The sequence below is a fragment of the Arachis hypogaea genome, chromosome 4 (genome assembly GCF_003086295.3).
Source record: "Arachis hypogaea cultivar Tifrunner chromosome 4, arahy.Tifrunner.gnm2.J5K5, whole genome shotgun sequence".
Classification (NCBI taxonomy): domain Eukaryota; kingdom Viridiplantae; phylum Streptophyta; class Magnoliopsida; order Fabales; family Fabaceae; genus Arachis; species Arachis hypogaea.
In genome coordinates this window covers 9,613,289-9,757,467 of record NC_092039.1, presented here as the reverse complement: position 1 = coordinate 9,757,467, position 144,179 = coordinate 9,613,289, and the positions used below count along the sequence as shown (strand labels likewise).

Below are 144,179 nucleotides of genomic sequence, written 5' to 3'. Positions count from 1 at the left end.
ACTCTGCTTCACCCTAATAACTCGGGATTGATCTCTAGGATATCTTGCCATAAAACATCAGGAATGCAAGAGTATAAGCTATTCAAGTGTCAAGTATTATTGTAGTAAACATTCTTGAGACAAAAATCAGATTCCATAATCTCAAAAAAGCACATTCTGCTACCTACTATTCCTATAGGAATCTATTTTGCAAACCAAAATGACTTGTTTAAGTCACCCGTGCCCCAAACAAAGCTTTCTAGCAATGCTTTAACGACTTTCTGATGCCGGAATGTCGCTTGGGTCACCAATCTTGGCGAGGTTAACAACCCTACTGTGGTGAAAATAGCTATAAACCCACCTTGGTTGGCCAAGCCAAGGATGCACCTCTTACTCTCAAAGAGCCTAGAGGAAAATAAGCACACAGCTTATTTCATATTCAAAAATAAACTTCAACTCTGATAAATAAAAGGGGTACATACGCATATTTATACTAGTAGGGGAGGGAGAGCCTTCATGACTCGGGCGATGTGGGACTAACTCATAACATAATATAATAATATATGCTAAACTAGACTATTTTAATTAATATTTCTAATAACCTAATAGATGTTCCTGCATCATTCTTCCTGGGTTGGAAGAGCTCCTGCATTATCCTCCCTGGATTGAAAAAGGCTGATCTTGTATTGGCGAAAGATTCCATTGGTGAGTGCATTTGAAAGATGTGAAAAGGCATAACTCAGCATGATTCTTTTGACCATCTATATGTTGTAACGGAGTTAATACGATCTTTTTGCCATCTTTGATAAAGAAGTATGTATTTTTAAAACCATCATGAATAGCTCGACAATCATATTGTCAAGGACGTCCTAACAGTAAATGACACGCGCCCATCGGGATGATGTCACACCATACTTTATCCTTGTATTTGCTTCACATAGAAAATTGGACACAACATCGCTTTGTTACTTTAACTTCATTCTCCTTTTTTGACCAATGCAACTTGTAAGGATGAGGATGTAACTCGGTTGGAAGCTTCAGTTTTTCTACCATATAATTTGAAACAACATTTTCACAACTTCCGCTGTCTATGATGACCTTGCAAACCTTCTCTTCAATAGTGCATCTTGTGTGAAAGATGTTGTGGCGTCACCAACTCTCGTCTTCTATTACCCTTGCAGTTTCAAGTTTCGACAAACTACTAAAGCTTCTCCACAATCGGGTGGAACTTCTTCAATAGCATAGTCAACCTCACCTTCCTCCTTTTGCTCCTGAATTGGTTCTTCATTAACCTCTTCCTCGATAAGAGTGATAACCCTTCTATTTGAAAAATCAGCAGCAATATGCCCAAAACCTTGACATTTGAAGCATTTCCTACCTGATGATCCACGCTCCTTGTTGCCTTTAAAAAATCATGTCTTCGCTTCTTGTTGAACATCAAGGATGACTTCTTTGTCCTTCGGGGACCAAGCATTATTTCTTTGTATTCTTTGCTTTTCAATCTTTAATGACAGCCTAATGATATCATCCAAGGTCCAATATGGTTGCAGCTGAACGACATCAGAAATTTTTGTGTTCAATCCTCCAAGATAACGAGCAATTATTTGTTCTTCTGGCTCTTGGATGCCACACTTCATAAGCAACTCTTCGTAGTCCATTGTATATTCTTCTACAGATAATGACTTTTGCCACAAATTATGAAATTTGATGAAGGTGTCTTGCCTGTAATGTTCAGGAAGGAACTTGCGCTTGAGCTCACGACGCATTTTATCCCATGTCTTGATCTTTCTTCTTCCTTCTCTTTTTCGCTGACGCTTGAGATTCTCCCATCATATTGACGCATGCTTGATAAACCCCATTTTGACGGTTTATCTTGTATTGATTTTAAGGGATTTTATCATATTTTACCCACATTTATTCAATGAATTAGCATATTTTTGTGATTGTCTCCTTATTTGTGCTTAGATGTGAAAACATGCTTTTTAGGCCTTTAACTTGATGATTTTAATCTCCCTTTGATTCCACTAGATGCCTTGATATGTTTGTTAGTGATTTCAGATTGAAAAGGCTAGGAATGGATCAAAGGAGTGAAGAGGAAAGCATGCAAAGTGGAGAAATCATGAAAAGTCAAAGAAGTTGAACTCGCCCATAGACGCGCGCGCGCACCTTGCGAATCACCCCATGGACGCGTACGCGTGCTGTGCCCGTACGCGTCGGTGCTGGTTTATGATTTTTTAATGAAAACGTGACCAACGAATTCTCAAGGGTTGTGGGGCCCAATCCCAACCAACTTTGGCGCCTAAACTGCTATTTAAAGCCAAGGATTGAAGAGCAAAGGGAGATGATCTCACTTTAGTTCATTCACATTCATTAGGATTAGTTTAGAGTTAGTTTCTAGAGAGAGAAGCTCTCTCTTCTCTCTAGAATTAGGATTAGGATTAGGTTTAGTTCTTAGATCTAGGTTTTTAATTCATCTTTTTCTCCTTCTACCTTTCAATTCCTTGTAGTTACATTCACTCTTCTTCTATTCTTTTGTTGTAATTTTCTTTATGTTGTTCTATTGTTTTGTTGTAGATCTACTATTGTTCCTTCTCTTTTCTTTCAATTCAATTCAAGGTAATTCAATGATAAATGTGTTTCTTTTAATTGTTGTTGTTAATTCCTTTCAATAATTGTTGTTAGATTTCATTCTTGTTGTAGATTTGATTTGCTTCTCTTTTATACCTTCTAAGTGTTTGATGAAATACTTGGTTGGATTTTAGTGTAGGTTTTGTTCCTCTTGGCCTAGGTAGAGTAATTAGTGACTCTTGAGTTATCTAATTCCTTTGTTGATTGATAATTAGAAGTTGCTAATTGATTTGAATGCCTCTAAAGCTAGTCTTTCCTTTAGGAGTGATTAGGACTTGAGGAATTAAATTGATTCATCCACTTGACTTTCCTCCATAGTTAGAGGTTAACTAAGTGGGAGTAATGGACAATTTGTTATCACAATTGAGGAGGATAACTAGGATAGGACTTCTAATTCTCATATCTTGCCAAGAGCTTTGTTAGTTGTTAGTTTATTTTCTTTGCCATTATATTTCTTGTCTAAAATGTTAAAAACCCCAAATATAACTCACAACCAATAACAAGACACTTCATTACAATTCCTAGGGAGAACGACCCGAGGTTCAATACTTCGGTTTATAAATTTAGGGGTTTGTTTTAGTGACAAACAACTTTTTGTATGAAAGGATTATTGTTGGTTTAGAAACTATACTTTACAACGAGATTTCATTAGTGAAATTCTAAACCGTCAAAAATTCACTCATCAAAATGGCGCCGTTGCCAGGGAATTGCAATGGTGTTGTGTTATTGGTTATTGTATATATGTGAATATTGTAAATATGTTTGCTTTTTGCTTCTTTGTTAGTTTTTAGTTTGTTCTTTTTATTTGTTACTATTTTTTTTTGCCTTCTCTTGCTATCATGAATTCTCACTTTGGCTATGAGTGTGATTACAACTATGTTGTAGGAGATGAAAACTTCAATGAGAATGTGTATCAAGGATGGGATAACCAAAGGTGGGAGGAGCCATATGCATATGATCAATCTTCATGGCAACAACCTCCACCAATGCACTATGAAGAAGAGTCATTCTATGATGCATACCAATCTAGTGGCTATGGTGAATCACCTTGTGACTTTCAAGAACCACCACCATATGCCAATGATTCATACCCTCAACATAACCCTCAACCATACTCACAAGCCCCTTCTTACCAACCACCTTCATATGACCCTACTCTATATCCATCCTACCAACAACCTTTTGAACCATATGAGCCATACATAGAACCACCACAATATCAACACTTCCAAGAACCACCCCCTCCATACCAAAACCAAGATGAACCACCTCCAATGTATGAGAACTTTCAACCACAAGATGAATTCTACCTTCCGCCACAACCCTCCATGGAAGAATATCCATGTCCATCCTTCAAGGATGCATTGGATCAATTTCAAGCAACTATGGAGCATGTTGTGTAACAAGTGGAAAAAGTGGAGAATGTTGAACCACCACACTCTAATTATGATTAACTACCCTCTTATTATGAACTATTCCCCTAATATGATGAACCCTTCCATCCACCCCAACCTCTAATAGATGAAACTCTCGGTGTCCTTCTTCAAGGACAAGAGGAGATGACAAGGGATGTGCAACAATTCATGACCGCCTTGAATGAGGTGGTAAACCGGCTAGCATCCCAACTTTTAGACACTCAAGGAACTCCCATGGCTAAATATGGAGAATCTAAAGAAGAGCATAGCATGAAGGAGAGATTGGAAACTCCGGTGGAAGAGGAGGAAGGCTACATTGTGTTAGAACAATTGGAGGAACCTATGACCATTGAAGAAGAGGAAGAAGTGGTTGAAGACTTAGGAGATGCAGAACCTCCATGGGAACCTAGAGTTATAGAAAACTCCTCGAAGAAGATTGAAGTTAATGTTGAGGAGGAATGTGCACAACCTCCAAGACATATCTCATATGAAGACTTGGAAGGAATAGAGCAAGAATTGAGTCCCCTTGGTGATGAAGATCAAGCATCAAATCCTAGTGGTGGTGAATCCTTTGAACTTGAAGAACCTTCTCTTGAAGAGATAGAAGCGATGTGGAGGTAGACTTCTCTCAACCTCCCATTTATGATTTAAGTGATGGAGAAGAGTTAAATGAAATTGATGAACAAAGGGTTGAATTTGAAAAATCTTGTGGAGAGGTGGAAGCCCTTAGAAAAAGAAGAACGGAAGTTGAGTGCACTTTGTCAAGATCTTTGGAAGCTTCTTTGCCTAGGTTGTCATTTATCCCTTTACTTGAGTGGGTAAAACTCATTTCTATTAGCTTTATTACCCCACTTGAGTATGATTTGCTTGAAATGGATGGTCAACTTAGGATGATTTATGGGATAAAGCGTAAGAGAAGAATGTTTAGTGGATGGCATTGTAAATCAAGGCTCATTTTGGTTGATACCTCAAGGCTTAGATGCAAAGGTTGGGCTAGTGCTCAATTGAATGGGTCTAAAAGGAGAGTTTGGTATCACCTTGAGAATTCACCTTACTCACCACCCGGTTGGACTAATAATGATGATCAACCTCAAGACGGGTGTGAAAACAAAGTGTGGGATCCCGGATTACAAGAAGAGGACCAACTTTGGGAGCCCCAAGCTTGTGAAGAACTCCATCAAGACTTGGCTCAATCCATGAAGAATCTTGGGGCACAATGGAGAACCAAGCATTGGTGAGAGTTCCAAGATGAATTCAAGCACAAGCCACCTTGAGAGGAGCTCCCTATAAGTCCAACTTAAGGACAATAAATAAAAGTGTTAGGTGGGAGACACCCCACCATGGTAAAATCCTTTTATTTTCTCTTTTGTACATATTGGTAGAATTAGTTTAATTTCATGTTTTGCTTAGTTAGTTGAGTTTAATTGGTAGTTTAGTATGTTAAATAAGGTCTTATGGTGTTTTGGTAGCTGTTTGGAGGTTTGGAATGCTTGGATTGGTGTAAAAACATAGCAAAAATTTTTGAAAAACAGAGCACCATCCACGCGTATGCGCACCGCATGCGTACGCGTGCATCAAGCGTTTTGGACCATCCACGCGAGCGCGCCATGCGTGGATTGAGAAGTTCCACCCTCCATGCATTTTTCAGAGAGTTGTGCCTGCGTCGCGCCAATGTTGTGCCTTTGGCACAAACCTATTCGCGCGTACGCGCACCTGCCGCTTACGCGCCACTCTCGGAATAAGCCATCGACGCTGACGCATCATGTACACATACACATCGCATCCATCGCACCACCATCCGTGCGCGCGCGCCATGCATGCATACGCGCGGATTCCCTTATTTCAAGCATTTCCTTTCCTTTCTTATTTCTATTTCTTTCCTTTTCCTTTCTTCTTCCCTTTTTCCTACCCCTCCAACACTTCCAAACACCATTGATAACCATTTATTTTAGTTAGTTATTAGTTAGTTAGTTAGTTAATCAGTTAGTTAGTTAGTTGCTTAGTTAGTTTTAGTTAGTTTTCATTTCATTTTCTCTTTCTCATTGTAAGTGTTGGATTGTTATTCTTGTTTACCATTAATTGCTGCTGAGTATTAAAAAGGGATGTTTTCTTAACATTACTATGTTTATAATCTTTGTTGGATTCTATGATTGAGGTTATATTTTGCTACTTGGTTTTGAGTTCTTCATGCTTACCTTTTGAAAAATACCAAGTGATGAGAATTGCCTTCGAGCTTGTGACTCTTTTGAATTGCATGTTATGGCTAGCCATCATGTAATTAGAATCTTTTTTCCTCTATTGGGCAATTTCTTGATGGACGATGTTATGCATTTACCTTAATGCATTGTATTTCATGATTATATGCATCCATATGTGTTTAGCTTGAATGCTTTCATGCTTCTTTAATGCTTGTTTTACCTTACAAGCTTACTTAGAGCATCTCAAAGCACACTAGGATAAGTGAAGTGCATGCTTCTTTTGTGACATAGTTTTTTTATGCTATTGTGTGTTCTAGACCGCGCAATTTAGAATTCACACACTTATTTGTCATTAATGTCACACTAATTCACTCACTCATTTCTAGTGATCCACCTCATTCCAACAATGTATGCTTCCTTGCTTTTATATCTTCTCATCTTATGGTGTTATATTTTAGTTTTTCATGAACAATGCACCACAAGCAAACATGGAAGCGGAACAAAGAACACGCAGTAACCCAGAGAGTCGCCGTACCCCCCTGCTCATCTTTGAGTGCACCGAGGACGGTGCAAACTTTTAAGTGTGGGGATGTCGTCCGACCGATCGGCGATTTTGGTGACAAATTTCTAATTCCAACACTTTCGCATTTCATATTTTTTTTAGGTCTCTTAGGATTTTTGTTTCATTTTCTTAATTTTTGCAAATATATACACAGTAAGCTTTGTCAAAATAATGAAATTTTTTAAGATTTCTATCTATAGGGCACCAATTGATTTGAGTGAAAACTTTTCATAGAACTTGATTGAATTATATATATTGTGGATCATGTTTTTGAGCTAAGAACACAAGCAAGTGAGATTTGAGCCTAATGATGTGGTTACATCTTATAACCACTTATTTTTCCTTCTTGTGTGCATTATTCTCTTTCTATGATTGTAATATTTGATTTGTTTGATTCTTTATGTCCATTATTTTGTGTATTCATGCATTTATATGATTGAGGCCATCATTTCATTTAGCTCACTTACCCAAATAGCCTTACCTTTTATCTTCCATTGTTAGCAAATTTGAGCTTACGCTTAACCCACTTGTTCTTTAATTTAGCACATTACAAGCCTTAAAGCGAAAAACAATAAAAGTCCTTATTTGGATCTTTGATTAGCTTAGGCTAGTGTGTGTGAGTATCATTCAAGTGTGGGAACCTTGGGACATTGGGACATTGGGTGAATAAAATGGTAGTTTTGTATTATTATTGGAAATATTAGGAATCAGGTATATGCTCATGTATTGATCAAATGTAAAACCTTATGCATTGATGCTCTTGTATATAGAAAGAAAAAAATGAGAAAAACAAAAGAAAAAAAAGAAAAAAAATATGGAAAAGAATAGAAAAAATAGAAAAAGAAAGAAAAGGAAGAAAAAAAAGAGAAAGAAATAAAAAAGGGGACAAAATGCCCAAAAGCAAAGTGTAGCTTAATAAAATCAATGCATAAGTGTTGTGAAACGAAAAAGGGATACATGAGCATGTGAAAAAGTGAGAAATGGGTAGTTAGGTTAGAACTCAATTGCATAGGATGTCATAGGTTAGGTGGGAAGTCTAAGCTTATCAAAGATTCAAACTTCAAGCTCACTTGACCAAATATGCATCCCACCTTGACCCTAACCCCATTACAACCTAAATAAAAGGCCTCATGATAGATGTGTGCATGCATGAAATATATGTTGATTGTGAGATAAAAAACAAATCTTAGAAAACATGATTAGGGGAGAATTGAGTGAAGCAACCCTAAACACTTGAGCGAATAGAGTGCAAATACATCCGGTGAGGGTTTGATGCTCAATTACATACTTCCATCCATAAATATCGCTTTTCATGCAAGTTTGTAAAAATATTTAATGACTCAATTCAATTGTGGATTATACCTGCTAGTCCTTAGCCCTTGTGCATATATGCTTCTTGGGAATTGATTTATTTTGACCAAGCAATTGCATTCATTTAGATAGTTGCATTTAGGTAGATTGCACTTAGTTAGTTTCCATTGAATAAATGCCATGCCCTTTACTTCATTCTTGGTTTAAGCATGAGGACATGCTTGGTTTAAGTGTGGGGAGGTTGATAAACCCCATTTTGACGGTTTATCTTGTATTGATTTTAAGGGATTTTATCACCTTTTACTCACATTTATTCAATGAATTAGCATAGTTTTGTGATTGTCTCCTTATTTGTGCTTAGATGTGAAAACATGCTTTTTAGGCCTTTAACTTGATGATTTTACTCTCCCTTTGATTCCACTAGATGCCTTGATATGTTTGTTAGTGATTTCAGATTAAAAAGGCTAGGAATGGATCAAAGGAGTGAAGAGGAAAGCATGCAAAGTGGAGAAATCATGAAAAGTCAAAGAAGTTGAACTCGCCCATGAACGCGCGCGCGCACCTGGCGCTTGCGCGCACCTTGCGAATCACCCCATGGACGCGTACGCGTGCTGTGCCCGTACGCGTCGGTGCTGGTTTATGATTTTTTAATGAAAACGTGACCAACGGATTCTCAAGGGTTGTGGGGCCCAATCCCAACCAACTTTGGCGCCTAAACTGCTATTTAAAGCCAAGGATTGAAGAGCAAAGGGAGATGATCTCACTTTAGTTCATTCACATTCATTAGGATTAGTTTAGAGTTTGTTTCTAGAGAGAGAAGCTCTCTCTTCTCTCTAGAATTAGGATTAGGATTAGGTTTAGTTCTTAGATCTAGGTTTTTAATTCATCTTCTTCTCCTTCTACCTTTCAATTCCTTGTAGTTACGTTCACTCTTCTTCTATTGTTTTGTTGTAATTTCCTTTATGTTGTTCTATTGTTTTGTTGTAGATCTACTATTGTTCCTTCTCTTTTCTTTCAATTCAATTCAAGGTAATTTAATAATAAATGTGTTTCTTTTAATTGTTGTTGTTAATTCCTTTCAATAATTGTTGTTAGATTTCATTCTTGTTGTAGATTTGATTTGCTTTTTTTTATACCTTCCAAGTGTTTGATGAAATGCTTGGTTGGATTTTAGTGTAGGTTTTGTTCCTCTTGGCCTAGGTAGAGTAATTAGTGACTCTTGAGTTATCTAATTCCTTTGTTGATTGATAATTAGAAGTTGCTAATTGATTTGAATGCCTCTAAAGCTAATCTTTCCTTTAGGAGTGATTAGGACTTGAGGAATCAAATTGATTCATCCACTTGACTTTCCTCCATAGTTAGAGGTTAACTAAGTGGGAGTAATGGACAATTTGTTATCACAATTGAGGAGGATAACTAGGATAGGACTTCTAATTCTCATATCTTGCCAAGAGCTTTGTTAGTTGTTAGTTTATTTTCTTTGCCATTTATATTTCTTGTCTAAAATCTTAAAAACCCCAAATATAACTCACAACCAATAACAAGACACTTCATTACAATTCCTAGGGAGAACGACCCGAGGTTCAATACTTCGGTTTATAAATTTAGGGGTTTGTTTTAGTGACAAACAACTTTTTGTATGAAAGGATTATTGTTGGTTTAGAAACTATACTTTACAACGAGATTTCATTAGTGAAATTCTAAACCGTAAAAAATTCACTCATCAATGCTTCTTTAACTTGATCACCACAAGCTTCACACACTTGTCTTCTGGAATGTCTTTTAACTCGAATACTCTTTCTACTGTGCAAAGCCAGTCAATGAAATCATCAGGTTGAAGTCTCTCTTTAAACTCAGGAATATCAATTTTGATTCCTATGTCTTTAGCTTTGTGAGTCGTATTGTGTCGTGCTCTTCATGTGGACAAATCTTTAAATGAAGAAGAAGAATGAAATGGATTTTCATTATCCTCTTTGCTAGAAGGACTGTCTTCGGTCTGGTTTCCATGATTATGTTGAGCAGCTTCATATTTTGTAAGTTGCTCTTGTAACTCCTTAACTTGACGTCGTAATTCCTCCACTTCAATTTCTTGAATAATTCTACGCTTTAGAGCCATCTTTTACTATGCAATGAGACTGATGCTTGGATGTTGATGTTGTGATGATGATGAGGATGCACAATGATGATAATGATGGAATGAACGAAGATAATCACTAACAGAAATTGCACCAAAAGAAGAGAAAAGAATGATATTACCCGAAACTTCGCAATAGACAATCCGTACTGATGACTCGTACCAACAGCGAGAGAACCGCACTAATACCGTACCCACAAACCAAATAAAATTTTACTGGAGCAAGTCGAGGACCGACCTTGCTCTGATGCCAACCTGACGCCGGGACGTCGCTTGGGTCACCAATCTTGGCGAGGTTAACAACCCCACTATGGTGAAAATAGCCATAAACCCACCTTGGTTGGCCAAGCCAAGGATGCACCTCTTACTCTCAAAAAGCCTAGAGAAAAATAAGCACACAGCTTATTTCATATATAAAAATAAACTTCAACTTTAATAAATAAAAGGGGTACATACGCATATTTATACTAATAGGGGAGGGAGAGCCTTCATGACTCGGGCGATGTGGGACTAACTCATAACATAATATAATAATATATGCTAAACTAGACTACTTTAATTAATATTTCTAATAACCTAATAGATGCTCCTGCATCACTTTCACTATTAATTTCCTTAAGGAATTGGTTGCCTTTGCCTTAATACTGAAAAAATTATTATCTTTTAAGTATTTTTTAGCCTTAAATTGGACCCACAACTTGTGTGGAGAGTGGATGAGCTGCCACACCAACTTATCCAAAAGAGCCATATTTATCAGAGTAGAGTCTTTACAAGCAATATCTCCAAATTTCTTTGGAGTAATATTCTTTTTCTAAGATACGAGATGAAGTCCTCTAAACTCAAATTTTTCTCTCCGAATAAACTGACGACTAATTTATCAATGTTAAAATAACATTTTGAAGGAAAAAGGCTCACATGCATCCTGTATACTGAAATAGAAGAAAGAACTAACTTAGCTAAACAATCTCTTTCTGCTCTATTGAGAAAGTGATCTTTTCAAGATGAAAGCCTATTCCGAATCTTAAATGTAACATCATTAAAAGTAGCTCTAGAAGTCCTTGCATGACCCAAAGGAACTCTCAGGTACTTTTCCAAGGTATTTGTGAATCGAATAGAGGTTAAATATGTGAATATTTCTTTCCTTTGTCTAAAGACACTAGTTGAATACAGCGTTCTAAACTTATCCAAATTTATTTTTATACCCGAGGGCCTGCAAAAGGTGCTAACAACATCCATCATCCTCATTACCTAACTTTTAGAAGATTTACAAAAAAGTAGTAAATCATCTGTAAACATCATGTGAAAAATTTTGGGACTTCCTTTTGAGACAGCCACTGAGTCCCACCTATCAGAATCCACTAGCTTAGAAATATGGCATCTCAGATGTTCCATGCAGATAATAAACAAGTAAAGAACATCGATTTCCCTTGTCTGATCCCCCTCTTCGGTTGAAAACTCTTAAATTTATCTCAATTTCACAAGATAGACAAGGTAGAAAAGCGAACACATCAAATAATCAATCTGATAATGGATGATGGAAAACCAAGAATAATAAGAAATTGCTCCAAAAATTCACATTTAACTTTATCATATACTTTCTCTAAATTTATCTTAAAATTCAGAGAACCATATTTTGATTTGAAATTTTTCATAAAATACAGAACCTCCTATACAAAAATAATATTTTTCAGGTCAAAGACTAATTTTCAGACACTTACTTAAACAGACTAATAAAATAACCATTAGACCAATTCAACTTGATTTAGTGATGTGTTGTTATTATAGTTGTACTTAACAAATTTCTCTCTTTCCTTTGGAGTCGAGATCTTCGTAAAATTATCGAAAAAAATTCATAATATTTTTAATTTATTTAATTTTATTGTAACATTTTAGATAGAATTACAATCCAAAAATAATTTTAACAAGTAAAAAACGTTAGGTACAAAATTAAATAAAATTAGGGATTAGATATAATTTTTTAAAAGAATAATCGTGGTTTGAGAAAAAAATATAGTTTTTGGACGGGGAGAAAAAATACTTTTATACCCAAAAAAAAGTTATGGGCTTATGGTCACACTGTTACTCATAGGCCTAAAGTTTAATAACCGAAGCCCAATAACAAAAAAGCTCGAACTTACGAGCATCATCATCACCAACGCGATTTGTATTTTCGCAAGGAAAATAACAAAACACATCAGCTGAAGTGGAACCTTCAGATCTCTCCTTCTCTCTCTACGATGGAGTTTCGCGTTTCCATCATTTGGAGCCTCTTCGTTATCTTCTCTCTCTTCTCTTCCCAATCTAAGGTTTGTTTCTCTCTGTTTTTTCTCTTTCTCTTTACGATTGTTGGATTATCTTTGCATTTGATGGCGGTTTCGATCAAACTTTTATATTTTCTTCTGTTTGATTTGATTGTGTTGTTGGGCACAGGGTGAGCCTTCTGGTTCCGTTTTCTTCATCGATGGTTCCGGTCATCAATTCCTTCGCGCTGGATCATCCAACGATGAGGTTTGTGGTTCTTCTTTGTAGATCAATGCGTATTTCAGTTGTTTACTTGAAATTGCGATTGTGGAAATCAGTTCTCCAATCTGATTAGTAAATCAAGCAACACTGACTGATTATAGAATTTCATCACTTGAAAAGCTTTTTCCATATGAATTTTTCATAATGAGGGAAAAAAAAACTGTCAATGAACTTCATTAGATGATCAAGTTATTGCCCTTGATTTTGCTTGTTATATCCGAGTCAAGGTTAGGACTTAGGAGGCATTTGAGCATTTAGGGACTTCTTGAGTTTTAGTGTTAATTCTGCTAACTGGAGAAATTGAATTTTGGATTGGTAGTATTAGAAAGAGGGAGGAGAGAGAAAAAAAAAGGGGGACGGGAAAGGAGGGGGGGGGGGTGTATACTGTATAGTAGACTGCATCTCTTCTGCTTAGGTAGTCTTGGTTGCTAGGTCTGAGAAATTGTAAAAACAAAAAGTTGGAATTTGATGTACCTTTTACCCCCCATTACTTGAATGGTTAGAGAATGAGCTTAATTTTCAATTGAATGATAGTGTAATTTTTACATTCTCAATGCATCAAAATAAAGTTATAAGAGTTTGGAGAATAGAAAGGAGCTGATAATTTGATACAAATATGAAAAACAAGAATGGCAAAGTGAAAGAACAGCTCTAAGAGGAATAGAGAAAGAAATTTGCTGGAAAAAGCCTTTCATTTTATCAAATTTCTTAAATTATTTCAAATTCAGATGTGCTATAGTGATTCTACCAATGAGAAATATTTACTATCTTGAAAGGGTTTCCTCTCACTTGATTTCCATATTACTTTTCATAGAAGCCGAATTTTCTTATATAAACTTAAAGAACACCACCTACTACCTAGTAGCTTGGGTCATAGATTAGAAGTCTAAATTAATTATCTTAAACCCATATCTATAGATAAATCATTTGAAACTTTGTATAAAAATGAACCTGGACGAGAAATTTATGCTAATTTTTTTATTACAATACAACAAAGGCAATATTGTATAAACTTACATATCCAGAGCAAATTTTTTTAATTGGTAATTTTGGAGGGGTGATGGACATTTTTCTAATTTATCTTAGTGTAGGTTATATTATAATCTTCTCGTGTAAACTCATAGTATGCTTCTCGCACCCCCTCAACCCATCCCCTGCGCGACCTCCTTTTTCATGTTCAAGTGATTGATCTTATTGAATATTTGAATCAGGGTTAAACCCTTTTTTTTTTGAATTAGATTCAAAGCTTCTCAATATCTCTGTCCTTTTCATGTTCCCTCATTCTCCATTATGAGATAACTGCAATATTTTGCAGCAGTAGTAGTAGTAGTAGTTGTTGTTGTTGAATTAAGGAATAGTGATCTCACTGTGTTACTATTTTCAATTTGCAGCACCCCACTATGTTGCTTCAGGAAGTTGGTGCTGCTGTGTCAATCTTGCTTGGTTTTGCACCACCTTCTAGCCTGTCAACTTCTAGCTCATCCAAGGTCTTTGAAATCATCAATGATATTCAGTTTTCACGACCTAGTTTATGTTATATCATGTGTTTTTTATAGCCTTTATAGAACTAACGGCTGATAATTCTTTTTTGCAGTTGAATGAGGTCCTCATTCCCAATCCATTCAATAGGCCTGGTGCTGTGTTCTTGTTGGAAGTGGATGGAGTTAATGGTCTCTTGCCTTGACTTTAAATTGGTTGATTCTATAGTAGAGATAACTTCCTTGAATTGAGTTTGTCTTATTAAGTGAAAAAGTATGGGGTTTATCCACATTATCATCTTAAAATAATCTAAGGGTGGATAGCCCCTTACTTGCTCAATTTGGAGATAAACTCAGTTTGGAAGAGCTGTTTCCTTGTACAATGTGCTCTTGTTCATGAATAGTAATAATAATAGTATGAACTTATCTTGAATTTAGGTCTTGAAAAAGTTGTCCAAGATAATGCAAAGTTGAGCGATTCAGTTTTGAGGACAAACTTCCTTGGTTCTGATAAAGTTGACATTCACCTTCTAGGTGAGTGATTTTGTAATGTTCATGAATGTGGGAAACAGAATACAAATGACAATGCTAACAGGCACAACTAGTAGAATTTATTATAAATTTTAGTTAGTGGTTTTTCTTATTCTTTTTTGGATTTATTTCTGCAGATGAGAATGATGTTTCTGTGTTTTCTTTGGATGAGCAATATGGAGACTTAACTGATGCAGCAATTAGTGATTTTGTCAGTTTTTTCTTCATGTTATGCATATCTATGTGCTACTTCAATAATATTTTAGTTTTCACATTATATGTGACTTTGTTGTTTGTGTTTCTTAGTCATCTTTGATGGGTGGATCATATGCTTCAGATGCACTAGAGCCATTAAATGGAGTTCTTACCATCCCATTGGCAAATGGTGCCTTTAGTCTTCATATGTCAAAGGTATCATGAAGACATTTGGCATTTTAGGATTTATATTTTGCAACTTGTATATATCTTTATTGAGACTGATTGTGAGTTTTTACTTATCTGTGTTTTCAGAAACCAGAAAGGGAGTATGTAATAGCTTTGCTGTCTCTTATTCGTAATGTACAAAGGGCTATTCAAATGCATGAATATTTAACTCAGAGTACTCAGAGTCCCGCTGAGTTGGTAATGGGGTACTTCAATGGGATCAAGGTGCTCGATGCAACGTCTTTCCTCCCTTCTTTTCCTATTCTTTGCCTTTAGAAGGAAAATTCAAGACTGTTTTGACCCATTCAACTCATAAAAGGTGTCTACTCCCTTAAAGATAACCATCGATTGACTTGGTGCAGGTTTTGCAAGAGCAACAGGATACTGAAAGTCTTGCTGAACATGGAGCTGAATTATTTCTTGCAACTGTGACAAAGATATTTGGTTCCCTGCAAGAAGCATATAAAGGTTTATTTTTGTCAGGCTTAAATAGTTGGTGTTTGATTCAAAAGGATTGCATTGCAATTTTATTGCTTTTCTTTGGGCCTTGGCCCCAGGGTACCAAAATGAAATAATAGTCAAATTGACTGCATCAAATTATTAGCTGATTATTTGTTCATCAGTTGTCAATATTATTTTGGTCTTAAAGGATTCATTTTCCTTCATTTAACCTCTCAAGGATCAACGATTGAGCAGGTCAAATTGTTGGTGTGATAACAACCACTTCTGAAGACATGGGCAAAAGGTTTGATGCGATCTATACTCCTCACCACAATGTGCGATGGTTGGAAGAAACACAACCACTGAATGCAACGCTACCAGAAGTGTTGCTAGTTAGGAGAACCCTTGCTTGGGTAACAGGAATAATTTTGCTCATTTCAACTCTTATTGGGGTAAGTTTCCTGCAAAATAATTACACTAAATCATAAATCTTATCTGCGGTCTTGGATCTCTTTAAAACAGAATGCCAAGTAGTAGGAGTGGACCAGTTGGATAATTAACGATCCCTGTTCAATGCTGCACGGCGCTGTGTTTTACCAATTTGTTTGTTTACTGACAGATACATTACTTGTTGAACATGCCGCTCACACGGGACACACTTCTTTATTCTAACGTTAAGCTGGATTAATCATGGAAGCAAAAGCAAGACAAATCCTTTCAACCAACCAAGGAAGACCGGGCTGCCATTGGGGGGGTTCTTTTTTCTAGATGCCTCCATTCTGTGTGCATGATTATATTATTATTGTTGTTGTTAAGGCATTAGTTACTGGTGTTTTATGGATCATCAATGTAGCCAGTTATATTCGTAGTATCAGGTATTGGTAACTAGTTCAGTCAGGTTTTGGGTCTTCTGAATGGTGGGTTCTCGCAGCTATGGTGTTTAAATGTCGAAGCTTGGAATATGCAACTTGGATAGTTTATGTGATTATTCCACCCTTTTACAATAATGTCTACCCCCATGGTTGACAATGACATTTTGATTGAATTAATTTTCATTTACATTGTTGTAAAATAATATGTTGCTGCTTCATGTGCCTTCTTGATTCGAAACCCTGCCGTTGGTCATCTATGATAAAGTAACTTGCCGCTCCAATTTTGAGATGGTTTGGAAGAATACACAAAAATTGACATATTTATCTCCCTAGTAAATTTCCTGCATCGTTATTTATAAAAAAAAAAGTTATCTAAACAGATTAATAATCAAATTCATCTATGAAAAATAACTCATTTTTCAAATTATTTTTTAAAAGATTAAATTAATCATATTAGTCTCTAAAAGATAAAATGTAAATTAAATTGGTCATTTTGTTAGTTGAATGATGATATATCAAGTGTCATGTGGCATAATGACGGAGTAGGTTAATATCATGTGTCACAAAATAATTGGCCAATGTATCAGATCAATGACATGTGGCATGCCATGTGTTATTTGATATGTCATAAATTTATTTAAAGTCAAATTAATTTCTCAAATTATGCACGTAAGTCATTTTCATCCTTCAAATTTTAAAAATAAATTAAATTAATTTTTATATAAATTTCTCCAACTTTTTCTTCCTAATATTAAATTTTTAATATTACAAATTGTAATATTATTTTTTAGTTCTTAATAAATAAAATATCTTTACATAAAATAATAAAAATAATTAACTAATTACAAAGTTATTTTATCATTTGTATTTTCAAATTTTCATTTTCTAATGAAATTTTTTATTTTGATTACTTTATCAAATTATTATTAATTATATACTTAATATTTTAATTTTTTGAACGTTACTAAATAAATATAATAGTTATTTTAATTTAAAATTTTTAGATTTTTTAATTTATAATTTTTTTATTGTTTAACTTATCTGACAGAATTCAATAATTAAAAATCAATTTGTGGAATCTCTAGTTTAATCTTAATATCTTAGTGTAATTTTTTTTAATATTATTATTACTTAGTTATTTCTATTTCTCTATCTTTTTAATTGTTTTTTTTTAATTTAATTTGTTAAAAAGAATTTTAAACTAAAACAAATATAAAAAGATGAAATAGACAACTAATTATAAATTGGACTAAATTTTGAGTGAGATCCAAAAGATTAAAAATTTTAGTATATAATTAAAAATATTTTGATAAAATTATTTATATAAAAGAATTTCACTGCACAAGAACTAGAATTTGAAAATGTAAAATCTAAAAATTTTTTTTGTAATAATTTGATTATTTTTATTATTTTATTTGAAAAGAAATTGTGTATTAAGGTGTAAAAAATGAGATTAAAATTAGTTAGATTGAGAAATATTAAAAATTTAATATTATAAAGAAAAATAAAAAAAATTTATATAAAGACTAATTTGATTAATTTTTAAAATTTTATAGATAAAAATAATTTATGTGTGTACTTCCATCAACTAATTTGACTCTAAATAAATTTATGATATGTCAGATAACACGTGTCATACAACATGTTACTAACCTGACATATCAACCAATCATCTTGTAACGTGTGACATTAACTTATTACGTCATCATGCCACATAGCATTTAGTGTGACATGTCATCATCTAATCAACGAAAGGACTTTACGTTTTATCTTTCGAAAATTACAACAACAACAACAACAACAAAGTCTTATCCCATTAGGAGGGGTCAACTACATGGATCAAACAATGTCATTGAGCTCTATCATGTACCATGTCTACAAAGAGACCGTTTACATGTAGATCTCGTTTGACCACCTCATGGATGATCTTCCTCTGTCTTTCACCATTTGTCTATCTTCCATCTCATCCACCCTCTTGATTGGGTGCTCTATCGTTCTTCTTCTCACATGTCCAAATCACCTGAGACATGATTCTACCATCTTTTTCACAATAGATGCTACTCCAACTCTCTCTCATATATCTTCGTTTCTTATTCTATCAAATCACGTATGACTGATCATCCATCTCAACATGTTCATCTCTGCCACACTTAACTTATGTTCGTGTTTTCCTTTGACTGCCCAACACTTTGTACCATAAAACATAGCCGGTCTGATAGCAGTGTGATAGAATTTACTTTTAAATTTTAAAGACACTTTTTTTTGTCATATATAAAACCAGACGCACTCCGTCATTTTGACCAACCTGCTTAGATTCTATTATTTACATCTTGTTCAATCTCTCTATTATCATGTATGATACACTCAAGATACTTAAAACGTTTAACTTTTCGTAGGATATTTTCTCCAATGTTCACCTCTGTATTAGGATTTTTCCTTCGCCGGCCAAACTTACATTTCATATATTCCATTTTGTTACGGATTATGCGCAAACCATACATTTTTAGAGCTTCTCTCCATAAATCCAACTTCTTATTTAGGTCTTTTCTTGACTCTCTCATGAGAACGATATCATCGGCAAAAAACATGCACCATGACACATGTTCTTGGATATGTTCTATGAGTACTTCCAAGACTAATGTGAAAAGATATGGACTTAAGAATGATCCCTGGTGTAATCATTTACCAATAGAAAATTCTTTTTGTCACACCACCTTAAGTTTTCGCACCAGTTGTAACCCCATCATACATGTCTTTAATTGTACGGATATATGTGATCCTTACTCTTTTCTTTTCCAAAACCTTCCATAAGACTTCCATTGGCACCCTATCGTACGCTTTTTTCAAATCAATAAGCACCATATGTAGATCCCTTTTATTACTACGATACCTTTCCATCATCCGTCTTAACAGGTATGTAGCTTCAATAGTGGATTTGCCTGATATAAAATTTAAATCAGTTCTCTATTATTTGTGTCTCTTATTTCAACCTCCATTTTATCACCCTTTCCCATAACTTCATGATATGGCTTATGAGCTTGATCCTTTATAGTTTTCGCAACTCTGTATATCTCCCTTATTCTTGTAGATAGATACTGTTTTGAGGGTTACCTGAAACTGTAGGTCAATTTCGGACGAGTTCTTCTGTGCTGATCGGTGCTGTTGTGTCTGACTTGTTGGTGGTGGCCGGAGCTGTCGTGTCTGACTTGTTGGACTTGGTAGTGTTGCTGATCCTTCGTCACTGGAGGGTGGTGGTACTGATGCGGTATTTTATAACCCACACTACTAACCGGCAAGTGCATCAGGTCGTACCAAGTAATACCTTACGTGAGTAAGGGTCGATCCCACGAGGATTGATGGATCAAGCAACAATGATTGATTGATTGGCTTAGTTAGGCAAGCAGAAAAGGGTTTTGAGATATTCAAAAGGTTTAAATTCGAACTCAGAATATAAAAAGGATAGACAAATAAATAAATTGGGAATAAAATATGGAGAAAACAGTTAAGGCTTTAGAGTTATCTATATTTTCGGATTGATTTTTCTTACTAACTATTTTAATCATGCAAGATTTAATTCATGGCAAACTATATGTGACTAGACCCTAATTCCTTAGACCTTCCTAGTTTCCTCTAAAATTCATTAACTGCCAATTCCTTGGTCAATTAATTCCAATTAGAAGGTGATTATCAAATTCCAGTTTATATGCCACAAGAATCCTAATTATCCAAAAATAAGGGGATTATATGTCACGTATCCCGTTAAATACAAACAATTAGAAATTCAGGATAATATGTTTTTAAGTTGTTGTTCAAGTAAAGAGCTTTTTCAAGTTTTACAAGAACTCAAGTAGAACATGGGTCATACTTCCGTTCCACCCAAATTCATAAAATAAAGAACGAAAACAATTATTGAAATATAAATCAAAACATGGATTAAATTAGAAAGATTAAACGAATCGATCCATACAAATAGACAGAGCTCCTAACCTTAACAATGGAGGATTAGTTGCTCATGGAATGTTGAATGTAAATTTGTATAGAATTCCCTAATGGAATCCCCCTAATGTAATCTCCCCAATAGAAGAGAAGTCTCCCCTTTTTATAACTAATCCTAATTAATTTAAAATCTAATTTTTAAAATTAAAATAATATCTTTTCCTATTTTAAAATCAAATTTGAATTTAAATCAGAATTAACTAACTACTCCGCGTCTTGTAACGTGGGGACCACTTGGCTTCACTGGATCTGCGCCTAACTTGGGTGCTAAAATGGGGCCCAAAAATCACCCCCAGCAGTTTCTGCGTTTTTTGCACGTGGCGCATGTCACACGTACGCGTCAGTCACGCGTACGCGTCGATGGTCTTTTCTACGAGTCACGCAGACACGTCGGTCACGCGTACGCGTCGCTGAGCAAATCTTCAAATCACGCGTACGCATCAGTCACGCGCACGCGTCGCCATGGATATCTCCAAATCACGCGCACGCGTCAGGCACGCGTGCACGTCGCTCCTCGCAGCCATCTCCTTTAATTCTTGTGCTGCAGAAACTCCATCAAATTCTGCCAAATGCTATCTAAAATAAATAAAATTGCAAAAGACTCAAAGTAGCATCCATATTGACTAAAAGATAATTAATTCTTTATTAAACTCAACAATTTAGATGCAAATTTACTAGGAAAAGATAGGAAAGATGCTCACGCATCAGGTACCTACAAGGGACTCTGATGTTTAAGTTAGCACGGGTTTTAAACAGGTTTTTTTAGAATCAGAGTATAAGTAATACCTAGGTGCTCCAGTGTATTTATAATAGCGTGGAGTGACCTTTCTGGGAATAAGATAGTTATCTTATCTTATCTTTGAGTGAGGTCATCTTATCTTTAAGGGGAACCACCTTATCTTTCTTTAGGCTTTGCCGCCTTTAGATTTGGGATGCGTTCCTTATCTTGGACCTTCTTGGGCCTCTTGTGGCGATTTGGCCGAGCTCTTTTATGAAGAGGTCGGACGATCCTGACCTGAAGAGGTCGGTCAACATGTTGTCAATCAGCCCGGATCATACAGCTTGACCCAGGGCATGAACAGTACCCCTGCTTGAGTTCGGTCTTCCTTTTGAGGTCGAATTTTTTGAAACTTCAATCTCTTTTGGGGAAGTCGAACTCGAGCATTCCTTTGTTGATCTCGCTGTAGAACTCCTATCGTTTTGAAACGTTTCCCTTAAATTGCATTTGTGCGTTGCACTTTCCTAGGGAACGTGTGAAGGCTTTTAAGGACTCATTAATTTCCTTTTTCCGTTTCCTTCTTCCCTCTTTCTCATTTCATTTTTTGAATTTTCAAAGTGCCATCCCTTTAGTTCTTTCTTTCGTATTCTGGCTCGTCTGTGATTCTTCATTCTCCTGCTCCCAAGTTTTCATGCCTTCGTGGTCTCCTTGCTTTCGAAAGTGATTGTTGGTGTGGGCTCACCATTTGCTTCCGTCTTCATTGTCTTTTTACTTTACAGGTTGGTCCTTCTTTCTTTCCGCGCTATTTCATGCTTGAAAAGTTTTGATCTTGCTTGCTTTTGTGTTTAGAAAGCTCGAATCTTTTATGCGTTTGTTGCGCATCTGATTGTCGCTGTAATGTGTGCTCTGAGGGTTTCTTTGATTTGTATGAATCATCATTTTGTTTTGAGAAGGATCTTGATCTTTTTCTGTTTTTAGCTTAAAGTAGTGAACTGTTACTTTCAAAAAGGATGGATCTTTGATGATTTCTTGCGTGGTCTGTTTGATGTTGATGGCTTGCTATTTTTGTGTGGACGATTTTCTTTAGATGTGATAAAAATTCCTTTGCTGTAAAAAGATCGTAATTTTGGTGACTTTTGTGATTTATGACTTTCTTGCGAAGTGTTGTTGTCAAAGGAGGGTTGTTTTCTTGTTGAGAGATGTCGGGGTGTAGACTGTATATTTTTCCTGAATCTTTACTCTGTTACTGCCCCCAAAGGATGTCCCTGGACCTTGGTGTGAGTCCTGGGGTTTCCTTTCGCTGCTGTATCTGACTTCTAACATGCTTTTGTTCGAGTTATATCCATACTTGTCCGAGCTGTTTGCTTGATTTTCCCGAGCTTGTTTGGTTAGTAACCCATTTTCCCTTTTTTCTCACTGTAGGACTAGTTTGACCCATGTCTTCTCGCAAAAACATTGTTGAGATGTCCACCAAAGTCCCCGAGGGCATGTCTGACTGGCTGGACTCCCTCGTCTTGATGTGTGTTTCTGTGGTTAATTCTGAGTATTGCATGCAGCTTAGGAAACATCACCGGATTTGTAGTAATAGAGCTCAAAAAAAGAATTATGAGTTGGTAGCGCCTGACCCTGACGAGAGGGTTTGTTTTCCTTCTCTGACTCAGGGGGAACGTCCCTTCTTTTACTCTTATGACTACTTTTTTAGCCAAATGAACATTACCATTCCTTTTACTTCCTTTGAGACCAACTTATTGTGGTCTTGTAACGTAGCTCCATCCTAACTCCATCCGAACTCATGGGGCTTCATAAAGATCTTTCAACTGTTGTGCCATGAATTGGATGTCTGACCTTCTCAAACTCTCTTTCTTTACCTCTTTGTTTTGACCAAACCTGGGATTTCTGCTAAAAAGAAGGCTTCTTGGGTTTCTTTCCGAACTGCCCAAGGAAAGAAAGTATTTTCTATGTATGATGAGTCCTTTAGGGACTTTAAGAACTATTATTTCAAGGTCTGAGCTGTTGAAGGAGCTCGGCCTTTTTTCTTAGAACCAAATAATGAACATGCCTTCCCCTTATGTTGGCAAAAGAATGTGGTAGTGTCTAGGTATTCTTGGAAAATGTTAGATGAGGTTGAGCAGGCTCTGGTGCATGTGTTGGAGGAACATTGGGGGGAGCCTCCCCATCTCAACACTAAAAAGTTCTTGAGGGATTCCTCCCTTCTACGAGCTGAATTGGATAGACGCCGATTTCTTTTTGTTGTTTTTGTTTAGTTGTTTGTTTTGTCAATCCATCTCTTTCTTATTTGTAACTCTGGCTTTCCTGCTTCTTTTTTCAGAGATGGTGAAGACTTCTGATTCCATGAAAGCTTTTAAAAAGGCTAGAAAAGCTACGGCCGCTCAGAACATCTTAGCCAAGGCTACGGAGGAAGGATCTTCTCAAGTCCCTCCTAAGAAGCCGATCTTGGGCACTTCTGGGCCAAGGAAGGTTATCTCTACTCCTCCGGTCCATTTGGTTGATCCTCCCCAATCGACTTTTGGTGCTACCTCCTCTCCTATTGTTGGCCCTCCTCCAAAGAGGCAGGGGACCGTCGAGCCATTTAATTTGGATGCCCCTGATTTTGATGCTGTGGGGTTTGTGGACAACCAGATCGCTCCTTATGGCCGACTTCCTATGGATGATGTGTCCATCCTGAACCACCTGGATTTCATCACCAATAGTAGTGTGCGGATGGCACATATGGGTACGGCTTTATTTTGCTCAATTCAAGACTCTCCTATCTACACTACGAAGGCCTTTATGCAGGAAGCCAAGTCGAATTTTGACAGGATCAAGGGATTGAAGGATGAGCTTGATGCCAAGGTCATCAAATTGGAGCTGGATGTGGAGAAGGAAAAGGCTCGAGCTACTGTGGCTGAGGCCACTGCAAGTCTAGCTGAGGAGATGGCGGTAAAGCACAAAGAGAGCTATGTGCAAACTTATGGTGAGTTACTGGAGACTAGAGAGAGGCTGGAGTCTGCTCGCGTTGATTATGTTGAGCTCCAGGGCCATCTGGTGGGTAGTGTCAATGATGCCTACGAATACTTGAAGGCTCAGGTCCGAGTTCTTGCTCCCGAGCTCGACCTGAGTCTTTTTAATTTGGACAACATTGTTAAAGATGGCAAGATTGTCCCTGCCCCAGATGAGGATGAAGAGGAAGGTCCTCCCCCTGAGCTGCCAGTCAAAGCTTCTGCTGCCCCCGACTTCTTCAACCCCCTATACTCAGGTCAGTCACCCTGAGTCCGAGCCTGATGTCCAGATTTTAAATCGGGATGATGGAATTGTAGATGTGACTCCTTTGAAGACCATTCCTCCTTCCAGAACTCAGGGTGCTGCCGCTGGGGAGAGCTTGGGTCCTTGATAACTTTATCTTTATGTATTTTATATAGCCTGGTCTGTGGGCTTTTAAACTCTGATTTTTTGTACTTGCGCCCGGTGTGGCTTTGACGTTGTTAGTTGCTTTTCTTAGCAACTTTTACTTAGGAAAAACAAATGCTTTTGAACTCTTGAGGTCGACCTTCAGATGGCCTTCTAAGTCCTTATTATAGTAGCCTTGGTTTCCTTTGATATGTTTATTTGCAGCTTTTTGGCACTTCCCGGAATATTTAGAGTGTTAGAGCTTTGTTGTCCGACCTCTTTTTGATTGCCTTTTTTGTTTGCTTATCTCCTGCTTTAGTCGAAGTGACCTTTTGAGACTAGCTTTTGTTTCTATATTCTCATAGAATACTTTTTTAAAACTGATTTTGGTGAGGTCATGGCTTTTTGGGTCGAGCTGTGTCCCTTCTAGCGCATGCCTCCTGTTGGTCGACTTCTTTCGTCGCTCCTTCTCGAGTTATTTTTAGTGATCCATTTTTAGTCAGGGCTGGCCAGGCCTCAACTATGGATTACTTTTTATAACTTTGTAGCTTTTGGCCAGTCTGGTCCGACTTCTTCATGTTGGTCCGTTCTAAGTTATTTTTAGCAATCTATTTTTTCTCATACCTCGTCAGGCCTCTTTCTATGGATTACTTTTTATAACTTTTGTCGCTTTGGTCGATTGGTCCGACTTCTTCATGTCGGTCCATCCTAAGTTATTTCTAGTAATCCATTTTTTCTTAGACCTCGCCGGGCCTCTTTCTATGGATTACTTTTTTTATAACTTTGTCGCTTTGGTCTATTGGTCCGACTTCTTCATGTCAGTCCATCCTAAGTTATTTTTGGTAATCCATTTTTAATCAGGGCTGGCCAGGCCTCTTTTTATGGATTACTTTTTATAACTTTGTCGACCTTGTCGTGATCAGACGGTGAATTTGATTTTCACCTTGCCAACTTGTAGCTTTGTCTTGATTAGGCAATGAATTTGGTTTTCACTTTGCCGATCTTTGTCAAAATCGGTCGATGAATTCGGTTTTCATCGTGATCGGGTGGTAAATTTGGTGTTTACCTTGCCGACCTGTAGCTTTTGTAGAAAATCCAAAAAGTTTTATTCAAATAGAAAATAGGAAAATATATACATGTGGGTGCAGGGTGCTTACCCTTCTAAGTCAGGCAATTTTACAAATCTTGGCTTGATGCCTCGTTAAAAAACCTTTTCAGGAAAAAGAGTGCATCTTGGCCTAAGACCTTTTATTACCTCCTAACTATAATACCTTCTTAGGTTGCAGGCGTTCCATGACCTTGGTAGCTCTCGCCTCTCGAGATCGGACACTTTGTAGTAGCCTTTTCTCGATACATCTATGACTTGGTAGGATCCCTTCTAGTTAGCTGCTAGCTTTCCTTCTCCTGGTTGACCTGTTCCGATGTCATTTCGGATTAGGATGAGATCGTTGTTGGTGAAACTTTGCCGAACTACCTTCTAATTGTATCTTGAGGCCATTCGACATTTTAACGATTCTTCCCTGATACGAGCTCTCTCTCGGATTTCTGGAAGTAGGTCAAGCTCTTCCTTTTAGTTTTGGGAGTTGACCTATTCGTTGTAGTGGATTATTCTGGGGGATCCTTCTTCGATTTCTACCAGGATCATTGCCTCCATTCCATAAGCCAATCGAAAAGGTGATTCCCTTGTGGTGGAGTGTGGAATTGTCTGATATGCCCATAAGACTTGTGGGAGCTCTTCAGCCCAAGCTCCATTTGCGTCCTGTAATCTCCGTTTTAACCCAGCTAGTATGACTTTGTTGGCAGCTTCTGCTTATCTATTGGCCTGGGGGTGTTCTATGGATGTGAATTGGTGCTTTATTTTCAAGTCAGCTACCAACTTCCTGAAACCTGTGTCTGTAAATTGAGTGCCATTGTCTATGGTGATGGAGTAAGGAACCCTAAACCTTGTAACAATGTTCCTGTATAAAAATTTCTGACTTCTCTGAGCAGTGGCATTAGCTAGGGGCTCTGCCTCAATCTATTTTGTGAAATAATCTATACCTACAATGAGGAACTTGACCTGTCTCGATCCTTGGGGGAAAGGCCCGAGGAGGTCGAGTCCCCACTTTGCAAATGGCCAAGGTGATGTTACGCTGATGAGTTCCTCTGGTGGGGCGATGGGGAAGTTAGCATGTTTCTGACATGGTGGGCATGTCTTAACGAAATCGGTGGCTTCTTTTTGCAAAGTAGGCCAAAAGAAGCCGGCTCGGAGTACTTTTTTGGCGAGAGCTGGTGCTTCAAGATGGTTGCCACATATGCCACTGTGTATCTCTTCCAAGACCTCTTTCGTATTAGAGGTCGGCACACATTTTAATAGGGGTGTCGAAATCCCTCTTTTGTATAGGATGTTGTTTATGATGGTGTAGTATTGTGCCTCTCGCTTTAACCTCTTCGCCTCCTTCTTATCTGTAGGGAGTATCTCTGATTTGATGTAGTTAATTATTGGAGTCATCCATCCTTGATCCTGACCTGCTATGGCTAGGACCTTTTCTTCCTCCAAAATCGATGGGCTCTGCAGTATTTTCTGGATGAGGCTTCTATTATTGCCCCCTGGTTTGGTGCTGGCTAATTTTGAGACTGAGTCAGCCCGAGCATTCTGTTCTCGAGGTATGTGGCGGACCTCATATTTCCCGAGTTGTCTGAGTTGTACCCTGGTTTTGTCCAAGTACTTTCTCATGGTAGGGTCTTTAGCTTGGTAGCTTCCTGCTATTTATGAGGTGACTACTTGTGAATCGCTAAAGATGATAAGCTTTTGAGCTCCAACCTCCTTAGCCAGCTTCAAACCAGCTAGTAGTGCCTCGTATTCAACCTGGTTGTTTGAAGCAGGGAATCCGAATTTGAGGGAGAGTTCGATTTGGGTTCCTTGATCGCTTTCTATTATCACACCTGCACTACTTTCGATTTTATTTGAAGAGCCATCTATATAGAGATTCTATTCTGTAGGAGTTCCCAGAGTGTCAGTGTATTCAGCAATGAAGTCGGCCAAATATTGGGACTTGATGGCTGTTTGATCTTCATATTGAAGATCAAACTCAGATAGCCCGACAGCCCGCTGTAGAATTTTTCCAGCTAAGTCTGTCTTCTGTAGAATGCCTTTCATGGGCTGGTTAGTCCGAGCCTTGATGGTGTGAGCTTGAAAGTAGGGGCGAAGTCGTCGAAAAGTTAGTATGAGGGCGTAGGCGAACTTTTCTATCTTTTGATAGTTCAGTTCGGCCCCTTGTAGGACTTTGCTGACGAAATAGATGGGTTGTTGCCAGTTTCGTCTTCTCTGACCAGTGCTGATGCTATTGCCCGACTTCCCACTGCAAGGTATAGTATAAGTGGTTCTCCTTCCCGGGGTCGGGTAAGAATAGGTGGTTGTCCCAGAAACTTTTTGAAGTCCTGGAAAGCCTACTCGCACTCAGCCGTCCATTCAAACTTCTTTCCCTTCCTTAATGTGGCATAGAAGGGAAGAGATCTTATGGCTGATCCGGCTAGAAATTTGGACAGGGCTGGCAGTATTCCGTTGAGCTGTTGTACCTCTTTAACACAGGTCAGACTTTTCATGTCAAGTATTGCCCAACATTTATCCGGGTTTGCCTCAATTCCTCTTTGTGTGAGCATGAAGCCCAAGAATTTGCCAGCTTCTACTACAAAGGTACATTTTCCCGGATTAAGTCGCATATCGTGCTTTCTTATGGTGTCGAAAACTTTGGTGAGGTCGGACAGTAATGACTCCTCACTCTGTGTTTTTACCAACATGTCATCTACATATACCTCCATTAGTTTTCCGATGTGTTCTGCGAAAACTTTGTTCATCAACCTTTGGTAGGTAGTTCCTGCGTTTTTAAGTCCGAATGGCATGACGACATAACAATAATTTGCCTTTGCGGTTAGGAATAAGGTCTTTTCCTGATCAGGAGGATACATCGGGATTTGATTGTATCCTGAATAAGCATCCATGAACGAGAGGTACTTGTATCCGGAGGAGGCATCCACTAGAGTGTTGATACTTAGGAGTAGATAAGGATCTTTTGGGCAATCTTTGTTGAGGTCGGTGTAATCAGTGCACATCCTCCACTTCCCATTTGATTTTTTCACCAGGACAACGTTGGCTAGCCATAGTGGGTACTTGACTTCTCTTATGAATCCTGCCTCCAGTAGAGCTTGTACCTGTTCTTTCACAGCTTGGGATCTTTTCGATCCGAGTTTCCTACGCTTCTGTTGTACTGGCCGAGATCCTGGGTATATTGCCAGCTTGTGGCACATTAGTTTGGGGTCTATGCCCGGCATGTCTACAGCTTTCCATGCAAAGAGGTCGACATTGTTCCTTAAGAACTGAATCAGAAGCTCTTTTACTTCTCCATTTACGGTTGCCCCAATATTTGTTGTTTTGTCCAGGGCGTCTCCGATCTGAACTTCTTCAATCTCGCCCTCAGGTTGTGGACGGAGTTCTTCCCGACCTCGTACTCCCCCGAGCTCGATGGTGTGGATTTCTTCTCCTTTGCCCCTGAGGTTCAGACTTTCATTGTAACAGCGTCGCGCTATTTTCTGGTCTCCTTTTATCGCAGCGATCCCTTCTAGAGTTGGAAACTTCATGCATAGATGTAGAGTCAAAATTACTGCGGTGAGCTGATTCAGTGTTGTCCGACATATCAGGGCATTGTAGGTTGAGCTCACGTCGACTACGATTTAGTCTATGTTGAGTGTCCTTGATTGGGTTCCCTTTTTAAAGGTTGTGTGTAGTGAGATATATCCAAGCGGTTGAATTGGAGTATCTCCTAGTCCAAACAAGCTGTTCAGATATGCTCTAAGCTCTTTATCTTGGAGGCTGAGTTTGTCGAAGACAGATTTAAACAAGATATCCGCTGAGCTTCCTTGGTCCACCAGTGTGCGGTGGAGATTAGCGTTGGCCAATATGATAGTAATGACCATGGGATCGTCATGTCCCGGGATGATGCCTGCCGTATCTTCTTGGGTGAAAGTAATAGTAGGGAGGTCGGGTGATCCTTCTCCTCCTTCGACATGATATACTTCTTTAAGGTGCCTTTTGCGAGATGACTTTAAGATCCCCCCTCCTGCGAATCCTCCATTTATCATGTGGACGTGCCTCTCCGGGGTGTGAGGTGGTCGTTCAGCTCGTCCGAACTCTTCATCCCTTCTTCTCTTACTGGGCTCGTCCGATTTGTTGGCTAAATATCGATCTAGTCGTCCTTCTCTTACCGATTTCTCTATGACATTTTTTAAGTCGAAGCACTCGTTGGTGGGATGTCCATAGATTCAGTGGTATTCACATTATTCAGTCTAATTTCCTCCTCCATTTTTGCTTTTGATTGGGCGAGGTGGTGAGATCTTCTCATTGTGGCATACTTCTCGGTAAACATCCATAAGAGACACCCGAATGGGGGTGTAGTTGTGATATTTTTTAGGCTTCTCTCCATATTGATCTTCTTTTTTCTTGGACTATTTATCCTTATCCCGAGAGGAGTAAGAGAATCTAGATTTTGGGGTCTCTCCTAGTCGAGAGTTTTCCTCCATGTTGATGTACTTCTCGGCCCGTTCTTGCACTTCATTTAAAGATGTGGGGTGTTTCTTTGATATGGAGTGGCTAAAGGGTCATTCTCGAAGGCCGTTGATAAGACCCATGATGGCTGCTTCTGTTGGTAGGATTTGGATGTCCAGACATGCTTTGTTGAATCTTTCCATGTAGTTGTGAAGGCTCTCCCGATCTCCTTGCTTGATCCCTAACAGGCTTGGAGCGTGTTTGGCTTTGTCTTTCTGGATGGAAAATCTGGCAAGAAATTTCTTGGCTAGGTCATCAAAACTTGTGATGGATCTGGGGGGCAAAGTGTCGAACCACTTAATTGCTGTCTTTGTCAGGGTTGTTGGGAAGGCTTTGCATCGAATAGCGTCCGAGGCGTCGGTGAGATACATTCTGCTTCTGAAATTGTTGAGATGATGGCTTGGATCCGATGTGCCGTCGTATGGGGTCATGTCGGGAGCTTTGAAGTCCTTTGGGACTTTAGCTTTCATGATCTCTTTAGTGAATGAGTCTTGATCTTTGTGGGAGCTGTCTTCTGGATCGGGCTGGATGGTTTTTGTTTTAAGGTCGGCTTCGAGCTTTAGGAGCTTGTCCTCTAACTCTCGGCGTCACCTAGTTTCTCTTCGGAGGTCTTTCTCGGCTTCTCATTGATGCTCTGCCTCTTTTTCGAGTTGTTTGAGGTGATCTTGTTGAGCTTGAAGTGCCTCCATGATTTCTGTATTTGGTGAATTCTTGTCTTTGTTTGGTTGAGGTGTATCCTTTGGTATGGTGTCCGCGTCTTTCTGCGGTGTTCTATTCTCCAGATCGGATTCGTAGTCGTTGTCAAGGTTGTTTGCCATGGTGATGGGATGACTTCCAGGTTCTCCAACAACGGCGCCAATATTCCAGGGTTACCTAAAACTGTAGGTCAATCTCAGAGGAGATTTTCTGTGCTGATCAGTGCTGTTGTGTCCAACTTGTTGGTGGTAGCCGGAGCTGTCGTGTCCGACTTGTTGGACTTGGTAGTGCTGCTGATCCTTCATCACCGGAGGGTGGTGGTACCTGCAAGGGGCTCCGATGCTTAAGTTAGCACAAGTTTTAAACAGATTTTTTGTAGAATCAGAGTATGAGTTATACCTAGGTGCTCCAGTGTATTTATAATAGCGTGGAGTGACCTTTCTGGGAATAAAATAGTTATCTTATCTTATCTTTGAGTGAGGTCATCTTATCTTTAAGGGGAACCGCCTTATCTTTCTTTAGGCTTTGCCGCCTTTAGATTTAGGCTGTGTTCCTTATCTTGGGCCTCTTGTGGCGATTTGGCCGAGCTTTTTTATGAAGAGGTCGGTCGACTTGTTGTCAATCAGCCCGGGTCATACAGCTCAACCCAGGGCATGAACAGGTACAAAGGTGTTCATTTTTCACTCATCCAACATTTTCTTTGACCTTAAAATTTTATTAAAAAGCTTGGTTAACCAACTGATATCTTTCTCTCCAAGGCCATTCCAAACCTTAATCGAAATATTATCGGGTCCTACTGCCCTGCCATTTTTCATCCGTTTTAAAGTCTCTTTTACCTTGAAGTCTCGAATCCTTCGATAATAGTCGAAGTTTTGATCTTCTTCCCTCATGCATAGCTGGCCAAGGCTTGGAAGAGTTTTCTGTTGTTCATTAAATAACTCGTAGAAGTAGCTCTTCCACCTTTCATTGATATTCTCATCTTGAACCAAAACTTCTCCGTCTTTATCCTTTATGCACTTAACTTGATCTAAGTCTCTCATTCTTCTTTTACAGCAATTTGCGATTCTATATATACCTTTTTCTCCTTCCTTCATGCCTAAAAACTGGTAGAGATCCTCATATACTCTTATTCTTGCTTCACTTACAACCACTTTTGTCTCTTTCTTAGCCGCCTTATATTTTTTCTAATTATCTCTATTGTGGCATAAATACCACTCTTTAAAGCACTCCCTTTTTGTCTTTATATTTTCTTGTACACTCGCATTCCACCACCAAAACTTCTTGTCTCTTGGTCCTATCCCTCTAGATTCACCAAAAATTTCTTTTCCTATTTTTCTAATAACTTCTATCATCTCCCTCTATATCATCTCCGCACTTCCATCCCCTTCCCGCTTTACCTCTTTTCCTACCCGTCTTAGAAAGATTCTTTGTTCCTCACCTTTCATCCACCACCACCTCGTTCTTGGATTTTTCGTATGATGTATTTTCCTCAACTTTTGTTCAACGCGAAAATTCATAACGAGCATCCTATTTTGTGTTGTTAAACTCTCTCTCGAAATAATTTTACAATTAATACAAAACTTTTTGTCGACTCTCCTCAACCAAAGTCAATTTGAGAACTTGTCATGCCAATCCTATATGTTATAAGATGTTCGTCTCTCTTTTTAAAACGTGTTGCAATGAGAAGGCCAAAGGTTGAGGAAAAGTTCAAAATAGTTTTACCCTTGGTATTGATCACCCCGAAAGCATGGCCTTCGTGAATACTTCCATACCCCGTCACTTCTCTTTCAACATGACCATTTAAATCTCCTTCTAAGAAAATCTTATCTCCTGAATGTATGTCTTGGACCAAACTCTCTAGATACTCCCAAAATCTTATCTTGTATTACTCGTCCGAACCCACTTGCAGTGCATAGGCACTAATCACATGAAAAGTACCTCCTTCCACCACAAGTTTGATAGAAATGATCCGATCACGCATCCTCTTGGCACCTACTACGTCTTTCTTCCACTACTTATCCACGATAATACCTGCTTCATTCCTATTATTCACATTTTCTGTATAGCAAAGTTTGAATCCGGAGGTATCCAATTTCCTAACTTTTGCACCGACCTATTTTGTTTCTTGTAGGCACATGATGTTAATCTTTCTCCTTGTCATGGTATCCACCACCTTCATGGATTTTTCTATTAGAGTGCCTTATCTTCCATGTCCCAAATATCAACCTTCTGTCGCTCCGACTTTTACTTTTATCTTTTTCTTTGTAAACTAGTTTGTTTACTCTCGTCCGTTCATGAAAACGCGGGAACCTTTACTCACTTAATACTACACCGGACACTGATGCAACGTCTATTGCTTATTTGACACTATATGCGAGTCATACTGCACGTTACTTTTGAATAAAGACCTAACTTTAGCATAATAACATCTTTGATCCATGTCATAAATATTCGATTAAGTTTTTATGTTAACTATCGAACGCCTAACACAACTATTCTCCTTTATCTAAACTTAAAATCAATTATGTATTGCAGGTGTAGCATAGACAGTTATCTTTCAAAAATTAATATGGCTAATTTAATTTTTCAAAAATCAATTTAAAAAATGAGGATGTTTCAAGAACGAATTTCATTATTAACCAAAGAGTTAATTTTCTTATTCTCATATTGTATTGTGCTTAAATAATTCTTTTTAAATAAAAGGGTCTTGATTGCTCAACGGAAATAATGGTCTTAATTGAGCTTCGCTTTTGAGCTTCTCTTCTAAGTTGTAACCGAACCCCACTCATGAAGCTAAACCGCTGCCACCACCCACTCCGCCCCACGCGCCGCCACTTTGCCACAAAGTACACCGCCAAGATCACCTCCACCTCCCCAACCGGTCGCTCTCTCGCCGCCGAAGTGACCCCTCCGCGGCCTCTCCCCTCCGACCCCCGAGGCTACCTACTCCCCCGCCGCCACCTCATCTGCAAAGCCACCCAAATCCTTCTCTCCCACTACAACAACCACATCCCCAACTCTTCCAGCCGAAACCCCAAAACGCCGTTGTTCTCAGACCCATTCTCCGACCTCTCCGACTACCTCCAGTCCCTCCAACCCCAATGCCCGACCGTCCTCACCCCTCTCGAAGCCTCCGAGATCCTCAAATCCCTAAAATCCCCATCCCTTGCATGGAAATTCTTCCACTTCTGCCCCTCTCTTTCCCCCAATTTCCGACACGAGTCCTTCACCTACAACCGCCTCCTCCTCATCCTCTCCAATTCAACCTCCCCCGAACGCTTCGACATGGCCCGCGACCTCCTCCGCGACATGGACCGCCTCGGCATACGTGGCTCAATCTCCACCGTTAACATTCTCATTGGATTCTTCGGCACTGGCCAGGATCTCGAGATGTGTGTTGGGTTGGTGAAGAAGTGGGATTTGAGGCTCAATGCCTACACCTACAAGTGCTTGCTTCAGGCGTATTTGAGGTCACGCGATTCGTCTAAGGGTTTTGATGTGTATTTGGAGATGCAGAGGCGCGGTTACAAGTTGGATATCTTTGGTTACAACATGCTCTTGGATGCTTTGGCTAAAGATGGAAAGGTTTGCATTCTTCTGATTTTGTTTTGTTATTGTTCGAAATTTGGATTGTGCGGACCGCTAAGTGTAGTTCTTTCGTTGTGGTTGGGCTTACCGGTATAGGAGTGTAGGTTGGTGAGGATTTGGATAGAGTTTTTACTAGTTTTGTGAGTTTGTTGAGCTGCAAGCTTTAGGAGCGATGAATCTGGATAGATAGATGAACAACTGAACAAGTAAGGAAGTTGTATAAATGTTGAGTTACTTTCGAAAAATACAAGTTCAATTGTTGATTCCGTTAATCCTGATTATCAGTTATTGCATATGGTGCAATATTTTGGCAGGTGGATAAGGCATATAAAGTTTTTGAGGACATGAAGCGGTGGCATTGTGAGCCTGACGCGTTTACATACACCATTATGATCAGAATGACGGGTAAATCTGGTAAACCTGATGAGTCTCTAGCACTTTTTCAGGCGATGTTAAAAAAAGGGTGTATTCCTAATTTGATTGCTTATAATACTATCATTGAGGCCCTTGCCAAGGGGCGAATGGTTGACAAGGTCATTCTAATTTTCTCAAAGATGGTGGAGGATGATTGTCAGCCTAATGAATTTACATACAGTGTGCTTTTGAATGTTTTGGTTGCTGAAGGACGCCTTAATAAGCTTGATGATATAGTGGAGTTATCAAAGAAGTATCTTAATAAGAAGATATACGCATACTTTGTAAGGACTTTAAACAAACTGGGTCATTCTAGTGAAGCACATAGACTATTTTGCAGCATGTGGAACTATCATGACAAGGGTGATAGAGATGCTTACATGTCCATGGTGGAGAGTTTATGCAATGGTGGTAAGACAACAGAAGCTATAGACTTTCTTGGTAAAATTCATGAAAAGGGTATAACTACTGATACTATGATGTATAATACAGTATTCACTGCTCTGGGAAGGTTGAAGCAAATATCACATATTCATGATCTTTTTGAAAAGATGAAACAAGATGGCCCTCCACCAGATATATTTACATACAATATTCTGATCTCCAGCTTTGGTAGATCTGGGGAAGTTGACATTGCTGTAAAATTGTTTGAAGAACTAGAGAGTAGCAATTGTAAGCCCGATGTTGTTACCTATAACTCTCTGATCAATTGCCTTGGAAAGAATGGGGATGTTGATGAAGCTCACATGAGGTTTAGAGAGATGCAAGAGAAAGGATTGAATCCAGATGTTGTAACTTATAGTACACTGATTGAATGTTTTGGCAAGACGGAAAAAGTTGACATGGCGCGTAAATTATTTGATGAGATGCTTGCAGTAGGATGCTATCCTAACTTGGTCACATATAACATTTTACTCGATTGTCTTGAAAGGAGCGGGAGAACTGCTGAGGCAGTGGACCTTTATGCAAAACTTAAGCAGCAAGGATTGACACCGGATTCAATCACATATGCGGTGCTTGAACGGTTGCAAAGCGGCGGGCATAACAGGTTGAGATTTCGCAGGCAGAACCCCATTACAGGATGGGTTGTCAGCCCTTTAAGATGACACAATAAACAAAGTAGTTGTTTTATGTCCATATCAGGCCAAGAACTTTTGTACTTTGGCTTCCACAGGGCTTTAACGCTGCTAAATCCATAGTTGTGTTACTGGCATAAAGAATCCAAATGATTATGGAAATGTGATCAACCTTGGTTCCAATCAGATGTACTGCTTCAAGTGCAGTAGCTACATGTTAAAGAAATCATAGCTGCATCATGTTGATTTATGAAATCAAGTTTTCCTGCATCGGGGGAGTTCAGTGATGAGAGGTATTTCTTCTCTGTTATTAATCTCTTATATATCCTAATAATTTGATTCATAATAGTATCTATACCAAGCTCATACAAGGATAAACAAAATTTGGGGGGCAAAGACAAACCAATATTTTCTCTTTTTAAATAGAATTTTCATTTCTTACATGTATAGAATAATGATAATGATAGGGAAAATCTAGAATCCATTTCCCTGGATTATCTTTTTGCACATTGTTCTAGGATGCTGCTGTATTCTGCAAAATGTAAAGCTACGAAACTGAAATGAAATATTCCCCTTCCTTGTATTCTTTCTCCTGCTAATTATTCAGTTTGAAGTTAGTTGTTTTCTTATTCTTTGATAAGTTGATGTTGCAGTTATTCTTTTGCTTCCACACTTTGTTCTGTTTTCTCAATTCTGTTGGGTGAGAATTTGGGAGATATACACATTATGCAGTTATGCACCAACAATGATGTTGTGTAAAGTACAGCAAGAATAGTTGCCACTAGTAATTTTCTGTAGAAAATTTCCCAGTAAATACGAATCCAAAACTACATTTAGAGGAATTATTCAAAGGAATTATGCATGTAATTATCATCTTACAAAGCATCAATGAGCACTCTAAGGCAAGCATTACATTCACATTCTGTTTAAAGTTTAAACAGTAACAGAATACAGTAAGTTTGGTCACCAATCTATACCCAATTCTCTTGAAAGAAAAGATGTTGTCGATGTATTGGAGTAGTGCAGGGGAAGCCGTCACATAAGCTTGCATTAGCACTCTTCCTGAAGATTCTGCAGCATGCAAAAGACATTCAGAAAATGGAGAATATCTGGAGAAAGGGAAATATAAAAATCATAAATAAAACATGTAAAAAGTTAACTTGATGCCATACTTACCATCCTGATTGAGTTTCCTAAACAATTGCTGCTTTGTTGGGATGTGATGCAATCTTGAAGAAACAGCCTTTCTGAGAGCCCAACCATGACGCAAATGAAATATCTCTGTGTAAGCCTTGGAAACCGCATCTCTTACAGAATTTCCTCTGTTAAAACACAAATTTTCTCAATTCATATTTAATATCACAACCTATAAAAATAAGAACATATTAAAATTATATATATATATATATATATATATATATATATATATATATATATATATATATATATAAGACAAACACGGCAATATAGATGCCATAATAATATTATGGGTCCATCTACTGTACAGATGCATTTTTGTACAGATTTACAGATTTTTGTTTTATTTGATTTAAAAGTGTGTCACTAAAAGTGTTGCTTAAAGAGAAAGAGTTGTCCTTAATCGTTAACTTGGCTCTGATACCAATTTTTTAACTTCGACTTTTCTTTTAATTTCTTTTTCGAAATTTCTATTAACTCTAAATTTTTTAACTTCAACTTTTCTTTTAATTTCTTTTTCGAAATTTCTATTAACTTTTCATATTTTACTTTGAGTAAGTTTATAATTTGTATAGGTGCTTTATTTAAAGGATTTTGATAAAAAGTATTGACCATTTCTACTATTTCTCTTGCATTTATTACTAGTCTTTGATATTTTTATTTATAACTTTTCAATCTTGTTTTAGTTTATAATATTCTTTTTTGCATGAATTATTGTATATAAAATCTTTTATCTGTTTGTCTTTTTCTTTAATATAATTTCTCAAATCCTCAATAACTCTTTTTATTTCTACACTTTCTCCTGGTTCTAAATATCTGTTTAATTTTTCAATTTCATTCTCCATTTTTTCTTTCAACATCTTTAATTCTTTTAAGTCATAATATGGTTTTCCAGGCATTTATAAATTTTTTAAGTTTAATTTCAACTTGTTTATATTTATTCTTATTTCTATCCTTTTTATTATAAGATCATCAATTTCAATTTAAAGATTGTTTAATTCCCTTTTATACTCCTTTATTTTACCTTTTAATTTTCTCATCCTATTTCTTTTTATTTTATTTTCTGGTTTTTCAATCTTTTTATGCTTCATTATTTATTTTAAAATTTCTGCAAACTCTATCATTGATTCATCACTATTTTTTAGAGATTCTATTAATTTCTCTAGCTTTTCAACTTCTCTTTTCAACTTGTCATAGATTATTTTTAGGGCTTCAAATGCTCTTTGATTTATTTCAGAAAACTGTAAATAATTCAACGATTTTCTCTTTCAAATAGCTCTTGTTTCTTGTCTTGATAAGTTACATATATTTCTTCTTTATTTATTGTCATAATTTAGTGTTTAGGGCTTCATTTAATTTTTCGACCTTTTTTGTTAGTTCTTTTATTTCAGAATTTTCTTCTTTAATTTTTAACTTAGATAAACTTAAAGGGCTATTAATTTTAGATTCTCTTATTTGAAAATTCGATGAAACTAATTTTCCTAATGGTTCTTTTAATAATAGAACTGGGTTTTCAATAGCTTTATATTTTGGTATTTCTGTTTTTACAATTTTCTGAAATAATTCATCAACATAAATTCTTTCTCTGTTTTTAAATATTATATTATGATGGCTATTTGTTAAAGCATAATTTATTGCATATGTAATTGAAAATGGTTCATCATCTTGTTCCATTAGATTCTTTCTGTGAAATTTATAAGCTAAGCTTATAGATCTTCCAAGATTTTCAGTTGATAAAGGTATAGCGTATCCAAGATGGGCATTGAATTTAACATTTACGTTTGCCAAGTTTCCATGAACAATTCCAATTATTTGATCTATTGGGTCATCAGTAATTCTTTTATCACAGATTGCTAAGCTTATTGGTGAATTAATTTCTTTCATATATGTAGATTTGATTAAGACTTGTATAGTATTAATATGAATCCATCCAATTTTAGATCTTTTTTGTTGATCCTTAATTTTCTTAATCTGTTTACTCAATTCTTCATCATTTATCAAAGCTATTTCAAGTTCTTCATTGGCGGATTTTATCTTTATAGGGGCTTCAAGTTGAATTTTTTCATAGTATATTATATTTTTTCTATTAAAAACTTCTTTTAAAAGATTTTGTTTATTAAAATTTTCATTTGATTTGAGATTTAATTCTGTTTTTAGAACAGCCTGTTTTTCATTATCTAATAAGGCAGATAATCTATAATAATCAGATTCTTCCGTTAATTCTAAACTTTCTAAATAATTCATAACTAAGAGATTAGGATAAAGGCGTACCTTTCTGGAGAAAAACTTCCTTTATTTAGTATATTTTATATAAGATGTTTTTATCTCCAGAGAGGAGATGATAGATATTAACTCCAGAGGGGAGTTTAAAACTATTTTTCCTAAGGGAATTCTTTTGTCAGACTACAGAATCGCCTCGGCAGCTTCCTCCTTGCTCTCCTAGCATATGAGTACTCTTAGCCTCCTGCTTTCTATTGTCTGATGCCTTCTACAATTGCCTAAGCAATCTATTTATAATGGTTGGGTCTGATGGACAATTCTCATCCTTACCCTTCTTATGACGTCATTGCTTACGTCATTGTTTATTATCTTGCACCAGCTACATTGTTGGTGCTCTATGACCTAAGCGCTTACGTCATTATGCAATAATGTCGAGAGATGCTTCAGATGTGCTGTCCTCTTCTTTTATGTGGGTGGATGAGCTGTCTTCTTCTTTTATCATGTGGGTGGATCCTATTTCATTATTGCTTTCTTCAGATATTTCTGAGACACACAGCTGGCACTTGTGGTCTTCTCTGTTTTTTATCAAATAGCAGAGATTCCTTTTTATCCCTTCAGGGAGTTTTTCTAAGAGTCCGGATAGATTGTAGAATGCAGATTCAAACTCTACCAAGAGTCTCATCTCTCTTTCTTCAATTTCATTTCTTTTACTGGACACAAGCAGAGTATTTCTGCTTTTATAATTGATTCTTGTGTGAGATTCCCTTGTTATCTTTTGAGTTCTTTCGAAGACCCTTGCTAGTGTGCTGGCTAGTCTTCCTTCATGGCTGTAAATTGTTAAGTCTTGAATCTGATCAATTGGTTGAAAATTTCCTGGAAAGACGGACATGAATATTACTTGGTGTGCTGGAACCAAGCATTCTTCTTCTTCATTAAAAATAGGTTGACTGTTTGTAAATTTTAGGGATATATCTCTTGGATTTACATTGTCAATCATATTTTTAAATCTCTTTACTGCATCAACAAATCCTGCAGGAAACTCACTAATAATTTTTAGATCATTAAAAATTAAAATTGTATCTATCAATCCATACTGGAAAAACTGATAGGTGTCCGATGGGGAAGCATCTGGAAATATAACCAGTTTTGTTAGCTGTTCTTTGGCAATAGGATAATATCCCAAAATTGCCCTTTTTTCTTCAGTCCAATTCAGGACTATGTTAAGGGTTTCTCTGAGATTTGATCTACAGACCCTTTTCTTTTCCTTGATTTCAGCCCTTGTAGGAATGTTTCTTATTATCCCTGTTCTCTGGGTTTGAATTGGAGCTTTATCTGCTCTTTTTAGGGTTTGGGATGGAGAGCTTCATATTCCCTGAAGGATTCCTTTGCCTCTTCTAGTGTTAGAAACCCTCCTTTATGAATTATCCTTGATTGATGTGTGAATGGTGCTGCTTTTTCCCAGGCATCATATACTCCTTTCATTGGGCCATTATAAATTACATAATATTTTTTATCTTGGGTGGATTTTTTAATGATTTCAGCAATTGTTTTATTTTCTGAAATTTTTTCTTCACCTGATTTGTCCACCATGCTTAGCTGGCTGAACTCTGATGGTTTTGCTTGTTGTGTTAATTTCATTGCTTCAATGGCCTTCTTGAGGGATTGGATCTGTGTCCTTATTTGTTGACAATGCTTGCATTTTTCGAGTTCTTGTTCATATTTTTGAATTTCTTGATCTAATGCGTTGTAGACGAACTCCATTCTCTCGTTAATGTATCTGCAATAACATTTTTGTCACCCTTAATATATTCAATTTTTATTGGATATTGTAACAAAAATAATTGCCATCTTACCAATCGTCCATGATTATAATCAACTTTTAAATTATATCGTATAAAACCTGTTAGGTAACTTGAATCTGTCCTTAATGTAAATTCTCTGGGTAGTAAATCAGTTTTCCATTTCTTAAGAGATTTAATTGCTGCTAGAGTTTCCTTTTCATGAGTGGTATATCTCTGTTCTGTTGGAGTAAAAGTCCCTGAAATATACCTGCAAAGTAATTCCTTTGGGGAATATTTAGAATCTAGTGATTCTTTTTCTTGTTCCAAACTTTTTATAGCTTTCTTAGCTTTTAGACATCCTGACCAGGTTATGTCTGATGCATCTGTTTCTACTATTAAGTAGTCATTTTCTTCTGGAATATAAAGTTATGGAAGTTTTTCATATAATTCTTTAATTCTTTGAATTTGCATACTATCTTTTTCATCCCATTTCCATTCTTTTTTAGTACTTATTTTTGGAAATGAGCTTTTAGTGTATTCTGTTATATTCTTTAAAAATCCTTGATCAGAAATATAATTTATACATCCTAAAAATCTTTGTAATTGTTTTTTATCTTCTATTTTATTAGGAAATAAATTTACTTTTTTCTAGAACATTTGGTTGAAGTTTTAGCTTTCCTTGAGTGGATAGAATTAATCTAAGAAACTCTATTTCTTGTTTTGCTATTCTTGCTTTCTTTTTGCTAAGAACTAATCATTTTTCTTTACATCTTTCTAAAACTATTAATAATTTTTTAAGATGATCTTCTTTATCCTGTTTTGTAAAAATTAGTATATCATCAATATACACTAAAACAAATTCATTTAACTCTTTTAGATTTTCTTCCATAAATCTTTGATAAATACCTGGGGCTTGTTTTAATCCGAATGGTAATACATTCCATTCATAGAGCAACACACTTGTTGATTCTTTTGTTGGGCAAGTAAAAGCAGTTAATTTCTTTATTTCTTCGTCTAAACGAAGTTGCCAATATCCTGATTTTGCATCAAGAGATGAAAACCAAGTTGCTCCTTTGATTTTTTCTAAAATAGAATCTTTTCTTGGAAGTTTATGAGCATCACCAATAGTTGCTTCATTCATCTTCTTATAGTTAATAACCATTCTTCGTTTTCCCCTTTTAATTTCATTATTGTTTTCGACATAAAAGGCTGGAGCCGCATGAGGACTTTTACTTAATCTTATAATTCCTTTTTCCAAAAGATCTCTACATTCTAACGAGAACTCTTCTCTATCTCTTGCGGAATAAGGAATTTTATTTGGAACATTTATCTCTTTTGTAGGATCTTTTAATTTAATACTTACTAATTCGTTATTTGTATTTTTAATATCTAAAGGATTTTCAGCACAAATTTCATCCAAAAGTTCTTCTATCTTTATTTCAAGATTATTTTTTGGAATATTTATCTGAAAGTATAAATTTAAATAACATGTCTCTAATATAGAAAATATTTTAAATTTTAAGATCTTATCTATAGTAGTAGTTGGTATTTTTATACGTTTTGATTTTTGGTTTCTTGAAGAATCGTGTGGAACTTTTAAAACTATATTTGTTAATTCTTGAATGAATGGATGATATAGCTTTAAAAAGTTATTTCCTATGATAAAATCCATTCCAGAATCTAACATATATATAGATGGAACAATGAACCTATAATTTTGAATAAAAATTTCAGCCATCTCTGCTTTTTGGTCAATTTTATGTATTGATTTGTCAGCTATTCTAACTCTTAATGGTTTTTTTAATTTTTTCCAATCAAGTTTTATATTTGAACTAGCAAAGCATTGTGTTGCTCCAGAATCTATGAAAGCATTTATAAACTTTTCTGTTATTTTTATAGTAATAAATGTGGCATTATTACTCAGTCTCTGAGTCTGTTTCTGAGACATATTAAAAAATATAGTCTAAGTTATCATCAGATTCCTCTAATGGTTCCATGAAACAAGACTTAGCAATTTCTATTTGTTTAGTAAGATCCTTTTTATCCTTCTTTTTCGGACATTCATTTGCATAGTGTCCTTTTTCTTGGCAATACCAACACTTACAATTTTCTTTTTTATTCGGGCAATAGTCATTTTTTTGTCTTTTGTTTTTATTGTTATCTCTTTTTCTAAAATACCTCTTTCTTCTCCAGTTTGGATAGTATTTTCTTTTTCTAAATTGATATTTTCTTTTTCTTTGAAAATTTTTATTAAGACCATATTTTTGGGGTATCTCTTCATTATCCTGACAGCAAATTCTAATTATATTTGCAAATCTTTTTTGAGTTGCTTCTTGCATACAACGTTCTTTTATTTCCTCTCTTATTGCAGAGGTTGCTCCACCAAATTATTTTCAATTGTCCCTCTATTTATTTCTCTTATAAATCTTCCCATTATAAATTCATTAGCAGGATATGGAAGTTTTGTTATATACATACTAAGATAATGATTTTTTTCTTCTTCTTTTAATTTGTAATAATGTATTCTATATTCACATATATAAGACTCCACATTACATAGATCATATATCTGAATATTAGCTAAATGGTTTTTTGCTTCTTGATATTCTTTATTATAGACTTCTTATCTATGATTTATAATATTTTTTCCAAAAAATTCTTTATATAAAATCATCATTATATATAATATCTTATCATAAGCTGTCATTTTTGTTGCTAATTCTTCTGTTATTTGGTTTTCTATTGATGTCATATAATCTCTTATAGTTCCTTTAGTATGAAACCCTATGTAATTCCAAATATCTCTTCCAGACAATTCACTAAGTTTTGGATTAGTAAAGGCTTCTAATAAAAAGGAATTCAACCAATTTTCGAAAATTTCTTTTTCATTCTTTTTACAGTCTAAGTCGAGCATTCTTTCTCCTTCCATTTCCTGGATTTTAGGAACGTATTTTGATGGTATTTTTGTATATTTTGAATCTTTATTTATAAACCCATTTTTAAAAGCATAATTATCAAAACCTGTTTCCCATTTAAATTGAGATTGATTATCCTTAGATGTTCTAGCTTCATTTTTTACTTGTATTGGAATTGCTAGTTCTTCGTCACTTGAGTAATCTAGGATGTGTTCTTCATTTTCTATATTTTCAGAATTTACTAATTCTTCTTCTATTTGAAAACCCTATTCCATAATATTATTTTCTTGAGCCATTTTTAATTGTTTAAAAAGCATTGTAACTTCTTCTAATTTTTCTTCAATATTCATAATTTTAGTGGTGGTTTTACTTTTAAATCTGTTATGTTGATTATATTTTGAAATTTTTCTTCTTTGAGATTTTCTTTTTCCTTATTTCTTTGAAATTTTATGGATACTAATATTTCTTCAAGCATATCTACTATAGAATTTAATTGTGGGTTAAAAGTATGATAAAGATGTGGAGAATCATTTCCATGGTAATATTTTTTAGAAATTCCGTGTGAAAAATAAGTTTTTTCAGGTTTTTGAAGTCCTTCAATAAAACTTATAGTAAAATAAAGATTTTGAGAAAAATCATTTTGTATTGATTTTAAGAATTCGGTGTCATTACAGTTAACATTAGTTAAAATAATTAATTTTTGGTCTATTAATTTTGATAACTTAATTATTTCTTCTCTTAATTTACTTTTTTCCATTAGGTGATGCTTTTCTTTGTGAAGAGTTATAGTTTTAAGTGAAAAGTGTGGCTTTAGGATGTGTGGTTTAGATTTTGCCACATAAGCATATCTTTAAATCTGTATAGATTTTTGATCTGTACCATATAATTTTCTTAATATTATATAACATTAATATCCTATTGCTACCAATAGCTTAAAAAGGTTCCAAGATCTGAACAATAATGCTACTCTATCCCAATCATCAGGAAGTGTGAAAGCAAGAAAAAGTGGAAAGTGGAAAGTGGAAAGTGGAAGGTGGAAACCAATTATACTCGCCATCACGGATCTACAATCTTGTTCGTGGAAAGTGGAAACCAATTTCCACAACCCATCATCATCATTTTTTACAAAAGAAAATAATATCTCCACTATCATGACAGAAAAACTAACACATGCATTGCAAAGGAGTATGTATGTATGTATGTATGTACGTACTCTGTAAGTAGAATTTGGTCGAAGAGTAGTCTGAGAAAGTCAAGGCCACGTTTTATCTTCAATAGATTCCTCGAGTGGCTACCTTGTTTTCTCACCGTATTGGTTTTCACATCCTCATCAACCATTGATTCCAATGTCTTGAATGACTTGGATGCCTCCATTAGATCATTCACCTAATTCAAGTTGTTCACATATATGACTTTCCATTATTACACTATATGCATGAAAACTAGACTAATTAGTAAACAATAATAAGGTAAAAACTAAGATGTAGTCGACTTCACGTGAAGTTGATAATTGAGAGCCGTTAGATGAAAATTTAGTCAAGTCAGTCAAATCATTTAATGACTTTCAATTATCAAATTCAAGTCGACCTGAGTTTTCATCCAATAATAATACCTTGGTAACATAATCCATCTCAATGAACTTGAAATGGAAGCCAACCAAACCGAAAAGAGGAGCCACGAAAGAACATGCCCGGGCGAAAGCAGCAACCTCCACCACCTCCTCTGCATTATTGGAGGCGGCTGCCACAACCTCTGCAAGCTCCTTAAATGCACCCGCGATCTTTCCAAGAAGGTTGTGATCCACGGCTGCCGCCGTCGAAGTCCTGCTTGATCTTGTTGTGATTCCGTCCTCGTCGGATACTGCTGATTGCACCGGTTCTTCTTTTGTAATTCCATGTCCACAGAAGCACGAGAGGAGGCCATGTGACAGTTTCTTTCTTTCACCAACCTCTGCCATGTGGAAACCAAGTAGAAGGACCCTCTCCACTCTTTCACTCTACTATGGTGTATTCTTATCTACCCTTCTCATGAAACATAGACACAAGTTTGAAGAGTGGTAGCATGTAGAAATTAGAATAAGTATATGAATAGAAATGAAGAAAATTATTCAGCCACCAACCAAGACTTAGGGACAGGTGTGTAAAGGAGTCGAGACTCGAGACTTGGAAGGTCCCGTTTCAAATTTGCAATGAGTCAATGAGTCAATGTCCATCTAGATGCCATTTTGTCCATGTTATGTAACCAGCTCATGGGAATGGGTCAAATCCTCAAATACTTGAAGATAATACTATGCTGAACAGTGATTTTCAATGGAGAGTGAAAAAAAAATTACAATGTACATTATACACTTATAGTTTTATTCACGGATACTGATGAAATCCATTCTGAGTTGCAGATTTCTTAGTAAAATGCAAATTAAAGAAAAGAGAAATGTATCTATTGCATTAGTACGTTTTCACCGAGATAAAATGTTCAACTATATACCGCCAAAAAGAAAAAAAAATTATACTAACTACCTCTTCATATTTTATTATACTGTGATCTACTAATGTTATACAATATCCAATAAAAAAAGTACTAAGAGTACTAATAATATTCATACGTTAATAAATACCTCTATCACCATCTCCATCTCCTTTTATTCATGGGGCAGGTCTTCATTTTAGTGAACATTTTAGTGAAAGTTTTGTGGATCTTCGTTTAACTCCCTCTGTGTAGTCGCGCAGGTACCTGTTTGGGTAATTTTTTTTTTCCTCATCCCTACTCCTTCATCCTTTTCTCATAGCAACTTTTAAGCTACATGGACCATGTGAAAGTGATAGAGCTAAGTGGGAACGATTCCATTTTCAATTTGCAATGAGCATCCACAACAACAATAACACATTGTTTGGTTTAAATGATTTTGAAAAGAAGGAAAATGATATCTAAATATACCTGTTAATTTTTTTTAATATTATTTTCATCTACTATCTTTGTTCCTATTACTAAAATTTTACATTTATATTATACTTGTAATTAAATCACAATAAATACGTTTGGATGGAAAGTCTTTTGGCATCAAATAAAAAGTTTAATTTTGATGCACTGAACAGTGTAAAAAATGTTATACAATTAGTGTAATTACAAATGTTTTTTTAAATGATCATTCACACCGTTAATGTAAAAGGTAATTATTTTTGTTAGGCCCCGCTACACATACAAGCAAATAACGCATACAATCCTTACAAGTTGGCCCAACTCAGGTTTAATCCACGCGCACTCCCTCCCTTTAAATGGAGCGTCAATTTCACGCGCGTCACTTGAACGATTACGCTTCGAAAAAACCGCTCGTTATGGCTCACTCTTCCTCTTCTCCTTCAAAGATAACACAAATCCTCAAGTTTCGAGCAACATTCCAAACTGAAGAGACATTTGAACTCGTCGCGAATAATAGCAAAAACCATCAACAAAATATTATTCAATGTACGTTATTGTTTTACTCATCTTGTACATTTTCCACATTTCTGTTTCTGATTTCGAAATCGAAGAACTATGTTTTACTGTTCTTCTATGTTCTTCTAGGTTTTATTGATCTTCTTGTTCTAAGAAATTGAACACATGGTGTAAATATATTTGATCCAATTATAAGTAAATTTTTTTCCATAATTAAACTCTCTCTGGTGTATTTAAAATGTCTGATTTACAGGTACTATAATATGAAGTGGTGATCCAGATAGATTGGAACCCATATATGACGGTCTGCATAGAGATCTGCATAATACACCCAAACACAGATTATAAATACACCCGATAAAAAATTAAATTTATACCTCTACTGCAGATTTTAACCCAACACTACCTGAAAGCCACTTGTTGTCCACAATACCAAAATTAATTAAACTCTCTCTAGTGTATTCAAAATTTCTGATTTACAGGTACTATAATATGAAGTGGTGATCCAGATAGATTGGAACCCATATATGACAGTCTGCATAGAGATCTGCATAATACACCCAAACACAGACTATAAATACACCCGATAAAAAATTAAATTTACATCTCTACTGCAGATTTTAACCCAACACTACCTAAAAGCCACTTGTTGTCCACAAGATCAAAATTAATTAAACTCTCTCTAGTGTATTCAAAATGTCTGATTTACAGGTACTATAATATGAAGTGGTGATCCACATAGAGTGGAACCCATATATGACGGTCTGCATAGAGATCTGCATAATACACCCAAACACAGACTATAAATACACCCAATAAAAAATTAAATTTACACCTCTGCTGCAGATTTTAACCCAACACTACTTGAAAGCCACTTGTTGTCCACAAGACCAAAATTAATTAAACTCTCTCTGGTGTATTCAAAATGTCTGATTTACAGGTACTATAATATGAAGTGGTGATCCAGATAGATTGGAACCCATATATGACGATCTGCATAGAGATCTGCATAATACACCCAAACACAGACTATAAATACACCCGATAAAAAATTAAATTTACACCCCTACTGCAGATTTTAACCCAACACTACCTGAAAGCCACTTGTTGTCCACAAGAACAAAATTAATTAAACTCTCTCTGGTGTATTCAAAATGTCTGATTTACAGGTACTATAATATGAAGTGGTGATCAGATAGATTGAAACTCATATATGACGGTCTGCATAGAGATCTGCATAATACACCCAAACACAGACTATAAATACACCCGATAAAAAATTAAATTTACACCTCTGCTGCAGATTTTAACCCAACACTACCTGAAAGCCACTTGTTGTCCACAAGATCAAAATTAATTAAACTCTCTCTGGTGTATTCAAAATGTCTGATTTACAGGTACTATAATATGAAGTGGTGATCCAGATAGATTGGAACCCATATATGACGGTCTGCATAGAAATCTGCATAATACACCCAAACACAGACTATAAATACATCCGATAAAAAATTAAATTTACACCTCTGCTGCAGATTTTAACCCAACACTACCTGAAAGCCACTTGTTGTCCACAAGACCAAAATTAATTAAACTCTCTCTGGTGTATTCAAAATGTCTGATTTACCGGTACTATAATATGAAGTGGTGATCCAGATAGATTGGAACCCATATATGACGGTCTGCATAGAGATCTGCATAATACACCCAAACACAAACTATAAATACACCCGATAAAAAATTAAATTTACACCCCTGCTGCAGATTTTAACCCAACACTACCTGAAAGCCACTTGTTGTCCACAAGACCAAAATTAATTAAACTCTCTCTGGTGTATTCAAAATGTCTGATTTACAGGTACTATAATATGAAGTGGTGATCAGATAGATTGAAACTCATATATGACGGTCTGCATAGAGATCTGCATAATACACCCAAACACAGACTATAAATACACCTGATAAAAAATTAAATTTACACCTCTGCTGCAGATTTTAACCCAACACTACATGAAAGCCACTTGTTGTCCACAAGACCAAAGTTTATCAGAAAATCATTCCAATTCCTATCAAATGAGTCTTTGCTATGAGAGTTTCGTTTTCCCTCTCTGCTACATGTAATCAATTGATTCTTAATCTCGTTTTCCTTTCTATTTGTGCTCCGAACTCTTGTAGAAAAACCTGCAACCTTGGTATAGTTCCTGTAAAATTTTCCAGCATCTTCAAGGGTGGTAAAGGTCATTCCAACCTTCGGAATAAACTGGTCATCAACAACAGAGAGGTTGCAGAATACACCATGTCAAAAACTATAAATACACCATGTCAAAACGAAGCTGGAGTTACAGAGAGAAAAACTAACGTCAATGACGAAGAACAAACCAATGAGAAAGGAGAGGAAAAGAACGATCGAAAAATCAGGGGAAGACGCGCGAGAAGAAGAACGATGAAATTTGAAAAGAAAGAAAACAAAGAAGGAAACAAATCTTTTAAATTTGGTAGTTATACAAACGCGAGATCTTTGTATAGCGCGTGTAAGTGACGTAGGAGTTGCAGCGCGTTTTAGTGGATTAGGCGTTAATGAACTTGTAATAGTTACAAGCCCTAATCGCTTGTATACTAAGCTTTATCCTTTTTGTTAATGGAATACTATGTGATTGGATGCACGTGTAAAATAATTTTACTAGTGTATCAAAATTAAATTCTTAAATAGAAGAGAAGTCATTTTTTATTTATTTTTAGTTAGAAACAATTTCAATAAAATAAAAAACAGGGCCATAGAAAATTCCTATTATAACAAAACTTCAGGGGTTCTATAAACTTGAGATTGCAACTGTTAGCTATTAATGTCTTAATGATACACAAGTATAGATATAGGTAAATCTCATCAAGTAAATAGCTCCGAAAATGGAACAAATTAAGAAAAGATGAATCATATCTCATCTTGAAACGTTCCTGGCCTCTATGTCCTGAAGTCTTAGGGTAACAGCCCTCTTGTGAGCTTCAAGACCTTCAACTTCAGCCATGGTTGCCACATATGGTCCAAGTCTTCTAAGACCTTCCTCTGTGAGAGACTGCACTGTTATGTATTTAAGGAAAGAGTCCAGTGACACGCCGCCATACATCCGGGCATATCCATAAGTCGGAAGGACATGGTTGGTCCCGCTTGCATAATCACCAACACTCTCAGGCGTCCACGGCCCCAAAAACACAGAACCTGCAGAGGCAAATCAGAGTCATTATTTACACCTATAATTCCTGAATTGTGATCTGGGATGTGAAAATAAGGTTCATCAAGATCTAAAATGCTTAGAGAAGGGGAAAGAAACAAAAAATAAAAATTATCCCTGCCTCAAGATAACTTTTAAGATAATCTATGTAAATCCAAAATATAGAGACACAAAAAACATGTCCTGAGGACGATTTTTAAGGCAATTTCTATACTTCCAGAAATAAGACTGATACCTGCATTCTCAATAAAACTCTCCCACTTGTCAGCATCCTTCACATTGATAATTAGATGCTCTGGTGCATATAAGTTTGAGAAGGTGATAGCCTGAAAGACGCAAAAACAAACTTAATTTTGTTTAATGCTTCATATTGATGAATTCAGATATAAATACAGCAGTAATTTAAGGCCAAACTTCATCTACCCCAACTAATTTAAGGCCAAACTGGGATGGGGTATTTGATTAGGTTAGGCATAACACTATTTGCTGTGCATGTATGGAAATACAAAAAGGAAACCTAACTAGTGATCACTTTTACTGATTCCAGAGAAAATGTTTTTCTCTTTATCTAATGTTCAGTTATTATTATCCTTATACAGAAAGAAAAACTTACCTCAAGCATGTCACGTGCATGCACGATAAAACTGTGGCTAAGAGCTTTCGAGGCAAACTCTCCTCTTGGAAGACTGTTGCACTGCTTGCTGAGTTCCTCTTGTATTGAGTTCAGATCCACACCATCTCCAGCTGTCACAAGAACAACCTGACTATCAGGTCCATGCTCAGCCTGGAAATCATAAATTATGTGCATAGGAAATGAGTCATGTAGAAAGAAACCACAAGAGATCTGGAAATAAGAGCATATTAAAAAAGTCATTGAACCTGGGAAAGCAAATCAGCAGCAACATGAGAAGGAATTGCATGCTTATCTGCAATGACCAAAACTTCAGATGGACCAGCTGGCATGTCAATTGAAACCATGGCCTCACTGTTCTGCAGAAGATTTTGAAATTAAATGAGAGAAGAAAAAAGCTCTATGATTGAAAGTATGAAACACAATAGCAGATGCAGATTCAGAGATTTAACGTTTTTTTTTTAATTGCTTACTTGAAGTATCATTTTTGCAGCCGTGACATATTGGTTTCCAGGGCCAAAGATCTTTTCAACCTACAAGAGTATCACCACAAGTAGAGAGTCAAATATTGATGGAAAAAAATATCAACTCCAAAGTACTTAGATTCCTTTTTTTTTCGCTTTCTTTTTTTTTCAAGAAAATGGGTACATTTAAGTACTGTTATATCACCAGATTACGATGTCTATTAGTATCTGCTTTGCTGCTTAAATATGAATAAAAATAAGACAAAATAAGACAAACCAAGACATTCAACTAATACAATAGGGATGTGAAGTTCAAGCATTTAGACCGATTAGGGGATGAGTTTCACCATATCTATCATGAATTAGTAATCTTGTTAGAATTGGATATACCGATAAACACGAAAACTAACTAAACGGTGAAATAGGAGGAGAAGAGTTCTGATGAGAAGTTAGCCACCTTAGGACAAGTTTCTGTTCCCCAAGCCATTGCAGAGATGGCCTATAATGGAAACCAATGCAATAGTAGTATTAGTTTAATTCATGATAATAAATGCAACGTAGATACATAAACAAATTATGTAGGCAGAAAAACTTTTGATTATCATGTTTCAAACCTGAGCACCTCCAGCTTTGAGAATGTGAGTCACCCCGGCCTTCTTTGCACAATACAGCACTTCCTGCACAAAAGGGTTGGTTAGAAGAAGAAAAACGTAATGATTATACTTTTCGTACGACATAAAAAAAATACCTTGCATATGTTGCCATCTTGAGTTGGAGGTGTTGCAAGAACAATAGTTTTACATCCGGCAATTTGTGCAGGCTGTAATATAGAATAATGGCTCTAAGCTAAATTTAGGAACATAAACATTAATGTTCAAATGAAAACTATAGGAAACCAAAGAATTGTAGGAGCTAGTAAAATATCAGTTCAACTTACAACTGCAAGCATCAAAGCTGTTGAAGGTAACACAGCGGTTCCCCCTGGAACATAAAGACCCACGGAATTAATACTTCTTGCAACTCTCTTGCATTGGACTCCCTGGGATATTTAACAAAACTCAAGACTCTCACAAATAATAATTGCCAAAACAAAGTCAAGAAGGGGCAAGCATGGAAGCATGATAATGGAAAGATATGAAGTACATCTACAAAATCGATATCGCTTAAAAGATTGAATGCAAGACACTAATCAAGGAAAAGGATTCATCAAAAGTATTCTATCCACTTGATCTATCTAGCGCTATTTACTATTACTCTTAAATGTACATGAAGCTACTTAACATGTAATTTCACAAAACCAAACTATGCCACAAATTGTACATAGCCATAGTAAGAATTTGCCCAAGGTAAGTCAGAAGCATAGAATCATCATTGACATACTTTCATGTTCTCAACGCTTCTCTCAGGTGACTTCTGAGCAGCATGAAACGCATATATATTGCCATAGGCAACATCAAAAGCTTCCTTAATATGAGGATCAAGCTACAAAAGACAAAAAAACAAGGATATGTTAGCATCAAAACCAGCATCACATGACCACTAAAATAGAACTTGTAACAAGAGTATCATAGTAAGGTCCCAAAAAATGCAACACACCACAGGGTCTGGGAGCTCGGGCACAACTTCAACCAATTTATCCAATTCAACTTTGTCAAACCTTGAAGTATATCTACAAAACCACAAACATAACACTCAAAAGAAGGTTTCAAAATGCACACACAAAAATCCAAAACTTCAAATCAAAGCTAAATAACATAAAACAGAGAGTTCCTTTTCTGATCAGTAAAACAAAAAGTTTAAGAAGCACCAAACTCACTCTTTAACTGCAGCATCCCCTCTTCTCTGAACATCATGAACAATGGGGTTAACCTGCAAAAATAAAAAATGGAACTTTAGGGCAAAAAGCCAAACCCCATTTGAAAAGAGTGACCAAAAAACCAAATGTGGGGCAAACCCAGTACCCACCACGCTGAAAATGGAGGAGAAATCGATGCGGGGCCGGGTCTTGAGTCCGAGAACCTCATCGTTTGTGAGCTGCGACAAACGATAGGTCTTGATGGAATGGGAATTGGAGGAGCAATTTATGCGGTTACTTGAAATAGTATTCGTAGAGAGTGAAGAAGAGGGAGCAAAATTGAACGGTCTAAGGGTGTTGTTACGGTGTGGTCGAATCAAAGAGCAATCCCAGTTGGTGGAAGCTGAAATCGCAGAGTGTATGTTTATCTTCATCATCATCATCATCATTGGAACACCACTCTCTGTGAGTTTGGGTTTGGGTTTGCGGCTGAGAAAGTTAGTCCGAGCCTTCGTTTCATGTGGCTGTGGACTCTGGGTTCTGAGAATCACACGCAATTTTGTTTTATTTTATTTATTTATTTTCTTTTGTCATTTTGTGTCTGTAACTTTTTGCAAGAAATAAACATCGTCCCGAAAAAAAGAAGAAGAAATAATTATTAGTTTATAATTTTATTTGTAATGTAAACATATATGCAACAATTTTTCAAGAAATAATTTAGTAATTCATATTAGTTTATAATTGTCTAATTGACTAATATATTGACACCACATATTAGTCAATGAAATACTAATATTATTGTGGTAACCTGAAGTTACAGATCTCTGATTCAGGTGAATAAATAGGTTTGCTTTTTAAACGGAAATACTAAGATCCCATGTACTATGAAGTATGCAGCATAAATGACAGTGTCATCTTTCTCAAGGTTGAATTGTTCCTTTCAGGTTTCAGCATATTCAAAAGTTATTAACTGTTTCAAAACTCAACGCAACTGTGTAGCAGAAATTGTGACTCCCTCCAGATTCTAGATAACTGATGTAACTTTTTAGAGTTACAAGGATATATGAGTATCTATATACAAAGGTGGTTGTTTGTTACAAATGAAAGAATAGGCTAAACTAATCAATCATAGGACAATGCCTCAAAACCAATGCAAAATATTGACAATCCTCTATCCATGGAAATAAATTTTAAAGTTTTGGTTTCAATTCAGGCCCTCTCATGGGGTTTCTGGCTGAAGAGTGATGTCCTGAAAAACCTGCAATCTGTTTCTCCTTGTAAATGAAGAATCACTTTGAATTGCAGGCATTCTGCGGCTTTCCGAGTTTGAAGCCGAAGCTGAAGTCTTGCTTGCTGATTCTGGTCTTTGTTCAGGATTGAAACACAAAGACCGCCTCACGGTTGGATTCCTTGACAACATGCCATTCCCAGGTGGTTGTTGTTCACAGAGAATGTTTGAGTTAGCATTCTCATCATTGAACACCTCTCCACTATCCTTACCACCATAATTTGCATATGCTCCACTGAATAAATCATCTTGCTCTTCATTTTCTTCTTCTTCGGCTATGTCGGCCCAGCTCTTCTTCTCAATGGTCTTTACATTTGTAAAAGATTTCTCAGCAACAGAAGAGATTTCAGAATCCTGACTTTTGCCTGAGACATATGCCAAATTGCCATCCAAACCCACAAGAAGCGATTCTGATGGTTTAGATCTCTGGTTACTGCCATCTGCAGGAGGATTATCCAATGTCCCTGCTCTCCACATTCCATTGGGAGGTGCAGACAAATCATTTGGACTACCAAATGAAGATCTATGATCTGAATGGACATCTCCCCAAGTCTCCCTTTGATATCCATTATTACTGAATCCCCACGAACATCTTTTCGGCTTATTGAAAGGAACCTTTTGGTCTCTTTTTGCAGGATCTGGTGGAGACTTATACAACCTCCTCCTGGCATTAGATGCCTCCACCTCAGATGTTGAAGACCAATTTTCTGTCTTACATTTAGCCACTTCCCAGTTCCTTCCACCCAAGTCTCCGATATTTGGAGCCTTTTTCGGTTCAGCAACAGGACCATTTTGTGGAGAACACTGTGATACATTCCTTGCTGATGACGACAAAGACTCCATCTCACTCAGCATTTGTGTGGCACGTTCGTATGATTTGACGAAAGAATCATCCATCTTTCTGTTTTTTGTGGCAGTTGTCACTGCCTGAAGCAGAAATTTTGCTTCTGTAATCTTGTTCATCTGCATCAAACAGATTGCCAAGTTGCATTGCTTGTTCCTGTCAACCTCAAAAGACAGTGCTTTTCTGCAGAAACAAATATGGAAATCATTTCTTTTATCTTCAAAGGAAAAAAAAAAAAAAGAGTATAAAGGCAGTTTCAAGTCCATCTTTAAGAGCTAACCGATAATGTTCTTCGGCGATCTTATAGTCACCTCTCTGCAAGTAAGCCCAGGCCAAGTTCCCTAGTATCCTACATTAAGAGAGATTCATAGTCAGGTGTAAGGCCTCTATAAACTACATAAACAAAATGAAGAAACAGCATGTTTAAAAACAAAATGCACCTTGATATCTCTTGCTCTGCAGTTATTTGGATCTTCCTCCCCTGAGATCTTGCCTGTTTTGTTGACCTTCCCACAAAAGTGATACCATCTTCAATTTGCTTCAACTTGTGATGGAGCATGGCAATCTCTTCATCAACTCTCCCTGACCTCTGTACCAACATAACCAAATCTATTAAATGCAAGATGCAGAGAAATTCATCCAACACAAATGTTAGCTTACAACATATTGGTCTGAAAAGAATTCGCCATATTGCTTTATGCCTGTGTCCAAATTATGCACAGAACTAAACAACAAGGAAAAGTATATGGTAATTCCAAGAAATGCGTATTCATCAGTTACGAGAAGCATCCAAAGAGTTATTTAACAAAAGCATATCCATTATAAGACATGTGTGGTTCTTCCAAGAAATGCTTGCATTGACATTTTATCCAGTAGAATATTAGCTTCAGACAATGAATAATAAAAGCACCCAAAAAAGAAAGGGGGAAGAGTTCTGATTTACCTTGTAGAGTTCAACCAGGATGTTATCAAGAGATTCTTGGGATTCAGGAAGGCAGAGATGACGAAACGATTTAATAGCTTCAATTGCCTCATCAGACCTATTCAGCTGCTTCATAACTAAGGCCATGTCCTTCAAGGCACTTTCGACACGATCTCCAGCATTGATTGCTGCCCAAAACATGGAAATTGATCTAGCTGGATCCTTATCCACCAACTGCAAATCAAGGATTATAACTCATTTTTATCTCAGAAACCCCATGAAACAAAATTAACTGATAGAAACAAATCATCAAACACTTCATTAGCATTCTTCCAATCAAACTTATTGACCCCTAGGTAATCATTTTTAATGCCTTCTTCTGTCCCCAATTGCAAGTATTCCTTAGCTCTAATATGTCTCTCTTAAATCTCCTCTCCCCCCCCCCCTCCCCCTTCCCCCTTTTTCTTTAAACACATTCAAACAGATAAGAAAAAAAGAGGCAAAAAAAAAAACTTTCCCCACAATGGAAACTTCAACGCCAAGCAATCAATGGACTCTAGCAAAAAACATTGATATTCAAATTAATAAAACCAAAGAAAAAAAAAGTGCCAAATTCAATAAAGAAAGAAAACGGGAAATAAAACTTAAAAAAAAAAAAACTGTCAATTTACCTGAACTTGCTTAGCCTTCACGTAAGGTGAGTCCCCAGCAGGGACCTTGTGAATCACGTGAAAAAGATCATCTTTGTTCTGAGGATAAGAAGATGCTCCTACTGATGGTGATGGTGATGTTTTACTCTCTGACTCTGACAGTGCCATGTTCGGAGAACGCGAAGAAGAAGAATGCCTTGTCGTCCACGACGGCTGTGGCTGCGGTGGCGTCACAAAGCACCTCGCAGGAGAGCTTCTTTCAAACATCATTCTGAGAAAAGAAAGAAAAGAAAAACGGGATAATTTTCTCAGCAAGGATTTTCCCGGGAAAAAAGAAAGGTGAATTCTACTGTAAAGATGCAACATTTTATAGATGTACAGAAATGGTCCTGTGGATGACACGTGTCCCTGGTGTCTCCCACGAGGGAGCAGGCTGCTGTAGTGGGTTTACCTGGCTTGCATCCTTCGTTGCTTCATTTGTAGCCGATTTTATGAAAAAATAAAACCTTAAAGTTGAGGGATTTTCACCAAAAAAAAAGACAAAAGAGGGTTTGTACGTAGTAGTAAAAGTATATTAGAATTAGGTTATTTTAATTACCCAAAAAAAAAGAATTAGGTTATTTTCGTTACTTTTATTCTTTTAGAATATACTAAAATAAATTGCAATTTTAAGTTAAAATTGGAGGAAGGTCATTTTTATTTTCATTTTATGGGTTTTTTTATTTTTTTTTCAATTACACAAGTATGGAAAAAATATTTTTTTTTACATTTATTTAATAACAAGTAAGATCTATTTTTCATAAAAAATGTTAAATATATTCTTATATATGATTTCTTTTATTTTATTATATAGAAGTTGAATAAAAGGTGAAAGATAGAGAAAGATTTAGGAAGATCATTTATAAAATGATCAAATGAAATTTACATGTAACTAATCCTTTTTAAACATGATAGAATTTAACGATATCGTTTGATTTATATATTCAAATTTATCTAATATGATAAAGTGGTGCTATTGTTTTTTGTATTATATGTGTAATACAATTGAATTTACAAATAAAAAAAAATATCTCAATTGAATTAAGTTGGAATGAAACTATTACATGTTTTTAAGGAGGATGAGCCTTTTAATTTAACAATTTTTTATGATATTAATTTTATAATAAGATGAGGCAAGACATTGATATTTGATAAAAATAAAATAATATATTTAATTTTAAAATTTTTTTGAAAAAAAATTAATAATTTTAAAATAAAATTCTAAATCCATCACAAAGATTACATGGGTTTAAAAAAATTACGTGCATATAAAACATAAAAGTCTTAATAAATAATTAGAATTTAAATAAAATTATACATATATCTTTTATTAAAATTTGATTAACGTATGTCCTATTTAAATTTTTGTAAATTGCATAAATTAAGTTTAATTTGTATATATACATAAATCGAATCATACAAATTTTATTTATACTTAAAAGTTCGAATATATGTAAATCGAATTGTGTGCGTGGATTTAAGAGTGAAAAAGAAAAAAGAAAAAAAAAAGAAAAGAAAAAGAAACGCTAGCAATGAGCAATGATGATTGCTGTAAGATGGAAAGTGAAGAAGAATAATAGAAGAGAAGAAAGAAAAAGTGAAAAGAAATCGGAGAGGAAAAAAATTGGAAATGGAAAACTAGCCGTTTTTTTTTTGGTCAAGTAAACTAGCCGTTTTATAATTACTAGCCGTTGCGGTTATTGGGCCAAAATTGCAGGTGTGGCAGGTTTAAGATATTGGGCTTTATGGCCCAAACTATAGTTTTTTGTTAATCATGTATCAACCATAGTAAGTATATATATTCACGTCCAAAAAAAAAAAAAAAGTAAGTATATATATTCAAGTCAATCAATTTAAATTAGTAGAATGATTAATTTATTTATTCGTTTAAATAAATGTCAGAAATTTAAATTTCACATATAATAATTTATTAGCCAATAATAAACTCTTAAATAAAATTTATATTTACAACGAATTAGTCATTATTTTATCAAATTAAAAAATGCTAAACAACCAAAAAAATATATACTAAAATCAATTATCAAATAAAATATATATTAAAATATAAAATACATACTAAAAATAAATTAACTATGCATATATACTAATTGGCGTGAGGGCAAAACGATATGGCTAAATTCTAAATCATTGAAAATCATTGGTTACTTTTTTTTTTCAAAATACATTATGGCTTAAATAATTGACTATAGTATACAATGGAATTTACTAATTAAAAATTCTTAGTTATTGAAATTGGAGGATTTGCATTATGTAGAATTTGTCAATTTTGTGGAATAATGTTCATACCCTAACCCAATAGTAAAAGCCCAGATCCAAATAAAAGGTCTAATCCCACGGATTGAGCCTCACCCGGCATCGACCTTCGTCTTACGAAGTCGGCACTCACCACGACTTGTTCTAAAGAAGTCGGGAACGAGGATTAGCTGACAGATAAGCACTCATTCAGATGGGTAACTGCCCCTAAAATCTCTCTAACCACTTCCAGTATCCATATCTTAACCTCCCCAAGATAAAGGGACGGTTAACACCCTAAAAAAGTGGCACTACTTCAACGGTGGTTATTGGTTCACCACTATAAATACACTGACATTCCTCAGGTATCTCTAAGGTCTAATACTCTCTAGACCTGCTCACAGTCTTGCTGATTTAGGCATTGGAGTGTCTTTGCAGGTACCACCCCCCATTCTTTCACATACACAACTCGGAGGCGGCTTCATGGCGTAAACCAAGTCGGAGACCACACTCCTCCAACGCTTAAGCTTCACAAATAAGTCCAACCACTGTCCGGTTCTAGGTAACCCCCGGAACAAAATATATCTACGTTACAGAATTTGGTTGACAATATCAGCGTCTTCGACTCTATATACTAGTGAAAATTTTTGGGTGATATATTTAAGTTAAATAATTTAATTAATTATATATATATATGTGTTGCTCATAAACAGGTGTTCATAAATAAGCATGCAAAATGGCTCGTACCAGTGAATTGGTTCGTGACTTAAAACAAAACAAAAAAAAAAGAAAACTAACAATCGAAACTCAATCAGAGAGTTACTTATGCAATAAATGTTAATTACAATGTCAGATATACAAAATAAAATAGATTTGAAAGTTAGTTACATGTAATTATGAATATTATGTATCTTTTAATTTTAAAGGTAAAACGTATGAACTTAAAGCATACGAGTAAAGTATTGTTTTTGTTCTCGATGTTTGGGATAAATTTTAAAATTGTTCATAACGTTTCAATCATCATATTTACGTCCTTAACGTTTTAAAATTGACTCAATGTTGTCCTACCGTTAGGGATCCGTTAATAAAATTAACGGCGGGATAAAATTGAGACGATTTTGAAACGTTAGGGACTTAAATAGGACTAAAACGTTGGGAACAAAAACGATACATAGAAATAAATTTTAATTTTATTCTTCAATAATATCAATTTTTACTGTACATAGTATTCAATTATTTTTAATCATATTTACACTTAATCATCTTATTTTTATTCTAAATAAATTTATTTTTTTAATTTTACACTTAAAGTAATGTATTTTTTTATAAATAAATAAATTTTATACTTTTATTCTAAATAAATAATGTAATGTGATTAGAATGAAAGTGTAAAACTATAAAAAAATATAAGTAATGTGATTAAGTAATGAAAGTAAAATTACATTATTTATTTAGAATGAAAATATAAAATTTATTTATTTATAAAAAAATTATATTACTTTAAGCGTAAAATTATAAAAAAATTAATTTATTTAGAATGAAAATAAGGTGATTAAGTGTAAATATGATTAAAAATAATTAATATTATGTAAAGTAAAAAATTGATATTATTGAAGAATAAAATTAAAATTTATTTCTATGTATCGTTTTTGTCCTCAACGTTTTAGTCCTATTTACGTCCCTAACGTTTAAAAATCGTCTCAATTTTGTCCCACCGTTAATTTTATTAATGGATCCCTAACGGCAGGACAACATTGAGTCAATTTAAAAACGTTAGGGACGTAAATAGGATGATTGAAACGTTAGGGACAATTTTGAAATTTACCCCAAACGTTGGGGACAAAAACAATACTTTACTCTAAAACATATAAATAAGGTGTTATAAGTTAAAAACAAAAGGTTAACTACTAAAAACGTCTCCGAATTATTCAAACGCTGACAGAAATGCATCTGAATTTTACTATCGATAAAAATACCTTTAAATAATTTAAAAATATAACAATAATATTCAACAGTAAATATATATTTTCAAAAAATATCTTAGTGATTGAATTTTGATGTAATTTCTTACAAGAATAATTAAAAAAATGAGATATTATTATTCTTAAAATTTGATAATTTTTTCTAAGTATATATTTTTTTGTGATTTTTTAAAAATATTATTAGTTGTTAACAAAAAAATTATAAAAAAATATATACTCAACGAAAAATCACCAAATTTTAAGGATACTAATATCTCTTTTTTTAATCATACTTGTAAAAAATTGAATCAAAATTCAATTTCTAGTATATTTTTTGAGAAATACATATTTAATATTATATATTCTTGCAAAAAAAATTAACATTAAATATGTATTTATCAAAAAATACATTAGAGATTGAATTTTGATGTAATTTTTGTAAAAATAATTTTAAAAAATGATATATCATTATTCATAAAATTTGGTGATTTTTTGTTAAGTATATATTATTTGTGATTTTTTAAAAGTATTATTGGTTGATAACAAAAATAATTATAAAAAATTATATACTTAACAAAAAATCACCAATTTTTATGTATAATAATATATTATTTTTATAATCATGCTTACAAAAAATTGTATCACAATTCAATCTCTAAAGTATTTTTTGAAAATATATATTTACTATTAGGTATTGTTGTTGTGTTTTTTAAATTATTTAAAGACATTTTTATCGATAATAAAATTCGGGTATATTTTTATCAGCGTTTGAATAATTCAATAACGTTTTTGGTGGTTAACCCTAAAAACAAACGGAAAAACTTTGACAGTGTCACTTGTGTCATACAATAATATATTCTTATAAATAAAAAAATTACAAAAAAATTTATAGTAGAATGATTATTATATTATAAATCATGTCATTACATATATTAAATTTGTTTATAAATAAATACACATAAAAAAATAAGGCAGTTTAATATCATATTTTATTAGAGTTAGTGTAATTTTTAATATTTTGAAAACTTGTGTGACTGTGAATAATTTTATTGAGTGAATCAATTTGTTTAAAATTTTTAACTTTTTTTTAATATAGACTTCGTGTTAAAATCCAATTCAAATGTTATACTACCACAAAATAGATCTATAACTATTTATATTTGACAAAAATCATTATCGAAATCCAAAAAGTTGGTAAAAAGATTAAAACTACACTTATCATGATTATTTAATATTATACCTTATTAAAGCCCTAAAATTTTTTAAAATCGAAAGAAAAAAAAAGTAGGCTCGTTAATTTAGATATGTCAGTTATATGTGTGTTATGCGCTGATATGAATTATGGGAATGCTATATATAAATGTGGAATAGTCTTTAGCTAAAATTTGGTAGAAGAAATCAAACCATTCGAGTTCTATGAACAAAAAATTGAATAACTAAATTGAATGGTCCGAATTATAAAGAATGAAAATTTTAAATTTTAGGAGTAATTAATCGGACCGTCCGATTATATTTTTTTTTTAAAAATCAAAATAAACCCTCCAGTTAGGCTTTTTATTTTTTTTATTTTTTTAAAATTAAAATGGATCCTTCGAGTTCTATTAAAGTACCCCTACACCACGTACAAAAAAAGCATTTCTCTTCTCTATAATATTATATCACCCTATCCTCTCTTCCATAATAAAAATAAAAAGCGAAGAAAAATATACCTTATTAAGGAGGGATAAAGACTAGTAAGAGTATTTGTTATACACTAGAAAGTAGTCATGGTGTGCAGTTGAATTTTTATTTAGTGGTAAGCTCCAACCATACTAATGTCGTTGATTCTTGATCGGCACTTTTTTCAATTACATGAGCTCCCTCCAATATTTAGGACGTGAATAAGTGAAAAAATAGTTACAACAGAAAATGAATTAAAATTAATGATAATTAAAATATATAATTACGATTAATCATTATTGCAATAGTATATAGGAAAGGAAAATAAAATGACAAAGAAATATTATTCCGTAACAATAATGGTAATGGGATAGGAATAGAATGTGATACGGTAAGCATCCTAATATTAAATAGTATATTGATACGTGAGCATTTTTTATTTTTTTTTTAATGAATTTATATTTAAATTGTGGAGTTTAATCAAAAATTAATTATTTTTTAGTCATTATGGATACTATTTTGAGTCTTGTGCAATTCTGTTTATTTTAGGTAACATTCGGATGGATTTAATAGAGTTTATGTAGAAAAATAGAAGGAAGCGAATGATGCTGTAAACTCTGACCTCTCTGCATTCTAACCTGAATTACTCGAGTTACAGAGGTCCAATTAACGTGATTCTAGTGACATTGAAAAACTAATTTTCAGAATTTTCCAATGATATATGATAGTCCATACTTCTTCTCCATCAATTCTGCAATGGTGACACCTAACTTGGCGCCCATCAATTTCATTCATTTATCTATAGCAGCTAAGGTGGCGCCTAACTTGAGATTTGGCACCTAACTTGAGAAATCTCAAGTTAGGCGCGAGAACAAAGGGAAAGCGTGAAAAGGAGTCTGCCAAAGCTTTCTCAAATTAGGCGCCAAACACAACATCAACATGCACAAGTGGTTCGGCTCTCTTCAAGTTAGGCGCGCGCAATCCTCACTCAAGTTAGGCACAGCAACACGCAAAACACTCCAAATTGGTGCTGCCTCCCCCAGGCATTTCTCAAGTTAGGCGCCACTCCTAGAGAAAGCCATGGTCCCCACGTCCGAGCTTATGACGGCACCGAAGATTTTATTCTGTTTTTATTCTGATTAAAACCCTTATTTTAATTACAAATAGGAAAAGATATTATTGAGTTTTAGTAAATATAATTTACATTAATTAGGAATGGATAAAAAAGAGAAAAGAATCAACCCTTCCGAATCTTCTCATTTCTTCTCTTCGACCTCATTCCGCAATTTACAGCTTTTAGAGTCCTTGTTTTCTCTCTGAATCATGAGCAACTAAACCTCCACTGTTAAGGTTAGGAGCTCTGTCTATTGTATGGATTGATATTATTATTTTTCTATTTTAATTCATGTATTAATTTATATTTCAAGAATTGTTTTCATTCTTTATCTTATGAATTTGGGTGGAACGGAAGTATGACCCTTGCTCTAATTGAGTTCTTCTATAACTTGAAAAAACTCTTTACTTGAACAACTGCTTGAAAACAATTTCTCTTAAACTACTAATTATCTGGACTTAATGAAATACGTGACATATAATCCTCTTATATTTGGGTAATTAGGATTTCTGTGGTATATAAACTAGAATTGAACTTCACCCTCTAATTGGAATCAAGTGATCAAGGAATTGGCGGTTGATGAAGGTTAATTAGAGGAGACTAAAAAAGTCTAAGGAATTAGGGTTTAGTCACATATAGTTTGCCATGAATTGAATCTTGCATGATTAAAATAGTTAGTAAGAAAAGTCAATCTGAAAGATAAATACCTATGAAGCCTTAACTGTTTCTTCTATATATATTTTACAACTCGTTTACTGTTTACTTTCTGCTTTACCAAATTTACTATTTAATGAAATTGAACCCTCAAACACTATTTTCTGTTTATCTAACTAAATAATTCACTCAATCATTATTGTTTAATCTATCAATTTTCGTAAAATTAACTCTCATTTACTTAAAATACTACTTAGTACAACCCAATACATTTACTAATTAACTTTTGAGTTATACACATATTATTATGATCAGCATGTGGAACTGTGGAAATATGTGATAAACAATGAGATAAGCGAGGGTGACAATAATTTCACGTACTTAAAAGTTACATAAATAAAATTAATTTTAGAAATTTTTGACTGGTTATAACTGAAAATTTTTAATTCCCAAACATTTTTCTTTCTTTCTTATGTGTCCTTTACTCGAAGCACTCCTACTATATTAAAGGGTTTTGCATTTTTTCCCCTTTTTTTGGGTTGAGGCATTGTATTATTGTTTTGATATAAAAGGTTGCACTTTTAATTTGTTGTTTCCAATCAAATTGTTTGTTTCGTTTAATTTTTCTTCCATGTGTTTTATTTTGTTTCTATCACTTTTAAATTTTGGCTCTGATATAATGGTAAAAAAAAAAGTAAAAAAAAATATGTTAATACGATCAAGCTCGCATGTGTTAGCATATTTAAGTTAGAGGTGGCAATGGGTAGAGTAAGGTAGGGTTTGAAGCCAATCCTAACTCTATCCGCGGGTTGAGATTTTTATATAAACTCAATCCTATCCTATTCCCGGGTTGAAGATATCTCAACCCTAACCCTACCCGGTCGTAACCCGCGGGTACTCGACCCTACCCGCGGATTACAAAAAAAGATGCAATATTATTAGATAATTTGATGATAATTTAAAATAGAACTGATTTTTATGTAAAAAAAAATTATTAAATTATCAATTAATGATCTTCTTTTAATAACTAAGGATCTTTTACATTTAGTGAGAGGTCTTTAGTTCAACATCCACTTAGAACATATTTTTATATAAGTATATAACATATACATATATAGGGTGCGGGTTGGTCGGATAGGGTTGAGGCTCAACCTGCACCCTATCCGACCCGCACGAAAACCCTACCCACACCCTACCCTACCCGCTGCGGATTGGGTTGGCAACCCTACCCGACCGGGTGGGATCAGGTTGGGTACCCGCGGGTAGGATACATATTGCCACCCCTAATTTGAATATATAGTATCTTTTAGGTTGCGTTTGTTTTTTAGAACAGGACATAACACTGAGAATAGGATAGGACAAAACATCGATAAACAGAGACAAAAAATTTTGTATTCTTGTATTCTGTTTGGTGATAAATTAGAACAAATGATGAAAATTCAATTTATTTTTATTTTTTTATTAAAAAAATTTGAGATAAAAAATATAATAATAAAAAATATAATTATAAAAATTAATAAGAATAATAAAAGAAAAAATAAAAAATAAGTTGTGTCCCTTATTAGTGTCTCCGTGTCTTTTTTATCATAATAAATACAAAATATACTAATTTAATGTCTTTAAACACATTATCTTTATCCATGTCTCCTCTACTAAATACAATCATATATCTCAATATCTCTATCCACAAACGCAACCTTAGAAAAAATCTATGCAAGCAAAAGTTGGAAATAAAAAACTTTCTTACACCTCCTTTTCTGGTCTATATCAACATCAACAATGTTCTTTTGCAAAGCACTACATATCACACCTAATTTTACAGCATATAACCATGAACCATACACACTAATTGTATACTTAGCTTCCTCAAGAGCTATCTACACACCATTATTAGTATTTACTTAGCATTTTCTAGTTGAGGGATGCTTACATGCACCCATATTATTTATTTATTTATGATTAATGCTACATGACTAATAAATATGATTAAATTTTGCCAATATTAGACCAATAATAATTTATATCTATTTTTATAAAAATTTTACATAAAAAAAATATATAATTTGAATATATATTTATCAGAATTTGCATACATAAATTAATACAGCTTGTACTCATATTTTTAAGAGTTTACACATATGAATTAGTAAAATTTATTTGTTTAATATAATTTAATATTTATACTAGTCAAATAATAACTAAAAATACTAAAAATTACTAATATCCAAAAATTTCTTTTATACAACTAAAAATATTTATAACATGAGAATTTTGTAACAAAATATAAAGAGTCAAATTTTAAAGTGATTTTTGAACTTGCAATCGAGTCTCGAATTTGCCTATAATTTTAAAATTGTCCCAAATTTATTTCTGAACTTAATATTCCAAAATATCTTTCAGGATGTTACGAGCAATGGTATAACATGTTGCAATATAATTCCAGTATTAAAATTTTGGATGTTAGATTTGTTAAATTTAGATGTTATATTTGTTGAATGAGAAATGCTAAATGCCATAAAAAATTTATTATTTTTAACCATCATTTTTAGCTATTAATTAGATTTTTTTTAGTTTAGTAATTCAATAATGAGAAAATACAGAGAAAAACCTTTCTTTTTTAACAACCTAAATAATAGGTTAAAAAATTAATTTTAATTTTAAAAATTAAATCTTGAATTAATTAAATATAATCTTGTTAGTAGTTCTGAAATACGGCTCATTGTTTACGTTGTTCACATTTCTCATTATTTATTTAGCGAGATTATTTAATAATATATTTTAACTCACACTTTTAAATATTAATAACTAATTAATAACCAAAAATATTTGATGGACCTCTAACCATCTGAATGAATTTTAGAAGTTAATTTATATTTTGTATTGACTAAAAATTAATTTATATGTGTACAACAACAACAATAACAACAACAATAATAATAATAATAATAATAATGTAATGAAAGACACTATTTTTATATTATTATTTATATTTATTATTTTATATATTTAAGTGTGTGAGCTTTAAATTAAATATATACATGTACAAATATCTATATGTTAGAGTAAATGAATATTTGATTATACATCTAGAACTAAGAAAATAAATGTAATTCTAAAATACATGTACGATTATCTATATGCAATTAAGTAGAAAATAAAGATTTTGGCTGTTTTGGGCTGAATTTTTTTATCATCAAACATTTTTCATATTTTATATATAGTATATTTATTTTTTCAATGTGGGTTGTTATTTTTTTTTATTTTTTTTTAAAAGTAAAGATTTTGGCTGTTTTGGGCTGAATTTTTTTATCATCAAACATTTTTCATATTTTATATATAGTATATTTATTTTTTCAATGTGGGTTGTTACTTTTTTTATTTTTTTAAAAGTCTAATATTTAAACACCTAATTTCTCGTATATTTAGAAATTCTTGTGTGGTTTTTATTCTGACATATGAATTTCATTTTTTTAAAGATTGAGTTAGATGTTAGACCGTAACTTATTGGTATAAAAAATATTATTTATATAATTATATTTAAATAAATTCCACAAATTTTTCTATATATTTTTTTGTGACCATTATTATGATTAAGCCTAATTATTTGCAGTCTATTCATGTGATCACATGCCTTTGTTGAGTAATTTATTTTTGCTTTTATATAAATATTCCATTATAATAAAAAAATATTATTTGTACACTAAAATTAACTATTAAAATTAATTATTTATTAATATATTTATTTATAAATAAATGTCTAATTTAATTTATTTTTAATGTGTATTTATATTTTAGTATATATTTTATATTGATAACTGATTTTAATGATTTGATTTTGGTGTACACTTATTATAAAAAAAGTTGTTTTCAGACTTGCCATTTAGACAATTTTGCTTTATATTTGAGTAGATGTATGTGACTTATTAGAGAAGTAGAAAATGACGTTCACTTGCATTCCAGCTAACGATTTTTCTTCTTTTACCCAACATACAAGGACTGTGAGATTTCTCAAAGCCCTAGGAAATGGAAATGTAGTAAGTAATGTTTGCCTTATAGTTGTGCAAATTACCAACAAGTCTGTTTCATTTATATTATGAGTATATATTGTTTGTGGTGTCCTCCACATTCACTATCATCATCGACACCAAAATCACTCTCACTTCTCTTACTCACCACACTTTCTCCGTCGGTCGTCACTCGTCACTCTATCTCCTCGCCTCTGCTTCCGTCTGTGTCGTCCCGGCCGCCTTGGCTCCGAGCCGCCGTGCCTCGCCTGAAAACCAAAGAAACTTATCATTAACCGCGTTTCTGCAAGAAACATTCAATAGCAACACGAATCACTTATAAACCTCGATCTCACAATAACGGTAGAAACAAAACCTTAAATCGAAGCCGTGGTTGTTACGGCGATGACAAGAAAAAACAAGGCTGGAATGAGAACAGAAACCACACAGTAGTCTTCGTGTTCGTCTTCCTCATCTCATCATCTTCCTCGTCAAAAGAGAACCAGCAAGCTCCACCATCACGAATCGCATCAACAGGTGATTGTCTTTCTCTCTTGCAACTCTGTCTTTTTGTTATTAAATGCGTCTTTGGACTTTGGATACCAGTAAGATTTTTTTTTAATTTAATGTACTTAAAAAAAGTATTTTTTTTTTAAAAAAGTTATAATGTTTATTTTCATATTTTAACATACATATTAAATAAATATAAAAATATTTTATATTATTATATCTAAATATAATTGATAAATAAAAAATATTTTAATATTTTTACCGTCTTTGATTTTATAGAATAGAAGATGACTAAAAAAATATTATTATTATAATAACTGGACATATAATTTGTAATGATGGAAAAATTATGTATAAAATTATCATAATAGACTCTTCTGGAATTGAATTAAATGGAATGCCTAAAGTTATAAAAAAATTTAAAAAATGAAAATTTTCTTTCATATTTCTTCATTCATAAAAAAAAATCACATGTGCCAACCTCGCTCCCAGGCAATTAAAATATTCATCAAGTATTATTGCTGTTAAAATACTCCCATGCACCATTGCATCATTTCATATATTACTATAATAATTCATAAATAATAACCATTGAGTTCAGCAGAAACTTTATCTCCTATTCCAATGTTGTATGTATGTTTTCAAAATAAAAAAACGTGTGACAATCTAGGATAAATATAGCTCCTAATAAGTCCGATAACTTATTAAATTATTATATTAGGAGCTATATTTCTTGAAACGGTTCCGTTATGTTACCAACAATATATCTGTCAATTTCTGTCAACTCTTATTTATAATTGTATTTCATGAAAGTGTGTTCGTGAATGTGTCTAATAAAAATGTCTTTTTTATAACTGTGTTTAATAAAAGTGTCTTTATAGATATATTTTCTGGATGTGTCTCTTTATATATGTATGTAAAGTATATTAATTACTAGACACATCTATGAACACACTTCTATAAAATACAAATATAAATAAGAGTTAATAGAAGTTGACGAATAATACGTTAGTACCTTATACTTTTCCTTCTTGAAATGAGTTTAGAATATTATGTTGATCTAATTAGCTTGCATTAATATCCGATAACTTATTGTTAGAAATTAAATCTAAGCACAAGACGGAGTGATACAACGATATAATATCTTAATATTACAGAAAAATGGTATACGAGCCTCAAGAAAGGAAAAACAAGAAAGAGAACAACAAATTAAATCAATTAGTTTTATGTACAAAAACAATTAGCAAAAGCAATAGCAGCAAAAGTCCAGTATAAACAATTAATTAAAAATAATTAAAAAAATCTCACCTATAGCAATAGCAGAAAGTCGCCGTGTGCAGAGCAAGCTGCCGATGAGAGAGAGAACATAGAGCAGAGTCTGCAGAGAAACTAATACGATGATGAAGAAGCACGAGGCGGAGGCAGAGACAGGCAAGACACGACGGATCAGAGCCAAGGCGGCCAAAACGACATAGTCGGAGGAGGTCAGACGCAAAGAAAACAGAGGCGAATAAACACTGACGGACAGCGAGATTGAGGTAACTAAGAGGAGTGAGAGCAATTTTGGTAATTTTGGTAGTGATGATAGTGGTTGTTATTATGACTCATGAGCTTAACATGGTGAAAGTGGTAAATGTAGAGGACACTATAGACAAGATAATGAAGATACAAAAGCTACTAATGTTATCGGTTCGTTTTTTAGATTTTAATTGCACCAATTACATTTTTAAGATTAACAAAAATTCACTATGTTAATCCTTGACTCATTTTTCATTAACGACATGATGACATGGCTTAATGATGTGGTTTGCTAATGACACATGTCATTTTATGATTTAGCCACATGTAATAGTATGATCATGCGTTGACCAGTGACACATGGGCTGATGTGGATGGTTGTGCCACGTGTCATAATGCTATTTGGTCACGTGTCATCCATTATATCATCATTGTAGATCACCAAATTAATCCCTCACTTTGCATTGACTCATTTTAGTCCCTGAAATGAATGTCGTGCCCCAAACTAGTCCCTTCACTAGTTTTTTTCCTTTTTTCTATAAATTTAAAATTCTCAATATCTTTGAATCCATTAATTTCAATTCTATTTTTTCACATGTTATCTAAATACAAGTGCTTTTATAAAATATTTTTTCTTTTGCGGGTATCTCTAACCGCCGTCTTGGAGTTGATGTGAAGACATTTCAAGCACCTCACTACCATCTCCGACTTCTTTCGAAGATGGTAGTGAAAGTACTTGAAGTGCCTTCAATCTAGCTCATTTACACACAACAGAAACGTGTATTTCATAAAAATTGAAAAAATGTGTATTTTAATTCTTAATTTTTTGTTAAAAATACATGTTTTTTGATAAAAAAAATTGTCTAATCAATCATATAATTCCTTTTTTATAATAACATATTTATATATTACAAAATTTATCAATGTTAAATTATTATAAAAAAATTATATAATTAAAACTAACATCTTAAAATTTTTTATAAAAACACTTGTATTTAAACGATATGTGAAAAAATAGAATTGAAATTAGTGCATCCAAGATATTAAAAATTTTAAATATTTTTAAAAAGGAAAAAAATTTGTGAAAGGACTAGTTTGGTGCACTACATTCAATTTTAAGGACTAAAATGAGTCATTTAATGCAAAGTGAGTGACTAATTTGGTGCATCTACAATGATGGCATAATGGATAACACGTAGACGAATACGGTTGTGACACGTGGCACAAATAGACACGTGCCAAATAGCATTGTGACACGTGGCACAACCATCCACATCAGCATGTCACGTGTCACTGGTCAACACATCATCATACCATTACACGTGGCTAAATCATAGAGTGACACGTGTCACTAACGGCCACGTCATCAAGCCATGTCATCACGTCGTTAATGAAAAATGGGTTAAAGATTAATATGGTGTATTTTTGTCAATATTAGAGACGTAATTGATACAATTAGAATTTTAGGGACGATTTTAGTGTACGATGCCAATCTCAGGACTATTTTAGGGTTTAACTCAATGAAACATACTCCTTAAACTTTGTTTGGATAGAGAAAAAAATAAAAAATAAAAAATAAAAATATTTGTGTTTTATTTAAATAAAAAATAAATAATTTAAAAAAATTATAATAATATAAAATTATATTAATATTTTTATAATTAAATAAAATATAAATATTTTTATTTATTTATATTTTATTATATTTTATAAATATTATAAAAATATTATAATTTTATATATTTAATTTAAATTATTTATCTAATACATATATAATGTTTAAATGTAAATTTTTATTATAATGATATATTAAAATTATTAAAATTAAATTTATATTAATAATTATTAATAATAATAAAATTATAAATAATATCGTAAATATACAAAAGATAATATTTTTTATTTTCATATTTATAATGAGTAAAAAAATTTTTTTTAATAAGATACATACAAATTTTTTTTTATATTTTTTTGTATCAAAACAAAAAATAATAAAATTTTAAATTTATTTTTTTTATTTTCTTTTAAACCAAACACCATGTAAGGCAAGCACTACTACATTTCTATTTCGTGGGTCTTTCAAAAATCTGTACATGTTAGGTAAAAGAAGAAAAACCATAGCTGGAATCTAAATAAATGTCATTTTCTACTTTTCTAGTAAATCACACCTACTCAAATATCAGCAGAAAGTAAAATTGCCTAAATGAGAAGTTTGAATTTAAATTTTTTTACTATAATCGGATATTTATATAAAAACAAAAATAAATTATACAACCAAGATATGTGAATAGACTGGAAATAACTAACCATAGTTATAATGGTCACAAAAAAGACATCTACAATTTGAACCAAATCCAATTAGACATCTACAAACAATGAATAAATGTTGATGCTTATACACCTAATTTAATTTTACACTTTTTACTTTTTCTTCCTTTTTTTTATCTTGTTCCTTCCATATTAGTTAATTAACCACATTGGAAATATATGATATGTGTGTATGTATAACACACAATAAGCATATAGCCGATTTCATTCATCTTCTTCATTTCTTTATGTATTACAAAATAACTATATATTAGTATTATTACTCTAGAATAAGAAAAATTTTTATTTTTCTATGTGATTAGTTTTAAGTTTCAAGATATCTTAAATTTTAATTAACATGCATTATTGGCTATTATTGTTGGATAAATAAATAGGTAATGAATAGTGATAATAAGTCATTCTATCCAATAAAGTAGTATATGTTTATATACTTTTATAAAATTGTCATGTTATAATATAAATCTTTAGTTGAATAAAAGAGAAATAATTTTTGAAAATCAATAATTTTTAATATTTTTTATTTTTATTGACTAGCATAAATATTAAATTACGTTTAATAAATAATTTTTATTAATTTATGTGTACAAATTTTATAAAAATACAAATATAAATCGTATTAATTTATATGTATAAATTTTAGTAAATATAAGTCCATATTATTTTTTATATATAAAATTTTTATAAATATAAATATAAATTATTACTAAATTACTAACTAACTGTTGATAAAAAATAATAATATTTATTATAATTATATAATATTACTCGTTAATAAATTAGAACATACATACAATATAAAGATTCCTTAGTCAAGCCCATAAGCTCGTACATGCTTCTGTCCTACTATATATTAAACCTATAATAATTGGCGTGAGGGCAAAACGATAATGGCTGAATTCTAAATCATTGAAAATTTTGTATTAATAAGTATTCATATACTTAATTAACTACTTAAATGAATCAAATGATTTTTATATATTGTTTTCTGTTGTCTTTCACATATTTATCTAGCTTCCTTCTAAATAAAATACTGAACTCTTTAAATACACATTATACTATAATCGGTATAATGATAATGACTTTAAGTAATAGCAGGACAGCTTTCATTTTCAGTCTTTTTCTTTTTTCCGTGTCCTTTACTCCAACCACTACTCCTGCTATGTATACTAAAGGGTTTTGCACTTTTGTCGTTTCCAATCAGATTCTTTGTTTCGTTTAAGTTTTCTTCCATGTTTTAATTTTGTTGTTTCTACCACTTTTAAATTTTAGCTCTGAAATAAGCCATGGTAAAAAAAAAAAGTAAAAAAGAGAGAAGATCAGATCTGTTAATAGGATCAATTCACATGTGTTAGCATATTTGAATATATAGTGTCTTTTAGAGATAATCTATGCAAGCAAAAGTTAGAAATAAAAAACTTTCTTACACTTTCTTTTCCTGTCTATATCAACAATGTTCTTTTGCAAAGCACTACATATCACACCTAATTTTACAGCATACAACCATGAACCATACACACTAATTGTATACTTAGCTTCCTCAAGAGCTATCTACACACCATTAGTATTTATTTAGTATTTTCTAGTTAATTGATGCTTACATGCACCCATATCATTATTTATGAGTAATGCTATATCATCAATAAATATTATTATTTTTGTCAATATTTAACTAGTAATAATTCAGATTCATATTTATAGAGATTTTGCAAATTAAAAAATATATAATTTATATTTATATTTATCAGAATTTATATATATGAATCAATAAAGTTTGTATTTATATTTTTTAAAATTTGTACACATAAATTAATAAAATTTATTTTTTAAAAATAATTTAATATTTATATTGGTAACATGATAACCAAAAATACTAAAAATTATTACTCCAAAATTTTTTTTACACTACTAAAAAGATTTATAACATGACATTTTTATAAAAATATATAAATTTATAGTAGTTTATTGGATAAAATGACTTATTATCACAATCCATCTATTTATTCAACAATAATAATCAATAATGCATATGTTAATTAAAATTCAAGATATCTTGAAGGTTAAAACTAACCTGATGGAAGAATAAAATTTTTTTTATTCCAGAGAAATAATACTAATACATAGTTATTTTGTAATACATGAAAAAATGAAAAAGGTTAATGAAATCCGCTATATGCTTGTGTGCTATACATACACACATATCATATATTTCAATGTGATTAATTGACTAAGATGAAAGTAACAAGATAAAAAGAAAGAGAAAGAAAAAGTAAAAGATGTAAAATTAAATTAGGTGTGTATAAGCATCAACATACATTTGTTCCTTGTTTGTAGATGTCTAATTAGATTTTATATATAGTATATATATATTTTTTTAAGTGGGTTGTTACCATTTTTATTTTTTTTAAAACCTAATATTTAGATACCTAATTTTTCGTATATTTAGATATTTTTATGTGATTTTTATTCTAATATATGAATTTTGTTTTTTTCTTTAAGATTGAGTTAGATGTTAGACAGCAGTAATTTATTGGTATAAAAAATAGTATTTATATAATTATATTCATGTTGATTCTATTTTTATATATCCACTTTGTGATGATTATAACTAGGGTTAGTTATTTGCAGCCTATTTACATGTTTTTGTTGTATAATTTACATTATCTTTATATAAATATCCGGCTAGGTTATAGTCAAAAGTTTGAATCTAGACTTCCCGTTTAGGCAAATTTACTTTCTGCTGATATTTAAGTAGGTGTACTATAACTTATTATTAGAGTAGTAGAAAATGACATGTATTTGATTCCAGCTATAGTTTTTCTTCATTTAGCTAACATGCAAGGAAGGTGATATTTCTGAAAGCTTGTTCATTTATGATCTGGTACCTGGTAGCATAGCATAGCGTTAGCGTTAGTAGCTTTTCTATATATCTTGTTTGTGGTCTCCTTCACATTCACCCCCTTCACCGTCTTAAACTCATAACTCATAACAACAACCACATCAAAATCACTCTCACCTCTCTTACTCACCACACTCTCTCCGCCGGTCGCCACTCGTCACTCCCGACCGCGCGCCTTGGCTCCGAGCCGCCGTGCCTCGCCAGAAACCTAACACTAACCGCCTTTCTGCAAGAAACATTCAATAGCAACACACGAATCACTTATAAACCTCGATCCACAATAACGGTAGAAACAAAATCCTAAATCGAAGCCGTGGTCGTTGTTGTTGTTGTTATGGAGATGACAAGAAAAGACAAGACTGCAATGAGAACAGAAAGCACTCAGTCTTCGTGTTCGTCTTCCTCATCCCATCATCTTCCTCGTCAAAAGAGAAACAAGCTCCACCATCACGAATTGCATCAACAGGTGATTGTATTCCATCCTCTCTTGCAGCTCTATTTTTTATTAAATAATGCGTCTTTGGACTTTGGATATACCACATACCAGTAAGGCGGTAAGCAAAAAGTTCTTCTTTTTTTTAGTGTAATTGATTTTTTTTTAGTAAAAAGTAAAATATTATTGAAAAATAAAAAATATTCTTTTAAAAAGTTATAATCTTTGTTTTCATCTTTTAAAATACTAAATAAATATAATTTTTTTATATTATTATACTTAAATATAACTGATAAATACAAAATGACTAAAAAATTATCATTATAATACATGGACTTATAATTTGTAATGATAGAAAAACTATGTATAAAGTTACCATATAATACATGGACATATATATGACTATGCCTAAAGTTATATAAAAAAAATCTTAAAAAATAAAATTTTATCATATTTCTTCATTCATCAAGAAAATCCCATGTGCTAACCTCCCAGGCTATTAAGTAGTAATATATTACTACTCCCATGCATCATCATTTGTCATTTCATATATTACTATAATAGTTTATAAATAATAACCATTCACCATTGAGTTCAGCAGAAACTTTATCTCCTGTTCCAATGTTGTATATGTATGTATGTATGTATGATCCAAAATAAGAAAACGTGACAATCTAGAATAAATGTAGCTCCTAATAACAAGTCACTGGATATTAATGCAAGCTAAGGTCAGCATAATATTCTAATTTCTAAAAATGATAGTAGAAATGAAAAAGGTTACAGCAATAATGAAATTAATTTTGACAAGTGACGGGCATAAATTAAAGTCTTAAGCCAAATTTAAAACTTAACACTCTTAATGTGTTAAAAAAAACTGGAGAAGCATTTTCTTGTTCTTTCATAGAGTGAATTACTACTTACACTCTGGCTGATAATATATATTTTAAATTCTTATTTGTTGACTACATGAAAATTTTGCTAAATTGCCGTTTTCTTATTTTAAATATATTTTGAATACAACACCCATTAATTTAATACGTATATTTTTTATATTCAATTGTATATTAATAAAAAATAAAATTTTTTTTTAAATATACTTAGACATATTTAAATATTATTATATGTGGTTCAGTCTTATTATTAATATATATTTTTAAAATAAATTTAAAATTAATATATTGTTATTTATTAAAATAAAAAATATTTTAAATATTTTATATAAAATTAAAAAATATTAAAAATAATTAAAAATATATTTAATATTAATAAAATATTATTAAAATTTATCTAACAATTATTTTATATTTTATATATATGTTATATCTCCATATCTTATAAAAATTTAAAATTTATGTATTTTTTTATTTCATATTCATATCAATATTCAAGCATCATAATTTAATGATTTTTTTTTGTTGATCATTGTGAAAAAAGAAGAAAAAGTGTATAAAAATAATAGTTTTATAAATTTCTGCACCAGCACATCACTAATTGCTTTAATTTCATGATAATTCCAAATATAGCAGTTAGGACCACTGACATGATCAATTTCAAGTATACTGATAAAAACAAAGACTTGAGAACTTGTCAAGAAAGGTGGCATTGACATACAAACAGTAGTCATAAAAAAATTTAAACAAACATTCAACTTTAAATTATAAATTTATTAAAATTAAATTTATTCAACGGTCTAGATTGATCATTCAAAATTTTCGTTACAAACTATTTTTTATATCTCTATATAAATCATTACTCTTATAAAATATTTTACGACCTTTCAAAATCTTATAGAATTTTATAGAATCCTTTAAATTTTTCCAAGACATTCTAAAATGTTTCATAATCATGTAAAAAAATTTTAACAACTAATTTATCTTAATTATTAGAACAATTACCAGCTAAAAGAATTAAAATATTATATCAATTACTAACATTCTAATATTTAATTCACAACTTGCAAAAAATGTATTTTATAACATGACATACTTTATTTTATTTATTTCTTTTTTAATTTCAAATATATATTTTTTTATCTTCATACTTTTTCTAATAAAATGTTTAATTTATCTTCAAATTTTTATTAGTTTTCTTTTTTTTAATCTTTTTTATTCATTTGATATCTAACTCTTTTTTTAGAGTAAGTAATAATATAATTTTTTTGTGATAATTCATTAATTCTTAATATTTAGAACAAAAATTTATTCCTATAAAAAATATAAATAATATAGTATAACATTACTGTTCTATTTTGTTGTCCAACCCAAAGCTTTTTCTCATGTCTGACTCACTCCAAATATTTTTTTTTTATTTATTTATCTACTTCCATCACCACTTTAATCATATTGTGCCAAACCAATTAAGAAAATCTTTACTAAATTAAGTGTTGCTATATTGAGATCTATTACTGGACGCATGTTACAATTTAAAAAAGCCACGTTACCATTCAAAAAAAATAAGATGTTTTAACCGCCATATGTGAGTGACGCCCTTTTCTTATTTGTTGAAAGCACTTAAATATATACAAAAATGGCGCATACTATCGTGTAGATGGATAGTTTCTTCTACGTGTGTAGATGACAAATATCAATAAAAAAGGAAAATAATAAAATTTTAACTAAAAATATCTCCGCATCCTCGAGAAATAAAAAAGGAAAAATTTTAGGTGTTATCAAAATGATAATAGCATGTCTTACCTAAATTGATTGATAGTTTTATTTGCAATTGAATGCTCTAAATTCCATTTTGTTTATCCCACGTAACCTATTCCAAATTTCCAATAGGAGAAATAGAATTTTGCTCGAGGGCCCATTACAGATATTGTTAAGTCATATTAGATGGACGGTTCCAATGTTAAATTTGATAATGGTTTAATTTGTTTGCATTGAAATTGCCGTTAATAGTATTAGAATTAGTGTTGAGGGTATAAATATTAGATTTTGAATTAAAGAATTTAAATATTTGGAATAATTAAACATTATAATAAATTAAATTTAACAATTATTCAGTTGATAATTTTATAATAATATATTTTTTTTGAATTTATTGAATAATAATATTATGAATGACAAATGAAATTATTATAGTATTTATGAGTTGATATAGAAATATCATATCTTGAAATAAGTGGTAACAAGATATAATGTTAGTTTTTTTTTTCTTTTTTTCTAGCAGTGATTGATCTCATAATATATACTTTGTTAAATTATTATGACTTATAATTAGTTTTGTGTTGGTATTTAAGCATATATTATTTTATTATTCATTTATTTTAAAATAATAAAAAAATTTTGTCCGAACGTAAATTTTTTAGTATATTTAAGCATACACATTTCAGTATTTATTTACATTGACATATTTATTTTGATTTTTTATTCATAAATTAATATAAAAAATACCAAAATATAGCTAAAATGACCTATTAAATTATTTTACAAGCACATATAAATTCAATTAAATGTAATTTAACCTGTTTTTAATTACTATTATTATTATTGTTATTATAAAAATATGTTGGCCTCAACTATAGTTTTTATGGTGTATGTGTAGTACTTGTGTTTATTAAAAATTATTTTACACATAATTTTATTAAATGCAAGTGCTATAATTTTTAAACAATTATTTTTTAAAATATAATTTTCATAAGCTACCTTTAAAAAATAAAATTTTACCAAATTAAATTTTAGTAAACAATAAACCTAGAGTCCGGGACCCATCCAGCACACAGTGACAAAGGCACAACTGGGCTATCCCGTACCATTTAAAGTTTTAAATCCAATAATCAAAGCCTGATAAATTAAACAATAAAAAAATTAACTGCGACACTTAAAAAGCTCGGTATGAGTTGAGACTAAGGGTGAAAAAAGTTTAAATAGGTATAAGTTCGTCCTTTTTTAAAAGTCCTAATATATTAATAAATCATACCTAGATTTATTAATTAATTTTATTGGTTTATTAAATCTGTTTAAATTTATTAAAACATAATTAAATATATAAATAATTTTTTTATTAATAAAATTATGAAATATTTTAAATTTATTATATTTTATTATAAATATTTTTGTATATTTTAAATATTTTAAAAGATTAAAAATTTTTATAAATATTAAATATGACATATTATATATAAATATTTTTATTAAAAAATAAAATTTTTAAATAATATTTATTTTTGTAAAAAAAAATTTAACTTTTTAATAGACTTCAGTTCAAGTCAGGCTGAATAACAAGTCAGACATAGTACTTTATAAAGAGTCTATAACAGGCTAGACTCAAACCAATGAACTACATGACATGTTAGGTCTGTTACGAGTAAAGCTTGGCCTGTTTCTACTTTCACCCCTAATTGAGACTCTGCTCTCCCATTACGGTCTGATTTATACTAGTATCAAAGTACTGTCATTTGAATTTTTGTTGAAAAGAAAATGGTACCTGCAAAAGATTTTAATATTTAAGTTAGTAAGAATTTTAAGTAGGTTTTTAGTAGATTAAAACTTGAATATATCTAAAGTATGTCAGTGTATTTATAATATATTAAATAACCATTTTTTTAAAAGTAGTTTTACCTTTATTAGTAGGAGATATTTAAAAAAGTAGTTAATTATTTAAATAAGTAAGGCTGTTCAACCTCTCAAGAGATCGGGTAAGTAAAAAAGGCTACTTTTTTTATGGTGGACTTTTATCCTTATTAAACCTGATTTTATTTTGGGTAAGGGTAATAGGGTACGAATACTATCCGAACTCACAGGTACTTAATCCGTCCCTATTCGTTTGTAGCAGGTAATTACTCGCACCGAAATGAGTTTTAGCGGGACGAGATCTTAAACGGTGTAGGATCGGCTTTGGGTAATACCTGCCCGGTATATATATAATATATATAAAATAATTAATAATATTGTATTATATTTAAGTTTTTATTTTAATTTATGTTATGTATGTGATGATAGTTATATAAATTTTAAATTTTAATTTTATTTATTAGATTTTAATAATTATAAGAGAAAAATTGATATTTGTAGGAGTAAATTAGAGTTTAACTTTTTACAACTTGCAGATAAGAGTTAGGGTAAAAAAATATTAATAAAAATATTAGATTTGATATTAAAATTAAAAATAAAATAATGAATAAAATATGAAATTTAAAATTAAAATATTTAAAATTAAAGAAGAAAATGAAGAAAAACATTTAGTAAATATTGATTCAAATATTAATGTGATAACAAATTGAATCAAATAATATATATTTGAATTAATTAAATTAAATAATTAATATAATAAATTAATTATAATTATTTGACTATGAAATAAGTTAAATAAATAAAAAATATCTTATAAGTATGTCATGTAAAAATTATAATACTTTTAAAAATTATTAATTAAAATATATAAGACGAAAAATTAATACAAATTAAAAAATTCATTTAATCAAATAATTAAAATAAAATATTAAATAATTTAATATTTATCGTAATAAAAATAAATAATAATTGATTATAATACTCTTAAAAATTACTAATCAAAGACAAAAAAAATAATATAATTAATTAATTATAATTAATGTAATAAAATAAAATATTACATAATTTAATATTTATCTTAATTTAATTAATTAATTAATATATTCAAATAAATTAAATAAAATAAATAAAAAATATCTTTATGCCCTAATTTTAATAATATATAATAGATAGACAGATAGATTAATCTTTTTTGTAACATTCTTTAGGGCAATCATCGTTATTGGTTACTAGGCATGTGTACTTAAACACTGCTTGTAACGAGTCACCAAAAAATAACACTGCTTGTAACATAAACCAAGAAAGCATTGTATTGTCGTTAATTATGGATTGAAAGGATCCTACTTTCCTACTTTCGGCTAATTTTTTTTAAGTAAAGTGATATTTAATGGTGGTGTTTATATGTGTTGATAATTATTGTGACGTATTTATTTATAAAATATTGTTATTATATAGATAATAAATTTTGAAATAAAATTTCACTTATTTTAATATAATTCATAGTAAATAGAATAATTAATAAATGTTATATGAAAATTCAAAAAATAATAATGTTTTATGGCTTAAAATTACATTGTTTCATATTCATGTGGGAGCAATGTGATATCTACTATTATAGATAATGAGATACATGAAAAACTTAATTTTGTTTCACACTATTTATAGACAAAAAGATATATATATATTCATTATTTACTACAAAAATGTTATTCGCACATTAATATTAGCTACTAAAACTAGCTATTAATGTATTTGTGTATAAATATATGTGTAATTTAATTTATTTTTAATATATATATTTATATTTTAATATATATTTCATACTGATAGATAATTTTAGTAATTAATTTTAGTATATACGTAACATAGTCAAAATTTGCTATTATGAAAAATCTAATTAGTATTTTTTTTTAAAAATTAATTAGTCAGAAATCAAAATATTAGAGAATCTAGATTTTATAGAAGAACATAGTATATACATCGTTTGTTATTATAAAGAACTAAATTAGTATTTTTTTAAAGACTAATTAGTTAAAAATTGAAATCTCTATAAACCTAATTGTTATTTTATTCTTTTTAATGAATAAAATATGTGTGTTGTAAGTTGATATTGAAAACATGGATGTTTTTTATTTGTACGGAGTACATTTTTTTTCAAATTGATATTAAATAAATTAAATCATCTGATTTATTATTGAAGAGAAACAAATTTAAAATGGGTGATTTAATTTTAATATTATATTTTTTAAATTTTTATTTTATAAATTAATTTAAAAAATTAAAAAAGCGTAAATTTGAGTATCTAATTATTTATTTATTTTTTAAAAAAATTAAGTAACAAAAATTACCGTGTTCAATTTATGCTAAAGACCATTTATCAAGTGAAAAATCAAAATTTACCACTTATTAAGGTGATAGTGATACACCCTAGACACCATCATCCTAAACAAAATTTCCCTACTTTCTAGCAAAACACTGATTAAGATATCCCAAATTCAAGAACTCCTATAAACTTGAAAAATGTTTCTACTTTCTAGTCTTTTGTGGCCAATTAACGTTATTCCAAGATTGCGACTGATGTCCCCAACACAACCATAGCAGATTCCATAAATTAACCACTACTCCTAATAAGTACTGTACTATATACCGTATATATGTACGTATACAAACGTTTGCAGAGGCCTGGGAGAATTCATGTACACCCATTGCCCATACACAAACACACACGGGGGCAGAATTCGGAAATTCCAATTGAGAAAAACTGAAAAAAAAAAAAAAAAGCAGCAGTGACAGTGTGTGTGTGTCACTTTCGTATGATTGACCTGTGGGTCCTTTTTCTCTGCCATTTCCACTATCAAGCTCCTTGGGCACCAAGCAGCCTCCGGCTTAAGAAAGAGAAAAACACTGTTCAATCTACTTGCTTTGTGTGTGTTTTTAAGTGCAAAGTTTGAATCTTTCTCAATCTCAGTGCCTACCCTTTTCCTCATTTTGTCTCGGTAACCTCCATTTGTCTTCTGGGTTTCTCTAATTTTGTTTGGCTTTTATCTCTTCTCTTCTATGATCAAATAAAGGAAGCATCTTTGACTCATTTGCACTGATTGGTAACTTCAGGTTGAAATCATGGAACCGATCCAGATGGAAATTGATGATGGAAGCCAGCTTCAAGCTTTAGCTGATCCTCTTCCATTTGCTAGAAGGTGAGTTTTTTAGTTTTGATTTATGTTCGGAAGTTGAGCATTCTAGTTTTGTCGTTGATTGTGATGTTGTTGTGTTGGGTTGGTGCTGTATTCATTTATTTCGTTCTGCAGTTATCAACTTGAAGCTCTGGAGAAAGCTATTCATGAAAACACTATAGTGTTCTTGGAGACTGGATCAGGAAAGACTCTCATTGCGATCATGCTGCTTCGCAGTTATGCTTATATGCTGCGTAAGCCTTCTCGGCACATTGCGGTGTTCTTGGTTCCAAAAGTTGTGTTGGTGACTCAAGTATGCACCTCCCTCTCTTATGGCTTTGTATTTGGAAATTTGAGATATATTATGTAATTGCACTTTGTCAATGGTGGAGCTTAGATCAGTGTTTCTTTTGTTTTTTACACTGCTTTTCTTATGTGCATTTCCCTGCTTCTTGTTATTTCAATCCTGAAATTGTAGCAAGCTGAAGCTGTGAAAACGCACACTGATTTGAAAGTTGGAATGTACTGGGGAGATATGGGAGTTGACTACTGGGATGCTGCTACATGGAAAAAAGAATTAGATGAACATGAGGTGATGGGTTTTACATTTCTAGCAACTAAAGATTCCATTGTTAAAATGTGAAAAAATCTGATTTGCACAACCAAAAGGCCTTTTGCTTATGCCACATGTGAATTCGTGTTCAACCCCAGTTGGTTTGGTGTGCTCATGTTTTTGCATTTCTGAAGCTTAATTTTTCTATTGTAATTTATCCCTTTTGGCAATGAGAAAAGAAATACACTATTTTCTTGGTTGCTGTTGTTGATGGCATAGGGCCTGTAATGTATTACACAAGTTTAGTAGCTAATGCCTGAAAAAGAAAAATGAAAAGGTCAAGGTTAGTAGCATTCATGTTATTCTTGAAGTCAATCCTAGTTCTAGTTCTAGCCTAAGCCTCTGTGTTCAAAGAAAATGGAAAAGAAGACTACCGGCTTTCCATTTTTCAATATTCAGTTTTATCTAAGTGTGACATGCATCTTTTGTTCTTTTAAGTGTGAAGCTTCTGAAATATTTGTTTGCTTGCATAGCTTAGAGGTGGTTACTAACTTATTATCAACAAATTTTTCTTTTGAATGTCTAAGGTGCTTGTCATGACTCCAGCTATATTACTCAGAAGCTTGAGGCACAGTTTTCTCAAACTTGACATGATTAAGCTTTTAATAATGGACGAGTGCCATCATGCTAAGGGTAGAGACCCTTATGCCTGCATAATGAAAGTAAGCTTATAATGTTAGCCATTTGTTGTAGTGTTGGTCATTTTGCTTTATTAAATACGACTGTAAAATAAATTTGAGATTTTTTCTTTAAATAAAATAATTAAAACCAATCTCAACAAGCTGGTGTAATTTGGTGAAACAATTTGTTGTCAGCTTTACAAGATTTGATTTAATTTCATGCAGGAGTTCTATCATAGAGAATTGAACTCTGGTATCTCTGACCTCCCTCGAATTTTTGGGATGACTGCATCTCCCATTAAGTCAAAAGGTATACAACTGTAACATTTTTGTCTCTCTGCATTTCATTTTTTTTTTAAATTTTTTTCTATAAAAATAAGATAATCAATAATGTCACTTATTCTCTAATTCTGAACTTCCTAAACTTTTTCTCCTTTTTCACTTTCTTGATCCAGTTGGAAGCTCTGAATACTCCCTCTCTGTAAATATCCGTGACCTAATGACACTAATGGACTCAAAGGTTGCTTCGGATTTTCTACCTCTAATACACCCTGCCTATACTATGAATATTGACATTCCTTGAGGCCTTATATTGATGCTAGAATGTTCTAACTTGAAATGTGGCTAGAATAATTCAATTCTATCTAATGACTCTCTTGAGTTTCAATTTAGTATTATCAGTTGATCTTGTAATGCACACTTTGTCTGACATAACATTTTGAATTGAAGGTATACACATGCGTAAGTGAAGATGTCATTGCAAAGTTCATACCAATCTCAACTCCAAAGTTCAAGTTTTACATGAAAAATGAAATTCCATATGTGTTATTTGAAAAATTAGCAGTTGAACTCAATATGTTAAAACAGCAGGTTTGTTCCTATATTTAATTGTTAATCTCCATTCTGGGGTCAAATAAGTGTTGATTATTTCCTTGAGATTATTGACTAAGGATATTTTTTTATTTGATCAACAGTATGAACTCTCCTTGAAAACTTTACATTTCACAACATCAGTTGCTGAGACTGCACACAAGAGGATAACAAAGAATTTTTCTTCCATTATGTTTTGCTTGGATACACTTGGTGTTTGGTTGGCTTTAAAGGTTCTTATTTCCCCTTTTCTTCTTTGAGTCTATAGCATCGATAACTGTTCATGGTTGCTTACTTAAATTCATTTTTTTTGGGGTTTATGTGACAGGCTGCAGAGTTCTTATCTTCCCACGAAAGTGAATCATTTAAATCTGGGGATATATTTGTGAAAGAATTTAATTTAGATACTGTGAAGCTATTTAAGACATACTTATCATCTGGTACTGACTCTAAAACCTTTACAAGAAAATGTGAGAATTTAAATATGAATTTGCTTGCACTGTTTAATGTAATTAATTAATTTTTAAATATATTTCTTGCACAGGTCCTCAGCGGTTTATTGGTAATAACACTAAATCGGATAAGGATATGGGGCTGATGACCTCCAAAGTTTGTTGTCTTGTTGACACACTGCTTGAGTACAGGTTATCCTCGCTGAAAAATTTCCATTTAGAAATCATGCATGTGGGTGTTACCATCATTGATAGGTCTGGCTTCTAGGATTTAAATTTCATTATTAGCAGTTGAAAGTTGATATTAGATTTGATTTGAGAAGCTGAATACTTTATGGCTGGAAATTTCATTTGGGGTCAGTTAGGTATTGTGTAATGATAGAGGTGAAAAATCAGTTTTCCACAAAATTTACTCATTTTAACTCGAGAAAATTTTCATTCCTTGATCGTCTGTACCAAATTGTCCCTTAAGTTCATTTCATTTTCTTTATTATTGATTGGTACTGCTTATCTCTCCTCTGATTTATTTATTCACAAGAACTAACATTTAACATTTTGATGCAATTCGCAAAACTGAAGTTGTTTTATTTTGTCTATCCCGTAATAAATATTTATGATATGTTTGTATATGTTTCTCTTGTTTTGGTTATGAATATGATTAAATCTATGTTGACATATGTACCCTTTATGCTAAAACTACAGGGGTTTGTCTGACATGCGATGCATAGTTTTTGTTGAACGAGTAATTACAGCTATTGTCCTCCAGGATCTATTGAATGTATTGCTTCCAAAATACAATAGCTGGAAGACGAAATGCATAGCAGGAAATAATACTGGTGTACATAATCAATCCAGAAAAATGCAAAATGAAATTGTGGAAGAGTTTCGTATGGGCAAGGTTTGTTGCTTTCGTAGATCATTCACTATATTATTATTACAATCAATTTCATCTTTTATTTTTAATTAAGGAAATGTTGTCATATGTAGGTCAATATCATTGTTGCGACATCAATTCTTGAAGAGGGTTTAGATGTTCAAAGTTGCAATTTGGTTATCAGATTTGACCCCTGTCCCACTGTGTGCAGTTTCATACAGTCCCGTGGCCGTGCTAGAATGCAGAATTCAGACTACATATTAATGGTTCAACGGTAATTCCTTTTATTTATTCTCCTGCCGTCCTGTGTATTAATATTATTTTAGCACTTATATAACTGCTATTTTATATGATATGTTGCATAGAGTAAGATTGGCAACATATCTCCAAAGAAACTACCTAATTTTGTTCTGAAATTTCAGTGGGGATTCAGTCACATATTCTCGGCTAGAGCAATACCTTGCTAGTGGAGATCTTATGAGGAAGGAGTCACTGCGTCATTCTTCCCTTCCATTTGATCATTTTGAAAGTGATCAATTCAATGAGGAAGTTTATCGAGTTGAAAGCACTAAAGCCATTGTGACTCTGAGTTCTAGCATTGAGCTGATACATATATTTTGCTCTTGGCTCCCTTCAGACGGGTTAGTTTGTTCATTCAGGCCGAAATTACATGATTTACATCTTAGTTTTGCTTCCTTCACTTTTATGAACCCTATTTTGAGATGCTAGTGCATTCTCCATTAATCTTGTTCCTTTTTTTCCCTTATATTTTTATTTATTATTAGGTACTTTAAACCCACTCCAAGGTGGGTAAAAGAAACAGGAACATTGCTTCTTCCGAAAAGTTGTCCTATACAAACTGTTTGTGTAGAAGGTGACAAGAAAGCCTTGAAGAAAATTGCTTGCCTTGAAGCATGCAAGCAACTTCATAAGATTGGAGCTTTGACAGATAATCTTGTTCCCAAAATTTATGTTGAAGAAGGGGAGATGCAAGACTTTGGTAAACTCTTGGCTTCCACTATTTTGCCCTTCTAATTCTCATTCTCATTTTGAATATTAATTTACTTGGAAATAAAATTCTGTTTATGCCTGTAACCTTTGGTTTGCTTCAATATCAATCCAATTCTTACAGTGAATGAACCTTTCAATGAGGAGCAACCAAGTTATATGCCGTGCGAATTGGTGAACCACTTCTCTAATACGGAGAATACAATATATCATTGCTATCTAATGGAGTTAAACTCCAATTTTAGTGATGATATATCTAATGTTGTGGTTGCCTTGAGAGTGGAGCTTGATCGAGAAATTGGAAGCAAGGAATTCCAAATGCCTTATGACCAAGGTAGTTTGTGTGTAAAGTTGAGATACACAGGAACCATCGATCTTTCTCCAAATCAGGTATGTTTCCTTTTCCTTCTTCAATAGTGCATAGCAAATTAGATAGGTGTTGGAAAATTCAGAAAAGTTATTATATTTTGTCTGCAGGTTCTTTTATGCAAGAGATTCCAGGTGACAATTCTTCGACTGCTCCTGGATCATAATATGGAGAAGCTGAGATCTGCAGACAACCTATGTTCAGAAGGCGATCCGGAGATTGATTATCTCTTGCTTCCAACCCATAAGCAAAGACTTTCTGTCGATTGGTCCTCGATCAATTCTTTGTATCCGTCAAAATTTGCTTGTGGAAATCATTCTCTCAATGTATGGACAAAGAACGGCCGTGTTTGCACCTGCATACTAAGGAACTCTTTGGTTTATACTCCTCATAATGATCATTTTTATATCACAACTGATATAACGTGCTTGAATGGAAACTCGCATTTGAACCTAAGGCATGGTGGAATTACCACATACAAGAAGTACTTTATGCAAAAGTAGGTACTTATTTGTTGCTGAAGCGTATTCTCAAGTTAATTTTTTCTAATGGGGTGTGCTATTCTTGTACTATCTTTTTCCATGTTTCAGGCATGACATTAAGTTGAAGTTTGAACAACAAAGACTGCTTAATGCAAGGCATCTCTATCATGTTAAAAATTATTGTCATGGACACAAACAACAGGAGGACACAGGTTAAGCTTTTTGAAATTTCGTTTTGTCAAATCCAATGGTTTGAAGCATATGATAAAGTAAAGGGATTGGTTATTTCTTGTTAATATGAATTGGAATTTTCTGCATGTAATAAGGAATTAAGTGAAAGCAACTAAGTATAATTATAATCAAAAGGAATCAAGTTTGTTAGCTTGGTTATTTCTTAGATTTTTTAAGTAATAAAAAACACTAAATGTTCCTTTTCAAAAGTATAGAAGTATATTATGTTTAGCGCTATTTGTTTACATGCCTTGCCGTTGTGTGACCCAATCTGAATCCTAACCTTTTTCCCCTTCCAGTTTCTGAAGCGAGCAAGAGCACAGTTGAATTACCTCCTGAACTGTGCTATATAGTCATGTCGCCAGTGCCTATTAGTACCATTCATTCCTTCTCATTTGTTCCATCCATTATGCATCGAGTTGAGTCGTTGCTTGTAGCTTCTAACTTGAAGAAGCTGCATTTGGATCATTGCATGCAAAATGTGGTTTCAACTAGCAAGGTAGGGTACTACTTGAGTCTCTTAAATTCGCTCATGGATGGTATCTTTTCCCCTTCATTTGATTCTTTGAAACATTGTATAGATATTTATACCATGGTAATTGCATTTTGCAATGTAGGTCTTGGAAGCAATCACTTCAAAAAGTTGCGGGGAGAGCTTTCACTACGAATCTCTAGAGACTCTTGGAGATTCTTTCTTAAAATATGCAACTAGTCAGCACCTCTTTCAAACATATCCAAATCACCATGAAGGTCTTCTTACTGTGAAGAGGGAAAAGATAATTTCTAATGCTGCCCTATGTAAGTTTGGGTGCAGTTGTAACCTTCCGGTACTCTCTCTCTCTCTCTCTCTCTCTCTTTCTCTCAATCATTCACTTCTCATATTTTGCTACAATTTCATAGAAGTTTTATTCAGATTCTGGTTTAGAAGTTCTTTTTTGTAGCATTTATATTTTATAGGACATTTTATCCATATTCTTGTTTAGAAGTACATTTTCGTTGCCTTTACGGCTGATTTCTCAACCTAGTACTTTTTTCCTTTAATGTTTTGCATGAAGACAATTTAATATTTGTTCTATTTAGTTGAAGCTGTGAAATTTGATGATATAGAATTATAATTTGAAATCACTGAATTTCATCTTTTGGGTTGATTATTATATTTGCTTTGCTATTAATCTATTATACAGCATTTTGCATTATTAAGTTAAACACTTCAATTATTTGTGGTTTTTATTCCTTGTAGTTTGTTTGACACTTGTTACTTAACTATTATTCTTTTTGAGTTGCAGGGCTTCATACGAAATTCACGTTTTGACCCACAAACTTGGGCTGTTCCCGGCTATAAATCAACAAGTTTAAAACTAGAAGAGTTGGACTCCAAGGGGGCAAAAGCTTTTGTTAGTGGAAAAAGAAAGTTAAGACGAAAGGTTATTGCTGATGTTGTTGAGGCACTAATTGGTGCCTACCTTAGCACCAGTGGTGAAGAGGCCGCACTGTTGTTTATGAACTGGGTTGGCATCAAAGTGAACTTTAATTTTTCACCCTATGAGAGGCACTATAGCATTCAACCAGAGAGGCTGATAAATGTGAACTTTCTAGAATCTCTCTTAAACTACTCCTTCCATGACCGTCATCTTCTAGTGGAGGCTTTCACCCATGGTTCTTACATGCTGCCCGAAATTCCAAGATGTTATCAGGTACACACTATTGTTGATGGGCCTATCTTTTTGATCATTAGTAAAATAGATTCTGTACACTTCTTTTCGTTAACAATTTCTCGATGCTCTGCAGCGACTCGAATTTCTTGGGGACTCAGTATTGGATTATCTCATTACGAGGCATTTGGACAATAAATATCCTGGAATGTCACCTGGCCAGTTAACTGACATGAGATCAGCGTCTGTGAGTAACGACTGTTACGCATGGTCCGCAGTTAAGGCCGGGTTGCACAAACACATTCTACATGCTTCACAAGATCTTCATAAGGATATTGTAGTCATAGTTAATGAAGTTGCAAAGTTTTCTTCAGCATCACCTATTGTATGGGAGTTAGACATATCATTTCCCAAGGTTAGCTGTTATATTTTGGATCATGAGATTCTCCAATTGTAGTTAGACTTGTTTTTTTTCGAGATATAAGATTGTTCGTACTGTTGACAGGTACTTGGAGACATCATTGAGTCTTTGGCCGGAGCGATTTTCGTTGATTCGGAATATAATAAAGAAACCGTGTGGCAATGCATACGACCGCTTCTGGAGCCGCTTGTTACACCGGAAACGTTAACAATGCATCCCACCAGAGAGTTGTCGGAGCTATGCCAGAAAGAAAGTTACAAAATAGAAAAGAATCGGTCTCGCAAGGATGGTGTCACCTCTTATTTGATGGAGGTACAAGCCAATGGGACCACCATTTATAGTTATGAATACACTGGCTATGCTGATAGGAAAACAGCCAAGAGGATAGTGTGTAGAGAAATTTTGAAACAGATGAAAAAAACACAACCCAAGTAGTTGTAATATTCATAGGAATACAAATATCATATTGTATAGGTGCTGATGTGCATTAGTTGTAACATCCTTTTGGAAATTCCAATAGAGGAGAGGCCTTGCAAGTTGTAATTAAACTATAAATATAAGAGGGAATGAAAATATCATGTTAGTAATATAAAATCAGCCATATTCATAATTACTGTTATTTGTTATTAATTGTAGTAAGAGAACATATTACATATACAGTAACATAAAATCACACAAACACAGTTATATATTCTTGTTCACAAAGAATATATGCATTTATTTACTAGTTACAAGTTCCACCCCATAACTTATTATAAAATGCTAAAATAATATCATAGAAGATATAAAGAATTACATGGCATGAGTTTTAGTTCTTGTGATGTGGGAGGTCATCAGCAACAAGGAGGTAGAAAAGTCCCATTACACCACTATGCAGCTTAGTGTTGCTGTAGTCAACCTCCAAAGTCAAAACTTCACCATTAGAGATCTTGATAGAGCCAGGTCGAGGGTAGCAAGTTGTCATTCCCACCAGGTACCCTTTCTCATTTCCTGCTTCACTTCCATTTCCATATTTTGGTAGTGAATTGCATATAACTCTTCCATCCTGAAATTAGTTAAATTCTCACAAATTAATATTTGATTAGTATGTTATGATCATAATATGTACTTAGAAAAGCTCTATAAAATACTATATCCATTTTGCTTATAAACATATTTCACAATAAAAAGTATTAACATTTATTAAAAAGAAAATTATAACAGTATTTCAGTTATGCTTATTTTAGTTATTTTTAGTAGTCTTACATATTTATTTATCTGAACAGTGAGTGCCTATTTTTCATAGTTTAATAAAATTTCAGTTATATTTATTTTTATAAATCTTACACTTTTATTTTTATAATTGATGCTTATTTTTTTATATAAAATATATTTACTGAAAAAAGAAGTCTATGTATAACCAATGACGGACCCAAAAAATTTTAGTAATGGGACAAAAATATATTAAAATAAATTTTGTTCAACATCGATATTTTGAAATTACAATGATGTATAAGTAGAATTTTTTTTACATATATTTAGAATAATTATGTATAAGAGTTAACATAAAGAATATCAATTAATATTTTAGAGTGATACTATATTTATAAGTGTTTTTGTAACTAAGTCCAATCAAGTTGGCACAAAGTCTATCGGAAAAAAAAAGCTTGGATATGTCACTACTTTTTGTCCGTGTGTAGCATACAAATTTTTGCTGAAAAACACACAAATTTATCGATACAGCATACAAACTTATTAATGTAGCATTTTTGCTGCTAATATATTTTGTTAGATAGTTAAGTCAATATTCTAGTTATGTAATCCTCTAAAAACTTTTATACTGTACATAAAAAAATTTATGCTATGTATCAATTTTTATACTATATACCAAAATTTATGTGTTGTGTCTATAACATACAATCTTTTTGCTGTAAATATATTTTTAATTAGCTGAATCAATATTTTAGATATATAATCTTTTAAAAATATATGTATTGTATACAAAAATTTATATATTATATATATTTTATTAATATAATATATAAATTATTATATATAATACAAATTTTTATATATAACATATAAATTTTTACTATAAATATATTTTATTATTTAAATGTTATGTGTATTTTATTAATTAAGAAAAGATGAAAACGACGAAGACAATAATTATAATAATAAAAGAAGATGAGGAAAAAAAACTAAACAACAACAAAATTAATAACGCAGGCCGTAGCAACAGCAACGACAACGAAAACAGTGACAAGAATGACAATGACACCACGTTGAAAAAGAAACGTGCAAAGAATAAGATGAAACATTGCTAAATTTTTAAATATTGTTTGTAGATTTTGTTTAGGGTATTCCTCAACTCCCATTTTATAAATTCCTAAACTGATAATCACGAATCATGATATCCCTACAAATAAATTACAAACTGCTGAATTCATACGTGTGTGCATGTGACATCATCATTGGATCAAGACAAGGAGCTTGATATTATGATTTATGATATATTAAAGAAATTTTATTTATTAGAATGGTGGTCTCTGGAAGGTATCATCTCAATACCGTCATTATAAATACTAGCGGCTCAACATCGTACCTGTTCAGCCGCTTTTCTATTGTTTTTAAGAAATTAATTTTATTTTTTTGTTAATATATTATTTATTTTTTAAATTTATTAGATAAATATTTTTTATTTTAATATTGACGTGACGTTATTTATATCATATTTTATTAAAATTAAAATTATTATAAAATATCTTTAAAATGTTAAATTATAAAAACTCATAATAAAAGGGTATATATATTATCAGAAAAAATATATTTTAAAAAATAATGATAATAACATTATCCTGATTCAAAAAGAGTATATATGAACCAAAATACATATTAGTTATTTACAAAAAATAATTTTTACTTAAATATCATGTATATTCATATTTGTCTTCATCTTTTTTAAGTGGTAGGTCAAAATATGGATCTGAATATGAAAAAGCCTTCACTTTTTTATAAATATTGAAAAATAGAAGTAATGAGAATGCTTTTTTTTTGTTTTTAAATATCAAACTATAAGAATAATTAATAAGCAAAATAGGAGAGTATAAAAATTGTGTATTCGGAAAAAATCATTCATAATTCATCATACATCTCTTTATCGATAACTTCTCGATTCTTGAAAAACTGTCAGATTTATTGACCATATAAATAACTATATAAACGCTTCAAGATTATTAGTGAAAAATTATGTGTAACAAAATCAAAATAAAAATTTAAAAATATTATTTACAAATTAACTATTTATAAATGTTATTAAGTTTAATTATTTATTTTTAATTGTAGTTAATTTGAGGTCGAGATAAAAATTTATATTTAAAAGACTCTTTATCTTCATACATAATTTCAATTGTTAAAATATATTTTATTTTTCTTTCTAATTTTATATTTAATTTTTTAAATTTTTTAATTTTATTAATTTTTAAAATTATTAATTTATATTTTTATAATATCCTCTTACTATATTAAACACTATTCTTTCTCTTACTATTATTCTCTAAACACATACTTGTCATTGTCTCATCGTCATTATTATATTTTCTTATTCTTCTTTCTCATTTTTTCCTTCTCCTCCCACCTTCTTGTCACCCGATCGAAATTAATTATCACCAAGTATTATGATCGCAACTTTAAATCTTGTCTATTACTTTGATTTATAATCATCTATTCTGTTAACTTTTATGAGTTGTTGAAGTTTCACTAAAAGAAGTAAGACATAAAGTATTTAAAATTTTTACCCAAATTATCAAATTGCTTTTAGAATGTATAAATTTATAAATTTAAATTAAATAAGATATTAAACAAATTTATTATGTTGTTATTATGTGTAACAAAATCAAAATTAAAATTTAAAAATATTATTTACAAATTAACTATTTATAAACGTTATTAAGTTTAGTTATTTATTTTTAATAGTATTTAATTTGAAGATGAGATAAAAATTTATATTTAAAACACTATTTATCTTCGTGCATAATTTTAATTGATAAAAATATTTTAATTTTTTTTATTTTATATTTAATCTTTTAAATTATCTTTAATTTTGATATTTTTTAAAATTATTAATTTATATTTTTATTATATCCCTTTATTATATCAAATAATATTCTTTCTCCTACTATTATTCTCTATACACATACTTGTTATTATCTCATCGTCATTATTATATTACCTTACTCTCCTTTCTCTTTTTTTCTTCTCCTTCCACCTTCTCTTAACCCGACCGTAATTAATTATCACCAAGTATTATTATCGCAACTTTTAATCTTGTCTATTCTGTTAACTTTTATGAGTTGTTGAAGTTTTGTTAAAAGAAGTAAGACATTAATTTTTTTTTCAAATTATCAAAATTTGATGTCAGTAATCCCAAAAAATAATCTCAAAATATATTATTTTTAACTAAAATAATAAAAAAATATATAACTGTATATTTTTTAATTAATAATTAAAAAATTAAGTCGCAATTTAATATAGTACCTTAGGATAAAAGGCAACCATTGCTATTCATGTTTGACTACTACTATCTAAGTTTCATATTTATTTTATTGTGCACATTAATTAAAGTGTATTTTATTATTTTATTTTACATGTTTTGAAATAATGCCACTATATTATAAGGATGAGATTAATTTTTATAATCTAATGTGAATCTTTTTATTATTTTGTTTGTCATTTGAATACTATCCATTTAAAATAGTTACTTAAAGTGAAAACACTATATAAAGAGAGATAGAAAACTTTTAGATTTATAGTTTTAGTGTGCTTCTTATTAATCCTCACATGATATACTCAAGTTTAATAGTTTTGATGGTGGTGAATTTTTACAATTAGGTAAAAAATTTTAACTTTTTCTTTCTCTCCGTCTCTCTCTCTATGATTTTGAACAAACTCAATTTTATTATTAAATAATTTTTTAAGTTTAGAATATTTTTAATTTTTTATTTAATAATTAGACTTAATAAATTACTAAAATTCAAACCTATATTCTCTTAAACTACTTCTTTATCATATAATTTGAATCGTTTAAATGAAAGATCGTTAGGCCTTAAAATTTTTAAAGTAAAAGAACAATACAATAAAATAAATTAAAAAACCTAATAAAATAAAATAGTTAAAAAATAGAATATATATATATAGGAAAAATAATAAATTAAAATTTACATGGCTCATGACATAGAAAAATAAAGAGAAGAAAATAATTATAAAGGTTGAAATAATAAAAAATGTATAACATAGTTCTTATCTTGCCACATTTAAATGTTATATGTCAATCTAATAATTAATAAAAAATAATATTATCAAATATAAAATATATTAAAAATAAAAAATAGATTAATAAAATCAATTAACAAAATTCTTATCTTAGGTCGCTAAATTATTTGAAAAATCAATTAACAAAATTTTTATATTGTTACATTTATTGTGTTATCTATCGAATTAATAATCAATAAAAAAAATAATATTATCTAATGTAAAATATATTACAAATAAAAAAATTAACAAAATATGTGTGAGAATTTTTCATTCTACCATTGGTAGGTATAGGTTTTTTTTTATCGTTTATATGTTAATTATGTGACAAATAAATAATATTAAATTAATTAATTTTTTTGTAATACAATTTAGGAAATTAATAAATGTCAAACCTACTACTCTATGTAATTAAATATCAAATCCAGTACTTAGATAGTTTAGGAAATTAACATATTAATGTTTTTAACGAATCCTTAATAGGTGCGAATTTTTTTGCGTTCTATATATATAATATATATATATATATATATATATATATATATATATATATATATATATATGCCAATCAAATAACTTAGTCAATATGTAAAACAAATAATATTGTGGTAGACAAAATTAATAATTTAATTTAGTTTCAAAGTAAATATTTATGTATTCAAATTTTGAATATAATACTCTACATAATCAATAGTTTGGAAAATAAAAAAAAAATATTGCAAAGCAATTTAAAAAATAATAAAATATTTATAAAATTTTTATTCAATCATTGATAGTCAAAGACATATAAAAAACATAAAAACAGATATCAAATAAAAAGAATCAGTTTTCTTTCTGCATCAAATTGATAAGACTAAAAAAATTATTTCTTTTTACATTAAATTGATAAAAACAAAAGGTGATATAGTGCTATTTTTATATGTCAAAAGTTAGGAATAAATTAAAAAGATAGAGAAATAACTGAAAATATAGATTAGATAAATAAACTAAAGAGAAGAGATATAAGTGAATATTACACGTAAAATTAATAACTGCTGCAAACTGAAGAAAATTTACAACTGCAGTGGATGAAGGCAATGGAAGAAGATGGAGGCGAGAGTGTTGAAGAAAGGAGAATAACAGAATAGCAAGACAAATATAGAAAAGTAAAAACCAAACTGCAGTGGACGGAGGTAATAGAAGATGTGTTATTATAGTTATAGAAGTAACAAAACTGTTTTTATTTTAGTGGGAAGTTATTGGATTTTTTAAAACAAATTTTATGTCTATTTTGTCCTTAAAATTTGCTTTATGAAATAGTCTATTGTAGGGTTAATATAGTCCAAAAAATTGGACACCAAAATTATGGTCAACTCTCTATATTGGCTTTATATATTGTTATAGATTACCTATACTTTTCCGTTATGCTATTGTAAAATTTTAAAATTGGATAAATGGTCTTAGTACAAATCGAATTAAGTGATTTGTATTATTTAATTTTAAAAAAATAAAAATAAATAATTAGACCCTTAGATCTACGCTCTTGGAATTTTTTAAATTAAATTAGAATTAATATTTAACATTCAATTAGATTTTTAAAATTTAAGATTAGATTTAAATTTATTCCTAAAAATTACAATAGACTCTATTTGGTTTCTAAAATTTACAATAGTTATTAATGTTAACTCTTGAGTAAATTTTTATAAATAGTGTGTTGATTTTGTACGTTATTTTGCTAAAATTTGAAGTTTTCACTTAGAATTTATATGACTAAAATTTTCTAGAAATTTATTGGCTTCTCAACATCCTCACAAAAATGACAATAATAAGTTTAATTTAAAAATTTTATGACTCTAGAAGCAACAATCAAATTTCTAAAACTCTAGTAAATCTTGATCACATGAAAGTTAGGTAAGGAATCCAAATCGCTACAGATTAATCTACCAAATTAACACGTCGTTAATGGAGATTAGAGTTAATGTGACAATGTGAATTACAATTGTAAATTTCAAAATTCAATTTGAGTCTGTTGAATTTTTAAAGGTTAAATTATATCTGACTTCAAATTTTATAAGCAAAATTGAGTATTAACTCTAAAAATTTTTTGATTTTATTTTTTATAAAAAATAAAATATTTAAATTGCATAGTCTGATTTTAAGTTGGCATTTTTTCAAAATCGAATGGTCCGATTTGTTTAATATCAATTAAAAAAAATTATTCCATATAAATAAAAGAATTCATGCTTTTAATTAATAACAATTAATATAGAAAAAATAGCCAAATTATAAAACTCATATATTTTAAAATTGTAAATTTATTAATAATAATTAATTTTTTATTTTATTATTTTATCAATTTCTTCTTTCCATCAGTGTAGATGATGTTTTTCTATATTATGATTAGATGAGTTACCTGGCCGTAGAGAGTTGAACCAGTGCCACCAACATGTTCATGAGCAACACCATAAATGACATAACCTCCTTTGTTCATTGGAAGCTTTGTCCTCCTCACATCAACGCATTTACCTCCATACTTGCAAGGCAAAACATCATATTCAACCTGCACCAAAATAAATAACTCTTGTTAGTTAATTACGCATCCAAATAATTCATAAATATCTAATCCTATATGAAAAAATTAAAGCACAGTGTCACGATAAATTTTAGAAAGTTAGATTTAACGATGTTTATATAGTTTTCTGAAGTATTTGAGAATATTTTAGATGGTTTCAGAACGTTCTAAAATGTCATAAAAGGTCGCGAAATATCTTAGAAGGTTCTAAAAGACTCTGGAAGATCATGGAATATTCTAGAAAAGTGTGGATGTCTATAGGAATATGAAGAATAATACGAAACAATCTAGAAGTATTTAAAAATTATGGTATGATGGATATTTGTAATGAAGGTTCTAAATGATTAATCTAGATCATTGATTAGATTTAATCCTAACCATCTATTGAGGAGGTGTATGGCTATAAATAAAAAGTGAAAGTTAATAAATTTGAGTGTCAGCACGATAGTGATAGATGTGTTTAAGGCCATGACAACAGGCTGAGTTTCATGTTTTTTACCGGGTTTTCGAATAGTTGACCTAATTTTTTTTAGAATTTAATTTTCATTCAATTAGTATAAATCTTTCTATACAAACCACTAATCATGTATTATCAAATCAGCAAAAGTAATAAATTAATTATTTTAAAAATTATCTAAATACATAACTCTTTATCCGGTTCATATCTTAAGCATTAATCGAAATTTTACATGTAATAAATTTTCATAAAAAATGAACTTTAAAACTTTCATGGTATATCCTCTGTCAAAATCATAAATTTTAAACATTAATTTTTTTTATATAAGAAAAAACAACAAAACTACTCCACAACTAAACATATTTGAGCAAATTAAAATAAAAAAAACAACGAATGATATAATTTTTTCTTAAATAATAATAAAAATATTTTTTTTCTTGATCAAGCACTTTATTTACTAATTAATTATTAACTATATAAGCACAAGTTGAAATTTGACTTACCAGGCAATTATGTGTGTTATTTTTGACAACATCAGTAACATCAAGCACATAAACCCTAAGAGGCAATATATAGTGTTCCCAGGTGACCCACTTGACAGTGTATTTAAGATACAAGGTTCTGTTTTGAGGCTTGAATCCTTTCTTCAACAAGCATTGACTCTCATCAGGGCAACAAGTCAAGCCTCCATGGTAACTTGGACTCAAAGGTTTTCCATCTGAATCCTTTGTGATGTTGAAGAGATCACACCTGCACTCAATGCAGCCTATCTTGTCTTGGACACCCCTTGTGTCAATTGCATGAACATTTATTACCCATTTCTCATCATACCCTTTTGGAGGGTTTCCAGCTTCTATTCCATAAGGGTCTGGAATGTGTGTTTCTACTCCTCTTGTTTCTGATCCAACTCCAAAGTAATATGGAAGAGTATTGTATTGGCATAACCCACTGTTTTGCACAATTTCAATACCTGTACAAGTACCATATATATTAGTTTATTATTATATATAAGTTTAATTATTCTATAGTTTTGCAAAGTTTGTAATTAGGTTTTTATATATATATTTTTTTAAATTAAGTTCTTGTACTAATTTTTTTTTAATTGACTCTATACACTTTTTTTTCTTTTTTTTGAGTCCTTGCATCAATTTTTTTTAGTTGAATTCCTATACAATTAAGTCAATTACTATCAAGAGGGACCTAATTGAAAAAAAATTAGTGCAGAGACCCAATTAAAAGAAAAAAATTATAAAGACCTAATTGAAAATTTTGCGAAACTATAAGGACCAACAGAATAATTATATATATATATATATATATATATATATATATATATATATATATATATTCTAAAGTTAGGAGTGAGACTAAAACCCGCAACTTTTAGATGAGTATGAAAAAAGAAAAAATATAAATAGACAATAAAAATACTAAATAATGTAAACAATAAAAAAACTAATGTCATTTGAGCTATAGCTATTATATAATTTTCTTTGTATCTTTTTAATCTTTTATTAGTGATTATATGAGTTTTATTAATGATTTTTTTTGTTATTTAAAAAAATTATAATGTCACTTTCAAATTGATAACGGTATTCATTTTTAATTATACTTTCACTTCTTATTTATCATATTAATATTTTTTTTGGTCATATCTATAAGGACGGTAAATAATTTTATAAGAAGAAAAAAAAATATAATTAAGAAGCAGTAGCATTGTCAATTTAAAATATTATCATTTTCTTTGAATTTAATCAGTGTAATAATTATGCAATTTTTTATATTTGAATATAATATTATATATTAGTAACTGAGATATAATAGGTTGTGTTTAATTAGATTCTGTATTGAAACAGAGATATATTAAATATTAAATATTTTCTATATCCTCAATTTTAGAAAATAAGAATATATATAAATATTTTTTAGAGGCAATTTTTTTTTGTATTTTATACGTATCTTCGTTCTAAATAAAATTTTTATATTGTCTTACTAATATTATCAAATGCAAATGTTATAATACAAATATAAATTAGATACAGAAATATAGAAAACTCATATTATTTTGTCTTATTTTTTAGATGAACAAAATATATTAAACATTTGTATCACGCTATTTTTTATACAAAAAAGGTTAGAAAGTCATCAAAATTTATTAGTTTTGGCCATTGATTAGCAATTAATATTTAAAAGTACAGGATAAAATATGTTATTGAATTATTAGATTAAAAAAAATAGATTAATGACTAAAAATAAAAACCAACAATAATAAATTATGATGACTCTCTAGTAATTTTTTATATATGTATTTTCAATTTGAATCTGTTATATATTACTTAAATAAGTCAACATCAAGATATAAACAAATTATAAAAAGAAATTAAAGAAAAAAAAAACAATACCTGGGTTTGTTTTTGTGGCATTTTTGGGTTGATGGTACTTCATAACAATCCAATGGTGAAGATAGGCCTCATAGAGAGGCACAGAGTTTCCTTTCTCATCAACTATTTCAGCATTGAAACTCTTGAGTGCAATATGGCCTCTAGGGAAATCAACATCGTAGTATAATTTGTTTGAACTTTTCCCTGCTCCTATCTCAATCTTGGGAGATAAAAAAACAGCTGTTTTTTCAGTCACAAAGGCCCATGAATATGTGCTTGATAACATCACTACCATTGCCCAACAACAATGATTTACATTCCACATCTTGATCTAGATCTGTAATTAGCATATATATATATATAAAAATGTTAAACAAATCTAGATAGTAACCAAGACATTATATATTTTATATCCAATGTTAAGAAAATCGAACCCAATATCACATTCAAAGGTTTAATACTAATTTAACTCGATTCAAAATGGAATAATATCTTACTTTTATTTGATTTCTCATCGGTTTTTACTATATAAACTATTTAAGAAACATATAGAATGGGATTGGAATTTGATTTAATGATGTTCTGAACTATATGACAAAAAAGAAAAGCATATGTTATATGACAAAATTATTATTAGGTATACATCTACACAAAACTCTAAGGTAGTTCTAATTATTAGTTAAGGATTATTTTAAGGCAAAGAGAAAGCTAGCAATAATGGTTTGATTATAAAGTCAACGTGCATAGATCAGAGTCGGTATTCTATAACTGAAATTCGAAAGGGGCATGCTCAAGTGAATTGTTAATAAGATAGAAGATGGAAGATGAAGAAGCGTACCTCAAATAGTTTCCCTTTCCAAAAGAATATAATGATTAGTTATTACTATGAAAGAAGGAAAATCAATACAACAACGAATTTATAGACCAACACCAAAAGAATGCGTGTCTATATATATAATTAAAGGAGAGGTTGCTCCTACATGGTGTTTTCATTTGTGAATTGCAAATGTATCTTTTTTTTATCATTCAAAAGAATCTATTCGTAATAATTATTCCTTATTTTTATCCATTTCGTCAATGTTCTCTCACATCATCATTGTGTGGCTCATTTTATTCGTTACGAGAAAAATGTTGGTGTTGTGTAATAAAATGGACATATGAACAAAATTTTTACTGTTATGGTATTAGCTTAAAATATAACTTACATTTTACTCTTTTTTTCATTTTTTTTGTTTAGAAAACAAAACAAATACAGCTTGCGTTTTGTTTTATACAAGGTTTTTAATTTTTTTTATTTCGTTTTAGTCCAAACGCAATTTGCGTTTAATGATAGTTTTTTTTTTAAACAACAAAATGCAACCTGCATTTTGCTTTTTGTGTCAGCTTTTTTTTTGGAAGATACAAAACGCAAGTTGCGTTTTATGAATTATCAGAATTTTTCTTAGAGAATTAAAAACGCAGGTTGTGTTTTGTGTAAAAAAATATTTTAATCAAAAGTCCTCCCTATAAATGCGAAACAAGATTCGTTCAACTTGCCTCACTCCACTTCTACTCATTATATTCTTCTTTCTTGTACATATGTCATAGTTGTTAGTTTTTTTTGGCAATTAAGTGTGTCAAAAAAGTCGGATTAAGTGAGGTTGAAGTTATGGAAAATATTACAAACTTGCGAGTGTATTATAATGGTGAGGTTATACCAAACACACATGAAGGAGTGACTTCTGTTTGTGAATGTCCGTTGTCATTTGCTATTCCATGTACCATGAGTTTTGTAGAGTTGCAAAATGGGCTTGTAATAACATTCAAAGCCACATTTCGAAAATAGTGAGAAACATTTTATACAGGAATGTTGTACAAGTATTTGGTGGGCTGATACAGTTTCAAAGAATGCCCATCACTGACGATGCCAGTATGCAGCAGATGTTATGTATTTATCAACAAACCCGATTTCACGTTCCGATGATAGAGCTGTACGTTGAGTTCAAACAGCAGTCGAGGTTGGACGCGGTTGGCGAGGAGGTCAATGTTGATGAGTTCGGGGATATAGATTGGGAAGAAGATAATAATGACAGTGAAGAGGAGTTCGAAGCCAATTATGAAAGTCGATGACGAAAACGACGACGGAGACTTGGCAGGAAATCTGGCAGTGCGAAATCAAGCGGATGCGATTGTAAGCCAGCACCCATTTGGTGTTCCGTCTTTTATGGGAACTCTAGATCTTGGAGCCATACATACCCAGTAATTTCCTGATTATGTGAACATGGGTATGTTATGATTATTAATTCAAGTTACCTATAGTGTTTATTTTATTTGCCTTGTCTGAATGATGGTGGTGCGCATGTCGTAGGTGAAGGCAACGCTGCGGTGGAAGATGGTGGGTTTAGTATCGGAATGAAATTTGGTTTAAGAGAGTCGGTGATATTTGCAATCAAAAGCTACACTATCTCTAGAGAAGTTGATTACACTGTGTATGAGTTTGAGCCGCAGACATTTTATGCGAAATACAAGGGTTATGGTGTAGGGTGCGATTGGCTTATCCGAGCTAGCTTGATTCGAAAGAAAGCTTGTTGGGAGATCAAAAGATACAATGGCAAACACATGTGCACCATGGGCATGATTTCACAAGATCATGCCAAGTTGAACTCAGAAACAATTGCAGAGGCTATTAGGCCGTTGGTTGAAGCAGACCCCTCGATAAAGGTGAAGTCTATTATTGCAGAAGTTCAATCCAGGTTCAACTACATTGTAAGTTACCGCAAGGCTTGGTTGGCAAAGTAGAAATCTGTCGCAAAAGTTTTCGGTAACTAGGAAGTTTCTTACCAGACTCTGTCAGTATGGTTGAAAGCAATGACTGCGAAGATGCTAATATCTCGTGTTCAAATTAAAACGCTCCCTGTTTACCGTGAGAGTGAGGAGGTTCAAGGTGTAAGAGTACTGCACTGCATTTTTTGGAGCTTCTATCTGTGTATTGTAGCATTTAGACACTACAAGCCACTGGTGCAGGTTGATGGCATGCACTTGTACGGAAAATATAAAGGTGCACTTCTGGTTGTGGTTGCACAAGATGGGAACCAAAACATTATGCCCATTGCATTTGCGATAGTTGAGGGTGAGACCGCAGACAAGTGGGAGTTTTTCCTAACCAATTTGCGGAGTTATATTGTTACTATTGATGGCGTGAGCATTATTTTTGACCGCCATACCTCTATCAACGCTGCAGTAGCTCGCAGTAACGGTGCATGGTCACCACCAAGAGCGTGGCACTGCATCAGGCACATCGGGTCCAACTTCTTAAAGAGGTTCAAGGCTCCGTATTTGTATAAACTCGTGGTTAACACAGGTATTTCATTTCGCTATTATGGTCCTATTGATAGTAATTTTGTGGTATCTGCTTATGATTAAATGAATTGTTCAACAGGCTACTCTAGGACGAAACATGAGTACAACAAAACTACCAGAGGTTAAAAGAGCGGGGTGAGGCATAGACTCAGTAGTGCGATGACATCAGTGTAATGGGTGTTGGCATTCGACGGGGTCATCGCTGAGGACATATGACGACAAACTTGATAGAGTGCATAAATTCTCTCTTGAAATGTGTACGCAACCTTCCTGTGACTGCTGTTGTTAGGTCTACTTTCTCCGAGGCTCATGAACGTGTCTGCAACGGATTCACGTATTCAGAATTTGCAACTAAGAGAGTTGAAGAAAGCTTTCAACGTGCAGGAAACATTGTGGTCAATCGGTTCGATAGGCACAATGAGATGTTTGAGGTTCGCAAATGCAAGATGGTTCCGTTTACACTGTTAACCTTGCACAACGACACTGCGACTGTGGCAATTTCTAGGTCGAGCGACTCCCATGTCGGCACGTTCTTGCATGTTGCGCTAACAAGCGTCTTGATTGGCAAGTATATGTGCATGACGTGTACAAGATGTCTAAAATTTGCAAGGTGTACAGAGGCGAGTTTGTTCAGATGGGTGACCCCTCTACGTGGGATAGATATGAAGGAGTGAAGGTGATAGCCAACTAGACATTGAGGCCCGCGACAAAAGGAAGACCGAAGTCAACCCGCTACTTGAATGAGATGGATTCGCGGGATATGCATGGTCCCACCGGTGTACTGTATGTAGACGCAAGGGACATAGCCGCAATCGATGTCCTCAGCGCACAGGTCCAAGCTCCACTGGAGGTCATTAGCGGTTAAGCTTTTTTGTGTAACTTTGTTATGACCTACTTCACGATTGTGTGTAACTTTTTATGTAACCTAGTTATCTATTTTAAACTAGTTAACACTTATTAATAAATAAATATTTTTAACCTCCTTGTGTAACTTTTTATGTTATTGCGCAGTTTATGTATGTATGCGGTAAACACTGAATAATAACCGGATAATCTCAAACAGAGTTATATGAGAACAAAGCTAAATATATAATAACAATAATACTAAACAGAATCATCTAAATATACAATACTAAATACAATACTGAATACAACTGCAACAGACTACTTCTTCGGCGCCTTCTTCGAATACAAGGATGGGGTGTATTTGTCCGGTGGCACAATTTGTGTCCGTAAGTTATACGGATAACCCTGAGACACACCGCATCCAGACCACTGCCAAGTCAAAAACACCAAAATCTGGCATGCTCGTTCTGTCAATGTCATACAAACCGAAATCACTGATCTCCGGAGCACTCGCTCCACCAAGATCATACCAGTGCTGAAAGTCTTGTCCCAAACCTCTCTCTTCCTCCTGTGGGTATTCATTCAAATTAAACAACTGGGTATGCGGTGGTGCCGAAGGACCGGGATGATCTACATGACCCGGCGATAGATCCGTGTCGAAGTCACTGGCATGACCTGATGTGGCGCGACGACCAACAGACTGTTGAGAAGGAGCAGGCCATTCTTGCACTGGCATCAGAAATAGATAAGCTGTATCTCTTAGGACCTGAGACAAGCTGAAGGTGTCAGATCCACCCAACGGACTAAAATGACCATCAGCTGGAATTACCATCTATGGTATGTAGGGCTCAGCAGCCTGATGTGGTTGTGATTCCGATATATATGGTGCTTGTTTCTCATATACCGAAAATTGTTGCTGTTGGCCGTAGTCCGGTGCCTAAAACTACTGGGCATATGCCGGCACCTGAAATTGCTGCTCATATGCTGGCACCTGGTTAACAATTAATTAGAATTAAAATTAATTAATCATAATCATAATTGATAAACCCAAATAATAATAATTAATAATAATTAAATACGGTAAAAAATAATAATAATACCTAAAACTGCTGCTCATGAGGGAGAACTTGTTGCTGGGGTCCATCTAGTTCTTTCTGTTGTTTCTGTGGTTCATTCACTCCAGCCTTTTCACCTGCAACTCTATCTGACAGTCATAGGTGAATTTCGTACTGCTGTGTGTACCACACGTAGTACATTGGGAGAGGATGAAAGTCAACAATCTCTTCCCGTAACTGCAATGTGTTATAGTGGTCAGATCTCCACATGTCAGGGGCAGAGCTACATACATAAAAAGGGGGCAATGGCCCCCCTAATTTTAATTTTTTACATATAAATTATATGTAAATTTCAATTTAGCCCCCCTTAAAATTTTATTTTAGTCTTATTTTATTATGTAAATATTTTTAGCCCCCTCTAATATTTTATCTAGCTCCGCCCCTGCCACATGTTAACCCATTGACTGTAAATCTCTCTTCAGTCATGGTTCTATGGGCCTGTCAACCGCTTGTAATGATCACGACCAAGGTCGAATGACGGGTCTGGTGGAAGCTGTTGCATCCCAAACTGTCGTCTAACTCGATCTGTCGTCTGCCACTCTATGCACTCAAATGACACTAGCGGCGACTTCATAGAGCACATAAACAAATGGACAACAAGGTCATCCGGAACCCCCCACTTCCATATACGGCCGCCATATAAACTGCACATTAGTTACCAAGAGGCCAATTAGAAAAATTATTCTTCTGAATAAAAATATTGGACATGAACTGTTAAAACTTACATCGTCGACTCCCATGTCATCGAGTCCTCACCTAAAATGTGCAGTAAGCTTCCGTATGTATCTTGTATGCCGGCACCAATGACTCCACCTAAACAAAATTAAAGCAATTGCCATCAGAACAACAACAGCAACAATAATAACATTAATAATGACTACAACAATAATAATAATAACAGTTAAAAAGAATACCGTCGCGCAAGTGGAATCCCAACATCGACGAGCTGGTCGCGGGGAATAGGCGCCAGGAATGACATATTCTCCCACGCCCAGACAAATAGAAGTATGAGTGGCCCATCCATCTCTTTATAGTTGAATCGGGATGCACGATACAACGATCTGTATAAATGTGCCAGACTGATTGCCCCTTAACTGTATACTGAAATCTAGTAGAAATCTCAAAGTAAAGACAGAAACTTCGAGTTCAATGAAGTGGTTGACTTATCCGGAAACACGATCGTTCCGAGCACGCAGAATATGTGAGCTCGGACGTACCGCTCAATAGACTCCTACGTGTCACACGATTCGGTGTCTCTGCACCGCCGGACCCATGCCAGATTAACCTTACCCAATACGTGATCTTGTGGACCGTGCTCCCAACCGAAACACGCGATGCAGTTCTCCACCAAAAACTGGTGACTGCTGTCTGATCTACCTGTAACGGACTCCCCATTAATCGGGAGGTCAAGAATATATGTCACATCTTCCAGCATCACCGTCACTTCACCGACTGGAAGATGAAATGCGTGGGTTTCCTGCCTCCATCGTTCCACCAAAGGACTCAGGTGTGTCAAATGGCCTCTCATTTCGCCTACTCGCAAAACGTGTTGAAATCTAATAAGTACTAGTGACACTGCAGCTACCTCGTTAAAGATCTCTGACAGATCTAATTTTTTGGACAACAAATTTTTAATAGTCTACAAAAAAAGTATAATAATTATAATAATCACAACAACATTACTCATGATAGTAATTATTATAACAAGGTTACTAATAATACTAATAACAATAATAATAATAATAATTTAATAATAACGACATAATAAGAATAATAACAACAATGCAAGTGACGACGACGACGACGACGACGACGACGACGACGTTACTCATGATAACAATAATAATAATAATAATAATAAATTTATTAAACACTCTTCTTTATTTTAATTAACTCACATTATTATTATTATTATTATTATTATTATTATTATTATTATTATTATTATTATTAATAATAATAAACTATTAAAAATTAATAAAAAAATTTTAAACAATATTTTTTATTTTAATTTATTACACAAAAATGTTAATCACATAAAATTAATACTAAATTATTAAAAAAATTATAAACGGTATTATTTATTATAATTTATTACACAGTACAGTTATTATCATAAAAATTAATAAAAATTTATTAAAAATAATAAAAAATTATTAAAAAATAATACAAAAAATATAAAACATTAAATAATAATAATAATAATAATAATAATAATAATAATAATAATAATAATAATAATAATATTTATTATTATTATGGTCCTCTACAGTGTTTTTCAAAATTAACTAATATAGTAATCATCATACCATTTTTTTTCTCCCGAGAACTTAATACTACTACTAATAATAACAATCCAATAATAATAATAATAATAATAATAATAATAATAATAATAATAATAATAATAATAATAATAATAATAGTTAAAATATGAATACATAAAATAAAAGTAAATATATTTATTTATTAATCATAAAAAAATTTTAAAATTTTTTTATTATTGAGGATAATCCAGATATTTAATAATATGTTCTTTCGGTTTGGTAAAATCACGGACCATTTTTTCTTCCTTCACCGTATACTTCTTCTTCTCCTACACTTGCTTCTTCACCCTTGCACCTTGCTTCTTCAGTTTTTTTTTTTCACTCTTTATTTCTCATTCTCGTTTCACTCTTTTTCAAAAAAGGTTTGTTCCCCTATCTGCGTTTTAGTTTTGGCTTTTATAAACTAGATTTACCACCCTCCATGACACATGTCACGCATGCAGCTAGGGTGGCTGTCAAACGCAACATGCGCTTTGCCCCACACGACTGACAAATGTAATCTGCGTTTTGGCTTCTTCAATGCTGGTCAACAGCTGCTCCTATCTGCATTTAGGGGACACAGATCTATATTTCGTAACTTAGTTGTTTTGCCCTGCCAATCGCAGGCTGCATTTTACAGCATGCTACACTTTCTTGGTCTTCGTCCCAGCCAAAACGTAACCTGCGTTTTATGCTTTCTGACAATAGCAGCTCTACATTTGTGCATAACTCGCCATATATTCATTTTTCAGCATTTCACCATTATTTTATTCATTTAGAAATTAATTTTTGTCATTATGTGTTGTTATTTACCATTTTTCTATTTCTACTTAATTGAATGATTTTAGTTTTTTAAAAAACTTAGAACAAACATAAATCCTTTATTATTATTAAAAAGAGAATTCTATAGTATATTTTTTACCATCCTTTTTTAGTGTAATAAAATTACATGGTATCTATTTTTTGCTGAAAAACAAAAGAGAGGTATTTTCATGGTTTGCCTGGATATCATGTTAAATGATTTCAGATGTTTATTTTTTGTCCATATTAAAAGTTTTTGATGGCTTAGAGAAAAGGGATTGAATTTATGACTTTTTTTTAGTTTGATTAATTAATTCTCAAACCAGAAAATAAAACTAAGCTTTTGTTCAAACTGCGAGATGGATTATGTACGAGACAATTTCATTTTGTTTCATAACGATAAAAAAAATAGAAATAAAGCAGGGAAGAAAAAAATGACACAGCCATGTATCCTGGTTTATGTACTTTGTGCAATGTAGCCTACATTCAGTCTTCACCACATTAGAGGTGGAATTTTCACTATCTTTTCAAGTAGTACACTAATTTCTAAGGATTCAACTTAATTCTATTAGGGAGAAATCAAGCTTCTACCTAAATTTGACTTGACTAGGTTCACTCCCTAGACTCACAACACACTAGGTGCTCACCCAACTTAGCAAATGATACCTCTCAGATACAAAATACAAAACAGAAATATAATCAAAAGAGATAAAACATAAATATTGACTTTTCTCTCAAAATTACCTCTCGTTTTCTTTTTCCTCAATAACTTTTTCTTATTGCCTCTCATATATGTTTTTTTCTATTGAAGTGAAACAAATAAGATAAAACATACAAACAAAATATTCAATCATGAAAGTGATAATGTTGAACAACTCTAAAGCTATGATGAACCACAGTCAGCACTCTCATATGTAGCTTTCTATCCTGGCAGAATGTTCTTTTGATGTAAAAACACTGTCCAAAATATTGAGCAAGAACAGTAAAAAAGCTCTCAATCAAACACAGATTCTAATTCTCTCTCCTTGAGCCAAACCTGAAGTTGATTTTTCTTTTTTGTATGGAATATAGTTGCCAAGGCTAGGGTTTGTTGAACTAAGTCAACTTATTGAATTTTGAAACCAGCTGAAGTCTTTCCTTTGTTTTCATCAATAAGATAATAAAATTCAGGAATTGAGATCAGAATTAAGCAACGCAGAAGAAAGATGAGCAGAAGCAACTTCATTGATTTGGATTTCTTAATGAGTTTGCCAAATTCAAATCCTTAATCTGGTGCTTTGGCTCCAAATTTCAATATCAACCATTGATTTACAGTAGAACAAAGTAGTTTTTATTATCTTCTTGTTACCCAAAATGCTTGTGCAGAAGAAAGATGAAATTAACAAGTAATTGACTTGCATGTTAATAAAAATCTTTTACCTATTTCTTCTGATTTGTCTTGACTTGAGCACATTAATTTTGGCTCCATTTTGATTTGACATAGTCTTCAAGATTTATTTTTTCCTTTTCTTTTTTGATGATAGATAAAAAAAGTAAACTCCTCTTGTCTTCTCTGTGCTTTACCCAAAACCACAAAGCTTCACCTACATCACATTATTTTTCTCTTCATGAAGCAAGTGAATTGAGTTGTGGACTTGGTCCCAATCAGCAGTTTTGGATGCACATATTTTTTTTATTGGGCTGTTAGTTTTCTTTGTTTGGGCTGCACAATAAAACTTGGGCCTAAGATGGTGATGCTCTAGTTTCAATAGCTTATAGAACTCTTGTTTCTTTTGGTTAAAAATAAGCAACTTTATTTCTCAAAATTATCACTATCCGAACTGATTTGGATATAGTGCAGCATCAATGAGTCTCAATATATCTTTTTGTTGGATTAGAAAAGGCAACAACTTGTAGCTTCATTCACTGTTCAATTTGCCCAAAATATTTTATCAATTTCAATTATTATATGGGCCTGCACAACCAACACTCACAACAAAAAAAATTTTGGACTTTCAACCTTTTGAGTTTGGAAAACTAATTCAAGTGATGAACAAACATTATTTAACGATTGTTTATTTAATGAGTTTAATTTGGTATGTAGAAAATTATTTAATCTTCTATGGCCCAAGGAACAATAAGGCCGAGCCCAATCACAAACCAAATATGAGAAAACAAGAAAATGAGCCCAAAAGGCCACAAGCTTCGTACAGTTACCTACTTCCACTCTTGGTTACTTGGACTTCAAATTCATTTCAATTAATTTTATTAAAACTTTTACCGAAAGCCAAAAGTCCTCTCTTCTCTCTCCTCTCTCTCTTCACTTCGGTCACGTCACTCACTCAGCAAGTAAGAAAGAAAGAAAGAAAAAAGAAAAGTGCAGAGGCTATGGAGCATTGAAGGACAAAAATCTTGTTGCCAAGACGAAGCAAGAAAAAAGGGCTACAATCGAGTATTGAGTTACATTCGGTCAGAGCTTATAAAAAAGCATCTTCCCTCATTTGTGCTACACCAAGAAACCAAGAAAAAAATCACAAAGTCTCAAGCACGGAAGAAGCAACCATGGTTAGAAGCTCATCAACGCTCAAAACCAAAACTTAGAGCCAAAACAAGGCTCTACGGCCAAGATTGAAGAAGTTTGAAGAAAAATGTTGAGAGAGAATGGGTAAACTACATGTAACAGAGACGGTTTCTCTCTCTCCTCTTTGATGAAACCGCTGCAAGATTCTGATGATGGAGAAGAAGACAGCGTTAAGATTGAACATGATTCAACCTTGGAAGCTTCACTCTTCTATATTAAGGGTGAACGGCCAAGGATTGAAGGCAAGGAGAGTACGTGAAAAGCACAGAGTTCAATTCTCATAGCTACCCAAGCAAATTGAGTTCTTCTCCTTCATGTTGTTCATTTATTATTTCTTTTTTCTCAGTTTAGTCTGTCTGAGTCTCATTGAAAAAGACAAACATGGTGATGTTTGTAAGAAAAAGCCAATGAGAAGTAAAAGGTAATGAGTTAAACTGTGAGAAAAAGCCATAAGATGTCTCAAAGGTTCTTTGTACATCTTTCTGTTTTATATCATGATCCTGTTAGGATTTTCTTACAAGTTGGGTTAGCACTTTGCTATTGAAAGCTAGGTAGAGTCCTAGTCAAATTCAGACTGGGTTAGAATCTGAATTTGTCCCATATAGGATTGGGTAGATCCTAGGGAAGCATTGGTGTATGTAATCTTGTGAAAGAGATAGTGAAATTCCATCATGATTGTGATGGAGACTGGATGTAGGCTACATTGCACTAAGTAGCTGAACCAGGATACATTTGGGTGTTACTCTTTCTTTTAAACTTCACTTCTGTTTTTGTTACTCAGGAGACAAAATGAAAATGTCTCGCATCTCGTTACGAGATAAAAGTAAAAATATCTCCTAAGTTTCTTTGAAAAAGCAAAAATAATATTCAGCAGAAAAAGAAGTTAAGATTCAACCCCGCATTTCTCTTAGCCACTGATAACCAACACAACCTAACCAAATATATGTTTGTCATCACTAAAAATATAATTATTGTTTCTTAAACTCAACACACATAATGCATACGGCTCTGGTTGTTGGTTGGGTCAGTTTGATGACTCTATATGAATTAAACAGTTTTTTTATCTTTCTAATCTTATTTTTGATCTAATGTGGAGACAATATATGTTTGTTATATTTTCGGACTTGTACTTTTTGACGGCTATCTAACATTTGGTCTATTGGAATCTAAAAATCTTTTGTGATAAACGTACATGCAAACTCTCTTTGGATTTTTCAAAAATTTTTAGAATTTATTTATATTTTGCAGGAGTAGCTTATTTTGGTTTTGGCGCATTTCATGCAACAAGATTGTATGATCCTGGAATATGGGTATCCGATCCTTATAGTTTTTCACATAGGCTGTAGAAGGTTTTGATCCTTTTGTTTCAGGAGAAATAAGCTCTCCTTATATTGCAGTAGGAACATTGGGTATATTGGCGGGCCTTTTTCATTTTAGTGTACATCCACCTCAACGTCTATACAAAAAATTGTATATAGAAAATATTAAAACCGTCCTTTCTAGTAGTATCATTGTTGTATTTTTTGCAGCTTTTGTTTTTGCTGGAATTATGTGGTATGGTTCAACAACAACTCTAATTGAATTATTTGACCCACGTTCGCTATCAATGGAATCAGGGATACTTCCAACAAGAAATATATCCACGAGTTAGTGCTGGGCTAGTCGAAAATAAAAGTTTATCAAAAACTGAATCTAAAATTTTTAAAAATTTAATTTTTTTATGATTACATTGACAATAATCCTGCAAATGGGGTTTATTTAGAGCGGACTCAACGGATAATGAAAATGAAATAACCGTTAGTTGGTTAGGACATCTTATTTTTATTTAAAAATAAAGAGAGGTGTGAATTTTTTATAAGGCGTATATTTATTTTTTTTAAAAAACATTTTCAGTTATTTTAATAGATGAAAAAAAAATTATTAAAGCCGATATTCTTTTTCAAAGAACAAATTAAAAATATAGTGTTCAATAAATAGATGTAATTATTGAGTTCTATGGTTATATACTCAACGAAATTAGTTATAATGATCCTGCTGTTGTAAAAAAATATGTTAAACGTGTTCAATTGGATAAAATTTTTGAATTAAATCGTGCCATTTTAAAATTAAATAGGGTTTCTTTATAGCAGCCAAAGGGGTTTATTTTCAGACATACTTCGCTTGCTCTTCCCTTTTTTTTTCAAACACATTTGGCATGGTGTTAAAATTTTGTTTCGAGATATTTTTACTGGCATTGATTTTAATTTGAACGTTCAAATAGAATTTGAAATATTTTAAAAATGAGATGATGTGACTATAAAAGGCAAATAGTCTGATTCGAATAAAATATTATTCTTTTTATTATACTTTTATTTAGGATAATTTAAATTAAATTATAATAAATTTGATTCATCTTAATTTAAATGATTATATTTTTTTTCTCTAATCTAATAAACCGGCATGAAATATATATATATATATATATATATATATATATATATATATATATATATATATATATATATATATATATATATATATAATGCATTGCAGGTGTTCTAAGCAATGACGCCCACAAAACTTTAATAATAATAACAGTAATAATAATAAGTTTGAATATATAAACAAAAACTCATATGATTTTGCTTCAAGCAACTAAGCCGGAAAAGCAAACTAAGAGGTGGTAGCGGCATTTGACTAATTAATAACATAAACTCGTTGACTAATTGCATTGAATATTTTGCATGTGTTCACATTCATTTTATGTGGTTTTTCTAATAATTATTACTTGAAATTTAGGTGAATTTACCGCAGTCCCGCCCACGAAAGTCAGAGTATATCTTTATGTTCAACAAACAATAAATTTATAAAAAAAGTTTAATTATAACCTATAAAATATATTCAATTAAATTTATGTATTTATATAATTCTTAAATAGTTAAATATGTATTATTTTTCTCTAGTCATAATTTATTTTAGGGTAAAATATATTTTTTATTTTTAAAATTTGATAAAAATTTTAAAAATATTCTTAAATTTTATTTTATTTTAATTTTATTTCAAAAATTTTCGATTTACATTAAATATATTTTTAATAACTAAATTTTTAAAAAATTTAAGACCAATTTAACAATAATACATAAAAATTATATTTAATTTGCTAATATTAAAAATTGTTCTTATAAAATTATTGTTAAATTAATCTAAAATTTTTTTAAAAGAATTAACATAAAAAATATATTTAATATAAATTAAAAATTTATAAAACAAAATAAACTTAAAAATATTTTTAAAATTTTTATTAAACTTTAAAAACAAAACATATACTTTATCCTCTATTTTATTTTGGCTATTGGTCATGCTTAGTGGCTAAGCCATCCATATTCCTCTCCACCATTATGTTCATTTTCTACTTTAGTAAATAAATACTACAAGTTTGTTTGACTTTCCACGGTTAGACATGGTCAATGATGGACCAGCATTGGTCATTTATGTAGAATGACACGTCTAGGATGTTTTTTATTGTTGTCTTTCTTGGACAACAAGCGAATCAATTGAGATTTTGGCATCACAATTCACAATTCAACAATGATAATCAATCACATCAGACTGACATATGCATTTATTTTATGTATTATAGATGATCATTAGACTCAACAATTTCCTCACTTTGACATTGAATCTCTAGAAAATTTTCATGGAATAAACAAGTGTAATTTCGCACTGAGGACATGGTGTTGTTGAATCGTTCAAGTGCTAGTCATTTTCATCTTCGTGTATGTATGATTTTGCTTGCATTATTTTTGAAAATCCTTGCTTAACCTATCTTATTGTTTCATCAATTCTTAGGCCTAATATAATAATCAATGGATTCATCATGATGATAACCCGAGATTGCTACTCTTTTTTGGGGTCAATAGGAATTTGGGATTGATCCATATCTTAGCATTACGATATTTTTGTGTAAGCAAACTTTTAATTTTTAGCATCTACTATTTAGGTAGGAGAAATTTAAAGGTCAACATTTTTATTTTTTAGTGTAAAAAAGTAAAAAGTTGTCTAATTTTAGTTTAAAGACAAAAATTAAAAAGAATGTCAGTCATCTAATATTTTTATGTAGATATATTTAAAATTAAAGTAAAAATATGTAAGATACACTTATAATTCTATCAACTTTATTGTTAGCATTTTAAAATATAAACTGAAAAATGTCATTTATTTATTTTTGGTTAATAAACGGCGCCATAAAAGTATCTTTCTACAATTGTACTCTTTTTTGGACATGCAACAGTTGTGTTAAAAATTACAGTGAGAATATGGGTTGGGCTATTTAATAAACATTGTAAATTGCAAGGCCCAAATTTTTCTCTAGATACGCATCAGGTAGGCCCAAATACATTGAGCGTAGGGTCTGGAGAAATAAAAAAGTATAAAGGTAAATAAACTTTGTAAGTGAGGCCTAGTTCAATTGGTAAAATCATATTCCTCTTAATACACTGTATTTGGGTTCAAACCTTAGTGAATATGTCAAATGTTGAAGGGGATCGATTTCATACTCTCCTAATGTTTAGAATTTTAAAATTCCTTTGCATTATTAACATTGTAATGTACGGCGCAATATCCTAGATAATTCTATTAATAAAGCTTTTAATGTATATTGACAAAATTATTAATTAATTAATATATTTTTTTTTGTAAAACTACCAATACATTAATTATAACTTTTAAAATATATTTTTAATAAAATAACAATTATGATTATTATAGAATTTTTTATTTTGATGATTTACTATTGAAAATTTAATATATTCTATTAGTATATAAATTATTAAAATTATTAAATTCATTTATAAATTCTAATTAATTAATAATATTTATTTTTATTTATTTTAATTATTTGTTTGATATTATAACTTATCACATAAAATTTGAAATTTTTTAAATAATAATTTAATTATTTTAATTACTAAAATAAATAATTTGTAGCGTACTTACCAATTTATACTATATTTATTTATTTCATTTACATACGTATATTTTTTCAATTTTCATATGTCTTATTTACACATAAAAAATTATCTCATTTATAATATAAAACGATATATATGTATTTATAAATAATTAAATATAATTTTTAAAAATAATAAAAAATATTAATAATTTAAATTAGATCAAATTTTGTAAAAATGGAATGTTTCAAGTAATAGAAAAGATAAACGATTTTAAATAATAGAAAAGATAAACCGTCCATTTTAAATAATAGAAAATATGGACACGTTAACACGTCTACTGTAAAAATACATAAGTGCAATTCAGATAATATTTCAAATTTTTAAATGACAAAATTTTTAAATTTTTTATGTACTCTCTTGAATAATAATTTTTAAATTTAAATTATATATATTTCAAATTTTGTTTGTCATATGAGAGTGTATAAAAGTTTGAAATATAATTTAAATATAGGTGATTTATTTGATGACACAGTTAACGAAGATCACGATTTTATTGGCATAGAATATAAATTTTTTTCTATTTAAGTTGGTTGTACAAAATTTGTTACAAAGTTTAATCCAATTTAAATTATTAATATTTTTTATTATTTTTAAAAATTATATTTAATTATTTATAAATACATATATCTCGTTTATACTATAAACGATATAATTTTTTATGTGTAAATAAGATATATAAAAATTGACAAAAATATACATATGTAAACGAAATAAATAAACGTAGTGTAAATTGGTAAGTACGCTATAAATTATTTATTTTGATAATTAAAATAATTAAATTATTTATTTAAAAATTTCAAATTTTATGAGATAAATTATAATATCAAATAAATAATTAAAATAAATAAAAATAAAAATTATTAATTAATTAGAATTTATAAATGAATTTAATAATTTTAATAACTTATATACCAATAGAATATATTAAATTTTCAATAGTAAGTCATCAAAAAAATTATGTAATAATCATAATTGCTATTTTATTGAAAATATATTTTAGAAGTTATAATTAATGTATTGGTAGTTTTACAAAAAAAATATTAATTAATTAATAATTTTGTCGATATACATTAAAACTTTTATTAATGGAATTCTCTAAGATATTGCGCCAACGTACATTACAATGTTAATAATTTAAAGGAGTTTCAAAACTCCAAATTTTAGGAAAGTATCGTAACATCCACCAATATTGAGTATGAGCTTTTTATGTTGTGTAGCTGTACTCTAATATTTAGGATTAGAAGTTGTCTAATCTAATTGACAAAAAAAAAAAAAAACCTTGAAAATTGAAATTATCAAACCCACATGATTCTAAACAAGCAAGGTGTATCCAAATATAATAATGTCCCATTCTGATTAATTTAAAATTAGGAGTTGTCTAATTTATCTAACCAAAAAAAAATTATCTTACCTATTTTTAATATTATTTCTCATATGATATACATATATGTCTTTTAGTTTATGAATTGTTTAGGATGGGATAAGAACAAAGGGAGTATATTTGATGGGACACGACACGTCATTAGGTCAGCTTCACGGCACATTGTTGATGTAAATAAATGCCTCGTCAGCACTACTGCCAGCAGTTAGTGGAAATTATTGGATATTCTCAAAAGTATTATTGTATAAAGATATCCAAAATATTTTAATTTTAATAAAATAATATTTGATTAATAAATAATTATCCTCTTAGTTTTATTAGTTTTACAAATTTTTTAATTAAAATTTTACCCTTTAAAAATTTATAACTATATCTCTATATCCAATAACATTTTTAATTACATGTTTATAATCGTTTTTTCTGCCTTATATTAGAAAAATTGTGGAGTATTATTAAATAAACTTTTAAAATATAAAAATTTTATTAAAATTTTGGTAGAATAAATTTAAAAAAAATACTAGCAACGTTTTCTAACTTTTGAGGGATTATACTTATATCAAAGTAAAATATGATCCTAATTTAGGCATATTTATTTTTTTGAAAGAAAATGTTTTTTTTTTTATCATAAAGAATGTAAGTATAAATAACTTTAATTGTGAAATTTTAAACCAATTTTGTAGTCATAAAAAATTAATTAATTTGACAAAATTAATAGAAATATTTGATAATATTATTCAATAAATTATTCATTTCAAATAATTTTATCTAATTAATCTAATATAAATGTTGAAATAATTTATTTTTAACAATAAACCTCTAAAAAACAATATTTATATACATAATTTTTGGTATACATCCCATGTATACAAAGATTATCAAAACAATCCCGTGAAATAATTAACATGGTCTAACCAATAACAAATTAATAAATATTTTTAAATTTTACTTCATAATTTATACTAAGTATTTATATTAAGAGATATTTTATTCTACAAATTAAAATTGTATAGAAAAAAAGAGTATAATTTTTTTATAATTATTTTTTTATTATTTTATTATTGTTTAAATTATGAATCTTAATTTTTTTATTTTTCTTTCATCCCATAAAAAAATCTATAAACTTATATATTTACCGTATAATTCACTTTATATTAATTATCATTAATTAATAATTATTTAAATTTTATTTTAAAAAAATATAAAATTAATAATTATTAATTATAATTGTTTAAAATTGACTAATTATACAATTATACAAAAAGCTTTTTTTTAATTACAAACTGCCCTTCTAAAAAACCAACACTTTTCGGTTTTTTCACTTATCGACACTAGGAGCGTTTGCGGTGCGGTTTGGATCAGTTTTGAGTCAAATATTCATCCGATTTGAACATTATATTTACTTGCGGTGCGGTTTAGATTGAATAATTTTTTTAAAAAAATCCGATCCGATCCGATCCAATTTCGAGCGGTTTGGATTAGATTGGATTTGCGGTTTTGTAAATTAAAAAAATTAAATATATATAACACGTCTCAACATCATATTTCAAATAACCAACAATGCATAACAATTCTTAACAATATCTTAAAACACCAACAATAACATAACAATAGAAATAAAATTATAGATTAGGTTAAATAAATAAATAAATTATATTTTGAACATAAAATATCTATTAAATAATAATAATACATAAAAAATATAAAAATGTATAACAAATTGAATATGTTATAAATATAATTGGAAACATAATAATATTATAATACATTGTACGGTTTAGATTGGATTGGATCAATTGTGAAAAATATATTCTGATCCAGCGATTTATAAAAAATAAGATCCAATCAAATTCGAATGAATGCGATTTTAATCGATTTTCGATTTAAATTAGATTGAATGAACGGTTTAATTTAAATCAGTTTGAATTTGAACGGCAGACAAAGGTGACGGTGGATACAAACAAAGACACAGAAAAAACCAACTTGGTTGCTTGCTTTCTGCTACTCAAGAGTGAAAGTAAAGAGAAGTTTGAGGATAATCATGGCGATTTGCAGGTTGAGATCTTTGTTCTCTCCTTCCAAATGCAAGTCTTCTTCTTTTTCATTCTATCAATCTTTCAAACCACGCACTTTCTCTTCTTCCCACCACCTACCCTCTCACTTGCAGGTATGAATAATATCGCATACTAATCACTATCTACATTCACACACTCTCTTTTTTTCTGAAACCTTTATCTTGTTCCTCTGTTCCCTTATATTATGCAAATCTTGAATCTTTAATCATCATTCTTAATTGGGTTCTTCACATAAGTTATGTAGGCTTGATCATAGTTGTTTAGAGATCAATTGAAGATATGATTATTTCTTTTTCTTCTTTTTATTGGGCTGCAATTTGGGATTTTGATGCATTAGGATGCTTGTGTACTAATTTTTAGTTGTGAAGCTATTAAGAAATAGTAGATAGCATGCTTTTTGTAAATTTATACTTTTCTGTCCTCTCATTGGTGCATGCATTACAGAATGTTGGATTCATTGGCCTTGGAAACATGGGATCAAGGATGGCGAATAATCTGATCAAAGCTGGATTCAGTGTTACAGTTCATGACCTGTATGCTTCCAATTTTTTACTTATATAGAGTTCTTAACTTGATTATTGGGACACTAGAATATTCGCATTACATTTTATAGTTGCAATTCATAGATTTAGTTATTTGGGGTATGGTGTAAGAGTGTGCTTCTTATGGAAGAGGGTAAATTACATGTGAAACTTATCCATTTCTTATACAATACACTAACTTTTCTTTAAGATTTAAGAGGGGTCTGTGTAATTTACCCTGTGGGAAATCTAGGTTAGTGGTGCTGCTAATGAAATTGAGCTGTTTCTTTTTGGTTTATTAAGAAGAATACATATGTTTTGAATTTGAGAAATAAAAAATAATGGCAGAAACTCTGATGTTCTGGATAAGTTCTCTCATATGGGAGTTGCTACAAAGAAAACGCCTTGTGAAGTTTCAGAAGCAAGTGATGTTGTAGTTACAATGCTGCCTTCCTCTGCTCATGTGTGTATGCATTTCCTTTCTAGTGACTTATCAGTGCATTACATCGATTGCAGCTTTGCTTTCCTCTATAGTTTCTCAAAAGCTTACTCTTTGGCTTATGATTTCAACTTTGGATGATTAATACAATAATAGATTAGATGATATGATAATCATATCTTCCTTTATAACAAAGTGTACCAATTACCTTCACTAACTTAGGAGTTGCAATACAAAAATGACTGTGTTAATAATCAGGCTTTATAGTGTATGGTCTTATTATACCCTTTTTCTGCCATATACTATATATACATACTCAAAAGATTATTATTATTTGAGCTTGTGTTGAGGCCATAATAACACCCTTATTTAAGTAGGTAAATGATGTTTACACTGGACCAAATGGTTTGCTACATGGTGGAAAACTCCTAAGACCGTGGTTATTCATAGATTCATCTACTATTGATCCACAAACATCAAGAAACATTTCCTCCACAATATCTAATTATATTCTAAAAGAAAAGAAAGGTAACTTAAAATGAAATGCCAACCAAGTATCTATACATTTTTAATTTGAAATGCCAGCTATGACTTCGTCCTTGTTTTTAGCACTATACAATTTCATTGATCATGTTCATTGTTAAACTTCCTCGACGTTTTTGTGAGAATTTCTTCTAACTTGTGCATGCTAATTCTTGTCATACCTACTTTTGGCATTTAAGACATCATGCATTACTGTGTGACTAAATTCACTAGTTTATTCATCTGGAAGTGAGTCTCAATATCAATGCGTAGGCTTTGTGCATGCTCTTGTATAGTAAAGTTTCTTCTTTTATTCTACCTTTTATTTATACATTTTGTAGGTGATTTGGAAAAACCATTCATGTTGGATGCCCCTGTATCTGGAGGAGTGATAGCTGCAGAAGCTGGGACACTTACTTTTATGGTATGGTTACTTCTTATTCAAACCTGATATAGAAACACACATAAGTTGCAATATGGTATGGAATTTCTCAGGTTGGTGGCTCCGAGGAAGCGTTTGCTGCTGCTAAACCCTTATTCTTTTCAATGGGAAAAGGTGCAATATATTGTGGTGGAGCAGGAAATGGTTCTGTAAGTTACATAAATATATATTTGTCGTTGTCTAAGTGCCTCGGCTATATTTTCACGTACTTATCTATTGTCTTAAATCTGTTATTAGGCAGCAAAAATTTGCAATAATCTGGCTTTGGCTGTGAGCATGCTGGGAGTATCAGAAGCCCTTGCTCTAGGCCAGTCTCTAGGTGTAGCTGCCAGCACCTTGTCGAAAATATTTAACTGCTCCAGCGCTCGCTGTTGGAGTAGGTATGCTGTAGGCACAAGTCCAGAAGGATGTAATGTTAGAAGCATGATGTGTCAGCCACATAACTAGTTTCCAGAGACTTAGTTTCCATTGCAGAGTGTCCATTGATTATTACTGAAACATTTTAAGAGAATTACTGAAATACTTAATTGTGTTGGTTGCAGTGATTCTTACAACCCTGTGCCTGGGGTGATGGAAGGTGTGCCTTCTTCAAGGGATTATAATGGAGGGTTTGCATCCAAGCTTATGGTAAGTAACTGAACATTGGATCGACTTTGCACATGTTTGTGTTAGTTTGATTAACTTTTACCATTTGGAAAGCTATAGCATTTGAAACTGTTAAAAAGTGTTTAGTTGGTGAAGAATTTCTTTAATACAGCATTTGCTATTTCCTATCAATGTTGTTTACTCTTACCATGTTTATATCTTGCTTATTTTTCTCCCCTTTGTTTTGATCCACTGTGCAATCCCTTCTTTTTTTCTCTTTTTTCAAAAGAAATTTTAGATTCTATTCACATGGAACATGTTTCTATATTGAATCTCAAGTCAATGAAACTCTTTTCTCTTGGGAAAAAAGCTTATTAAGCTTTGTTATCTTTATCTACCTTGAATTCTGATAAATAATGGACTTTTCTTTTTTGCTAAAAATTGACTTTTGGGTTGTGAAAGTTGAAAAATAAGCTAAACTAGTTGCTTGTGCTTGCAGGCTAAAGACTTGAACCTAGCAGCAGAATCAGCTAAGCAAGCTGGTTGCAAACACCCACTAACATCACAAGCACAAAAGATGTAAGTCAAATGCATTCTTGAAGTTGTATCTTAGCAAATTATCACAAAAATCACAAAGAAATAAGATTTTTGCCAATAAATGTACTTTGATAAGGAATTAATAATAGATTGAAAGCTTTTAACCTTTTTTAAACATCTAATGTGCTGAATGTAAAATTTCTTCTTAAGATTCCTCACTGAATAGATGAACCCAAAAATATATACATTATTCATTTAACTTTATATTATCTTCAATACACACAATTTGGGTAAAATACTTATTAAGCCATGTATATTAAAAAATAAATAATTTCCTAAAAGAATTTATGGATAACTTAAAACTACTCATAAGAACATAGTATAACAGGCTTGAGTTTATCAAGTATTTGATGTGTTTTCCATTGTTTTGTGCAGATATACAGAACTCTGCAATGAAGGGCATGAAGGCAAAGATTTCTCATGTGTTTTTCGTCATTATTACACTGGAATGGATGAACATGTTGACCAATAAATTAAGAAGCTGGTGCTTTCATATAAAGCCATGTAACTATTACAACACTCCATGCCAGGAGGATACTCAACATTGGTTGCCATAAAATGCAAAAACTTTGGTGTTACTTGCACTTTTTCTCCCGTGTTTGGTGATTAAATTGAACTAGTTTTTTCAATTAGTAGTAACTTGTACATGCACTTAGTTCTAAAGTTTCAAAGTACATAAAAAATAAAACACAAATGAACACAAGCACAACTCGCGATCAAAACTGAATGGCTGGTTACACTGAAAGTTTGGTTATAGTAGGAAAATTCTACAATCTCCTCAACGAAGGAAACGTGAAAATAGACAAAGAACTTCAACACACAGCATCTCGGCTATACTGCAACCAGACCATGTATTTTGTAATGACAAGCTCCAATCCGGTTTCTTTAAGTTGGTTCATTCTGCAAAATGCACTTGATTAAGTTAAAATAAAGTTCCAAATGAAAGGAAACAATACATTTCTTGGCCAATAAAATCACACTAGAATTACCGAGTTATTATTTGTAAATGAGACAGCTCGGTATCATTTCACTTTCTATATGTCTAGTACAAATAAACTTGCAACAACGGAATTACCTGCCCAAATCAGTGCCGGCTTAGTTCTTTCCTCCATGCTTAGATTTGGAGGGTATCTTCCCGTATGCTAAAGCCCTTGCCCGTGACAACTTCAAACTAGATGCTCGCTGCCTTCTCCTGGCTTTCCTTGAAAGATTATTTTCTGCATTTACGTTTGAATCCTCCGTGCTTGCTTTTCCATTTTCCGCAACACCATTTGTCAAAGTTGACTTGCTAGAATCTCTCTTTGACTTCTTGTTCTTCTTCTTCTTCGAACCTGCTTCTCGAAGGAGCTCCTTGGTCCTCATCTTCAGCATATGTCTCTTTTGTTTGCTTAGCTTCCATTCCTCATCGCGATACGGTGCAAGCTTTTTCAAGGACACATATTGATTCAATTCCGTGTCATCCATCAATAGTAGCTCTGGAGCACTCATGCCAAATCTGTTTGGTTTTGTTTTGGCATACTTGAATCTTGTCTTGAGGTCACCAATTGTGTCCTCATAATCTAACTTATAGTACTCATCCATCATTGCTTGTTTTGCTTTCTCCAAAAGAGCAGTTTTGCGCTTCCTCTTCCGACTACCTTCCTCTGGAACTTTCTCTTTTTCATCTTCACTTTCTTGGTGATCACTCTTACTCTCACTATCACTATCACTATCATTCTCCTTTTTTTCCTTTAATACTCTCTCCCTGGCAGCCAAAAATCCATCATGTGATTCAGTAGAATCCCAGCCTTTAGGAAGTCCAAGCAGTTCATCCTCCTTTTCAAAATCTGGCTTTTCCATGTCATCATCATTCTTGCTACCAAAACCAGGATCAGCATCCTCAGCATTATAATATTTCTCATCAAATGCTGCCTTCATCATTCTATCATACTCCTCTGGGTCAAATTCATCTTCTATTTCTGCCACTGAAAGCGGGATAATTTCATCCTCATGGATGCCTGCAGTGCTCATTATCTTCTTAACCTTCTCCTGTATCTCCTGCTTCTTCAAGTTCTTTAAATGCTTCAACTCCTCCTCCCTCTCCTTCTGAGCTATTGCCATTCTTTCCTCTTTGCTCTTTCTCTGCTCTTTCCTTGTATTTGTTTTCTTTCTGACTGATCCTTCCACCTTACGAGCATGGCCCAACACCCTATCTTCCTGATTTTCTTGAAACCTATACTCATATTCTTCCTGCCTCTCGATCTCCATCTCATCCTCTGAGATCCCTTCCAATTCTTCCTCCCCAACATTCAAATTATCCCTGTTTTTATCAATCCACATTTTGTTCATGAAATAGTTTTTCAAGAACTTAGCATTTTCATTCGATTCGTCACCAAAATATTCATCCAGTTTCTCCTCAAATTCCTTGTCATCACTGTCTACTTTGTCCTCATCCACCTTCTCCTTCACAGTGAAAAAATCCCCTTCATCTTCCAAACCCTCTCTTTCTACAGCTTCCAAAACAGCTCTTTTCAACTCCTCTTGCTCATCACCATAAGTCTTCCCATCTTTATTCACAAAACCTGACTCCTCCGGCATCAACTTCTTTGCCAGTTTATCCTTCTTGCTTTTAGTACTTTCTGATTTACCCTTGTCCTTTTTTATTACTCCCCCGTCTTCATCACCAAAATCTGGTCCCTCCTCAATCAAATGTTTTGCCATCACATCCTTTAGATACATTGGCTTTTCATTCTTCTTATCTTTTGCTTTATTTTTCTCATCTTCATCTTCACTGCTATCATCTGACACAAAAAGCTTAACATCTTTCTGCTTAAGAGAAGGATCCTGCTTCTTCACTTTGAGTAGGGCATCAAAGAACTCCTTGTCTCTCCTTCTAGAACTTAATAGTTTCTCATAGTCAACATCATCATCAGATGACTCCGACTCAGATTCCTCGCCACTTTCAGAACCTGAGGATGTCAAGGAAGAGATAGCACCCTTCTTTTTTAGCTCCTCATAACGTTGAAGCTCCTCCCGCCTCTTGTTGTGCTCAAACCTACGAGCATATTCTTCATTTATTTTGATTTTTGAGATGTCGTCATTGTCTGAGTCACTTCCATCAAAAAGTTGAAGAGGCATCTTTTACACAGTAGTAAGGCTAGGTATTATAAAGACGATGCCCAACAGTGATATTCTGAAACAAACTCGGCCTTATATAATCTGAAATTGACAATACAATGATCACTGATCAGATTATTAAAGGAGACACAGCAACAGAATTACAGAAACAGTCAAAACATATAGAACTATAAAACTAAAACAAAAAATCAGTAATCCTCTTACACAGTACATTATTTTGAAATTTGCAGAAATAGTTGCTTTTTATTTTAATTTTGAAGAAAAACACAAGATTTAGTGTATTACAATTAAAATAAATACATTCCAATCCGCCCAAAATCCTGGACCCAGCAAATCATTAACTTCAATAACAACCACATAATGTGCCTTTGTAAGAATGCCTAACCTTCAGGGAACACAACTCTATCCAATATTCATAGGAAACAATGCATATTTTGAAGAGGCGAAACAAGGGTTAAGGGAAAAAAAAAACCCAAACTTTAGCGATCCAAATTTCTTTAGATTATGCATATAATTGATCCTAGGAAGGATAGTGATTATGCATATATCTAGATTATTACTCATTTTAGATTCTGAAGTGCAGTACCTTGCAGCAAATTGGCGGAGGAGCAAAAGAACAATAGAAGAAGAGAGAAGGCGGTAGCTACGGCAGCACGAGTAGGAGCGGCGGCGGCTGAAGTGGAGGAGGCAAACAAACAGAGGAGATGAAGAATAGAATGTGAGGTTTCTCTCCCGTTTTTAACCCTTTGTTTCTTTCACCTGGCGTTAACGACGTCGTTTGATTAAAATCAAATCTTCAGAAGTTTTAATTCTTGAAAGAAGTAGAGACTCCCATGAGAGTGTTTGATGATTTGATATATATGATTAAATTATTATTTAAAAATTTTTAGTTTTTAATTTTATACAAAGAAAATTTTACATGCGAGTCTTTATCAAAATTAGATATATTAATAACTCTTAATAAAATAGAAACACAATTTAGTTCTTAATATTTTTTAAGTGACAAATTACTTTCTAATTTTCATTAAAATTAGTACGGGATGGAAATTAAATTGTTTGAAATTTTAAAAGAAAATAAACTAGTTTTCTTTCATTTTATTAAAAAAATGTCACATTATAATAAATTAATAATAAAAATAAATGAATCGTCATTTTTTCTAATTATCTAAAACAAAAATTAATATATTAAACCTTATGAAGGGCCGACGAACTTAGTCAGCATTGGAATTAATGGTCTCAACGTTTGGACCATTAAATGGTTCAGAACAAAACATGTTTTTTAAGTTTTTTTTTAATAATTGTTAAATAGTTTTTTCTAATTTTAATTATAAATTAATTTTATATATTTTATTTAATCATAAAAACTATTTTTTATTGAATAATGTTAGAAAACCAAAAAGGTATTAGACAAAAACCAGTCAAATACCTCTAGGTGAATCTAAAATCTCTATGAGTTAATATATATAGATGTTTCTTCTGCTAAATATCAGAATGTTTCTTTTTCATACTAAATGGATGTTCTTTTATATATTTTTCGAATTTTTTTGTATTACAAATGTGAATGTCTCTGGATATTTCTTTTGTTAAGTATTAGGATTTTTTTTTCATATTAAATGAATATTTTTTTTATATTTCTGTAATTGTTCAAGGACTCCTTTTAGCTAAGATCAAATGTGTAGTTTGCAGTCTTTTTAATCATCAAAACGGCACCTAATATCCCAAAATGGAATAGAATTGCAATAGGAACAAGAGCTATGTATGCTCCACGCATTTCCGATGAGTTACGCCAGAAAGTGATGTCTATGCTTTATGTTGGGATATCTCTTAATAACATAATACAGCACCATGTAGAGGTGATGCAGAAGCAAGGTGGACCCCAAAATCGTGATGATTTTCTCACTCGAAATGATGTGCGCAACATAGAACGGAGTATCCATAATTCTTCACATGAACTGTAGGAAAACGATGAATGCACTGTAAAGATATGGGTCCAGCGCCATCAGAAGCATGTTTTCTATTACCAAGATAACTCAGGTTCACAATTGGAATCCGACGAGCCAGATGTCGGTGATAGAAGAGGAGTGGATCGCAGTGGAGAAGCGGAGAAGGTCTGACTGTGAGAGAGAGGGGTGTGTGTGATTGTTGGAGGTGGGTAGATTAATGTGAGAGAGAAGAGGAAGGTTTTTATAGATTTTAATTAATGTAATTTTGTTTAGTTTTTGGCTATAACCTTTTGGTTCCATATACTTTTCTTTTTTTATTTTATAAATTATTATTCTATCATTAATCTATCATGTTTATTAACAATAAAAAACAAAAACAATAACGAATTAGATCCTCCATTAATCGTAATAAACTTTTTGGTTATTCCAATCGACTAAAAGATTATATTTGATCCGTGACGTTCGTCCAGGGTTGTGAAATCATGTTTCTTTGGAAATCAATCGATTGGATTATCAAAACAATCGATTGAATTTCAGGTTTCCTATAAATCGAAATAAAACCTTAAAAATTAAAGATAGAATTTTAAAGATAAGATAGATGAATAATAAGAAAATAATTTATAAAAACGATAACAAAATTGAAATAGGCGTAGTACACACTTCAATCGATTGGATAGCACAACCAATCGATTGAATTTGGCAAATCCATATTGTTTTGATGAATTCAATCGATTGGGTAACACAACCAATCAATTGAATTATGAGACCCTCAGGTTGTTTTGAAGCATTCAATCGATTGGGTAGTATAAACAATCGATTGAATTATAAAAAAACCTACATTTTATTCATTGTTCAATCGATTGAATAATATGACCAATCGATTATTTTTGTGAAAACCATGCTGTCTTGCAATTTTCAATCGATTGTTTTGTGATAACAACCTGCAGTCCAATCGATTGAGTTATGGGAAACCTGAAATTCAATTGATTGTTTTGATAATCCAATCGATTGATTTTCAAAGAAACACGATTTCACAACCCTGGACGAACGTCACGGATCAAATATAATCTTTTAATCGATTGAAATAGCCAAGAAGTTTATTACGATAAATGGAAGATCTAATTTGTTATTGTTTTTATTTTTGATTGTTAATAAACATGATAGATTAATGATAAAATAATAATTTATAAAATAAAAAATAGTTTTTATAATTAAATAAAATATATGGGATTAATTTGTAATTAAAATTAGAAAGGACTATTTAGCCATTATTAAAAAAACTTAAAAAATATGTTTTATTCTGGGACTATTTAATGGTCCAAACCTTATGGGACCATCGAATCCTTTGCCAATTTAGTCCACCTGAATTCTTTCTTTTACTCTTTCTTTAAAATAAAATAACGCCTTAATTTAATTAACATAAAAAATTTGTAATTTCACAAATTTATGCTAAAATCTTTATAATTATATTAAACAAGTATTATTATAACTAAGCTGATAATTTTTTTAAAAATAAAAATTAGATTAGGATTTTAATAAAAATAAAAAAATAAGCAAACTCCCGTACAGACTAGTTCGTCCTGTCTCATCAATACTTGTTAGGTCAGCATTCTTTTTAAACTCCACTCCGATCCTTATTTATTGTTCAAAATAACAATTCGTCTTCAGCGATGGGAAAATAACAATGCAACTCTTAACCACTAATTTCGTTAAATTTTTTGGTTTTTTTTGTTAAACTCTCGGTTCAGAGTTGACGGATCTTGCCAATGTACAACATTAACTAAACTATTTCAAGGGATAAAACGTCTCCTGTCGTGTCAGCAATACGCTGCAATAAAATAGGACAAGTAAACTCAAAATTTTGTATGACCTTAAATCCTAACTAATTATAAATATAGACACACAAATTTATAATGAACTATAAAATAAGACAAATATCATTGTGCAGTTTGTTGCTTCTTCTTCCTCTTAGGTTGCAGGGATTTTGTTTAATGAAATATGCAAATGTTGGCCTCGAATAATGTTAATGTGCTTTTTAATGACCTTTGTAACATCCGTAATTCGAAGAAAGCTTGTGAATGAAATAAGTAAGAGAGATTTAAAGTCTGATAAGATCATGTTTACAACACTAACAGATAGATATTGCAATAATAGAACATGAAATTTGTATTGGAGATAAAAAAGAGAATGATAAATTGAAGAAGATTGAATTTAATGAGGTAACTTTTACTCTACTTATATAAGGGCTTTGCAGAACGAATTGTTGTTATGAACAATAATTAAGAGTTGGGATGAAATTTTACTCTTAATTTTTTAATCCGGCCTGCACACAAGACCACAGCACAGCTTGCAACTTGCAAGGACCCCCAAAAGTACCGAATCCTAAAAATCATTCGCTAAAAAAATAAAATTTTACCCTGATGTGTTTCTAAAGAAATCTTTTTATCAAGAATGTCTAACATTTTAATTATTTGTTGTCTATAAATGAGTAGTTACATCAAATTGCTATTCTATATTAAAAGACTTGTGTAAACATTATTTATGTCTTTATTAAATAACAAAAATTAATTTGTATAAAATTTTTTAACAGAATTTGACGAGTAATTAATTATCTGTCAAAATAAAAAGTTAAAGACTAATTTATAGTAATTAAAATTTGTTAAAAACTAAAATATGATATTCCTTAAATAAATACTACCAAGTTTACAACACAAACTCTTCTAGAATTAGCAACAAATAACTGTGTAATGTACTAATGTTTGTGTTTTGATTGTAATCCTTGCTCATGTATTTTGCTCGTTCAATAAATCAACATGTTTGATTGTTTTCTTTGGACACAAAAATCTATTACAAAACAATAACACTCCATAAAACCAACGGAGAAACAGAAGTATTAACAAAATCAATTACCCTCCCTCGTAGATACACTCATGAAAACCAAAAAAAGAAAGGGGGAAAAAAGAGGCTTTGAATCAATCATCAGGAAAACCAAGGAATCTGTTGATGTGCTTGGCCACTGGTGTAGCATCACCTGGAGAGTAGGGAAGGAGGGTATTTAAATCCATATCTGCTAATGTTTGATAGAGGTTTTGAGGCCTAGCATAGTAGAGATGTTTTCTCTCTGCAAGTTCTTCTGCAAGCTCACTTTGATGATTATCCATCAAATCCTCATTCACAACCACTACTAAAGGTTTACACAGCCTCAATGTCTCAAATATACTACCTGATCCTGTATTAAATAATAATAATAAAAAAGAATAATTACAATTACTTGATTGACCTGTGTTTTGCTGCACAAACAACAGATTTCACTTGGATTTTTCCATGCAGTCTTTTTCAATCATATGCCAAAAATTGACTTCATTCGTTCTAAAACTCAAAACATGCTTTACAAATTACAAAGCTTGTACTAGTGAAGGAAATCCTGATTGAACAATGTACAATTTTATTGAAGGTATTGAATAACTACAATACACATATCAGTTGTAATATATGCCTAGTGGTAACATGACAATGTTATTAACTCACAACTTTAAACCGGATAAGACATGTATAAATCTGTAGCTGCCAAGCACACTAAGGCACCCCTAAATAAGATTTAAGCGCCTAAGTCATACGACACTTGATACCTCTATTTTATAAAATGTGACACTGAAACCTCTGTTTTGTCTCGTGTCATGTTTATTTCACCAAACCTCAACGAAAATCGGTATAATATACCCTTTCTCAGATGCTCATATGCTTGGCAGCTGCTGATATGAGCTGCCACTCATTTCTTATAATATTTCTCTTAATACCCATGTTTGTTTTCAACGAAAAAGGATATCAAATATAATTAAAACACCATTGACACACGAGGATGTGAACACCTATGACCTATCTACGAATCAGAAAGCAGAATTCATTTCAAGCTACCAAGAACAAGCAATGGATATATTATTGGTGCAGACTTAAGAACTACATGTCATAAAAAATAAGTGAAGAAGCATGTAAAATACAAACATCACAACTATACCTGCATGGCTGATTACAAGAGAAGCTGATCTGAGATAGTCTGCAATACTTGATGAAAAAGTAAAATAGTCTACAGCCAGCGAGCCATCGTCTCCGTCTGACTACAACCAAAATGTTACCAAGAAAAATAAAATCTCTGAAAAAATAAAAAGCATTTATCGGTAAAATAACTTCCTCGCGGTGAAAAACCAGTTTATCCCAGCCCGGGGGGGGGGGGGGGGGGGGGGTGTTGGAAACTTAAAACTTCTCCATATATCAAATTGTTTTAGGAATCTCTTTCAACCTTAATAAAATAGCACATTTTGGCTAAAAACATCAAGGAAAAAAAAAACTTTCACTTGAATTTAATCTTAGTTCATGTTATCACAAAAAGAGAAAAAGTTGAGAGATTTGTTTTACAAACGGGAAATGTATATTGACATAGGATGTGGAAAAGTGAGTATGTACAAGTAAAATATGAGGGCCTTATATTGACCAATGAAAAGAGTAACTAACATAACTAACTAGCAACTAATTTCCAACTACCTAACACAAACAACAATATCTCTAATCTCTAATATAAATAACATCAAATTTGGGCTAAGAAATGAAGATATTTGAGAAGCAGTGGTTACAACCTTAGTAGGAAGATAGGATCCACGACCCAATTGAATGAGAAGATGGGTATAGCCTTTAGCTGCCAAAACTTTTCTGACATTTTCTGAATCAACTGCACTCACAAGAGCATCAAAACGAGTGGTTCCAACTGTCACAAACACCACTCTCCTTCTTCCTTCTTCTTCTTCTTCTCGATCCCCCATTTAGCCGAGGATCGTTAACCTTCTCGTTTCTATTTTATTCTGTTCTATTTTGACTTGCTGAAAGGGAACCCCGAAGAAAGAGAAGAGTAAAAATCCAAACTTTGAAAACCCTAAAGTAAATAATCAATTCAATTAAGAGAAACTCGCTTCTGAAAACCCATAGCATCAACCAATTGAATGAAACCAAAGAGAAAATAAGAGGAATTTGTGGATGATTAAATCAATTAGGATGATGACGCACCTGACCTCGATAGTGTTAGGGTTCTGTTGGCGGCGGAGAACAGGGAGAAAGTGATGGCTGGAGATAGGGTGCAGACGGCAGAACGCGGAAAGCTTCAAGTGGCGGCAGAGCTCTGTAGGTGGCGGAGAGCAGAGAGCTATCGGCGATGGAGGAAGAAAGAAGTGGTGGCAAATGCGGCGGAGAGCGGTGGCATCAGGCAGCGGTGAACACCTCACAGGACAAGAAAAAGAAGAAAAAAATCGTAGCTTTGAGACTCTTTCTGTGTTTGTTGTTGAAAGAAAGTATATTGGAAAAAAAAAAGGTTAATTTATTATTAGAGAAAAAGATAGATAGATTCCTGATTTTTTAAATTTTTGACAAATACATCCCTAACAAAATTTAAATACAAAAAAGTTCCTGACTTTAACAAACGGAGGACAATTTAGTCCTTCCATCTATTTGTCCCTCATACACCAAACGGAACTGGCTGACATGGCTGAAACGGTGTCTAGGTGTCCGTTATGGTGCTACGCTGAAAGGGAAATAAAGTTCAAAAGACAAATAAATCCTTAACGTCATTTTGTAGATAAAGTTCGAAGGACAATGTCGTGCATACAGAAACATCTTATTCATTGGTGGCACCCAACTTTCTGCAGACACCTGAATTTGGCCTTGTATGAGTTATAGACTTATAGTGCTTTCAATTAGCTCACACTTCTCAGTCCCCTTACTAAGTATTTTTCCTCCTTTGGAAATCCAAAAATCAAATCAACAAAGAAGGACAAAACAATTTACACATACTTAATACAAGTGTAAAAATTAACTGAAAAAAAAAGGACCTGCTAAGTGCTAACCATTAAAAGGGCCAATTTGTACACTGCCTACATATATAGTACTTGTAAACATGATCATTCATAGCATAATCCCAATTTTCTAGACAAAATCAGATGGTCATTCATAACCCATCATGTAGCAGCAAATACATGCTATTTGTCATATGAGCCCATTTTTTACAGCTAAAAAAATGGTTAATACAAACAAGTTAAAGAACTTTCAAACTCTGAACAAAAATGGGATACCAATGAGACATTAATACTCCCATAATATGTCAAAGTTCAAGATGTCAGCATCACAAGACTTATATAGCAGAAAGCTCTTCATATATAGTCTTGATGCCTGGCCTCTCCGAAACAGATCGGATGCATCTGATAGCTATTCCAAGGACCTCCTTCATTCCCTTTTCCACAACCGGATTGCTCAGTTCCGGCATCAAGGTAGCATCAAAACAATCCGAGCCTCGACCTTCGGACACACGCAACCTCACCCATTCTGTCAAATCAACACCTCCCTCCTCACCAGAAATCACATCACCAGCACACCTTCCAGTTAGAAGTTCCAAGAGTATCACTCCAAAAGCATAAACATCTGATTTGAAGGATGGAATTGGCTTCTTGGAAGCAGCTAACTCAGGTGCACGGTAGCCTAAGACACCAGCATCAAGAATCTGTTCAACAGTACCAGCCTGTGTCATAAGCCGGTGAAGGCAATAATCAGCTACACGAGCATTCATATCACCAGTATCTAACAACACATTTGTGGCTTTTAGGTTCCCGTGAGGAACGGCGCGATCAAAATGGAGATAGTTCAAACCACGGGCTACATCAACTGCAATCTTGAGCCTTTGCACCCAAGTTAATGGTGGACCTTTTCTTCCTGGTCGATCTGAGCATTTAATTATCAAGTTAAAGCTTCAAATATTTTAGATTGATAAACAACTCCAGTGGATATAGTGGAGACAATTCAGAAACATTTATTCATTGCATCAGTAAAATATGGTATGGAATAGAATTCATGCACATCCATGCACATATAACAGATACATATAAAACTTGATTGAAACAAGATTTTTCCTTTATACTGTATTTCTAAGTTGAAAGAATCAGGCTAATGATTATTATAAATTTGATAATAAAGTTTTGTTTTGTGTGTGTTGAAATTAAGTAAATTAGTAGCTGTATTGAGGATGGTATACACAATACACATCCAAGAACTTCAAAAGACAATTTAGAAAGGTCAATGAATTGCACATTAAGTATGATATTCGTGGCCAGATTATAATATAGGAATGTCAACATATTACCATAAAGAAAACTTGCAAGGCTTCCCGGAGAGATGTAATCCGAAAGAATGAGTTTCTCGTGCTGGGTAGGACCCCAATAGTATCCTCTCAATCCCACAACATTTGGATGCCTTATGTTTGCAAATTTCTTTATCTCTCTAACAAACTCTTTTCTCTGTTTTGCCACTCCTTCTCTTAGCCACTTCACTCTCAAGAACAAGCCATTCTCCAAAGTTGCCTTGTAAGAAGTTCCATGACTGCTCCTCCCCAAAACTTCAGCCGGGGCCCGAGAGAGCTCTTCAGGTGTCAAAGATATTGTATCATCAAGAAAATGCAGCTCTCCAACCAACCTATCTGGTGATCTTGTATCTAGTCTTGCAAGATTTTCAGCAGTATATGAATCACCTGACTCTGGTGACCAGGAAAAGTGGCTTTGTTTTGAGGGGGAGAACCCGGTTACTGCTGCCAATTTTTCATCCGGGCTGATTATCTCTGATGGTGATTCTTTCCGGGATGTCACAAGGTCCTCGGCTGATACAACCAAAGGACCACCCCTGTCTGTGGCACGAACCGGAGCCGAGCTGACTGGCTGTGGACGAGCATGGATATCCTTACTTGTTTCATATTCCGGTGGAGATCTTGCCTTACGGATGTAGAGTATGAAGACTGCAAGCAAGACTAATATGAAGATAGCAACAACACATGACACTATGATTATTACTTTAACAATGGTGCTCATGGACTTCTTCTTGGAACTTTCAGCTGGTGGAGTGGTTGATCCAGGAAGGCTAGTAGGAAGATGTAACTTGGAATTCCCAGGAAAGAAAGATGAATTAGGGAATTTCCTAAGACTTTCCGGAACAACTCCAGAAAAATCATTCAGTGAAGCATTGAAGTTTGTGAGCTCCTTTGGGATGTTATTTGGCAGAGGCCCAGTAAAATGATTTTCTGATATATCCAAGGAGTATAGTGAACTCATGTCAGCAATTGCAGTTGGAAGAGAACCAGAAAAGTTATTTCCGGCAATATTGAGCACTTTGAGGCCATTTAGAGACCAAAACTCGTCGGGAAAATAGCCATTAAACTTGTTATGAGAGAGATCAAGAATCTGAAGATCTGATTGACCAGGAGAAGATGAGAAACTAACACCACCAGTGATCATATTATTTTCAAGATGGAGCTCTTGCAAAGTTGGCATTGCAAGCAATTCGGCTTCAAGTTGTCCATTGATTTGGTTTGAACTAATATCAAGCACTCTAAGCTTTGGATATTTAGTTAATACTCTTGGAAGGGAGCTGCTAAGAGAATTGCTGGACAGATTCAAATAATTTAACCGCAAAAATTGAGGAGTTGCCTCAGGTATGTTCCCTGTCAAACGGTTTCCACTGAGATCAAGAAATTCTAGATTCCCCCATTTCAACATCCTGGTTAAATTTCCTTCTAATCTGTTCTTCGACAGATCGAGTATAGCACAGCTTCCAGTCAGCAAGGGCAGCTCGCCACTGAAGCCATTTGATGAGAGATTAAGATAGTGCAGTGTAGTTGATGTAATTATACTCAGTGTCCCTGAAAGACAATTTGATTCAACATAAGATCTCACTATGTCACAAAAGTCCAATTCGACTAGTAGAATAAGACACATTTGTTATTCTAAGAAAATGAGAAATTGGAACTAGCTATATATACCTGTGAGATTGTTGGCACTCAAATCCAGTTCAGTTAAAACCAAAGAGTCTCCCTTTAGAAGGCCAATAGGAATAAATCCTGAAAATCGGTTGTTGCTAAGCTTAAGGACCTCAAGATCATAAACAAAATCAAATCCAGGCAATTCTCCATCCAATTGATTGTAGCTGAGGTCCAACACCTTCACATTTTCGAAAACCGGTAGCTCGGCTCCACCATCCAGTGATCCAGTAAACCGGTTGTGGCTTAGATTCAAATGCTTAATACTTTCAGATATCCGTTGTAGAAACTTCTCAGAATTATCACTCTCTAGCATATTCTCACTGAAATCAACATAGCTGGCACTTGATAAAAGCATAAATTCAACATCTAAATGACCATCAAGCAGATTGGCATGCAAGTCAAGGTTTTCAAGAGTGGACATCTGCTCAAAACCTTTGGGAATTTTCCCAGTGAAGCCATTATGAGACAAGTTAAGAGATACCAAGTTAGCCAGCTTAGTCAAAGATACTGGCAGCACTCCAGAAAAGGAGTTGCGGCTCAGGTCCAAAGACTGGAGGGAAGCCATTGCCGAAATCGAGTCAGGTATCCGGCCAGAGAAGTTATTCCCAGCCAAGGACAGATTCTGCAAGCTACCTAAGCTGCCAACTCCTGATGGCAACGACGAAGAAAAGAGGTTATTGGAGATATCCAGAAACTCAAGGCTTTTTAAATCACCAATGTTGCCAGGTAGTTTTCCTGAAATCGAGTTATTGGACATGGAGAGCCTAACAAGCTTTGTGAGGTTTGAAAATACACTCAAGTCAGCATCAGCAGAGAGACCTAGATTATCAAGCACAACCCCAGCAACATTACCAGCATTACAAAGAACTCCATTCCATGAAGAAGGGCATCCATCAAAGTCAACGGATTCCTCATTCCATGAATTGAGAACATAACCAGTAGGGTCATGCTTGATGCCTTTCTTGAACTCCAACAATGCCAAAATGTCCTGGGAAGGTAGTTGCCCCATAACTGTGAAGAAAGATAAGGACAATACTACAAGGCTAAAGAGCTTCATCATGTTCATTTCTATAAACACTTAAACCTTTTGGTTATGTGTGTATAGTTCACACTCAAGTTTAAGACACAAAGGGTAGCCACTAGCTTTCAGAATTCAGAGTTTCAGACCCACTACCAACAACCAAGTAGTACAAAGTAGATTCCAAGATACACCCTTTCTATAATTCTTGTAAAAGAAAGCGTCAATTTACAATCTCCAAAAAAAGGAAGAGTTTTGAGCCCTTACTTTAAAGGACTTAGTTACAGTAAGAATCAAAAACACCCCAAGAGCATTCTTCAACACCACAAGTAGTATCTAACCCTTCAGGAAGCAAAGAAAGACAGCATTACATGAAAGAAGAAAAACCCAAACTAGATACTAAAAATGCAATATAAAAAGCTTTAAAAAAAATCCCAAGAAGAAATGCTTCACCAAGTTAGAAACTTTACATGCTAAAACCACCACACGAGAAGCAGAAGCTCCAGAATCCTTGTCCTCCTAAGCAAGAATTCATAAATGAAGTGCAGCTAGCTTTAGCAGACTCAAGTTTGCAACTATTCACTGCACAGAAGAAGCTAGAACGGCATCAATGTACTGAAATGAATAGAAACAAAAATGAGTAAACTTTCAGAGATCTGATAACCAAAAACACAACATTTTTTACCCAAAAAAAAAAACACCAAAAAACACTTCCTAAAACACAATGTAGGTTCTAGCACGCCACTACCTTCAAGTATCAAACTTTTGAAGCAGAAATGAGAGCATGGCACGAAAAGATTGGAACTTTAAGGCTTCAGAATTGAAGCACAGGACACAGCACCATTGTTACTACAACCAACCCATGGAGAAAGGAAAATGAGTACCCAATTTGACATCCACACTGCAATAAAGAGAAAAGGGACCCATCATTTTTTTTATTTTTATCTTTTTTGGAAATAAAAACTAAAAAGCATTGATTGAACTATTGAAGGATGGGGATCTTTTACCCCCCAAAAATTTTTACTTTAGTAGTGAGTGTGTGGAGGGTGACACCAAATCCTTAAAAAGTGAGTTCCTTTGTCCCTTTTTTGGTTGTGTCTTTTAGCATGCATGTGACAATGGAATACCTCAAAAGACAACACTAATTGCTGATTTTTAAAAGGTTTAATACTGGATTAAGTTCAAAATAATTTAATAAATAAATAAACAAAAAAAATTTGGTTTTGTAAAAGCTTAATATCATTTCTTCCAAACAATTTATCTGTTTCTGACTTCTCTACCGGAAAAAAAAAAATATCATACACGAAATTTTATGCAGTGAAAAATGCATGGAGGCATGGACAAAAGGTATAGCGGGAAAATTTTAAGGACTTTATTCTTTTCTTTCCATGTTTTTTATATATATTTTTTTTAATTTTATTACTCATCTAAGTGGGATTGGATTTTCAATACTTATTTGAGCATATTAGTAAATTAATCACTAAATCAACTAAGTTGATTATTCTATTTAGTCTCTCTTAGTAAATAAATTGACATTAAACCCAAACGCGTCTATTAATTTAATCTTTTATTTACTAAATGATTATGTTGATAATAAATATAAATTAATTAAAATGATAAATATTTTAGTTTTTAATAAATAATTTTAAATATATATATATAACCTATCTGAGTCCCTTTGGATATAATAGATTTACAATTTATAATTTATGTCACTATAACTTTTTACATATTAACTTTAAAATTAAAATTTAATAATTATTTTTTGTCTAAAATTAAGAATAAAATTCGAATACGAAATTTTTATACGAAGATAAGGAGACTATGTCATCTAAATTATAGTTTATTGACAAATTTATTATTTATAAAATGGTTATTTTTGTGACTATTTATGAAATTATTTCTAAAATTACTTTTTGTCAACAGAAAAGTTGTTGATTATTTTATTATCAGCAAGATTTGCGGATTTACCCGCCAAAAAAGTCAGGGAATCTCTCTCCCTCTCCCTCCCTCACTCTCCCCCAGTGGACATCAAAAGATTTTATCAAATGTAGTTTAAGATTTTATGGTTTTTTTTTTTTTTAAAAGGATTGGGACCTTGGGAAGGTATGTGCCATGTAAGAGATGGTGGCCCACAACACTGCCCCTTTGACTAGGGTTTCTTGTTTTAATCACTCCTTCCAATCTCTCTCAATTAATAGACACTACACAGCAATGGAGAGAGGTGAAGTTGGTGGAAAAATAATTGAGATAACTTAGGAGGAGAATGTGGGCAGTGCTCCCTAATGTCCCAATTAGGACCCCACTGCCTAAATCATGGCCTATAAAATAATTAAATCTTCGGACACTTTACTATATAGATTAAAATTGAACGAAAAAATATAAATTTTTTTATAATTATTTTTTATTATTTTATTATTATTCAAAATATGAGTCCTAAATTTTTTAATTTCTCTTTTATCCCATAAAAAAAATCTATAAACTTATATCTTTATTATATAATTCACTTTAAATCCTACACACATGTTCAATATTCACTAACCAGTATACTTTATGGGTCCGGTCATTTCATGTTGTGAGATTAATTATTTTCTACATTAATGTTTTAGAATAATGTTCATAATTGCTATGAAAACTTAATTTCAACATTTAATTAGTATAATTACTTCAACAAAAATAACTATTTTTTATAATTTTTTTATAAATAGTTATTTAAAAAAATATGATTAGATAAATGTATCAAATAATTGACATTATCAGTCCATTAGAATTACACTCTTGTTCTAAAAAGAAAACAAATTCCTAAATTTGATTTTGTAAAAAATTAGTTTTACAGATAATTAATGAAATTTATCATTATCTCTGTGTATTTATCTAGGTGATAATGGTCCATCCTAAGTTAAAAAGAGATTGGTGTAATGTTTATAAAAATATTTTAGCATCATAGTTTACAAATTACAGGAATATCAAATTCTATATCATATAAATTTCAATAAAGATTAATATGTGTATATGATAAAGAAAATTGAAGTTACATTGTACCGAATTTAACAAGAGGCGAGTATAATACTATAATTTACCCAAAATTGTATAATGCTCTCAAATAGTTTCACACTAACATGCATTACACTAATATTCCATTATTTTTCAACTTGTAATTTAGTATGATTGACTTCTAATCTAAAAAGTATGAAAATCTAGAAGACCGCATAAAATCTTGATTCATGTCCCCATACAACTGATAACCCAGCAAAAGCTAATAGACATTGACAAAAAAAAAAAAAAAAAAAAAAAAAAAAAACAAAAAACAATAAACAATAAACAATTTAGGAGTTCACTAGCTAGAATGTTCGGTGTTTTTATTTAAATATATATAAAAAAATTATTAATTCCCATAATACACATGAATAAAAAATTGGAATAAAATGTGTATGACTATCTTCAGGACAGCACACACGAAATAAAATTACATTCCATTCTAAGTTTTAAGGATGGTGTACACTAAATAGAGCTACCATTACAGCAGATGCGAAATGAAACATGTCAGACTGTACCCCCATTTTGTGGGTGCTACTAGTGAGTTGGAATCTCCATTTTATGTACATCATCCTTAAAATGGAGTGTAATTCTATTTTATGTGTGCTACTCCTAAAATAGTCATGCGTATTTTATTTCAATTTTTTATTTATGCATATTTTAGAAAATAATAATTTTCTTATACATATTTAAATAAAGAAGTCAGAATGTTTTAGAGCATTTTTATGTGGTTTTGTTTTTCTTTGAAAATTCATTTTATCCCTGATTATTGTAAATATTCATGATTATGTACAATTTCCCTTTGCTTTCACCGAAAATGGATGACCATAAATTGTTTATTTCTGATAGGAAAAAGGTCATCCATTACCTTTTAGCTTTGTAAATTAATAATGGATCAAGATTCTCTAAAGTAAAGAAATTGGTAAAATGATAAAAAGAAAAGTTAATCACTTTTAGTTTAGATTAAGATAATAAAACACACATCTCATAAAAATTATAAAAATTATAAAATTAATGGTGATTAACTTTTTACTTTACTTCTTTACTAACTTGAAAGAATCCAAATTCAGT

The 144,179-nt window shown here is 32.2% G+C and overlaps 10 protein-coding genes, 1 long non-coding RNA gene and 1 pseudogene across 21 annotated transcripts; 4 read left to right on the top strand and 8 right to left on the bottom strand.

Annotated features, from left to right (window-relative positions):
* The first annotated feature begins 12,363 nt into the window (after nt 1–12,363).
* On the top strand, nt 12,364–16,713 carry LOC112796193 (uncharacterized). Its single transcript, XM_025838538.3, has 11 exons — nt 12,364–12,533; nt 12,658–12,735; nt 14,142–14,237; nt 14,345–14,420; nt 14,667–14,762; nt 14,897–14,970; nt 15,066–15,170; nt 15,270–15,407; nt 15,545–15,650; nt 15,879–16,075; nt 16,243–16,713. The coding sequence occupies exons 1-11, from the start codon at nt 12,465–12,467 to the stop codon at nt 16,309–16,311; spliced, it is 1,104 nt and encodes a 367-aa protein (XP_025694323.1). The 5' UTR covers nt 12,364–12,464; the 3' UTR covers nt 16,312–16,713.
* Nucleotides 16,714–33,542: 16,829 nt separating this feature from the next.
* LOC112796191 (pentatricopeptide repeat-containing protein At1g51965, mitochondrial) lies at nt 33,543–36,534 on the top strand. Of its 2 annotated transcripts, XM_029297767.2 has the most exons (3): nt 33,583–34,458; nt 34,776–35,286; nt 35,368–36,534. In XM_029297767.2, the coding sequence occupies exons 1-3, from the start codon at nt 33,661–33,663 to the stop codon at nt 35,979–35,981; spliced, it is 1,923 nt and encodes a 640-aa protein (XP_029153600.1). In that variant the 5' UTR covers nt 33,583–33,660; the 3' UTR covers nt 35,982–36,534. The 2 variants fall into 2 exon arrangements, with proteins under 2 accessions (XP_025694322.1, XP_029153600.1); XM_025838537.3 differs by having other exon boundaries at nt 33,543–34,458; nt 34,776–36,534.
* A 227-nt stretch (nt 36,535–36,761) lies between these two features.
* Nucleotides 36,762–46,850, bottom strand: LOC112796192 (accelerated cell death 11-like; annotated as a pseudogene).
* A 3,431-nt stretch (nt 46,851–50,281) lies between these two features.
* On the bottom strand, nt 50,282–54,267 carry LOC112796190 (histidinol dehydrogenase, chloroplastic). The gene is made up of 13 exons (XM_025838536.2): nt 53,781–54,267; nt 53,632–53,684; nt 53,412–53,484; nt 53,196–53,297; nt 52,753–52,854; nt 52,564–52,635; nt 52,430–52,492; nt 52,273–52,314; nt 51,825–51,884; nt 51,600–51,710; nt 51,334–51,504; nt 50,956–51,046; nt 50,282–50,707 (listed from the first exon to the last, which is right to left on the bottom strand). The coding sequence occupies exons 1-13, from the start codon at nt 54,057–54,059 to the stop codon at nt 50,430–50,432; spliced, it is 1,497 nt and encodes a 498-aa protein (XP_025694321.1). The 5' UTR covers nt 54,060–54,267; the 3' UTR covers nt 50,282–50,429.
* A 339-nt stretch (nt 54,268–54,606) lies between these two features.
* Nucleotides 54,607–57,789, bottom strand: LOC112796189 (uncharacterized). Its single transcript, XM_025838535.3, has 5 exons — nt 57,336–57,789; nt 56,686–56,898; nt 56,183–56,331; nt 56,023–56,091; nt 54,607–55,925 (listed from the first exon to the last, which is right to left on the bottom strand). Exons 1-5 carry the CDS (start codon nt 57,678–57,680, stop codon nt 54,830–54,832), a joined length of 1,872 nt encoding a protein of 623 aa, XP_025694320.2. The 5' UTR covers nt 57,681–57,789; the 3' UTR covers nt 54,607–54,829.
* Nucleotides 57,790–69,026: 11,237 nt separating this feature from the next.
* On the bottom strand, nt 69,027–72,550 carry LOC112796188 (uncharacterized). The gene is made up of 2 exons (XR_003199049.3): nt 70,817–72,550; nt 69,027–69,267 (listed from the first exon to the last, which is right to left on the bottom strand). It is a non-coding gene; the product is annotated as an uncharacterized lncRNA (long non-coding RNA).
* Nucleotides 72,551–76,448: 3,898 nt separating this feature from the next.
* On the top strand, nt 76,449–92,573 carry LOC112796186 (endoribonuclease Dicer homolog 2). 3 transcript variants are annotated; one of them, XM_025838530.3, is made up of 24 exons: nt 76,577–76,716; nt 81,460–81,539; nt 84,309–84,394; nt 84,506–84,683; nt 84,849–84,962; nt 85,511–85,645; nt 85,829–85,913; nt 86,059–86,123; nt 86,333–86,473; nt 86,578–86,706; nt 86,802–86,913; nt 87,018–87,117; nt 87,628–87,823; nt 87,913–88,073; nt 88,222–88,440; nt 88,585–88,799; nt 88,932–89,197; nt 89,285–89,673; nt 89,765–89,868; nt 90,187–90,386; nt 90,505–90,714; nt 91,174–91,581; nt 91,676–91,954; nt 92,045–92,573. In XM_025838530.3, exons 3-24 carry the CDS (start codon nt 84,318–84,320, stop codon nt 92,393–92,395), a joined length of 4,134 nt encoding a protein of 1,377 aa, XP_025694315.1. In that variant the 5' UTR covers nt 76,577–76,716; nt 81,460–81,539; nt 84,309–84,317; the 3' UTR covers nt 92,396–92,573. The 3 variants fall into 3 exon arrangements, with proteins under 3 accessions (XP_025694314.1, XP_025694315.1, XP_025694316.1); XM_025838529.3 differs by lacking the exon at nt 81,460–81,539 and having other exon boundaries at nt 76,449–76,716; XM_025838531.3 differs by lacking the exons at nt 76,577–76,716; nt 81,460–81,539 and adding an exon at nt 83,856–84,193.
* LOC112796187 (uncharacterized) lies at nt 92,564–103,616 on the bottom strand. Its single transcript, XM_025838534.3, has 5 exons — nt 103,477–103,616; nt 102,660–102,975; nt 100,761–101,227; nt 99,642–99,788; nt 92,564–93,005 (listed from the first exon to the last, which is right to left on the bottom strand). The coding sequence occupies exons 2-5, from the start codon at nt 102,961–102,963 to the stop codon at nt 92,769–92,771; spliced, it is 1,155 nt and encodes a 384-aa protein (XP_025694319.1). The 5' UTR covers nt 102,964–102,975; nt 103,477–103,616; the 3' UTR covers nt 92,564–92,768.
* An 18,271-nt stretch (nt 103,617–121,887) lies between these two features.
* Nucleotides 121,888–125,739, top strand: LOC112796184 (probable 3-hydroxyisobutyrate dehydrogenase, mitochondrial). Of its 3 annotated transcripts, none has more exons than XR_011880917.1 (10): nt 121,888–122,141; nt 122,494–122,582; nt 122,919–123,033; nt 123,387–123,537; nt 123,873–123,955; nt 124,027–124,122; nt 124,211–124,382; nt 124,516–124,600; nt 125,058–125,137; nt 125,531–125,739. XR_011880917.1 is itself a non-coding variant. In XM_025838527.3 (10 exons), exons 1-10 carry the CDS (start codon nt 122,016–122,018, stop codon nt 125,625–125,627), a joined length of 1,065 nt encoding a protein of 354 aa, XP_025694312.1. In that variant the 5' UTR covers nt 121,888–122,015; the 3' UTR covers nt 125,628–125,739. The 3 variants fall into 3 exon arrangements, 2 of the variants coding, with proteins under 2 accessions (XP_025694312.1, XP_025694313.1); XM_025838527.3 differs by having other exon boundaries at nt 124,211–124,353; XM_025838528.3 differs by lacking the exon at nt 123,387–123,537 and having other exon boundaries at nt 122,919–123,037; nt 124,211–124,353.
* LOC112796183 (uncharacterized) lies at nt 125,617–129,143 on the bottom strand. Its single transcript, XM_025838526.3, has 3 exons — nt 128,859–129,143; nt 126,231–128,353; nt 125,617–126,055 (listed from the first exon to the last, which is right to left on the bottom strand). The coding sequence occupies exon 2, from the start codon at nt 128,270–128,272 to the stop codon at nt 126,251–126,253; it is 2,022 nt and encodes a 673-aa protein (XP_025694311.1). The 5' UTR covers nt 128,273–128,353; nt 128,859–129,143; the 3' UTR covers nt 125,617–126,055; nt 126,231–126,250.
* Nucleotides 129,144–132,979: 3,836 nt separating this feature from the next.
* LOC112796182 (uncharacterized) lies at nt 132,980–135,560 on the bottom strand. 3 transcript variants are annotated; one of them, XM_025838523.3, is made up of 4 exons: nt 135,271–135,560; nt 134,847–135,086; nt 134,231–134,330; nt 132,980–133,444 (listed from the first exon to the last, which is right to left on the bottom strand). In XM_025838523.3, exons 2-4 carry the CDS (start codon nt 135,027–135,029, stop codon nt 133,188–133,190), a joined length of 540 nt encoding a protein of 179 aa, XP_025694308.1. In that variant the 5' UTR covers nt 135,030–135,086; nt 135,271–135,560; the 3' UTR covers nt 132,980–133,187. The 3 variants fall into 3 exon arrangements, with proteins under 3 accessions (XP_025694308.1, XP_025694309.1, XP_072091131.1); XM_025838524.3 differs by having other exon boundaries at nt 135,276–135,550; XM_072235030.1 differs by having other exon boundaries at nt 134,847–135,139; nt 135,271–135,529.
* Nucleotides 135,561–136,105: 545 nt separating this feature from the next.
* On the bottom strand, nt 136,106–141,073 carry LOC112796181 (LRR receptor-like serine/threonine-protein kinase GHR1). Of its 4 annotated transcripts, none has more exons than XM_025838520.3 (5): nt 140,821–141,073; nt 140,543–140,654; nt 139,055–140,414; nt 137,390–138,934; nt 136,106–136,971 (listed from the first exon to the last, which is right to left on the bottom strand). In XM_025838520.3, the coding sequence occupies exons 3-5, from the start codon at nt 140,118–140,120 to the stop codon at nt 136,388–136,390; spliced, it is 3,195 nt and encodes a 1,064-aa protein (XP_025694305.1). In that variant the 5' UTR covers nt 140,121–140,414; nt 140,543–140,654; nt 140,821–141,073; the 3' UTR covers nt 136,106–136,387. The 4 variants fall into 4 exon arrangements, with proteins under 4 accessions (XP_025694305.1, XP_025694303.1, XP_025694306.1 ...); XM_025838518.3 differs by having other exon boundaries at nt 140,543–140,687; nt 140,821–140,958; XM_025838521.3 differs by having other exon boundaries at nt 140,543–140,668; nt 140,821–140,958.
* Nucleotides 141,074–144,179: the final 3,106 nt, after the last annotated feature.

What these genes read in the sequence shown, in the direction of transcription:
- LOC112796191 (XM_025838537.3), top strand. Translation starts at nt 33,661, where the DNA reads ATGAAGCTAAACCGCTGCCACCACCCACTCCGCCCCACGCGCCGCCAC. An exon ending in CTTTGGCTAAAGATGGAAAG is followed by an intron (nt 34,459 to 34,775) that starts GTTTGCATTCTT and finishes ATATTTTGGCAG; the next exon opens with GTGGATAAGGCATATAAAGT.
- LOC112796183 (XM_025838526.3), bottom strand. Translation starts at nt 128,272, where the DNA reads ATGCCTCTTCAACTTTTTGATGGAAGTGACTCAGACAATGACGACATC.
- LOC112796182 (XM_025838523.3), bottom strand. Translation starts at nt 135,029, where the DNA reads ATGGGGGATCGAGAAGAAGAAGAAGAAGGAAGAAGGAGAGTGGTGTTT. An exon ending in GATCCTATCTTCCTACTAAG is followed by an intron (nt 134,331 to 134,846) that starts GTTGTAACCACT and finishes TTTTGGTTGTAG; the next exon opens with TCAGACGGAGACGATGGCTC. An exon ending in TCTTGTAATCAGCCATGCAG is followed by an intron (nt 133,445 to 134,230) that starts GTATAGTTGTGA and finishes TATTTAATACAG; the next exon opens with GATCAGGTAGTATATTTGAG.
- LOC112796190 (XM_025838536.2), bottom strand. Translation starts at nt 54,059, where the DNA reads ATGATGATGATGATGATGAAGATAAACATACACTCTGCGATTTCAGCT. An exon ending in TCAAAGCTGGAGGTGCTCAG is followed by an intron (nt 52,315 to 52,429) that starts GTTTGAAACATG and finishes TTTCCATTATAG; the next exon opens with GCCATCTCTGCAATGGCTTG. An exon ending in ATGCACGTGACATGCTTGAG is followed by an intron (nt 51,047 to 51,333) that starts GTAAGTTTTTCT and finishes TGCGTCTTTCAG; the next exon opens with GCTATCACCTTCTCAAACTT.
- LOC112796184 (XM_025838527.3), top strand. Translation starts at nt 122,016, where the DNA reads ATGGCGATTTGCAGGTTGAGATCTTTGTTCTCTCCTTCCAAATGCAAG. An exon ending in AGTGTTACAGTTCATGACCT is followed by an intron (nt 122,583 to 122,918) that starts GTATGCTTCCAA and finishes AAATAATGGCAG; the next exon opens with AAACTCTGATGTTCTGGATA. An exon ending in CTGGGACACTTACTTTTATG is followed by an intron (nt 123,956 to 124,026) that starts GTATGGTTACTT and finishes GGAATTTCTCAG; the next exon opens with GTTGGTGGCTCCGAGGAAGC.
- LOC112796181 (XM_025838520.3), bottom strand. Translation starts at nt 140,120, where the DNA reads ATGAACATGATGAAGCTCTTTAGCCTTGTAGTATTGTCCTTATCTTTC. An exon ending in GAGTGCCAACAATCTCACAG is followed by an intron (nt 138,935 to 139,054) that starts GTATATATAGCT and finishes ATTGTCTTTCAG; the next exon opens with GGACACTGAGTATAATTACA. An exon ending in CCTTGCAAGTTTTCTTTATG is followed by an intron (nt 136,972 to 137,389) that starts GTAATATGTTGA and finishes TTAAATGCTCAG; the next exon opens with ATCGACCAGGAAGAAAAGGT.
- LOC112796193 (XM_025838538.3), top strand. Translation starts at nt 12,465, where the DNA reads ATGGAGTTTCGCGTTTCCATCATTTGGAGCCTCTTCGTTATCTTCTCT. An exon ending in GGAAGTGGATGGAGTTAATG is followed by an intron (nt 14,421 to 14,666) that starts GTCTCTTGCCTT and finishes TCTTGAATTTAG; the next exon opens with GTCTTGAAAAAGTTGTCCAA. An exon ending in GGTACTTCAATGGGATCAAG is followed by an intron (nt 15,408 to 15,544) that starts GTGCTCGATGCA and finishes GACTTGGTGCAG; the next exon opens with GTTTTGCAAGAGCAACAGGA.
- LOC112796187 (XM_025838534.3), bottom strand. Translation starts at nt 102,963, where the DNA reads ATGTGGAATGTAAATCATTGTTGTTGGGCAATGGTAGTGATGTTATCA. An exon ending in TGCCACAAAAACAAACCCAG is followed by an intron (nt 101,228 to 102,659) that starts GTATTGTTTTTT and finishes GTACTTGTACAG; the next exon opens with GTATTGAAATTGTGCAAAAC. An exon ending in ATAACACACATAATTGCCTG is followed by an intron (nt 99,789 to 100,760) that starts GTAAGTCAAATT and finishes ATTTTGGTGCAG; the next exon opens with GTTGAATATGATGTTTTGCC.
- LOC112796186 (XM_025838529.3), top strand. Translation starts at nt 76,585, where the DNA reads ATGGAGATGACAAGAAAAGACAAGACTGCAATGAGAACAGAAAGCACT. An exon ending in TAAGACATACTTATCATCTG is followed by an intron (nt 86,914 to 87,017) that starts GTACTGACTCTA and finishes TTTCTTGCACAG; the next exon opens with GTCCTCAGCGGTTTATTGGT. An exon ending in AAGAAGTACTTTATGCAAAA is followed by an intron (nt 89,674 to 89,764) that starts GTAGGTACTTAT and finishes TCCATGTTTCAG; the next exon opens with GCATGACATTAAGTTGAAGT.
- LOC112796189 (XM_025838535.3), bottom strand. Translation starts at nt 57,680, where the DNA reads ATGTTGCATCTTTACAGTAGAATTCACCTTTCTTTTTTCCCGGGAAAA. An exon ending in TCCTGGTTGAACTCTACAAG is followed by an intron (nt 56,332 to 56,685) that starts GTAAATCAGAAC and finishes ATGTTGGTACAG; the next exon opens with AGGTCAGGGAGAGTTGATGA. An exon ending in GCAGAGCAAGAGATATCAAG is followed by an intron (nt 56,092 to 56,182) that starts GTGCATTTTGTT and finishes CTCTTAATGTAG; the next exon opens with GATACTAGGGAACTTGGCCT.